This window comes from Ambystoma mexicanum, chromosome 9 (assembly GCF_040938575.1).
Source record: "Ambystoma mexicanum isolate Mex_15411 chromosome 9, UKY_AmexF1_1, whole genome shotgun sequence".
Lineage (NCBI taxonomy): Eukaryota > Metazoa > Chordata > Amphibia > Caudata > Ambystomatidae > Ambystoma > Ambystoma mexicanum.
The window spans coordinates 860,665,283-860,809,461 of record NC_090931.1 but is presented as its reverse complement, the minus strand read 5'-3'; the positions used below and the strand labels follow the sequence as shown (position 1 = coordinate 860,809,461).

Here is a 144,179-nt window from a genome sequence, read left to right as displayed (position 1 = left end):
CACTGATTGGCCACTGAAGTTCGGAAGCATGTCTGGTTTGTCTGTGCCAAATATCATTAAACACTATACTACCAATGCCATGCTTACAGTACATAGTACAAGCTGGCGACCCCTCCTGTGGTGCCGGACGGCTAAATTCCAAAGATTGCCTATCACTGCGGAATAACGCCCTGAAGCAGGTAGACAATTTCCCAGGCATATCAAAATATTGGTGTTATCTGGTCAATAATTGTATTTGCAGATACAATGCGCCAAAACAAATTATCAGGATACTTAAGAATCGGGTCACAACTCACCTGATCAATCCTAAGGAGGTCCGTTCGGATTTCAAAGATTCTTTTCTAACTAATTTTACCTCGTGTTCGGTGATTTCGGCAAATCTGCCCGCCTCGATAAGTGGACCCTCATCAAGATGCCGACTCGGACTACAAGCTCATTGTCCAGGGATCGGGTCATGCAGCGCTGCTGAGGCGTTGCGTCTCTTTCAGAAAGGGGCCCCTTTATTTTGTTACATTGTCCGATCCCAGTCTGATAGCCCGTGTCAACCTTGGACGAGCTGGCATCAATCTTGAGGGTCCCTATTCGGGCGCCATCTGTGGAAACAAAAAGAAGATATAGAGGCTGAGTACCCCAAAAGGAAATACACCAAACGCAGGTTACAAAGGAAAATACAAAGATCTTTACTTTATACTGAACAGTTTCAAAGGAAAATGTAACAAATAGCTATCGGCCCTCAGTACAAAACAGCGAACTCCAGCTTGGTTCGGTGTGCTCAGTGAGTGGGACTGTACATTAGAAAAGTCACACTTTTATACTCTTGAAATCATGATGTTCAACCCACCTACGAGTTAATATAAGTTAATACATCACGGATCTAGGGTTTGTGCCGAGTTCATGCATCTATACATTAAGGGGGTAATTCATAGAATTCAGCGCACAAGTGGCGAACGCTGCTGGCGCATAGTGTGCGCGTGCGACAGTCTGTGCCAGCCGCGTGCGCCAAAATCCATTTCCGCGCACAGCGTATTCATGGATTTTAACATCCATTACCAGCCGTGGCGCAGCGTGGCACAGCAACCCTGCAGCAGCGCCAGTTACGCCCCAACTCCTCACCGTGCGCCATGTACAGTGCACAAATCCCGTACATGGCGCACAGGCCCCCAACTACGAAAACGCCTGTAAAACTGCCCGCGCACCCCTCTGAATGCACGTACCCCGCTGCGCGGGAAGTTTCAGGCGCGATTGGGTCTGTGCGAGCAGGGTACATGCATTTCGGGGGTGCGCGGGAAGTTTCACACGTGATTGGCCCTGTGCGAGCGGGGTATGTGTATTACTGGGGTGCGCGGGATGTTTCACACGCGATTGGGCCTGTGCGAGCAGGGTACGTGCATTTCGGGGGTGCGTGGGAAGTGCACCATACATGTACATGACAGCAGCACCCATCCCTCACACCCCCTCCATGTCCAAGAACAGAGACTGGCCTGCTTTCATGTGTGCATTCTGCATACAGCTCCACATGCTGCATTGGAACACATGCACCATCCATGTGGTTCACACATTACTGGTCTGACATGCATGACCATGATGTTCCGTGCACACACACATCCATACAAGGCCTATGTCACACATACAGGCAAGTATCAGACTACCAGCACACTGCAACATGCCCTGTCTCACACAGCAATGCTTGGCCACTTTCCGCTCAACTCCAGACGGGTAAGCCTCTGATGGCAACCACTGCGTCTTCCCAGATCCTCGACCGTCCTTCCTTGTTGGCGCGTGATGTTCCGAAGAGGGCATCATAATGCCCCAGGACATGCTCCACCAGGACACCAACTTCCTTCTCACTGAAGCTGGTGGCCCTCTGCCTCTCTGACTGGGGGTCACCAGTGGTATCAGATGGTGTTTGCCCCGACATGGCGACCCCCGAGGCAGGCGTGGGTGGGCAACTGGGTCCTGGGGCTGTGCTGTGGAGCGATGGTATCCCAGTCGGGAGTCTTCTGTTCCAGCAGGGGTGGACACAGCAACTTGACCCCTGCAGATGGCTGACGTGCAGGCACCAAATAGAAGGGCACGTGGGCAGCAGGCAGGCAGCAGCAGATGGCTGGTGGGAGCATGCTCGGAGCTCTTGGGGACAGGAAAATTGTCTTTTGGGCAGGAGCGTGGTCTTCCGTGTGTATTCACGTGGCCAGCTTGATACAGAGTGATTTGGCACGTGAAAAAATTGCACGTCAGCGTCTAATTCGAGGAAAGGCCCTTTGCGCATAAGCGCGTCTGTGACACAATGCGCGCGGGTGTTTCCCTCGTAACATGGGCATAGTGGGTCAGCGCCTGCGTGAAAAAACTGCACGTCTGCGTGTGAATGCGTGTAATCCGAGGAAAGGGCCTACTCGCGTAAGTGACGCGACGCACGCAGGCATTTCCCTCAGCACGGGTTAAAGGTGAGCAGGGCCAGCAGTTTGCTGTACGTGCCTTTCGTGTAGACCGACGTGTGTTGCTACTTCGTGTTGTTTCACGCACCATCACAACTTCACAGCGGATCAAGGACGTATCTCTTCTTTTGGCGGGGGTATTGGCTACGCTTGTTTTTCATTATCACGCTAGTCAGACGGTGAGTCGCGCATGTTATTTTTCCTACTGTGGGTGCCCCTGTGTATCGCACCCGTTTTCGAGGTCATAGTAGCCTGCGTGTCCCATGCGTACGTGTTTTTCGTGTTACTGGGTGCCACCGCGTACTGCGGGAGGTTGATTCCACGCACGTAGGCTGCAGGGTTGCGTGCACGGTTTTAATGCAGTTTTGGGGTGCCTGAGCATTGCGTGACCCGTCACTATATCACCGGGGTCACATACAGCCTTGCAGGTGCAGGGGGGCTATTAACATCTTGCATCCCACCCCTTTACCCCAATTGCCCAGGACAATTGTAGTGCACACCTCCCATTGGCACTCCTCCATCTGTGCCAGCACTACTCCATCTGTGCCATGGTTGGGAGGCCACCAAAGGTGAGGGGCGCCTCATCTGGGTGTCCTCCTCGTGGCGGGCGTGGTCAGGGACATGGCCGGGGTTACCAGGGAGTAGGGGGACTCCAGGGTATCCAGGGTGGCCGCAGAGGGGGAAGAGGAAGGGGTGCGCCACTTGAGCACGATGTTGTGCCATGTGTCGGTGCAGTCATGTCACCACCCCCCGTGGTTCTGGGAGATGCAGCTTCTGCATCTGGCACTGGCGCCCGTGTGACCCGGCAGTCTGTTTCATTGACTGCCACGGGCTCAAGGGTAGTGGTAGCTACAGGTGCAGCTGTGGACACCACCACCCAGGCTCAGGGTCTGCCAGCGCAGGCTGCTTTGGCACTTGAAGAGCCCTTGGAAGATTTCCAACAGGCCAGGAGGGAAACCGTAGGTGCACGCAGGGCTGCCCTGACCAAGACACGTGTCCCTGGGGCAGTAATGTCATCTGCTGCCCCAAACAGCCGGTGTTGTCAAGTGCAGGGGCAGATGCAGCCAACAACACCCCGGTTCTGAGTCTGCCAACCAGGACATTTGCGGTCAATGACCCTGCCCCAGCGGATGTTGCTGCGCAGGGTCCATTAGAGGGCACCCAGCTGCCACTGACGCAAGTCAGGCCTTTGGTCGTCTCTCCACCTGCCACTCCCTTGGCTCAATCCACCGGTGCTACTGGCCATAGTGATCAGGGCGGCATTTGCCAGCCAGGGTCTGCGCCCCAATCCAAGAGGAGGAAGTTTGCACCTGCAGCACAGGCTGGGACCCCACACACAGCCACGACCTCCAGCACGTCGAGGAAGAAGCCTTTCTCCAACCAGGAACTGGACTACCTCGTGGACTATGTGCTGGGCCACAGCCATGACATGCTAGTGGGTCCTAATTGTCAGACTACGGCTGCCAACTGTGATACCCACTGGAAGCAAGTTGCGGAACATGTGAGTGCATTCGGCCATGAGGTGCGCACGGCGCAAGAGTGCAAAAAGCGTTGGAATGACCTCAAACGCAGCGCTAAGGCTAAGCATGCCTCAAATTACAACTTGACTCTGGTAACTGGCAGTGGGCCTGCACCTGAGGAGGAAGACCTCACTCTGCATGAGTCACTCGTTGCAGAGTTCATACCATCTGAATTGGTCAAAGGAGTGGGAGAGATGCCGGACTTTGATGCCCAGTCCAGTGAGTGTTGCTGCGTGGTTGTTATGGACATGTGTGTTTTACTTGTGTGATGTGTTGTGCATGACTGCCACTACATGTCACGTGTACATGGTTCTGATGTGCAAGTAATGCAATGCTTCCCTGATGCAGCTCTGCTCTGCTGGATAGTGGACATGTGGAGCGGACGGGGACTGTCCGCATCACCACTATTACACCCTACTCACATGCTGGTCACCAGGATGCCCCTCACGTCCATGTTCCAGCTCACTGGCCCTTCTGCATGTAGCGTGGGGTGACCTTTCTCTTAGTCCAGGGACTATGTCATTTGTCATTACATGACTGACGTGCATGTGTCCTCTGCCTGCATGCGGGTACTCCATGTAGGCATGCTCCCTTGCCCCTCCACCCCCCTCTGCACCCCAATTCCACCTTAGCACTTGTATGCTTCAATTTTGCGTTGAGTATTTCCCTATTCATGCGTCCTGTGTACATGCTAACTTCCAGCAGCCAATCTGCCAGACATATGCTGTGTGGTACATCCTTTGTACTTGATGAAGGGTGTCTCACTTGGACTGTGCAGAGGTCAGATGCCCTGCAGGGACATGAGTGCCCATTCATGCTCCATGTGTATTCCACTCATGCCCCTATGTGTCCTTGACTGGATGATCATTGTAGTAGGAGTCCAGGGGGACCTACATTGCTGGCATTTCATCAGCCTTCCCATGTCCACTGTGGCTCAGTCCTGTGTCGCACACATGTTTAGGGTGTGTCAGTCTGTGTGGGTCACAGGCCTCAGCCTGTTTAATGGCCAATGACTCTGTCCAACTGGTGTAGTGTCTTCTTCACACGTGGGTGTCCTCCGGAGGGTTCATCATGTGTCCTGCTTACTGTCCCATCATCATTTGCTTTGTTGTCACTTGACTCACATGATGCAGTTGATGCTAGTCTACATTGTCTGTCAATACACAGGTCTATGGTCAGCCTTTTGATACCATGCTAGGTATCCCTGCATTTGTACCTGGGGGAGGGGTGGTTTGCTTGTAGCCATGATAGCCATTGAATGCACATTGCACGTGATGGCTGAAGTTGACCTTGCACTGCCTTCACATTTTCAGATACACATCATGAAGTACTTGAACATGTAGACAGTGAGTAACGTATGAAATTGCTGCACTGCATCGACCCACTTCTGTGCAAAATGACACCATTCTACATGCTTAATCATATAAGCAGTGTCAAGTTGACCCAGCATGCATGGCAGGTTCTCTTTTGTGTGTGACATGTCTGCTTGATGTGTTTGGTGTCTGTTTGATGTCTGTGTGTGTGTGTGTTGTGTGCTTCTAACATGTGTAGTGACCTCTTTTCTCTCTACTTTTCAGATGATGACGCAATGGAGCCAGAGGATGGTGTTGTCATGCCAGGCACAGTGTTGTTATCACTACAGCAACCCGGCACAAGTGGGGGTCGTGGGGTGGTAGGCCACGAAAACCCACATGTGCTACAGTCCATCTTGTCGCTGGCTGGCAATGAGTCCAGCCCTGATGAGCACTCTGACGTCCATGTCGAGTTGGATGAGCATCAGGTCCATATGTCAGGGGTGAGTGATTCTGATGTGGGCACTCCTCTGTCCGCGGCACCTGCACTGAGGGGTCAGACAGTCTTGAAACCTCTGCCTGTGGTGGATCGGGACGCAGGGGCACCCTCCCCACCAGTCCCTGATGTGCCTGGGCCATCACGTCGACGGGGGCATGTAGTTGTGCAGCCGCAGGCGGTGCCAACACAACGAGGACACCCAGTCCTTGGGTCCCGCAGGGGTCAAGCCCAGCAACGCGGTCGCCGCGCGCAACCGCTGTATACTGAGTGGGAGCAAGACATGACTGCAAATTCTGAACGGCAGGGGGCAGCAATGCAGAACATCGCTGAGAGCATGGAGCGTGTGGCCCAATCCGTGCTCCCCCCTGCTAGGCAGGTGGTTCTCCAGCAGCAGGCAGCACGGTCCACGGCCCTCTCGCTCAGGCTGGGCATAGCGGCCTCAGACAGGGCATGCCAGGCTGAGATGGTGTCTTTGCATCGAGCAATTGCTGCTCACGCAGAGGCACACATGAAGGCCCTGAGGCAGGAGTATGCTTCCCTCAGATCCACTCTGGGTGTCCTTATGATGTCCCAAAGGGAGCGGGCAGAGGAGAGGTTTGCACAGCTTGAGCCCACCATCTCGGCTGAGCTACATGCTTGCTGGGAGGTGCAACAGCTGTCCAGCCAGGCCTTGCAGGAGGAACTCTGTGTTACACGTGTTACCTTGCAAGAGGAAGCACCCGTATCACGTGAGGTCCTACATGCAGACCTACGTGTGATCGCCTCACAGAACCAGACTCACCCGTCCGGCAGACTTGCTGCCAATTAGGGGCAAGCTGCGGCTAGGCATGGTCAGGCTCCTGTGCCACGTCCTCCTTTCCAGGAAGAGCCAGACTTGGAGGACAATCTATCTCCCACATAGGTCGGGCTGTGCAGGCATTGAGCCCATGGAGGTTGTTTTTTCCTCAACATCATTACATGTGGGTGTTGAGCAGCACCCTGTACCTCCCCCCTCCTGAGTGCCTCCCCCCCGGGTCGTATGTGGCCATTTTTGATTTTTCTTTTAGTTTTGTTAGTTCAGTTTCTATTTGATAGTTAGTTTAATTAGGTAATGTAGGTTTTTCATAGTTAGTGTAATAATTTAATATAGTTTAAAATTGCTTGTCTATTGTGCTTTCATGTGACAGTGTGGTAATTTGTGGCTTTTGAAAGCATCCACTGTCTGTTCCAGCTGGGCCCTTCAAGCTTGTCTTGTGTATGTGTTTGCAGCTTGGGGTCCTTGACTCACATATGCCACTCCTGCTTCCCTTATCCATGGGCTCGCAAGGATGGTTCGGTGTAACAACCTATTACACAAGAGCTTTGGACCGTCATATCTGTGGCATGTCTGCTGCTGTAGAACTTGTGTTAACAACCCTAGTGGGGATGATAGGGGTGTTATTGACCACTGTTCTTCTTTCGCTAGATGGGGGGTTTCATGATTCATCTGTACATTAATTGCTATGCATTTGGTAGTATGTTTCTTATCTTTACTGTACATGTGCTTTTTGCAATTCATGCCGTAGATAGTGTGTTCCACACTTTGCCTGTGAAAGACGGACTGATGGTTTGATTTCTGATGCACGCCTCTGACATGGTCCAGTCATGAAATGCCTGAAGAGACACACACAGATGAATTTAAAGCATTAATCATGTGTTTCATGCACTTTCTGCAGGGGGATGAGCCTCCAAACCACCTTTGCCAGCAGACATGGGCCATTGGACGTCTGCAAGCTTGACACGTTTGGTGGTGCCGACATGCGCATGTGTGCGCAAGCAGAGACACAGGGATTGCGCTCATACATCCGAAAACAGCTGACGTGTTTCAAGGGACTCCAGGCAAGGTGAGCAGCACAGGGGGGCCACAACACAGCAAACCTTCCAGGCCAGTTGCACATGCATGCATAGTAGCAGCACTGATGGTGAGCTTGGACAAATATGTGTGCTGAAGTACACAATACAGCTGGGATGTGTGGGTGGACTAATGGCTAGTTGATGGTAAGGTTGTCTGGGGCACCTACAGGGGCAGTGGCACATACCCTACGGTCCACCATGGTCCATTGAGGCACTTGTATTAGCCATGTAGTGTTGCGAGACATGGAAAGAAGCAGCTCACAGGGACAGACAGCAAGGGACAGACTTGTGTGCAGTCCATTTCATTTCCATGTAGAATTTGACACATGCACTACCTACTTTATTTCGGTCAGGGTGGAACACGACTTGTTCTGAAGTCATACCTTGCTATATGCGTCTGGCTGCTTACCCAGTGAACATTGCATGTTGTGTAAATCATGACACATTGGTCTTCCATTTGCCACACACACACCGGCGCCTGACTTACTGCATTGACTGTGTATGAACCATCACAGGGGTAATGTTACGTATGGGTATGAAGCATCCACACCAGAATGTTTGTTTGTAGAGTTGCTTGTTCGATTGGGGCATATATGGTGGTGTGTTTGTGTGTTATGGGCACGCACAGATTAGTAATTGTGGCTCTCTTTGCAGCATTGAACTGCTCCTGTTACCGGACCTGAGAGTGCGCAGGCAGGAGGCCAGCACTCATCCCAGAGATAAGTTTCTCTTTGTCTTCCATTTGAGTAATTTGTTACTATGTGCATGATGATCAGGTTTGGTGTACTTGTGTATGTGTTAATGTGAGTAGTACAGTTTTGTGCATTTCCTACTTTCCCGAGTTAATCCTACTCCCCTCTCCTGCCCCGCATTCCGGTTATCCAATATAGCAATGCCTGTCCTGACTGCATATCCCTTACCCTAGTTCCCCATCAGGGTCTGAGAGGCATGTGTGAATTTGACCTTGCAGGCACCCAGACCACGGTGGGGGTGGTTGGTTTGTGCCACTCCTGCGCCCGTACAAGGGAGCTGTGACAGTACACATCAGTTCGTGGTGCATCATTCTGTGTTATGTATCACACATGGTACACATCCTGTTGTGACATTGTTTTACGGTGCTACCTTGGATGTTACGTCATTGTGGTAGTACTTGGGCTTTGTGACATACTGCTACTTCAAGTCATCTACTGGGGCTCTTCTGGTTTGTTTTACTGCCTGCAGGCTTTTTGCTTGGCTTCTGTGTTGGCCTGCTTTGAGTTCTCTTTGATGTGGTGTTTTCGCAAGTCAAGTGGCCTATGAGGGTGCTGGACGCTTTTTGCACACAAGGTGTGAGATGGTGACAAAGGGGAAGGGTGATCCTGTGGGCAGGTGAAAATCAAGGATGAAGGCTACATAACCCAGGTGCAGTTGTTCAGTGGGTCATGGTGATTTGTGAGGGAGGGGGGTGTTTTGTTGTTGACAGTTGCCTTGCCCTACAGTGTGATGTGCACCATGACATTGTAATTGCGGTATCCTATGTACATGATGTATTCTGCTGATCAATGCCTCTTCATGTGTTGTGTTTACCTTTCAGGTGTGAGGGAATAGTTGTGGCTTGACATGCTGGGGTGTACACATGGTAAATGTTCACATGTGATGTGTAGAGGAAACTGATGGTCACTTGATTGAACATGCATATATTTAGTGAATGTCCCTACTGACCCACACACTCGCACTATGATCCACTACATGTACAACCACCCTTCTATGTCCACATGTACACTCTGTTTGCCTTCTGGTGCCCACTGTGTCCCTGCAGCACATGATCTATGACCAATTGTGGATCCTGTACATGCGTAATTTGCTTTTTGATGTAGTTTGTCGCTTAGATGTGATGCTCAGGGTGTGCGTCACACACAATGGCTGTTCACTATGCTGTGCGCTGAGCAGTGTGTTGCAGGAGGTGGGCACGGCACACAGAAGCTGCAGTGTTGATTTTGCAATGCACAATGTGCATGTAGACAGGCATTCATTGTTATGTTACAACTACAACTGTTGGAATGCAATTGGGTATGACTTCTTTTGGGTGGGAGGTTGTTGGTCAGTCATTTCATCTGATTCCATGTCAGGCATCATTGTCTGATGCCACTTTACATTTTTCACATGTCAATGTGTACCTTATTGGTACTGTGTTGGTGTATAGCTATTGCTTGCCATGCCATGTTGTGGTTCGGGAGGGTTTGGGTGACATACCAGTGATAGTCATGGCCTGTTTTGCAGGTCTGTGTGATTCACACCTTGCATGTGTGCCTTTTGGTCACACATGATTGCGTATGTTTAAGTGGCTAGGGATGCACACAATGTGGCACTTCATTGGCAACATTCTCAGGGTGGTAAGGTTGTGAAAATTGACTGTCTCTTTGTCATCATCGATTGTCACCTGGTATGTGCCAGGCCTGTGTGCATTCCGCAGGGGTGGGAGTTTAGGTGAAAAATGTGGCCACAAGCTGGGTCCGGGCTTCCTCGCCACGTTCCCTGTCCCCTCCCATGGGCAGCGCCTGTGCCTGTGGTTGGGGATGTGGGGGCACCACCATGTCGACCGGTACGCTATGCTGTGTTGCAACATTGTGCAGGACACATGCTGCCACAATGATCCTGCACACTACTGTGGGTGCATAGAGTAGCTGTCTGCCAGAGCGGTCAAGGGAGCGGAAGCGTGACTTGAGCACTTCGAATGTGCGCTCCACTATGGCCCTGGTTGCAATATGGGCAGCGTTATATCTTACCTGGGGTGGTGTGGTGGGGTTCCGGATTGGCGTCATCATGTGGTTGCTCAGAGGGTAGGCACTGTCCCCTGGAGAGGTGATGATGGTTGTGATTATTGGGGTTTGTGTATTTGTGTATGTGTGTGACATGCATGCTTGTGCACTGGCATTTGTACTCACCTAGAAGCCATGTGTCGCCATGCTGCCCAGCTTCCAGGGCCCGGCTCAGGGCAGACATTCTGTATATGAAACTGTCATGGGTGGAGCCAGGGTAGTTTGCATAGACAGAGGTGATGATTCCCTTTGCATCGAATACCACCTGCACGTTGATGGAATGCCAGTGCTTGCGGTTTTGGTAGATGTGCTCAGTGGCCCTAGGTGGACGTAGGGCCACATGTGTGCAATCTATGGCACCAAGCACTTTGGGGAAGTGTGCCACCCTGTAAAAGTCCTGGACAATGGCCTGCCTTTCTGCGGGTGTTCTGGGCATGTATATGTGCCTGCGGACTGAGGGGCACGCTGTCATGATTGCCAAGACCTGGTGTAGGCAGCGTGACTGCATGGCCTGTGAGGCCCCCTCCACTACGAGGTGGAAACCTATACTGGCCGTAGACCTGGTCATCAGGCATCCCAAAAAGGCTTGTCCGGGGTGAGAAAATGCATTTCCTGGCTATTCTCCTCCTCCTGCGGTGTCCCACGATCAGTGCTGCGACAAATGGGGCATTCATCGTAGCTGTATATATGTGTTTGTTGTTTGCGTGCACTTTTATACTGTGCGCTGGGACGCTTCCGCCTGCATTCCTGTGGCGGACGCGTTGATGCCTATGCTCGTCTTTTGCCGTGCGCAGGTTTCCCGTATTCGAATCCATGAATACGGGTTGTTCGCGTGCGTGTGGGTGTTCCGTGTACTTCCCTGCAGTACTTCCCCAGTTACGCATTCTTTTTCACGCGTTATTCCCCATTCCGTGTATTACGCCCACTGTTCCGTCCAATTTTGTTGTTTGCGCCGCGCTATGTGCGCTTTCGCTCTGCGCGTAGCGCATGCCGTTTGATGATGTGTGAGCCTGCGTGTGCCACGCATGGATTTGGCGCACAACCAGTGGTATAAACGCGCAGCACCTTCCTTGAATCGCACGCACGTGCGCTTGATTTCTCACGCTTCCGCCACCTTGCGCCTGCTTGCGCTGGGATTTTCGGTGCGCGTTTGTTCCATGAATCGGCCCCTTAGGGTTTACCTTTAGTACATTCACTAACAAGTCACAATGACAACAGTATGTCTTAGGATTTCTCGTAGAGCCTTCTCAAACAGTTTTATACAATGCAGTCAAACAAGCGTTTACATACGGTATTTAAATACATTGTGTTTAACATATACTCGCGGATTAGCTTTGTTGGCACAGGTAATCCTCTACACACAGGTCAGCGAAGGACAAGGTCTCAGTTCATGACCCTAACATGTGGCCTGCAGGCAAGTTACATATTAGTTGTACACAGAGGTCAAGACGGCCATGTTACATTCGGTATGACACTGTCCATCATCTTAGAACATAGGGTGACTTTAGAGAGAGAATCTAAAATGGTGGGTAGACCTAAAATGGCGGTTTACACTGATCTAAAGTCAAGACCTTGCAACGTGGTTTTCCTAGTAAGCGACTTATAAGCAGCTTGGCGTAGGCCAATATACATATATTCATACAGTATAGGAGGCACAATATGATTTTTCGTTCGACAAACCCTCCTTTTGGCCTGTGCCAAGCTCTAAACTACTTCTGGTCACTTTACAAACAACTCCACGTCTCAACGTTCCTACACCCTGAATCACTGTCAGAAGTATCTATTGCCATTAGATCAGTTATCAGAATTTCCTTCAAAACATATTCTTTAGAGTTCTTGTCTGGGGCGTATACCTTGTGTCCTAATGTACCCATCGCCTGTGCGCAACATCCCCCTAGCATTGAACATATACTAGGTAGACACTGTACACAGCAACAAAGAAACAACAGAATTCCTAAAATGATCAGTAAGACCGAAAGCACCTTCCAACCCCAAGATCGCAAGAAGTCCCAGAACCAAGCGCTAAGATCCCAGTTTCCCTCGGGAACATGCACTTCTGAACTAAGGACGTGAAGTTTCTGTATTGCCTTGAAAATAGTTGGGGAGGAATCAGGCACGAAAACACAGCAAGCGGACCCCACCAATTTACACACTCCACCACGTTCAGCCAGAATGACATCTAATGCCATCTGGTTCTGAAGTGCTACTAATCTTATCGCTTTCTGTTCTAATGTCATATTATAGAGTATGTCCGTTGTCCAGTTGATGGTTCTCTCCAGTACTCTCGCTAGTCTCCTGATGTCTTCAGAGTTCGCTATTTGTCCCCAAAATGGCACAAAGGATTTTGCTACGTCTCCCAGAACCTGTGCTGGAGTGCCACCATTCTCGTCCCATCGTGGACGAGCCTTTGAAACCTCTACAGTACTGGCTATGAATACCCCGGGTAACAGGATCCCTAATTAACAAGTTCCCTGCCAGTCCCTAGGTAACCATGGAAATGCTATATTGCTGCAAACAAAGTAGACAGGTTCGCCGACATACAAAGGTCTGTCTTCCCCAGTCAAATTTTCAACGTTGGCGCAACCTTTAAAATCTCCCATTGACTGAGTGCCATTCCTCTGTATGCAGAAAGAAACTGAATCGGGGCTATGGTTAACAGTGTAAGAAGGAGGCATGGCATCCTTATTGCCTATAGGAGCCATCTTGAAAGAGATCAAAGATTGAAAAGGACGAGACAGTCTATCAGAAGGCCTAATAGAAGCAACATTGAGCTTGCTCCTATTCGCGAAAAGCAAGCATCCCAAGGGCGTAAGAACACTGTTTCTCAAAACTATTCAAATTAGTACCATCAAAGTTCCCCGAGATGCTATCATTCCATCGGCCAAAGAACAGTGCTCTAAGAGAAGCATACCAAGCAGTTGTCAAAGGAAAAGGATGAAAATACCAACCTAGCCTCTTATCCCCGTGTTGCGGTAAATGCGAACAGACCCAACAGTTGGACTTATTAAAATGGCATGTGTAGCATTCATGATAAGTAACAATGTATTATTGTAGTATCTCTGTCTATGCTGAGAGTCTCTAGGAGAGTGTGCAGATGCACGAAAGGAGTAGAAACAGTAGGTACATTTTCAGTCAGTAACAAGGTTTCGAATGGATGCACTTCTTCCAGGTACCAAAGGCCTAAAACAGTTACTATTATAAAACCAATTGACATTATAAAAAGACAGCAGTACGTTTTCGGGGCCCAAACAGTTTGTCCATTCTCACTGCTGGTCACACAATCATTTATCAGTCCTGTACGAGCGGTAGCGGTTGCAGGCATTGTAGTCTTCAAATGAAAAACCCCAGTGTTTTTTTTGCTGGCGACCTACCGGCCGAGTGACTTCTTAGTCCTTCCACAACCCTAGCCAACAGAATCCCCTTTTTTTCAAACATTTACTTGGGCCAAAAGCAAGCCCTTGATGATTTTCCTTCCTTCTTCGAATGCACAGCCGAACCGTGCCGTAAGTATATTTCCTTGGACGCAAATCGTACCTCGTTGTCCCTGGTACTGATTGATCCGAGAACAACGTGTCGTCACTTCCCGTTGGAAGCAACATATCAAGAGCAAGGGAAGATGCAAGATCCGGAGCAACAGTTTCCGGAAGCAAAACTTTTGGAGAGTGTGGAGACAAAATGGCTGTTTCCCCAGGCCTCACGGGCTCAGAGAGAATCTTCGATGCACTCCCATCACTGTTTACTGCTTCGGGATCGTTGGTTGCAGTATTGGTGAGGGGTTCTGTTTCTTCTGTATCGTTTGGCACCGGGTGTGGAATCCTCTTGACATGCGTCGCGTGGATCCAGTTTTTCCTGCCTGTGACCCGCACTGCAGTCTGTGTGACCAGCAGGACCTGGAAAGGGCCCCGCCACCGAAGTGCAAGGCAAGAGGATTGCTCAAATGTCTTTGTCAACACCCAGCCACAAGGCCGAATGCTATGACCTGGGCCCTTTGAATCGTACAGGTAAAACCTCTCGTACCTGGTGATAAATCAAATACAGGTTTTTAGTCAACCGGCTACAGTAATCTGAAAGAAGTACATTTTCGACATTTTTCAAAGACCGACATTTCGGAAGGTTCCAGATGTTAGCAGATCTCCCCATTACCACCTCAAATGGAGAGAGCCCAGTCTTAGTTTGAGGGGTTGTACGCATGGCTAGTAACACGATCGGTAAGGCGTCCGGCCATTTTAGTTTGGTGCCAGCACACGTCTTAGCGAGCCTGTTCTTGATGATGCTGTTGTGTCTTTCTACTAATCCGGCACTCTGAGCGTGTCTGGCCGAATGGGACCATTTGTCGATTTGTAATGCCGCACATATCTGCAGTATTACAGCAGTGATAAAATGTGGACCATTGTCCGACTAGATGACTCTTGGTAGCCCAAACCTAGGGAAATACTCTTTTAACATAATTTTTGCAGTAGTCATGGCTGTAGCGTCTTTAACAGGAAAAGCCTCTACCCATTTGCTGAAAGCACAGATGACAACTAACACATATTTCAGGATATTACACCATTCAGTTTCGATAAAATCAAAGTGAATGACCTCAAAGGGGACAGAAGGTGGGCCAAAACTTCCCCTGGGAGTTGATGTTCCATTTCCCACATTGTGCTGTAAAGAGATCATACAGTCCTGAACATATCGCTCAACTATTTTAGAAACGTTGTCATTTGCCCAAACTTTCTCCAACATTTGTGTAAGCTTCCGGGCACATATGTGGGTAGGTCCATGAGCCATGATGACCATCATCATTATGTACGCGTCAGGAAGTAGCCATTTTACTTCAACTATGTCCACCCAACACCCATCATCATCGAGTTTCCCAAGGCCCTCAGCCCATTTCTTGGACTCTTCTAGTGTGCCATTGGCTTGGATGTCTCTAACAGAGTCAACACCCTCATCCATTGCATAGGCATTTACAGTCTCCCTTGAAACGTATACATCTGTAGAGAAATCGTTGGCAGTCTGTTTAGCTATCTGATCAGCGAAAGCATTCCCTTTTCCTATATCATCTACAATCTTTTGATGTGCTGCACATTTTACGACAGCTAACTGAGTGGGAAGTGCAAGCGCTGAGAGCAGTTGTATTATTAGGGAGCTATGCTGGATCTTTGTACCGTGTGAAGTTAAGAACCCTCTTTCTGACCAAAGTCTACCAAAGTTGTGAACCACCCCAAAGGCATACTGACTGTCAGTATATATGTTTACTGTAAGCCCTTCGGAAAGTTCACAAGCTCGAGTCAATGCTATAATCTCTGCGGCCTGCGCAGAGTTATGCGTGATTCTCTTGGTTTCCATGGCCGTGCTCAATGTGGTGGTTGCATAAACAGCTGTGGATGTACCATCCGGAAGTTTCAAGCAGGAGCCATCACAAAACAGCTCCCCTTGTGGATTATTCAAAGGAGTGTCTTTTAGATCAATTCTACCCTTTGTCTCTTGTTCGGTAGTGTACAGACAATCATGTGACTCTTTGTCACTGCAAGCAGTACCTTGCGGGAAAGGTAAGAGCTGAGCCGGATTAAGAACACAACACCTCTTAATTTGTATGTGAGGAGCAAACAAGATCAATTCATATCTCGTCAACCGTGTGGAAGTGAGGTGTTGCGTTTGAGTTCTGTTCAATAGAACATCTACAGAGTGAGGCACCATCAGGGTTAGAGGATGGCCTAGGACCATTCCCTCACTCTGCTTTACAGACGCAGCAGCGACAGCTCACAAACGTCTTGGCAAAGCGCATGCTACAGGATCAAGGGTGGAAGAAAAGTCACTGCATGGCCTATTCTTCCCTCCATGTTCCTGCGTTAATACAGCCAAAGCACATCCATCACATTCATGCACAAACAACACAAAGGCCTTTTCATAGTTTGGTGTGCCCAAAACTGGTGCCAAGCACAATGCAGTGTTGAGCAGATCAAATGCTTGCTGGTGCTCCATGTTCCACGGCAATGGCGAAGAAATGCCCTTCTTCCTCAAAGCCAACATCGGCTTAATCACTAGTGAGAAACCGGGAATCCACTGCCTACAGTAAGAAGCCATTCCTATCAAGGCTCTAACTTCCATCTATGTATTGGGACAGACATGCCAGAAATTAGTTTTATCCATTCAGGTGTCAATCTTCTTCCCTCCTTTGACAGGAGATAGCCTAGACAGGCGACCTCCTGACAACAATATTGAAAACTTTTAAGCGAAGCTTTGTGTCCATGTTTAGCCAGATGTATAAGTAATAACACAGTGCCCTCCTTACAAGCGCTCTCAGAGTCAGCAGCCAAAAGTAAATCATCAACATACTGAAGCAGTGTACAAGTAGAGGGCAATTCAAGCGTATCAAATTGTTCTTTCAACGCCATACTGTAGATGCTAGGACTTTCCGTGTAACCTTGAAGCGCAACGGTAAAGGTGAATGAGCGTCCCCCTAAGGTGAACGTGAACAAGTATCTACTGTCCTTGTGTATAGGAATACTAAAGAAAGCATTCTTCAGATCCACAACACTAAAGTAAGTAGCTGAAGCTGGGATCATAGTTAATATTGTCGTCTCATCATGCACAATTGGAAATTGTGGAGCGACAATCTAATTGATGGCACGTAGATCAATTATGAAACGAAATGGAATTGCATTATCGCCTTTCTTGCACACGGGCAAAATTGGGCTATTGCACAAACTACCTGCAATTTCCTCAATCACCCCTCGATGCAGAAAATCAGAAACAATGCATTTCAAAGTAGCTCACCCTCAACTGAAATCTTAAATTGTGGAATACTTGGCAGCTTTACTCCATGTTTCAAGACTATTTTAATAGGCTTGATCTGCAAAACACCAACATCATTGTCGTCAATTTCCCATAAACTCTCTGGTACATCATGGAATTCTGGCAGCAAAGGTCTGGTCAAGAATTGGGAAATGGAAAGTTGTTGTGGTAAAATCGTCAAATGCACTGCATCAGAAGAACAATGAATTACCGCATTTCATTCCTTCAACAGATTCAACCCCAGCAAATTCTCTCCACAATTCGAAGTCAAAAGAAATGGACAGTTGTCCGTGAAGGGACCCAAAGAAATAGGTACCGGCGAAGAAACCGAACAAACAACTGGTGTGCCAGAAAACCCTACAGAAACATTGGTTTGCCCTGACAGTGGAATGTTTGGAACCCGAGAATGATCAATGGAACTAATATGTGCTCCTGTATCTATCAAGAATAGATGTTTCCTATTTCCCACTATCATTTCAATGTAGGGTCCTTTCTGATTAACGGGAATAGGCGTTGGTTCCACACCCTGCTTCGGGCAATCCTAGCGAAACAGAATATCGTCAAAAGGAAGTTCTTCAGAGAGGTAAGCGGCAGAAGGATGGTCGAATATGTTTCTGGTATCCACACTTGGTGCCTGATTAACCTGTGAAAAAGGTTGTTGTGGATCCTGTGCAAACTGACTTCTTCCAGGGCCCCCAACATGCGGGTGACCTCTGGATCGTCTACCCATATTTCCAAATGTGTTATTTGACCTTTGTCGAAGGATCAGGCATTGTGCACGCCAATGACCCTCTTGTTGATAATATGCACACTGGTTAATGTTTACAGGACCCAAGGGCACATTTCCTTGTGGAACATACTGACCTCTAATCTGCGAACTACCCCCTTTCGGGCCTCTAACAATTTGCTGCAATAATACTTTTGTCTTCAAATCACCTTTTCTCTTTTCGACTCTTTCCTTTTCTTTATTGACACGATTCTCATAGTACTGAGCCATGTGCAGTACTTCTGATTGAGACCCCGCTTGCCAAGCACTCTCCGAAGACATAATTTGCGACTGGATGTCAGGCAACAATACATGCACAAATTTGTCTACGAATAATCTTTTCCCAGTCTCTGTGCCTAGTCTTGTCTACTGAAATCCGAGAATACCTGTTCGAACCGATTAAAGAATTCGGTAGCACCCTCAGACTTCCCTTGGACACAGGCTGTAAGCTTGTCGCAAATAATTCTCTTTTCGGGAATTATGGTTTTCAATTTCGCAACGATTCTGTCAGATAAAGTTAGTATAATCTGAGGCGGTCTCTCGCCAGCTGGTCTTTCTTCATTGAGTCTAATTATGTTAGCCCATGTATCTCCCAACCCTGCTACATCATCTATAGTCCTAACCTGTTTCCACAAATCTACAGGCAGGAGTACAGGAAATAACAGATCAATATCACCTAAGGTGAAAACTGAGGACTGCAAGACAGACTCTATTTCCTTATAGAATCTTGTCGGATTTTTCCTAATGTCGGGAATAGATTGTCTAATGGTGTTCACTTCCTTTCTTGAGAACGGGACGTGAACGAACTGCGACACATAATGTGCAGAAATATCTCGAGCAGGTGTACCTGCTACAGCATCAGCCGCAATCTCAAATTTCTGAAGAAATGTCGGAGGAACCTCTCTCATAGGCAACTGAGAAGTAGGCAACTCCGAACGCTTACTAAGCAACAGAGCCAAATCGAGCGCTAAAGCAGCCGAAGGAGTGTCAAGTGAAAAAGCTCTCTTATAAATACTTATAGCCTGATTCATGGAATTATTTGCGTGAAAAAAGCAGATTTGCACGCCTTTCTGCCTGAAAATCCCCATACTTCAAACAGGGATTTTCGGGCAGAAAGGCGTGCAAATCTGCATTTTTCACGCAAATAATTCCATGAATCAGGCAGTTAATAACTCTGTGGGACAACAAATCTGTCTTTTTACACTTTCATCCTGCAGGTACTCTATCATTACCTGTATCACTTTCCTCTGCATTTCTGGCGTATATTGACTATAGGTATCATATACTTCAACTGGAGTTATTGTAACGCTCACCTGGTATCCACGGGGACGTCACTCAGCCTGTTCTGACCTCTTACGACCTCAAACCCTTCCCTGGAGGCTATTCGACTGGAGACTGGGCCTGAAACACAGGATTGGTAGAGTTTAACTCCCTATTGTCTCTGTGTGCTTGAACCCCTTCTTCCCCGGGGTCCAACCCTTCCCTTTGATCCACAGCTCACCTTGTTTTCTTGGATAGTGTGCTCTCCGTCCTGCTTTCAGCGCAGGGGCGCATTGATTGATGCAGGCTCGTTGCTCACTAGTTACTTCACTGGCAAGAGTCTGACAGGGAAGTATAATGAGTCTTTTGAACAGTTCTCTAACTTCGTTCCTTTCCTTCCTTAGATGTTGGCCGGCGTCCGGGGATGGCGGCGTGCTGCTGGGATGAGTAGCGCTGAAGGTGAGTGAGAGCGCGATGCGCGATGCACCCCTTTCGTATTTGCATTGAACTGAGTTCTTTTTCTGTGTCTTTTAGGTGGCGCAACGTTTTCAGCGTGGATGCCGGTTATGAAGAACAAATGCGGTGAGTAAGCGCGGTATGCGGTGCCTCTAGATGTTTCCACGCTAACCTGGAGTGTCTTTTCCCTCTTGCAGATGGATTAGAAGTTCCGGAGACAGAGTTCCCCCAGAGCGGCTGGGATTCAAGTAAGCGTTTGAAGCTCATACAGTATTTAAAAATAAGCGAAGATTTGCAGAATGCTTACTAATGCCTTTTTTCTGTTCTTTTCCCTTTTCCTTAGGAAGCGGCGTGCCGGGATGGGAATGACACCGCCGAAGGTGCCCGCAGAACAGAAGGAGCGATGGAAGATGGGCAGAAGCGCCGCAAGGTAAGGCTGTTCCTAACGGTGTTCTTGTTCTTGTAGGAGCTGAGCGCAGAAGAAAGATGCAGGCCTACTGGAGACTGATCCGAACACAGTGAATGTCACGCTGCAGGTGCAAAAAACGCAAAGCATGTTTCTCAGCCTGGGTGTAGCTTAAATAGTCTCTGGGTATCCCAGGTGTCTCTGGGCTGAACCACACCCAAAAGACTAGACCGCACATGCAGTTCTGGGAACCGAAATATGTGGGGGCATCCATCTTGTCCCCATCAATGCACTACAAGTCCAATCCCCAATGTTATCCTATTGGAGTGAGTGAGTCTGGTGCTGCAAGCGCCAGGTCTGACTCCAAGTGGGTCTTTGGGGGGATGGAGAGTCCCTTGAGGGCCATGTAGGTGATCGTGGCCTGGCTCCAGCCTGACATCTTGGAGGGCTGGGGACATGAGTGGCAGGAATCATGACAGTTATCGACATGTCTGAGACCCATCTAATCGCGTCTTTCATGCAAATTCGTGTTTCCTCAGATGTCGATTTACGACAAGGAAGGAACCGTTTCTGTACATACATACTATCATCATCTTCATCCTCATTCTGTAACCTTTCCAACTCCTTCCTATACTCAAATATCCTCTCAACATGCTCTTGTACTTCATCCACAGTGTCTCTAGAAAGCGCTAAGGTGTTCAGATCCCTCAACCCTTTTGGGAGATCTTTATTGTTTAATCTGTTCCACATTACGCATAAGTGAATCCCTAATCCCTCAATAAAAACATTTTTCTCAGGAAAATCGTCCATATTAGAAAGTGTGGCAAAAACTTTAGCTCGATCATCCCTTTCTATACAATGCTTAGCCCATGCAATCAAGTCACGTTTCTTCTTTGGAGGTACAGTATTGCGAGTGACTACCCTTGATCCCGCTCCCTGATCAACTACAAGCGGTGCAGGACCACTTGGAAGAGGAAGAGCAGGCAAGTTCAATGGAGGTACTATTACTGGTGCAATAGGAAGAAGTGGAGGAGCAGCAACAAAAGGAGGAACAACGACTGGAGGAAGAGGAACAACAGGAGGACTAGGAACAACAGGCAGAGCTGGAAGAGCAGGAATAACAGCAGGAAGAGGCAAAGCAGCAGGAAGAGGAACATACAGAGGTAGCGCAGTGGCACCAGGCCTTCGTTTATTTAACAATTTATCAATAAATTCGTCGGAAACATGAAAGTCTTTAAAAGGATAGATTTTCTGAATGCCAAGTGAGAAAGCCCTATCCATATTCCTAGCCGACTCAGACTGTTTATCTTGGTCATATAACAACGCTTTTTGGCGTTCGTTTTATGACGGCGTGCATGTTTTTCTCTACTCTTAAGCTGTGACAAAGCTTCTTTCTTCCAATTCTGTAAAACATCAAATGCTGCAGGTCTAGCCTTTTGCTTTAATAAAATTTACTCTAAATACTCAATACGAGGAATTTCAAAACTACCATTGATTGGCCACTGAAGTTCGGAAGCATGCCGGTTTGTCTTTGCCAAATATCATTAAACACTATACTACCAATGCCATGCTTACAGTACATAATAAAAGCTGGCGACCCCTACCGTTGTGCCGGACGGCTACATTCCAAAGATTGCCTATCACTGCGGAATAAAGCCCTGAGGCAGGTAGACAATTTCCCAGGCATATCAAAATATTGGTGTTACCTTGTCAATAATTGTATTTGCAGATACAATGCGCCAAAACAAATTATCAGGATACTTAAGAATCGGGTCACGACTCACCTGATCAATCCTAAGGAGGTCCGATCGGATTTCAAAGATTCTTTTCTAACTAATTGTACCTCGTGTTTGGTGATTTTGGCAAATCTGCCCACCTCGATAAGTGGACCCTCGTCAAGATGCCGACTTGGACCGCGTGCTCATCGTCCAGGGATCGGGCCGTGCAGCGCTGTTGAGGTGTCACGTCTCTTTCGAAAAGGGCCCCCTTTATTTTGTTACACCGTCCGATCCCGGTCCAATAGCTTGCGTCAACCTTCGACGAGCTGGCATCAATCTTGAGGGTCCCTATTCGGGCGCCATCTGTGAAAACAAAAAAAAGATATCGAGGCTTAGTACCCAAAAAGGAAATACACCAAACGCGGGTTACAAAGGAACATACAAAAGATCTTTATTTTATCCTGAACAGTTTCAAAGGACAAAGCAACAGATAGCTACCGGCCCTCAGTACACAGTGAACTCCAGCTTGGTTTGGTGTGCTCAGTGAGTGGGACTGTACATTAGAATAGTCGCACTTTTTATACTCTCGAAATCATGATGTTCTACCCACTTTCAAGTTAATACAAGTTAATACATCACGGATCTAGGGTTCATGCCGAGTTCATGCATCTATACATTTAGGGTTTACCTTTAATACATTCACTAACAAGTCACAATAGCAACAGTAAGTCTTAGGATTCCTCGTAGAGCCTTCTCAAACAGTTTTATACAATGCAGTCAAACAAGTGTTCACATATCGGTATTTAAATACATTGGGCCTCATCACGACTTTGGTGGTAACCCTTAAAATCGGCGGTAACGCTATTAGTGCCGACTTTAAGGGTCCGTCGGATCATGAGTCCAAATACCGCTGGCGCCAATACAGCCGGCGCAAGTACAGTCGGCTGTACAAGCGCCGGCCATAATAGCGCCAGGAACCATTCGCGCTAAAACATCAGCAATCACGAGTCCAGCATAGGCGCAATTAGCGCCAGAATAGCGGCAGATAATCCGCCGAAAATACCTCCAGCAAAAATCTGGAGGTAACAGAACACAGGCCACAGCAATAAGGGCCCAGTTGAAACCAATGCAATTCAGATGCCTACAAAGGAGCCACCCATGCTTAACACACCCTCCCCAACACCATTACACCAGCAGGAGCAGGTAGGAGACAGAAATCAGGGCCCAGGTGTTACCAATGCAAATCAGAGGCCTACAAAGGAGCCACCCATTAACAACACACCCTCCCCAATGCCGTTACACCAGCAGGAGCAGGGAGGAGACAGCAATAATGGCCCAGGTGAAACCAATGCAATTCAGAGGCCTACAAAGGAGCCACCCATGCACAACACACCCTCCCCAACACCATTAGACCAGCAGGAGCAGGGAGGAGACAGCAATAAGGGCCCAAGTGAAACCAATGCAATTCAGAGGCCTACAAAGGAGCCACCCATGCACAACACACCCTCCCCAACACCATTACACCAGCAGGAGCAGGGTGGAGACAGCAATAAGGGCCCAGGTGAAAGCAATGCAATTCACAGGCCTACAAAGGAGACACCCATGCACAACACACCCTCCCCAACACCATGCTGCCATTTGGAGCCAGGAGCCTTGACGTTGACTTCTACCTGCTGCGCCTGGAGCTACAGAGGCCAGCCAACCAGGCCAGGGCCCTGGGAGTGCAGGGGGTAGTGCGGATGAGGAGAAGCAGGAGGAGAGCAGCACCAGCAAGGCGGCCAGCCATCCCCAGGGTCAGGCCAACACCCTGGGCCCTGACTGATGGCCAGTTGGTGACAGACTATCGCCTGGACAGGGTAACCATCACCCAGTTGCTGGACACAATCCAGGGTGACATTGGCAGCCGCATAGCCACCAGCACAGCAGTACCTCCCCTAGTGAAACTCGTGTCTGTGCTTCAATTCCTTGGGACTGGCAGCTACCAACATACCGTTGTCATGATGCATGGAATGGCCCAGTCCATATTCAGTGCCATGCTGGGACAGGTGCTTAATGCACTGTTGAATCATGTGTACGAGCACATTGCATTGCCAGCCACACAGGCACAGGTGCACCAGCTGAAGGGTCAATTCTATGCCATTGCCCAAGTCCCAAATGTAATAGCAGCCCTGCACTGCACACATGTGGCACTCGTACCACCCCAGGCACATGAGGCTGCCTCCAGAAACCGGAAACAGTACCATTCCCTCAACGTGCAGATGACATGTGGTCCTGACCTCACCTTCAGCCACTGCTGGGCCCGCTACCCAGGATCCACCCACGACTCCATGGGCCTGCGAAGCGGCACCCAGCCGGCGTACACATGCACCGAGGCCAAAACACATGGCTATTGGGTGAGTACAAATGTATATCATAAAGCATATCAATCCACAACTGATGGTGCCAGTCACAGAATCGATTATTCCCAATAGGTAGCACCATTACTGCAGCATTCACATTGAAGCACCTTGCACGATACACCTTGGACATGTCCAACACAGCAGAACACACCCATGCAGGATGCAAGAGACATGTGGCTGCACAGTGACACATGGAAGCCCCACCACAATAAAACCTCCTGTGTGAGTAGCACCATGGCTCCCAACACTGACACAGTATAGAACTCCCACCCTGGCCACCCGACAGAAATGAAATTCCAAATCATAATCTGGCACATCCACAAGTGCACTACACATAAGTAGGCCAAGTAATGGCAATGTAGATCCCACGAATACTGTCCCCAGAATGGCCTAGCAAATGCATGGGCAACAGTCGAATAGTGACAACCTGCAAATGCTACTGTAGCCAAATGGATTTGCAATGACACATGAGTCAGCCACTTCTGTCATGCAGAAGTAGATGGAAGGGCACCCTTACCCAGCGACAAGTGAATGAGTATTGTTACTTCCAGAAACATAGGCGTACCAAGTGGAGAGTACCCCATTGATTCAATCGTTCCCATAGGACAGCACACTCCACAATGTTATTGACCAAATGAGAAATATGGCACAATCACACTGATGACAGATCTCTGTACACCCACTGGATTTACCTTATCCCCATACCGGCTTTCTCTCCCCTGCAAGTGATTCTGGACATCCCCAGTACATGTGGCTCATGACCCCTGTGCGTCATCCACACACGGCGGCGGAGCGGGCATACAACCTTGCCCATGCCCGTACACGGATCTGCGTGGAGAGAGCATTTGGAATGCTGAAGTCACGCTTCCGGTGCCTCGACCGCACAGGAGGGGCCATGATGTATGCACCAGAAAAAGCTGGCAAAATTGTACTGACATGTGCCATGCTGCACAACATCTGCTGTCGCAGAAATGTGCCACTGCCCCCTGATGCACATGTGCAGCCACCTGAGGATGGCAGTGAGGGCGATAGTGCCAGAAGGTGTTGCACATGCACAAAGGTTTGGGCTGATGGAGGGGAGGTTGGCCAGACAGGGATTGATTGATGTTTTTTTTTAGAAATGGGTAACGGTATAATTGGAAATATGTCACTTCAACATTAAATTGTATATGTAATAATCACTACTGTCCATGCATTGTGATTTTTCTAACGTGATTTATTTACAGTCCAACAAACCCCCCTCCCCCAGTGAACACCCAGCACACAATCCCCCCTCCCCCCAGTGAACACCCAGCACACAATCCCCCCTCCCCCCAGTGAACAACCAGCACACAATGCCTCCTCCCCCCAGTGAACTACCCTCAACTGTGCAGATAGGCACATGTGTCTTATCGGGGCACCAACAACGATGCCATGCACCACCCGGATGGTCGTGGGCGCTTTCCTTTTCTGGGCCCCTCTGGTGTGCGTGCCCTCAGGTGGCTCATAGACCGGCGCCTGGGAGATGGCTCGAGGGAACCCTCCGTGGGTGTGGTCGATGTCGAAGGGACAGAAGCGGCGGCCAGCATGTGCTGTCGCATGAGGTTGTTTCCCTCCCTTGTTTGCTCAGCAAGTGCTGAGACTGCCTCGGTCAACTCCTTCACTCGTTGTCCATAGCCTGTCAGGGCAGCGGTACATTGTTCAACGACTCTGCATGTGCTCGCATTGTCATGCGCTATGTATTTACATCCATGCCGTATTGATGCACTGACGGCCTTGATTTGACGACTCTGCACCTTGGCCATTGATTCCACCCTGGCCTGTTTGGCCTCAATAATGTCAAGTCGGCCCATCACTGCAGCTCCTGTGATGAAAGGCACCCCTGGTGTGTCATGTGCTGGCCTGCGACTTGTGCGCTGTCGGGTGGGGGGACTGCATGGGGACATTGCGGTGGCTTGGATTGGGCTGCCAGGCTCTGAGTGCCGGTCGTCTGGGCTGCCATATGATGGCGTATCCTCGTCCGGCTGTGGTGTCCATACACGACACACAGGCAGATATGGGCTTTGTGGAAGCTGTGTACCTTGCCTAGGGCTCCCCTGGGGTGTGACCATCCCTTTGCCATCACTGCTTCTGGGAGAGTGCTGTCCTCCCGCCTGATGACCACGTGGAGATGTTCCTACCATGTCAGGCTCTGATCCACTGCTCTGTCCCTCAGCATGGGGGCTGTGACTGGTGGCTTCCCTGCAGCCATGTGGGTGCTGCTGCTGTCTGGTAAGGCTGCGTTGGGGTGTAGTGTGGGTTGGCCTGGTTCGTCTGCCTTCCGTGCGGCCTCTTTGTGGGGTGGTGGTGCTGGTGGAGGGGCGGTGCCGTGGCCGCTGTGATGGTGTGGCCTCCTCCCCATCATCTTCATCCTGTTGGGATCGACGTGTTCCTGTGGGGGTAGATAGGGTGTGGTTTGAGTTTAAAGCTACATATATTTGTGTGATGCAGTTCATGCCAACAAGTGGGATTGAAGACAGTACCATTCATGCATTCTCCTTGCATTCTGTTCTGTCGCCATGTGGTGCATGTTGTGAGTGGGTATGGAGGTGGACTGCATGGGAATGTCTGAGTGACAAGATTGCATGTGTGGTTGGGGTGCACTGCGCTCAGGGCTTTGGGGGTGTATTCATGTGCCCTTCAACTCTACGTAGGTATCCTATGGCTATGCATGTCTATCCCCTGCCCCTGTCATTCATGCACTGCACGTGCAGGGTCGTCTAGGCAGCACTACGGTTCAATGGATGTAGGCCTCACTTATGGGTGTATGCAGTTCCTCACACACATTTCATCCCATTCATTCACTTAGATTCTGCATGTGTTGTTCTTTCAGCTGCATGCATTCGGGGGTGGGACTCACCTGCAGTTGGATCGATGCCAGTGCCAGCCTCCGCTCCGCCAATGCCCTCGATGGTGCCAACATCTATCAGGGCACTCATTTTCTCCTCCCATGGTGTGAGTTCGGGTGGGGGTGGTGGTGGTCCTCCTCCAGTGCCCTGCATGCACTCCTGTGCTGTGACAGGATGCCACGGACTCGCACCGCAGGTCGTTCAGCCGCTTGCGGCAATCCTCCCCATCCCGGGGCACGCGCCCCACAGCACTGACCCTGTGGCTGATGTTGCGCCAGATTTGTGCTCTGCGCTGGCCACTTGTTTTGCGCTGCTGCAGCTCCTCATGGTGGGTCTCCGCCTCCTCCACCAGTACAGCTAGCTCCTGGTCACTGAATTTGGGCTTTCGCAGCCTGTCATGGGCAGTCTTGCCCCTAGTGCACTCCTGAGACATGTTTTGGGGTTGGATGGCGTGGATGGCTTCCAGGGGCGGTGATATCCGACGGATTGTGATTTCCAAGATGGCCACCGCTTTGTTTCCCATTCCGGCGTTGACGCGTTTCCCGCGCGCTATGAGCGCGATATGGCGGCATCGCACGGTGCGCTGAATTTAAAGGTTCGCGCTATTTGCGATACCGCCATGGACCGGGGCGCATGCACGATGAGTCGTGATTTGGCGGATTGTCCGCTGGGGACCTTCGCGTTAACGCTATTTACGTCCGGCGGACAATCCGCCGCATTACCGCCAAAGTCGTGATCAGGCCCATTGTGTTTAACATATGCTTGCGGATTAGCTTTGTTGGCGCATGTAATCCTCTACACACAGGTCAACGAAGGACAAGGTCTCAGTTCATGACCCCAAAATGTGGCCTGCAGGCAAGTTACATATTAGTTTGTACACAGAGGTCAAGACTGCCATGTTAGATTCGGTATGACACTGTCCACCATCTTAGAACACAGGGTGACTTTAGAGAGAGAATCTAAAATGGCGGGTAGACCTAAAATGACGTTTACACTGATCTAAGGTCAAGACCTTGCAACACGGTTTTCCTCTTAAGCGACTTATAAGCCGCGTGGCGTTGGCCAATATTCATATATTCATACAGTATAGGAGGCACGGTATGATTTTCAGTTCGACAATACGAAGCATAGTTGTTGATAGTGTCAGAGTCTGAGAATTCGAACTTGGTTGGAAGGTACCTCTCTGCAAAGTGAGATGGCCCTAAGCATCAGAAGGGTCCTGGGGTCCTCAGGAGACAAGATGGTCAGAGAAGCACTGTCAGCAGCCTCAGACCCATACAGACCTGCCTAATCTCTGGGTTTAGCCCAGAGACTCTGGGCTTTTACGCTTTTCTCCGGGTCACCGGGGAACAGCGAGGAGTCTCCAGGATTTTCGGCAGTCCCACCAAACTCTGCCCATGCCACCATGTGATTGGGTACAAACAGACCACTAGTAGCCAATCACATTGATGTGTGGGCGGAGAAACAGTACGCCCCACCCACACAAAGGGCAGTGTTTAGCTTTTTTATTTTTAAACATGCGGATGGGGCAGTTGGGCAGAGCCTTGCATGGATATGGTTGTGGTATGGGATGGCATCAATCTTCTTGTATTTGTTTTTCAAATGTAGGTAGGCCTGGACCCATGCAAGACCTTTTGGCACAATGGGAGGCATTACTGATATGCCCTTAAGAGGGTAGTAGCAAGGGTAGTAGCAGTAAGAGTAAACAAGCATTGGCAATACCAACAGTTTTGGCTTTATTTATTCATTTTCTATTTTTTATATATTAGCCCTATGGTTTGCATACAAACTTTATACAAATGCATTGAATTGCACATATAGTACATATAAAAACACAGCAAATTACAATGTTAAACCCATACTTTGTCCGGTCTAGCTGCACACATTATGTCTTACCTGACTCCCACATTTTGCACAACACCTCTGCCATTAGAATGTAGTTATCCCAAGGATAAAATTTGGTCTAGCTGCACACATATATCTCTCCCATACTCTCCAAAGTACCTCTCTGCACCCACCCACATGACACCCACATGCTTGCTCAACATGGGTGACTAGCAGGGACAGGCCACCCCTAGCTATCATTGTATTGGTGAAAATGCACACATGCTTTCTATAATTCTATGACGAATTTCCCATGCTTGGACTTCGGTCCCCAACAGTGTTCAACCTACAAATTGTTGAGGCAATACCGATGGTGAAAAGTGTTATACAAATGCCCATTACATTACATATTCATACATTATAAAAGTATTTAATTTCCAAAGTTTTCCACAATATATAGATCCCAATCATCATTGAGATTGTCTTCCCTAAAAGTAAACTCTGCCACAATTCATTTCTACTAAGAGAATGCTTATTAAAACGATATCTAAATATGTTCTGCCTAAGAGAGAATAATTCAGTGCATTCCATAAACAAGTGTCTAAAACTCTCAACAGATCCTGAGTCCTTATAAGCTCTACATGATCTTGTATATTTAGGTGTACCATTTCTTACCCCCAAAACCTCCCCTGTAGGAAGCAGGTTAAATTGGAAAGGTGTGAACATTCTAGCCACCCTCTTGCTGGGACATTTCCTGCAGTATACTTGTAATTCCTTATAATTGGGGCAAGTCATTATATAATCCCTGAATGGCGTTTTTTTGTTAAATGTAGATTATTATTTACCCTATCCCATAAATCTACCTTCTTGAATATATAAATACACCCATGTTTGTTAAAAAATGTTCATCCATGTCCAGCATGGCAATATTATTCTCAGACTCTTTTTGCAATGTCTTAATAGACTTGCAAGTTCCGGTTTCCAGTGGGTCATTCAGCTGTCCAAGAATATAATCAACCTGAAGTGCACATTGTATCTTTGCATACACCATTAGCGTTCTTTTAAAGCACATACAACTCATCCCAGTCCATTAGCCTGCACCGGGCTCTAAGGCACAGATCCCACGGTTATCTCAATACTTAGCCCTCAATTCTACCAGAAGGCTTCAATAATTGTCATCTGTATCTCCCTACCACACGTTAAGATAAGAACGATTTTAACTTGGTACAGATTGTTTAATGGCACGTACAGAAGTTATATTCCTTAACTTTGGCTTTTGTGTGGGCGTGGGGAATGCATTTGTCAGGAACTGCCTTAGTTCTATTAACTGGCTACCAATGGCAGCAGCTGCAAAATGATGCCAGTACCTGGGCATATAGTAACAGGGCCTGGCAAATTCTTTATATATATATATATATATATATATATATATATACGAGCCAAAACGGTTAGCTTTGCCATTGCTGTTGTTTAACAGGACTTCAGTGAAGGACAGGTATATTGCACATAAATCGAGTTGCTAAAGGCAGACCTGATTAAGGTGTTATTAGACCAGCGGTGTGTTTACAGCACTGATCATGCACTCTCAGAAGACTGCTTTGAAAAACACTGGCAGGCACTTCCAGCACAAAGTTTGATGTTAAAGAGATCCCAGGGGGAAGTGAGTGGGAACGCCATAGGAATTAGCATGGCCATGGGCAATGGGTGGATACATACCTAAACACCTCCAATGTTTGTGTCCCTTCTCATGTACCATTTCTCCATAGCTGTGCTCTAAAGCAACAGTTTCAGCTTACAGGCGGCGCTGTATGCTACCTAGGAGCCAAAACTAAAAAGGGGCAGCTAAAGACACCTCACACAAAAGCGCCAAAAGACAACAAAAGGCAGATGATAATCATGTTTTTTTCCTTTACGAACATTACTGTGTTTTCAAAAACTACCAGACACAAAAAAATCCATAAAGCAATTAATTGCCATAACATTTATTCGGTGTGCTGTCTTCGCGCTTTTACCCAACGCACTTGTGCATGAGCGTAAGATCCCAATGACTCAGCCGGTGTCTTGCGGTTATTTGAAAGTACCGCTACCTTTTCGAAGCCTCTTTCTCTCCTTTTTATTGGGGAGGCGACACATTCCCCACACCCCCTGCCATGACGTCACTCGAAGTTATGCTGGCACCTCCCAACCTGGACCTATCTGCAGGGCCCCGTGCACCGCAAAGCGCCGCGCTCCCTCGCTAAGCTCCGCCTCTTCCCGCAATATCTGCTGTTGCTCCGCCCTTCTCCCGCATTGTAGCGCTTTCCTGTCCAGTGCATCCAGCTGTTTTGCTTAGACGCCACGCCCGTTAGTTTACTTTTCCCCGGCCCCTTCCAAACTAGGGATCCCCGCTCCACGTCCGAGTACACCCATTCCCTCGTGAAACCCGGCCCTCTCTCCGCCCTTTCGACCCCCCTAACTCCATGCGGGCCGGGGTGGGCGCGCTCCGCGTATATAAAGCGCCTCGCGCTGGAGCTCTGCCGCTCGCTTCGCTCTGGTCTGAGTCGGCACGGTGTTAGCTCGCTTCTAGTTGCTCTTGCTGTCCCGAGGATGGCCGGAGCCGGGTTACGGCTGGTGCTGCTCGGCCTCTGCCTGGGGGCAGCCCTGGGAGGGGGGACCAATGGGAAGAACCGGAGGCAGGTGCAGCCTCAGCAAGCTGTGCATCTCGGCGACTCCCAGCAGAACAAACGTGAGTACAAACCAATTTACAAAGAGGACCATACCCCCCCCCCCACCCCGCCAAACCCCTTGCGAGGGCTCCTTGTAATCCCTCCTGCAGCCCAGCGACCGTGGCTGTGCATCACCCCCCCCAGCCGAAGAACCGAATTCCACAAATTAACGAGCGTAAATCCCGGCAATATACGTGCACCCCTTTCTAGCCCCCCTTTCCTTGTTTCTACCCGTGCCCATACCCAGTGCACACCGTGCTCATTGTAAATAGATCTCTACGTCTGCCAAACACAGCCCGGTCTTCACTGCCCACCACGGGAACCAGAACTTTGCCTCGAAAACCTACTGGAACGCCCGGTTTTCTTCCAGCCCGTTCGTGCACGCGGAGAGTATCTGCCCATCACAGAACACTCTGCTTTCAGTCTGCCCATAGTCGCCCGCCCCGCGCACCCAAAAAAGCAAGCGCCCCCCCCCCCCCCAAAATGAATTAATGATGTAAGCCTCTCGGTGGTTGTCGCAGACGGATTAGCGGGTGTGCGTACCAAATTCCCAAGTATTCGCTTTTGTGTGACAACCTGCACCGAGTTACTTTTTGGGTGGGTTGGTTTAGCGCCTGGATATTTTGTTGCCCCTTCACTCGCATAGTTTGGGATTGTATTTGCACTCGCGTGATTGCTGTGTGCAGGCTGTGATGCACTTCGTGTCAGGGGCCAGACTGTAAACATCAGTCTGCATCTTAATTGAGGTGTTCAGCGAGTCTGCCCTGCGTGATGTTTGATCGCTTTCCAAAGTCCCCCCCCCCCATAGGCTTAAACATGCGACGAGCAAGCTCATCTCATTTCATTGTAACTGCAGGTTTATTCCTGCTTTATGTACTCTCTATAAGGCAATCAAACTCGTGACGACGTATGCAGGCAGAACTCACGCACGGAAATCTTGTCTGAACTCCTTTCCGAAATAACCCTCTTCACAGTATTTGGGGTGGGGGTGTTGCTGATGGGAGCTGGGGTCACTTGCAAGAGTTTCTAATCTACAGTATTAGAAAGCGCCCGCCGCCGGCCCGCTTCTAACTGCTGAACACTGCCCCTGTCTTGTGAATTGCGCTCTTGTTATGGGCCGGGATGAGCGCTCTTTTCGGATCTAGAGGAATAAAGGTCGGATAATCGCGTGGCCACCCGTTTTTGTTACAAGTCTTTCCCATCCGCGGGGGAGGGGACGACACATCTGTTGGCTAACTTCGCTCCTCGGGGGTGAGGAGGTTTCGGGATGGACACATGCAAATCCGCCTGCCCTTAATTGGTTTTCACTATCAGTCGCACCTTGACCAAATGGCGTAGCAAGTACTCAGTGTTTTATTATATGTATAACGCGCTTACAAGTTGGGTGTGAAATGCAAGCAACCCGTAAAAGGGCTTCTATTAAATCGAGGCAAAGCCTCTGGGAGACTTTCATCTGCTTATTTCTAGCCTCCTCACCCCCCCCCCCCCCCTCCCCCGTGTGTATATTTCTCTCGCGCTTTACACGGATGCACTGCTATGTAATCATTGTAGGGGATTCCTTTCTCTCACCTTCTGCATTGGATGAGTTCTGCTATGTTGTGTGGAAAGTTTGTATCAAACTAGACCACTGTTAATAACGTACTAATAGTATATTTTATTATGCCCTCTGGCTGCATGGGGGGGGGTATTCACAGTGGTGGGCCATTACCGGCACTCGGCCCGCGACCCCCAGTAATAGCTCCATTAGCGATGGCAAGATGAAAGTGCTGTATGCTTTGTGAAATCGAGTTAAGAGTGTTTATTCTTATTTTTACTTCATCTGCGAAGCTACTTACTACTGTAATGGAAGTAGGCATTGGTCACAGTTGTAACCAAGGCTGCAGGAACTGAGCTGACGAGCCGTTTCGTAGAAGCTAAGTAGTTTATTTTTTTTGGAGGGTAAATCCTGTTGCAGCTTCGTTTTGATCGTTGTGGCTGATGTTTGTCCAGTGGCTACAGGCGGCACAGATGTTTCTTCATGGCAGTCATGTGTGCCCAGGTCCCAGGCTATGGGCTTGTATTGGTAGAGGGCTGTAGCAATTCCAGGGTGCTACGATTGCTGAAAACAGCAAAATGCTAGAGATTAATCGCGAGTTTCCGCAGAGAAATTGTAAATTAGCCAGGGTGCATAGTTTGCACTAGCCGTTGGGTAGTGATATGGTGTGCTCTGTATACGTATAGAATGGAGGTGGAGTGACTTTTATTTTATGCCTGGCTAGTAGTTTAAACTTGGAATTTGTTTCCACCCGTGTTAACCTAGAAGCCAAAGTTGTTAACGCACGAATCCCGAAAGAGGTTCTCGATGGAATTTTACACCTGTAATTTTGGATGACTGATTAGTTGTCTGATAAATGTCCATTGGGCCTCCTTGATGAGGAAGGCCTGTTACAATTTTTACAGTGCCAAAACACTGTGCATTTCTGATATTTTATTTATATCGCGCTCATAAGTGTTTCAGAGCGCGACCAAGCAAAGGGAGGGGGACAAGGGAGAAAGAAAAACAACGATCTTACTAGGCCCAGTGACATTAGAATTGTGCGTGGAAAAGGGGGGTAAGGTGCGTGGAAGGGGGAGAAAAGTGGATGGTGCAGAACAGAGGTGAGAAACAGAATAAATATTGTAAGTGCAATAAATAAATAAAGGCAGTGAAAAATGGCAGTGCATGATTAGTCAGAGTGTATATCTGATATGTGCAGAAGAAAAGTGTGGGGGGGCTGTATGGGTACAGATTCTAGTGCAAGGGGTGGCCAGGTGTATGGTGCCTCGAGACAAAAGCAGATCAGCAGGGGAGTGGAGGGGCAAAAGGCATAAGTGAAGAGGAAGGTCTTGAGGTGCTTCCTGAACTGGAGATGTTTCAGGGTGGCCGGGAGGCAGTTCTAAACTTTAGATTTAACCTCTATCAGTGGGCGATTTTTTTAAAGGCCATATATACTGTTGGCATCACAAGCTTAGTTGGCTATATCAACAACCAATATACCATAATCCCACCAATACACAGCCCCTTAGATTTATTTTTTTTCCTACATGGCCAGGGCATGCTTAATTGCCCTTTGGTTTGCAGTCCTCTTCTACCTCCTTTCTTTGCTCCTGTCACAAGTTTCTCATCTGAGCTAGTTGTGTGCTGCTTTTGTGTATTTTTGGCCCCAGGTTTCTGCTTACTGAATCAGACCGCGTTTTGTTCTCTGGGAGCGCGGTCATGTGAGTAAACTAGGAGTTGCTGTTCCATCAAATTCTACGTGATGTGGTGCATATTAAAGTTGCAATTGCCACAGGGAAGCTGCATCTGCAGACTGGTCTGTCTTAATTGTGAAGCATGTTCTAGTGCCTTATGCGAGTGTTACACTTGAAGTAAGCTTGGCTGATTTGGGGATTGCTAGTGGCAACTCATAAGAATACATCTTTTGCCGGTGCATTTTATGTCAGTGTCTTGTGCACCCTACATTTTTACTGTCCTTGATGTGGTAGCCCGGCTCAGACCGGATACTCTGGAGCTAGAATTCGAGTGGCGAGCCATAAGTCACTCGCCACTTCAATTCTATGCATACCCAGCGCCCCTTTTCTCACTCGCCAAGAGTCCAATATTACTAGCCAAGCAATTGCACATTTTGCACCGTGCAGTATACAATTCAATCTGCTAAACCTACTGCACCCTCGTAACTCCACACCTAATGGTTGGGAGGGTGGATAAAGCGGTTTCTCCCGATACTTGTTATCGGTGTGTACCTGGTCTATAGTACCCCTGGTGCTCATGGGCCCATATTCCACACTCCTGGGACACCCACAACAGCGGGTCCGCTGGGCACTCCTCCTCCCAGTTAACACCAACATGTTTTAATAACTGGCCCGTTCACCACCTCTACCCGCCATGATGGCTAACTGGAGAAACCCCTTCTCTGACCGCCATCATCTTTCCTGTATCCTTTCACTCTGTGGCACCTGGCTGCCCTATCTTTAGTCGCGTGTTGCATGCGCAACCACCTCATTATCTGTTCAGCAAGGTGGTCCTCTGCACTTACACGTACATATGTGCCATAGCTACCGTGAGGATCTGTTCCTATGTATACACACACACACTGTTCATTGTATCTGGTGTGCCCATATGCTGCACTCCTGTGCCACCCACGACAGTATGTCGACAAGACATTGCCCATAATTTTGCTTACCTGGCTGGCAAGTCACAAAAGAATGGGTAGAAGCGGTCAAGCAACCTATACATCTCTCATACCACTACGTGCCCTCCAAGGGCAACCTACACGCCCCATCACGCCTCAAACTGCCACTTGGGTGAACCACCTGGGCTCAGTTACTAACTAGGCCAGCAGCTGTCCAAAACATGCCTGCGTGCACTGTTTTGTTATTGTTGATTAAATCCTCATCAGTGTGATGTGACATTGTTCAGAATCAGAACGGTAACCCCATCTCCTGTAACCCGTATAAACCAGGGTGTACACTGGAGTCTTCTGGGCAACCACATGGAGTGAAGTCCTGCTGGATTGGTGGCCGGCTGCCATCGCCCATATGCCAGCCTCCCCAAACAGTACTATGCTGCAGCGAACATAGCCGCCTAAGTGTCTTTGTCTAGCAACTCCCAGCTCCGAAAATGCAACGAGTCCACCTTGCAAGGTGGGCCAATGCATTCCAACATCTGAGCACGTGCCCACCACCTTCACCTGGCCCTTACTGGGTCACAATATGCCTAGAAGAGTCTGTATGGTGAGTGTCCTCGCCATCCCTGGCCCACAGAAAACGGTCACACCACTGGGGCTCGCTACGGTTAGGCTGACTGTCGGTATTCCTAAATCCAAAGAAATTACTTGGAACTGGTTAACAACTTGATTTGGACACCATATAACAATAAAAAGTATAGCTTGTGGCAGAATCACACTTGCCTACTTTCCTCGGCATTGACCTTTTTTGTCCTAATTGACCTTCTGCACAATTGACCTTTTATGTATTGGGTTGGTTTTGGATTATAAATATAAGGGGATTGGGTGGCTTGGTTGTGGCTTTTTTTTTGGATTGGGTGGGGGGTTCAGAAGGCCTGCTGCTCAGGGAGACTTAAGTGCAGGGGAGGGGCATGAGGACCCTCTAGGCCTGCCCCCCCCACACCGCCTCATCTGTACCCCCTATGGACCATGAAAGGCTTGGGAAGTGAGCAACACTCTCTGCAGCTGAGCATGCAAGCCAGCCCAGGAGCGCTCTCGGCTGCTTGCTGCAGTTGAAGGAGCGCTGGCTTGAAGCACTGTCTTTCCACTAGGCTGGCTTTGACTCCTAGATCAGGGTTGGTGCCCCGATTGCCCATTAAGGACAAGCAGCTTTTGGGTACAACCAGCAGGAATGCACACTGACAAAGTACATTGGTCATTAACAGGTTTGTCATGTATCAAAGGTATGGCAGTTACATGTAACACACATGGCCTGATTATTTTATTTTTGGACATTAATGCGTTTTCTCTAATCCGGTACTGGTGGTCAGAATAGAGGTGTTGGATTTCACAATCATGAATTCCTTCCCTACGACTTTACGATCTTAATAATCCACTGCCAATTTGAAACCAAAATGCTTCCTATTTTGAGGCGCTTTGAAGGTTAGATGTAAAATCTGAAGTACTTGTGCCTTGTGAAATCCAGCCTTTTGGTGGCAATGGGGTTGATAGTGTGATCAATCCTGTGTGGAATCGTGTGCCAGCCCATGGGTGGCGAAATACCTTGTACGTGGGTAAACATGTAGTTGTACCTTAAACTAGCGGTCACAGGCCTCATGCTCTTTGTACTGTGTGCTTGAAATTAATGTTTAAACTAAATCGAAAGGGTTCGTCAGAAGTGCTCCTGGGTCAAGTGGTTGGTGGGAGCTCATGTTTAAAGGTGAAATGCCTACCAGACATGGGTCATCTACGTGATTACACGGTTGTCTTCCAGTCCTTATTTCATTTATACAGCGCACCAATAAACCTGTGGGCGTGAGGGCACAAACAACATGAAAGTCAACAAATGATAACAAAAAAATAGTACGCAAGTGGTATCAACCAGCCAGAGGAGCAATACAGGACAAGTCCCTATCAACAAGATAAATCAAATTACAGTTTCACGACCCTCTGGGGAGATATTTGCACAGTCTTAAAGTCAGGTAGAGTGCTGGACCCACATCCCACTAAAAGTCATTAGGTTGCGAGCACCAGTCTTAGTACCAGGCTGTGGCGAGGTCTGACCCCACCCGGCCCAGTTCTGTCTTAACCAAGCTAGGACCTTGTTACGCAAGGCTTCTCTGGGCTCCTGACCTTCGACCTTACACATATTCGTAATAATGAAGTTCCTTTGGTCCATAATGAAGTCATGTCTACTAGGATCATCTGTTTTAGGCATTTCAGACTTTCTAAGATGGAAGTTTTGCCAGGGTCCCAGTATAGCAATGGCAGAGGTATTGTTTAGTCACTTCTTGACCCAATTCTGGAGCATGTACCGGGAGGGAAGGCAGTGATTCCTGTACGGGGCCCGTGATGACAGTATTGGGTGTTTCATCCCTTTCCGTATTAGCCACTGTAGCAATAGTGAATATCGAGGTCTCCTTACTGCAGCAATCAGTTTGTGAGGCTCAATCAAATGGCTCCCTTTGTGTGTTGGTTTGAGAAGCATTATCCAACATGGATACCTGAGACCATACGTCTGGACAATGAGACTTGTCTGTTTGTGAGGCAGTATTAACTCTGGATGGTCGAAAATCTGACACCCAATTGCTCAGAGTCTGCCACTAGGCCCAAGTCAAATGGACTGGTGCATAAGAGTAGCTATTTAGCAATACTGGCCAGAAGGCCTGGCCATTGATCAAGAGCTGATGGCTCAGAATGAGATGGATTAGGCCTAGCTCCCCCTCGCGGAGCATCTACAGGACTTATGGGGTGGGCAATGCTACTGCCTGTATTTCTCAAGCCCTTCCAGGGAAGGGAGAACTGGAATAAGGGCTGGCTCCATAATGTCGTAAAAAATCTGTTCTTAGTGTGCTCTCCAAAGATGCAAGTAATATAGGATCCAACAATAACGGTGGAGAGGCAGAATCCTCTGCTTTGTGCGTTCTGGACCAGGGAGACTGCCTTGCAGTCAGTCTCCTTCAGGAACTGAGCGCCAGGACCTCTGAGACACGGTCTCTGGGCGCCAAGGGAGATGAGGCCACTAAGGCCACAGGGCCTAATTTAGCTAATATTAACCCTAGCCTTGTCGCATGGCCCAGGGGTAGAATATTTATGCTCCTGGTTCGTAGCTAGTAAGCTCTGGCACCATCCTTCTTGCTGGCGGCCATGGTGTCGACCGGGATCAGACTCTGGGGGCAAGGCAATCAGCAGCTGAGCAAGTGAACAGCACCCCTAACTCCCAAGAGGGCTGACAAAAGGAGAGCCCCCCCAGTGAGGCAGTCGCTTACCGCATCAGAGACTATGCCCCACTATGCTCAGAATAAGGAAGCAGTCACTGGGGGCATAACGAGCAGCAGCTAAACAAGTACACAGCACCTCTCCCGGTGAGGGCTGTCGCAGCATTATACACAGAAAGGTTACAAAACTTAGTGCATCAGATGAGCGCCTCGCTATATTGTCCTTTATCGGACTTAGCAGGCATCCATAACAGAATGCCTTGCCTCTCTGGCAGCCCCCAGCCCAAATCGGTTATGAGGCAGCTTGTAAGAGGCAAGGAGATTCTGGCGACTCTGCGTTACAACGCTGGAGGCTGTGGCGGTCCCTGGAACTGCTAGAGTCTGCAGCAGCACAAGTGGGTTAGAGGAAGGGACCTAGAGCAGCACCATACAGCAAAGCGTCAAGCCGCATGGCAACAGGGGGTCACCGCTGCTTCTGACACTATGACCCAGCCTGAAGAGTTGCCAAAATCCCATTCACAGCAGTTTGTCCATCCAGAAACATAGCGAAGAAGACCCAAATGGTCTGTCTCCACAATCGCCAACCATTGCCAAATCAAACCCTGCTTCCCACTCCAGGGCTTTCAGGCCATAGTGCATGCCCTTGTGGTCTTGCACATTGATTGAGGGAGCTTGGGGGGGGTGATGAGCTCCCCAGAATGGGCTCTCAGCTGTTCACTTGGCTTCCCTAAAAGCAACTCACCATGCTGCATATTATGGGTGCACAACAATTTGACCAATCCCATCCTACGTGTATTACATTGGTTTTCTCTCTAGGTAAGGGTGCTGTTAAAGAGCGCATTTATAATCTACGAAGCATTCACAAGCAGCACACCAGCATACCTGGTGATTAAGCACCACATATATGGTGCCACATGCTTCTTGTGCAGCTAATCAACCACTTGGCTTGCATCACAACTTGTCCGCAAAGAAAAGCAAGCACTCCCCTTTTCAACCCACCCTCTGAAACGCTATCCCTATATAGCCCTGCAAAATTCTTCAATTTCACAGCATCAACGTGGATTTTTCATGAACACCTGACTAAGAACTTAATCCCAATGGATGCCCAGACTGCAACTTACAGTACTGCCCTAATATTAAGAGGCTGGGCCAAATGCTTGCTACCCACACCCTATAGAGCACTCTGCTGCTCGGGATCCGAGTCCACACTTTAAACCATTATATAAAATTGCCTCCTATAGTCCTTTGTCAGTAAGCATGGGACAGTCTTGTGGGTGGGGTTTGGTGAAGTCACCTATGCACTTAACAATAAATTGTATTGTGTTAATTGGGCTGTCGTCTCATGAGATGTGCTGAGTGTCTCCACACTAACTAATGTGTATAAACGGAGGACCCTTATTTGTTTGTCTAGTTTACTGTGTTTGTTCAACATCCTTGTTGGTATTTTTAATAACCTATGGACAGCGATTTGCTTTTGAAGAATATAAGGTGACTGGGCACCCTCATTCCTCAAATGTGCTTTAGGATTTGGGCAGATGTCATTTGTGACCTTTATCTCCAAATGCCATTTGGGTCTCAAACCTGCTGCTGTTCTGCCACTTTTCCCTGACATTTCAGCCTGGCTTACTCTAGTCAGTTATGACCCTCTTTTTTGAATGGCTTTAAATGCTTCTGTCCACTCTAGTCTAAGACTGCAAGTCCTCTCCTTATCATCCAAGTTGTTAATCACGCCAGTCTTTACTAGTCAAGCTCACTGCTTAGACGCACACTCTATAGCCGCCGCCCCTTCTCCTCGATGGAATCACTCCAAGGTCAGTCGGGAACCCTTTCCCATATATACTAAAAAGCTTCTGCTTTAGACTTGCATTCTTGCAAATCCCACGGACCTCCATGTCGAGTTTGTTTTCTCCGCCTTTACCCTATGACTGGCGACAAATTTTCAGTGCTTTCTGTAAAATGGTACATGCCACCATTATCTCACTTTCCATGCTGCCATGCACGTGCCAGCAAGGTAGAGTACCATGCAAATGGTACTCTACCTCCTCTAACTATGCAAGTATGTTTTGTGAGCACTGAGATAACCAACCCTGCCACTTTTGTGCAGGTACCTACATTTGAATATCCTTTTTTTAACCCTCTTATTGGCGTCTCGAAGCTTGATTTATCCCTTGTTACTTGCGTCACATTTTCTTTTTTTTGCAACACCACTGTCCACCATCCCTACTTTCCAAAAAGCCCAAACTGAGACTGCCTGCCAAAATATAAACCTTGTCTGGGTGTGATTACCTAATTCTTTAAACAAATCAGGTTTGTAGTCTTGTACCTCGCTGAGCTGTCTGCAGTATTTATTAAATTTCATGGCATAATCCAGTTTTGAGCAACACAAACCCATCCTCAATATTACAACTTGACTGCTAAATGTGACGTGCTGGAATGCATATTCCGCTGTCTTCTATAGCTCTGCCGCCCCTCTGGTTTGGCTTGGATCCTCTGCCAATATGGATCTTAGCAGCTTTTCTTCCGACTAGTTATCGATTTACCATTGTAAAAGAAATTGTTAAAGTTGCACGCGTCTAGCCAGTCAGCCACACTAGTCTAAGGTGGGCACAATCGCTGCTGCATGAACATTCATGGAAATGATTGCATTGTGGGCAACATTTGACAAACGGGCATCCAATTTGTTTGCGAGTGAATTTCGGCCACCTCGCCCACTCTTACTAGCTCAAATTCTGACATGCACATAATGTATCATTTGGCAATGGCTAGTGGGTGAGGCTTAACTTTTTGCTGAAGTTCCCTCCCCTCCATGAAACTGGCACCAAAAAAATCAAAATGGTTTAACATTGCATGGCCCTCCTTGCGACTTTATTGGTAATGACCAATTTGTGTTGTGTAACCTCGCTTTTATGTGGCAATACTGACCCGTGCAAAAGAATTGAGGGAGTCCAAAGGATGTTTGCTCTTTGTTTTAGTGAAACGTTGATTATTTCCAAGAGAACTACTGGTTCACCTTATGCCCTAGGGAATTGGGGCTGCAGTGTTTGTACTTGTTCTTTCAGTGGTGGTTATAACCGGTGCCTCAGATGACATTTTGACATGAGTATGTATTGTGCTCCCTATCCCTATTTAATGTCTTGTTCCCCAATGGGGGTATTTGATGAGAGACTGTAAAAAATGTTTTTGCAATACACATTTCTTTGCGTTCTAGTTATCCATGCACATGAAGATGCGTTTTTACAATCTTTATATCGGGCCAGAAGAATAGCTGTTTCTTTCTGTGGCAAGGTGTAGTACTGGTCCAGAAATATCCATGGAGCTCTGTGGATGAAGGCAACGGGAACATGCTCTTGTCTTCACTATATATGTTTTGGGTGCTTTTGGCTTTTTTTAGGGAGTAAAAGTGGCCAAGCCACCCTTGGCCTGTAGGGCTGTTTGTAATTTTGGGTGCTGATGAATGTGACTGAACTAACCCTCTTCCTTACAACACATATATTGTCTTTGCAGTTTGGGGAAATGCAGATTGGTTTGTCTGTAGATGCGGGTGAACCTAGAATGCTAGCCAATTTTCGATTTTAGGGAACCCTCCTTTCTTTTTTGCTTTCTGAGCTTGTCTAACGTGCAGTGCGACTGTCGGAGGATGTGCACTGGTCCCTTTCTCAACTTGCTCAATGACACTTCACTCTAGATCGTTGCCCCCACCAATGCTAGCATCCATCTCTGACCCCAAAAAAAGACTTGGTTAATGTTCTTCTCTCCTGCGATTCCCCTGGACACTGTTTTACCATCGCCAAGCCAATATCCATTCTGCCCGTTGCTTTAATGGATCTTGGTTAGTCATTTATTTCTACCTGCTCTACCACATAGCAGTTGGTTGGTGCCTTTTGGACACTGACCATCCTGACTGCTCTTGATGTGAGTGTTGCATCTTTGTTTCTCCTATTCCTGTTCAAGTTGCCGCACCCCCCCCTCCATGCTCCAATTGGGAGTCCCAATGGGTCCCTTATCTTCAGACAAGCTGACTTTCCGGCCCTTCTACTGGACACCTACATCATAAGCCATGCCTTCTGTCTTGATAAATACGTATCAGTCTGTCCAAATCCTTCACGTCTTTAGTACCAGCTTCTCCACCGGTGCAGATTCCATTTTCATTTGCTCATGTTATGGCTTTGCCTCTTGGGCTAGACTGCAAGTCTTTTACCTTGGTGTGCTCCTACTGCTACAGAAAGCTGCATCGTTGCTTACTCTGGGTCCATTTAAACTCTTCCCACTGCTCCTTCACCTTTCCCAACTTAGTTTCCTGTTGGCAAGTAATGCTGCACAGCCTACCAGTGTCTACAGGATACACGGGAGGCGGGGTGAGGTTGGGAGCACCTCTTTTACTATTTTGATATTCTTTCCAATGCCCATAGTACTACACTGGATGTCGACCATAAAATGAACTATTGCATATAGATGGATTGGTTTACCAACTGGGAAGGACATTGTATCATCCCTACAGGAGATTACAATATGCACGCATACCTTGTACTTCGGGCATCCTGCTCATTGTACTTGAGCTGTTGAAGCCTCACCACCTTGCTTCCTCAACAGTCCCTGATTTCAGTGGAATTTGTTAGACTTTTTCTGGAGGGAATCTAGGCTACACAAATTGTATCACTGTCTCCGCCTTCCAAGAACCGGGCTAGTTCTGCTGCTGGCTGTCACTAGTGTACTTTGATGGGGATCCATGTCTACATACATGACAACTGGAGATGTAGGACTGGTTTTCCCTGGGCATGGTCCTCCCTCTTGCATTCGAGAAGATCAGGGTCCCAAGAACGGCAGTGTCTAGAAAACGTGGTCTTGGGGGAATTAAGCAACACACAACAGCATGCATCTTGCAACACTGCATCACAGACATGCTGGGTAGGGTTGATGTTTTATGTGGTGGTTTTAATTTAGGAAACATGTTGTGATTGTATGACGGTCGTGCCAATGTATAAGCCCTGCTCCAGAAACTCTTGCCAGCGTTTGTAATTCTAGAGTTGAGGGAAGTGCTTAAACTGTTTGAGCTACAATAACCACACAGCGCCAACTTCTCCATTTGACTTTCAAACCTGATAAAACAATTGCAGTGCTTTAAACCAATTGGAATCTGGCTTGACACCTATATTAACTTGTTTAATATATGTGCTTGATTGCTAATGCTATCTCTTTTCAAGCATAAAATGTAGGAAGTGATGTAATCTAGTGGTGCCGCCATGATGACTCCATTGCCTTGACCCACGTGAAGAGCCCAACCCTCTGGTCTGTGCTAATGGAGATTCCACCAAAGAAACTGAGCACCTTTTAGAAAGAATGTATCTGAAACACACTCCCTCAAACGCATAACGCTGCAACTGTGGTCCCCGCCTGGCTTCCACATTCTTGCCAACCACGCCCCACCCCCCCATTTCAACGAGTGTCATGGGGTGTTTTGTAGCACCAGCCCTGCCTAGTCTATTCCTTTCACCACCAAACCTGAAGTGTATAAAGCCATTGATTTATTATTATTTTTTTTTTGTAACTAGGACTGAATAAGGGACTGTATGCCCACTTGTCTTAGTATGTTGTATCAAAGAGGCCAGTTTTAGTGGCGGAGTGGTCTCCAAGTCCAATGTGGTGTGTCCTCAGTTCAGTTGTCTTGACCTTTTCTAAATGGTGAATCAATCTGGCACAAGCAAATGCACTTTTCTCATTGCTCTGCCTGGGACTCCTATGCTGGGCTCAGCACACTGCCCGGTTTAGCCTCTTGCCCTCTAGAGGCTTTTTATAATGTGGGGTAGATTAATGCAATCGAATTCCCCAGTGTCTGTGCCTCTTGCTTATTTGCTGCTTTTGATAAGGCCTTGCGTTGGTGGCTGCAACACACAAACTATCTTTCTTTTGGTAGATTAGCTTGTACATATAGTTCTTCAGTACTAAGCTGTTTTCCTTTGCTCATATCCACAGGAGGAGCAGTTTGGCCTTTGAAACAATCTGGTCTCGGTTATTAATGGAATCCATTGCAGAACGTTCAAAGTTCCTCTCACTCTTGCCCTTCAGGATTCTGAAACTTAGTGCTGACATCCCGGTCAGGGTAGCAAGGTGGGATCCAGTGTCCGCCATTTACGGTGGTGACTGTGGGCTGTAACCGCAAGGCTTGAAGTTGCACTGAGGTGTTTCTTTCCATGTCCACTGGGTGCCCTAGGCTCCACTTTCTCCCTTATCATGGGACATCTTGTGGTGTCTACTAGCACTGAGTCTTCCCCCAAAACTGACTATACAGCTAGATCTCTTCCACATCCACTACTTTTTTCGGTACACTTGGGTAGGGGAACTGCGGTATATGCAGGGAAGAGGGTAAACGGAAGCGTAGTGCAACATTTGACCAGGTGTTGCAGCCAGGGCATTGCAAAAGTGACTTGTAACTAAGGCTCCTATTACAACTTAAACGTTTGCACAGGACATAAATAGACCATTCCTCTGTATGGAATGGTGCATATGGTCGTGAAAAGTTGAGGAATGGTAAACGGAATGGTAAAAATTGAACACTGTGCCGGAGCGTTCCCACTCACTCCGTTGACTGCTCCTACCTCTGGATCTTAACTGAACACCTGTCTGGTGTCTCCCCCCGCCCCCTCTTTAGTTTGGTGCTGTTGCCTCTGATCAAGGAGGTAATTTTGTTAACCCCCCCCCTTCCACTCCACCGTTAGCATTAGTAGCTTCTGTCATTCATGAATGGGAGATAGAACTATTCTGCCAGGCTGCCTCTGGGCTCCAAGTTGAGGATTCAGGATCCCATGTCTTCCCTCCACCCAGCCTTGCAGACTATGGTGCCACTTCTAGAATATGCTGGTTGGGTAGGGGTGCCTTCAGAGCATCCCAAAGCCCTGGAACCTCGGCCTCAGTCTTCTTTGAAGTACTGGACACTGCCCTGTTTGCAAATGTTTGCACCGCAAAAATATGAATCCAGAAGTTAGATTATACATCACAATTGTTTTTTTTGAGAGGGTATAACTTTACCTCAAGTTCATGATTCATTGATGATTTGAGTGCTTGTGAGGGTGATATGTGCATTGGGGGTTCCAGTAAGTTGATACAGTAACATGTCTGTTAACAGTACAGTATTCCCAGAAATGGTCCCTGAATTTTAATTGTTTTGTTTCTTTCCATCAGAGACCTGCTTTGACAATGGGAAGTTCTATCAGATAAACCAGCAGTGGGAGCGGACGTACCTGGGAAATACGCTGATCTGTACTTGCTATGGAGGAGGCCGGGGATTTAACTGTGAAAGCAAACCTGAGGGTAAGTACCACCAGGCTGTGCATTTGGCGGATGCAAATGTTTTAATATCTTAAAAGATGCAGGCAATCAGTTGCCACGTTCACCTACTGCTTCTGCAGTCTTGCAACGGAAGCGGATGTGGTCACTTTATTATACAAATTGTCGTATTTTATCTTTCATGGTAACACTGTTGATTTTCCTGTCTGGTAGGGAGGAGGGTATGAAACCTGTGGGCAACCACTCCCATAATCCCTAATCATTGGATTTGCTGGCTTCAGCTAATGGAAGTTTTGGTTCATACTGATGCCCCCCTTGTAGTAGGGACTCTGAGCGCTGGTAAAAGCTAATGTGCTGACAGGGATTTTGCCATCAGCCTTACAAAAAATATTCCATATAGTATCTCCATGAATTTGGATGGCCAGTTTATTCATTTCTATGGAAGCGGTTGGGTTCCTTATGGGTTTGTCGTACAGAGTTGACTAATAATTTGGTTTTTCCATAACGTTGGCAAGATGACGATGATTGGGAGGGGCAGGGGCAGATTTTCCCTAGATGCCACCAGTGAGTCAAGTGCTCACCTGAGCCCCTGCACCCAGTGTTATTTTTACAGAATATGCTAATCGAGCACGTTACTTTGCTTAAGAATAAGGTAACCTAGACAAGTTGGGCAATGTCTTTGTGGTGATGGCTTTTGTTCACGTTGAATTTACCAGTCTAAACAACACGGAGTTTGAGCTATCGCGTGAGACCCTCTCTACCTCATTCTCCCCTGCCCACCCCCGACCGCGCTGGGAATGTTGATTGAGAACTTCTTTCCCTGGTGCTGTGAGAGTGCACATTAGCCTTGTCTTGAAGTTGAACTCGGCAGGAGGGTTGGGGAGTGAACCCTACCATTTTCCATCTATGCCACAACGCAGGCGGTGGTGGAGTCCATATCTGACAAACGTTTGGTGTAAGTGGCCAGGTTGAATGGTCTGGATGCATAATTAAATTGACAATTCTTGGCTGTCACCTAGCTTCTCATGCTGTCGAGTTGGTCGACCACCTTCGTTACTGGAGAGTATAAACTGAATCTTCTATTCCAGCTGAAGAGACTTGCTTTGACAAATACACTGGATCAAGTTACCGGGTAGGGGAGACCTATGAGCGCCCCAAGGACAACATGATCTGGGATTGTACCTGCATTGGGGCCGGTCGAGGTCGGATCAGCTGCACAATCGCAAGTATGTACAATTGGTTCTTCAGTATCTGGTATCATGCTTGTATGGAGGATGGGTTATTGGGGAGATGTTTTAAAACTGGAACCGTACATCAGACTAGACCTTTAGTTGCGGTCTAACCTACCATTGCATAAAGTGATTGGTCTGTTCAGCTGAAGTACCCTGTTCCGTAAATTGACCATATAACCAGCTGCACATATCACAGCAACACTGAGTAGCCATCTTTGCTTCCAAATTGCAGCTATTGAGGAGTGGAATGTGGGTTTGGAAATTGGCCTGCTTTTATCTTTTTTCCTCACGAAAATTGCTCTTGCCCTATAGGGCAACGCTATTTTTATACATTGCTTCATCAAACTAACGCCGCTCTCGGGGATGCAGACAACCGCATACACGTTCACCTTCATTAGGGATCATCATTTTGGCAGTAATCCTTGTGATTGTAGAATTGGGTCATGTTTAGGAGACACCACGAATGTATGGTGTGTTTATTAAAAAAAAAAAAAAATCGCGGGGGGGGGGGGGGTGGCAAATGAGAGTAGATTAATTAACTATTCGCATAAACTGATGCCTGATGGGCATGTTGTGCTGGTTGATAGTGCACGTGGAGCGTTAATCAAAGTCCATTTGTGAGATGCTTGTGCACCAGTACATCGGATTGATGCATTTGATCTTTGAGGCACACTAGTACAAACGGAACACACTAACTGGCACGTGTGTGTGTTCAATTGATTGTTCCCTTGCTTCTGAGAGCCATTTACATTTACTTACATGTGTTAGGAATAGTACAGGTCTCTCGGACCTGGCTTTCATGCCAATTCACTTTTGCCACGCAAGGTTTCCATATGGACACTTGTGCCCCCTCCACATAGACCATCTAGAAACAGATCCACACACAATACTGTAGTACATGTGAACTGCTCGCGTCAACACAACCGCAATGCTATTGTACTTTCTACTTCTTCCTCCATATCGACTAGTGCGGGTCTGTTCTTGCATCTGACTCTAGTCCCTTCTTGCAACACCGTAATCTATCCCCCAGCTGCAGCCTCCTTCAGCGAGTGGCAGGCTTTAGGTCCCTCTGGAATCCGACTGGAGGGCCCTTGGCACCTGTGGCTGTTAGCGTTGACACTAGATGTGCACGTTGTGCACATGGCCAGGTTTGCTTGTGTGCATTAGTCCCTTTATCTTGCACTTCCTCTTCTCGCCCACCCGCCTTTCTTATATCCATGAGAGGGTCTCCCACTGGAAGACTGGCATCAGTGCCCACTGCATCATAATCACAACCAAATGCCTCATTCTGAGAAAGCTGCCCACCCCTTAAACCTACACATAGACTTTGGTGAGGCATACCAATGTTGCAGCTGTCCTCCTGTTGGGCATGTACTTCTCCAGCTGGACTCCAGGCTGTTTGGACCGAGCTGTGTCCGGTTGAGCAGAGAGCCCCCGATATCGAGGTAGAAAACATCTTTTTTTTTTTTTAATTTTTCTTCTCCCATTTCATACTTGCCAGCACTTCCCAATTTCTTATCTCTGATGTTCTATTGCAATAAGCTTGTTCTTTAGGAGTGGAGGCTGTAATTTCTGTCCCCACCATGTCTTGCTGCTTGTAAATCATCTCTTATGCTTACCCCTTCTAGATCGGTGCCATGAAGGGGGTCAGTCTTATAAGATCGGCGATACCTGGCGCAGACCTCATGAAACTGGGGGCTACATGCTTGAGTGTGTTTGCCTAGGCAATGGCAAAGGGGAATGGACCTGCAAACCTGTAGGTGAGTGGAATGCACATGAAAGCAACACGCCCTTCTTGAGCAATTACTCTAATGCATGTGATGGCCCAGCTGCTGAACCAATCTCGCCCTTGGCACGTTAGCCCTTCCGTGATGATGAGCTGGTGGAGGAGGGTGTGGAGGAGGGGGGTGGCTTCCTAAAATCTCCAGGCCTCTGTGTGGCAGGGCCATGTAGGCACCTTACAGCGACTTCTGACAAATGAATAACCTAAGCTGCGGAGTTCTTGCCCGTGCCCTCCAGTCCGCCCTATGAAAGAAGTAACTCTATCGTTCTAAGTAATCTCCGTGTGGTGCTGGTATGATCATCCAAAGCTTCCAAAACTCGGATTTTAAAACTTTCACAATCCGGTTATTGCTTAGATTGACCTAATGCACAAAAATGTCAGTTGGCATGCTTGCAGGTCCTGTGCATAACCCGCTATTGGGCTGGTAATGTCCCAATGCTGTGCTGTTCGTGGGGCGGGGGGTAGGGGGGGTTGATTTGTTCTAAATTTCCATTTCAAGGAAAAATAATGTACGCGCTTTAAAAAAAAAACAACTTTTAAGGTGAAAATGTCCACTTCATTTACACATTCTTACCATATACAGGTTTTTTTTTTTTTTTTTTTTTTTTTTTTTTACACACAAAATGATTTGGTGGTCAAAAATGCCTGGGAAGAGAATTACAAACTGAACGAGCGCCATAGCCCTCCAATTGGGTAGGACTCTGTGCTGGGTGCTTGAATTCTAGCCTATGAAATGCTTTTAAACATCTCCTTTTCTGGGTCTTTCTTGTAGCGGAGAGATGTTACGACAACACAGCCGGCTCGTCCTATGTTGTGGGCGAGACATGGGAAAAGCCTTACCAGGGCTGGATGATGGTAGACTGCACTTGTCTTGGTGAAGGTAGCGGGCGCATCACATGCACATCCCGCAGTAAGTTTGCAGCCTCTTTGGCTTTTTTTTTATTTTTTACCATATTTATTTAATTTGCTTTTTGACTTTGAACTTACAACTGGGCAATGGTGTCCAGACACAGCGTGGCAATTTCTCTTTGAATTAGTCTCCCTTCCTTGCTACTCCACCCATGGTTGAAGAGGATTGGACCCGCAGAAGTGTGCATGAAGCGCTGCATACCCTAGCTTGAAGCGAATATTCCATGTACCACAGTTGTCATGGGTGTGGGAGCCGACCTCTCGTGTTGCAAATGTACCTTGCCGGCATAAAGCAACTCTTGCCCCCACGCACGCTCCCTTTTCTGTACTCTACATGCACACATCAGACTTCGGTGGACTGCACATGAAGCCTTTTGGCTGGGTTACAAATGTGATTGTGCTAAACTGGGCCTGCCGGCCAGGTGGCATTGCCATCCTTCACAAAACTTCCCTACCCACCTCGCACTCTGACAAATGGGCACACAACACAGAGTGCAAATACCTTCTGGTAACATTCATGCTCTTGCCCTCTTGGATTAGCAACAAGCGCTGAGTATATCAACACCCGGCTACATTAAAAGCTTTGTGGAAGCATTACACGACTCTGTGGCATCCATCATGCTCTCCTGACCCCACAGTATTGGGGGGAGTGGGGGAGAGGGAGCAGGGAGTTTCAACATCTGTTTCGACCTACCGCATAACCTAATGACCCGACCACTTCTAGACTACCTGAAAATGATGCATCCAAGACATCGGGTCTCTGGCCCAAGCCACTCTCCTAGACGCAATCTCCGGTTCACCAGACCTCACCGGGCTATCTCCAAGTCTGCATCTCACACCCAGCTTGCCATCCATGCACACCCTCTGTCGTGGGGAACTCTGGTGCACAAACACTTCTTACCACACCTATACGGTACGTGCTGCATGATGACCTCTGCTTGTCCTTTTTCACAGGAGACTCCTGCGCGGTGTCCCACAGAATACAGCCGAGACCCTCAAAAGGATGGTGTCCAGCTGCTCACAATACTGCATGCACACCTGCTATTTCTCTATACCTTGCCCTAAAGATTCATCACCCTCCTCTACCACTCTGTGTTACAACACATAGAATACAGCTCTCGGTCCAGCTGTTCACAACTTGACTTGCACGCTTAGGGTCTGCTGTCTAGAGACCTAGCCATTCTCCACCTATCTTCTATGCTTTTTACCACTGCTTCATTACTTCCAACACTCCTTCGTTACTTTGCATACAGACTGCCGTCTTCCATCTTCAGCCTTTTTTTAATTTATTTATTTTTTTTACTAGCCAATGGCTAGTCCAAATTGTGAGGCCTGTGGTGGTTGGGCCACTACAAAACCACCTAGCAGTAAAAATCCCTTCCCTCTGACATTCCAACGAGCTGCTCTGTAGCATGGAGGTTTACCAAGAACTTCAGCACTTCTTGAGATTGTGGGTTTGCTAAAGGACAATTTTACGTTACGGGGCGCAGGCCATTATTGGGTAGAATGTGTGTGGACGAACGTTTTATCTGAGCATCATGTGACTTGCTTTTGTCTTTAAGCTGCCCTCTGTACAAAGGTAAATGTCTTACAATCAGCAGTGGAAAGTCTGGCATGCCTGCTCACCTGCATATGGCACATTGTAACATCACATATTGACTGACTGGCCTGCTCAACTTCCTTGACAGACCGGTGTAATGACCAGGATACCAAGACCTCTTACAGAATCGGTGACACCTGGAGCAAGACTGATGCCCACGGGAACCTGCTACAGTGTGTGTGCACTGGCAATGGGAGAGGAGAGTGGAAGTGTGAGAGGCATAACTCCCAGCAGGCCGCTGGCACTGGTAAGGGCACACGTCAATCAAGGAGCCGTGAGTCTGTAGTCTATACACTTTCTATGTCTGTGAAGGCATTTGTGATGTGCTGTCTGTGCATGCTCTGGTGCACAGCCTTGTTAAGCAACTTCAGATTTTTTTTTCTTCCTAGAACTAGCAAGTTCAAACCTCCACTTTGTGCATCCATCTCAATCATGTGTCTGGCCATCGATGGTTGCATTGCTGTCCTTTTAGACTTCATTGTTTTCTCAGATTTCTTAGGATCCTGTCCTTTCTCTATCTTGCCCAGGTTTAGGTCCAAGTACCTACACTGAAGTACGGACTGCACTCTACCAGCCGGACACCCAGTTGGAGCCCCATGGCCACTGTGCCACAGACAGCGGCATGCTCTACTCTGTTGGGATGCAATGGATAAAGACCCAAGGCAGCACTCAGATGCTCTGCACGTGCCTGGGGAATGGAGTGAGCTGCCAAGAGACCAGTAAGTATTTTGTGTGGGTGTAATGTTACTGGGTCTTGTATATTTTTCATTTGGTGGGGGACCCGAGTTGTGCTTACATGCTGGTCGGAAGCTAATCTTACTGCCCTAGTAAGATTCTAGGTGTGTGTGTGTGTGTGTGTGTGTGTGTGTGTGTGTGTGGTTAATGTTGCAAGGGGCTCTTCTCTGTTGCTTCCGATTCCTCACTTGGAGCTAATATATATGATGTAGATTGGTGATGGGGGGGGGGGGGGGTTTCTTTCAGAAATGGACGGTTTGTGTCTGGTGGGTGTTCTGCTCGTAACATAGTCTCGGCAGATCCCCAAGCAGTTGGTGAAGTGCAAGGTTACTTTGCTGGTGTGCTTTTCGAAGTACCAGTTTACCTCCTCTCATGCAGACCGGTTTCTAAGGGTGCTCATGTGCTGATGTCATGGTAGTTGGACAACTTGGTAGAAAGTGTGTGTGTGTGGGGGGGGGGGGGGGTCTGGTCATGAATCTGTGTTAAAAGGCTGTGAGGGACATCAGTAGGCTGCAGCGTGTTCCCCGTCAATGGGAGTGGTATTGCTGTAGGCTTGGGGGCGGGGGGGTGTTATACAGGCACTTGGGGAACAATTAATACTATTGGGCATGGCAACATTACAATGGGTACATGTGGGACAGAATGTGCACTTGCATCTTGGAGCAGATGGGTACGTGTGGAGTACTGCATGGTGGTGTGTGTGTGTGTGTGTGTGCTTTCGCACTTTGTCACTCAGGGTTCAAAATTGTGGGCAGCTTGGAGCTATTTGGCTCCCGCTTCTAGGTTAGTAGAACCTGGCTGGCTTGAAACCAACCCCTCCCCCAGAGCTCCTTTTGGCTACTAGTGCCTTCCCATCATGTAAACGTGATATTAACTTTGTGTATTTGAGAATGGAACTAGAACACATCTAATATACATTTAAACACACTGGTTCATACAAAATGGAAGTTAAAGGAGCAACTCTGGTAGCACCTGGTGCCCCTCCAGTAGCTCCTGCCTACTGGGTGGATCCTGACACCCAGGAGCTGTTTTGAGCTCCTGCTCCATGAATCTCAATTTCGAACCCTGTTACTTCATGGGTCGGTGAGCAGTTCATGATGAGGGGTGTAATAGGGTACGGTGTGACTGATAACGCCAGATTGGTGTGAATCTTTACTAACGTGCACTGTTTAGTATTTTATTCTGCATACAACACTCGCCTTCAGAGTTGATCTTCTGTAAGGGTAGCTTCTCTGGCATCAGCAGCAGGGGCTACCCCTAGGGGGGGAAGACCTAGTACTGAAAATCGAACTGCCCAATTGGATGTAACTAACCCTTCATATACAGGCCTCTTTTGCTAACTTATTAGAGGTGCCCCTTTTTACTCCTTCCCAAAGGAGGTCATGGCAACCCCGTTCACTCCCACCCCTCCTCGGGTCAAGCTAGCCAAATGTATTGCTGACACTGTCCTCTTTCCCTTTCTGTGTCTCTTTGAAGTTGTCCCAGTGTGTGTTTTGCTTCCCTGGTTCCCCTGGTAACTTGGAATGATCTTTGCTTGACTCTTGTTTTTGTGATTGGTTTTAAAGTTGTATTTACGTTGTATTTATATTTTACACAGCGCAAACCGAAACCTATGGTGGCAATGCCAATGGAGAACCATGTGTCCTGCCATTCACATATGACGGCAAAACATTCTATTCATGCACTACTGAAGGCCGCCAGGATGGAAAACTGTGGTGTGGAACAACTTCGAACTTTCAACAGGACAAGAAATATTCCTTCTGCAAACAGCACAATGGTAATCTCATTAACAGTCCTGTGTCTTACAAGAATCAAATGCTGTATGCAGCTAATGGTACACGCCATGTCCGTGTCTTGCATTTGGTAGCGTCAGTCACAAAGCAGCAGTTCACCTTGCAATTGAATGTGGACCTTCTGAGCATGGTCGCTTGCTATGAGTTAAGGTGGGCTGAGGTTGTGGTTGAACTGCAGACATTGGGTACCTTCTTGCTCTCAGGACTTGGTTGACCGCTCCTGAAGTGCAGTGATAATTAATCTGGCTTTACCCTGCATGTCTGATTAGTCGTAAGATTCCTGGCTTAGGTTTTTCCAAGTGCATTCCTGCCCCCACCCCCTTCGTTCTAATATGTGGTGTTCTTTACAGTCCTGGTCCAGACTCGTGGTGGCAATTCCAACGGGGCTCTCTGCCACTTCCCGTTCCTGTATAACAACCGCAATTACACTGACTGCACGTCCGAGGGGAGGAGGGACAGTATGAAATGGTGCGGTACCACTCTCAACTACGATGCCGATCAGAAGTTTGGCTTCTGCCCTATGGCAGGTGAGAGCAGCGTCCGCTTCCTAAAAGGGGGAAGTCTGATTTTTTTTTAACTGTGCACTAGCTGTTTGGGCTGCCTGCTCCAGCGTGTAGATTAACCAGTGATCTCTCCCTTTACAGCCCACGAGGAGATCTGCACCACCAACGAAGGGGTCATGTACCGTGTTGGTGACCAATGGGACAAACCGCATGAGCAAGGACACATGATGAGATGCACATGTGTGGGGAATGGCCGAGGAGAATGGAACTGCATTGCGTACTCCCAACTTCGCGGTAATCTTGCTCTGTATCATAGTCACACTCATGGCCCTTACCCTTTATAATGTTTTTTGGTATGCCTGTCCTTGCAAATGTTTCTTCTCCCGTCTGTAAAAACTGTAGTCCATGCTGCAGTGCAGTCATGAGAACCTTACCACTCCAATTGCACATTGACTTCTTTTGTTGGGTGGGGTTGTGTGAGGATGCCTGTTTTGGTACTTTGACCAAACAAGTCATGGCTACTAGAGACTAGGTTCTCAAAAGTGAGTGTTATTTGCAGGTATTTTTTTACTTTGCCAGGTAATTCAGTGTGCAGATACTAGTTTCTTGTTGCAAATCCAATCTTAAATGCGTGTGCTTGTACATGGTTTGTTGTAACTACAGTGTTCAGTATTGACAATCTCTTCAGTTCAGAGTCAATGGCCTACCCAGCTATCCTTCCTGTTCTTAACTGAAAGGGCTTGCATTGAAACTAGTGAAAAGATGTTGCTTCTAGCAGAACTTCTTGTTTTCTACGGTTGTGCAATTTGCAGACCGTAGGTGGACAGCTGAGATGGTAGTAGCGTGCTCTGTGCCTCCACTGACTCTCTTCTCCTCCGTCCATAGACCAGTGTATTGTGGATGGCATCACCTATGATGTCAATCACACCTTCACCAAACGTCACGAGGAGGGACACATGATGAACTGCACTTGCTATGGACAAGGCCGGGGCAGGTGGAAGTGCGATGCCATTGGTGAGTGCAATAACCAGGCTGTGGGTTTCATGAAGCAATTAAAGCTCTGTTAAATGATTCTTTTCTGCTAGCCTAAACTAGATCTATACGTTTGTGGAGTGTGGAATGTGCATGTACTCATGGTGTAACTTTTATAAGTTTGTGCAGTAGTGCTATTGTAAATTCTCTAAAATTGATTCCTTTCGTGAGCTACTTCAAGTCGCTAACCAATGCAGCACTGTATCGCTCTCACCCATTTAGTCCCCAGCTGCAAATCCTAAGCTTTGTTGGCAGTGCCCACTGAAGGATGTTGCTCTTTAGAAGGACACTGGCATATAATGTCAAACTTTATTGTGCAAAAGGCAAATTTGGCAGAACACTTAATCTAGGTGAAAACGCAATATGGGATCACGTGTTTGCTGCACTGTTTGCACAAGGGCACTCAGAAATAATGGACAAACGTGACAGCTTCACAGTACCTAGCCAGCAAATAGGATTGTGGCGACTTGTCTCGCAGCTCGCTGTCCATCAGTTAACATGATGACCATTGGTCGTCTTTGAAGTTTACATTTTCAATTTCCCTTGTTATCCCCTCACCAATGGTTTTAAAGAATGCAAAACTTGCATTTGCACTGTGCTGGGTGGCCCTAGGCCTTCAGTCGCTCAGAAACCAGGTTGTTGTTATCCTCTTGCTTTGAGAATCTTCTTGCCCCAGCACTGCCCTTCTGATGCACACACTGTTGGTTTCCAACCCTCTACCTACTTTTACTCTGCCCATCCCATTGAGGGAAGTGTACTCCCACCCCCAAAATACCTGCCCTTTTCCTGTTGTCATTGTGTATCTGTATTACATGAGTTATACTGTGAATAGTTGATCGCAGTAGTGAGTATGTTACTTTTTAGGGAAATTCCGTAATTGGTAACCAAAAGCTTGGTGGGTAACGGAGGCAAGAGCAAAGTAGTAGTAGTAGTCTATGCATTTCTAGCTCACCTAATCTGTTGGAAAAAAAAAGATTACTCGTTCATGGGTTTCAGCGACTTCCTACCTGCAGTTACTTTTGGTGTTTAGCTGTCGCTGCATTTGCATAGCTGCAGTGTGTTTATACACGTTTAGTAATCACCATACGCTTCTTATGATTAAAGTTCCATTTGTTGGCATTGCTCTACAGTACAGTATATGCAAATCTGAATGGAGCTGCAATATGATTTGTGTAGGGGTTGGTTGAGTGTGAGGTGGGATATGCAGAGGACTACTTCTCGGACGGCCGGTGTCCCTTTTTAGCAGCTTTGAATTCTGCCGTCAAGGCGTGTCCGTGGGATATTTGTGGTCCAGCTATTTACACGGCTTCTTTGAATGTGTTTGTCAGAAGGCTGATCAGATCGGGCCTGTGTTTGATCTGCGCAGTAGAATTTAGCTATGTTTACCTTTTTGCTTCTGTGAAGGCCTGGTGTGTTTCTCCCCTCCCCGCCCCCTTGCTCTTAGAGCCAGGAATATGGTTGTTAGACTCGTGGAGTGGATGCATTCATTGCCATTGTTATCTCTCTGCAAGGTTCCATGTGTTAATAATATCCCCGCAAAAATATTGCCATATTTTTGTGGTGATATTGAGCCATGGACCCTGCCGGGGACACCTCTGCTCCCACAAATCAAACCCCCCCCCCGCCCCCCCAAAAAATATCACCTATGGAACGTAGCATATGTAAGGCGATAATTTTGGTGGGATAATATGTAGGGATACACTCTGGGGTCTGCAAGGGGTGGCCTTTGCTCTGTAGAATGCATTGGACCCCCGCCCTCATGTAGAGACTCCACCCACCTCTGTGCATAGTGGGTGTTTGGGGGTGCCCCTTCGTCAGGGTGCTAGTATGTTTATGTTAGATATCGGCAACGCCATTTCAGCCGCTACACCCCGGCAGCAAGGTAGACCCAACATATCCACCCCTTACTGACCAACGGAAGATGATCATCCCACTGGCTATAGAATGCAACCTGGTTTCGGTCACACACCGCGTGACTGCCCCTTACAGGCGTGTTCCTTGGCTGCATTGCTTGGTGCTTGAGTGCTGTGTGCAACTTGATCACAGGTTCCCACCTCCCACCTCATCGCTTGCTCTATCTACATGCTATACCATAGCTCTCAACTCACACGCTTTTGGCGGGTGTCACCCGCCTTGTAAACAGCTGCCTCACCCGCCAAGCCTCCTGCACGCCCATTCGTTTCAATAGGCCTCTCACCCGCCAAAAATAAAATCGGGTGTTTTCACCCGCCATTGCCACATAAATGGTTGAGAGCTATGGCTATACGGAGTACCAGGCTTTGGCATTCTGGACTGCTCCTTTGGTGTCATTGCAGCGCGCTCTGACCGCGTATGATCTAATGCAAACATGTCTTGTTTTTAGACCAGTGCCAAGATTCCGAAACTCGCCAGTTCTACCAAATTGGGGACTCGTGGGAGAAGCATGTGCACGGCGTACGCTACCAGTGCTACTGTTATGGCCGGGGGATCGGGGAGTGGCACTGCCAGCCTCTGCAGACCTATCCAGGTAGGACATCGCCGGGCTGGGGGGGCGGGGGAGGGGGGTGGGGATCTGGAAAATGCAATATGTCCGAAAATGAGTCGATGCTGTTTGGGCGGACTCCGCCTTTTATCCTGAGGCCAGTAACCATACCACCCAATTCTTCTGTTGAATGGCTAAAGTATAATTGCGATATTGAGTGATGACCAAATCCCAGCTAGGACTAAATATTGTCCCCTCCTAGTTTGAAAGGCGTTCTCATGATACCCCCACACATTGCCGCGTTTCCGTCTCCCGTTTATGGCATCGGGTTTCCACACACGGTTGAATTTGTCTCGGGTTATTTAGAAGCACTCCGATTTTTTGGATTTTTTTTTTTTTTTTTTTTTTTTACCACCGTGAAGGAAGCCCGTCCAGGGAACTCCTTGACTTGGCCAACATTTGACTCCATTTCTTCGTTTAATGTTGTGGATCCAAACCACATATGTGGGTTGTCGATTTCACAAGGCCGTTTCTGTCTGTCTGGAGGTGGCGAGACCTAACCCATCGCCCCCCTCCCCTCCTCGGGAATTCCCCTTTGGCGCTGAGGCGGCAAGCTGTTGAATTGGCCCCTTGTGTGGGGCTCGGCTGCCCTCCATTAGTGCCCGGGGAGAGGCGTTTGATCGCTCGACAGCCCCTCCGCCAGCCGCACACTGATCTCCCCAGGCGGTGAGGCATGAGCCCTGTTTTCTTTCCTGCGGCCATTTGATGTCGCCTGACGATAATGTTATTTGTCCAAGCCCCCATTAACACCCGCATTTCCTGGGTCGGAAGCAGCACCATTTGTTTGTCGAGCTGCGCTTTGTAAAGAAGCCCCATATAGGCCTCCAGCTGTTGGGACAGCTGTGGCCGGTCTTGGCTTGTCTGGGGTTTTGTTTTCCGCCTGCGCCCCACGAACATAGACTCTGCTACAGATGTAATGCTTGGCCTACACATCGCCGGTGCCTACTAAAACATGCATTCTTTTTCTGTCGGAAGTTCGTTTCGCTATGTATTGGGGCAGCGTGGCCCTGTCACTGTGGCCCCCGAACAACCTTGTTGGGTTTTGCATGGGCACTGTGTGTCCCTCCATGAGAAACTGCTAGGCCTATAGGACAATGGGCCCATGGCGAAAACACACAATGCTGGCGTGGGCCACTTTTTAGGCCAATTTAGGCTAGCTTGAGTTAATTTACTCTGCAGCTGGTATTTTTGACTATTGTTGCTGAATATTCTTTAAAATGCATAAAAAAACCTCCCTTAAATTAGTCTAAAAAAAGTAACTTGCAACTGTGTGTCGTGGCCCGCTTCCGGTTCCCCATAGCGGGCCTCTGCAGATGTCGGGTCCACACAGCATAAAGCAATTGATTGTGTCCACGCAGTACAGATGCCACAGGAGCGCCCTGCGCACACCGGATCGCCTCTCGGAGGGGGACACCGGGGCTGGGGGCACCCAGCCAACCACAGCCCTGGCTCTGGGGCACCCAGGCGGGGGCTGTTTCAGTTGCCGTGATCACATGGCGTAACTATTCTGTTGGGACAGTGTTGCCCAGTAGGGGGACCAGCCTGATGCCGGCCCCGTGGGCAGGCTCATGGCATGCTGCGTAGCACCAGCATGGTGCATGACAAACACGATGCAAGAGTCACTGACGAGCAGGAAACGGCTTGTCCCTTTTTTATTTTATTGGTTCGGTTACTGTCATACCATGTGACCTACCATGCTCCCAGGATGGGTGACATGCAACACCGTGGGCCACTTTTTCATTGGTGCCCGAGAAAAGGTTATGGCTCAGTCCGACCCTGGAAACTACCCCGTCTGCAGAGCCAATCCACTCGTTTTAAGGTAAAAGCTTACTTTAGTATAGCAATGCGACACAGGGCCGAGTATCAAACTCAATCGGTGAACCGGAGCCTGCGAAATTCCGTCCCCAACCAGATGAATGTTACTGGGTTTCCTGCAGCTGGTCTGGACCTCAGGCTGGCTGATCATTTCGGACCGTTTATTGGAGTGTGGGAAGAGCTCGACCTTCCATACAGCGTGGGGCGCGTAAAGGGGTACCGACACGCGAGCAGTACACCTGGTAAAACACAGATAATCATTTACATATGCTTACTTGGAGTTGGCATTGAAGAAGACACTCCATGGGGGCGGGGGGGGGGGGGAGCGGCACAACCGTGGTACTGAATTTCTGATAAATTGGAGTTAAAATATGTTTGGGGTTCGGCGCAAGGATGGTGCAGTGAAGCCTGGGAGCCACCCAGCTTGGAGGCCATGCCAGAGGGAGGCTGGAGTGTTCAGCTGGCAAAATTTCAGCATCTTGTCAAGCTGGGTGATGCGGAAGCCGGGTGAGGGTGCTGACACAGTAGTCCATTCTGAGGGGCACAGGTGGGGGGGGGGGGTAGGGGCCTGGCGGTTGTGCAGGTTACCTGTTGCGGTTCCAGAACAGGGCGAATGAGACCATACAAATACTCGTATAACTTGGGTGATCTATACCTCAAGTACATACTGGAAGCGTTCCTTATTTTAATTGACCTTCCCTGCCCTTATGCGGCAGTTATGCAGAGGTAGTGACATTAGCAGAAATACTCCTCGCACTCCCCCGGAAGCCAACAATCGGCAGAACAGTTCACTGGCTTGTCAACTATGACTGCTGTGTGCAACTTCCTAAAATAATGGCACCTGTATAGAATCGGAAGTTGGTGCCCTTCGTGGCCTTGCAAGGGGAGGAGCTGTCTATTTGCCTGGACATTGACTCTTGCTACTCTTTAAAAAAAGTGTGCCTGTGCAATGCAACAAAAGATGAGGTTTGCGTAACCTGCGTTTTATTAAAATGACCCTTTTTACTGCTTTGAAATGGGTGCTGATGCAATATTGTGCTGCACAGCTAACCGCAAAGTTTGATTCCTCGCAGTGAGTTTACCAGTGATTTTAATGTGATTTGTTTATATTAGTTTTTATTCTACTTTGCTTTTCGGTGTCTTAGCCAATGGGTTCAAACCTCCTGATCACACACTCTTTAAATGGCGGCGGGGGGGAGTGGGCGTCAAAGACCACCTACTCGGAAGTTCGAAGCCTGGATCAGCTAGCTCGGTGTGGGGGTGGTCTGTCTTTAGCATTCCCCCCACAACACCCCCCCCCTTGCTGGTGTTTAAGGGTGATCTCTGGTATTGATGGACTTTTGGGGATGGGCAGATACAGTCCTTTAGTGTCTAACATTGTGAGGTAGAGTACCCCTCTTGGCAGCAGAGCATTTCTTTGGCGAGTGTGCCAAACTCTTGCAGCACCCTTTTGTTGGATCGCCATCGAGTTAGTTTTGAGATCAGTCCAGCAGGTTTCCCCATCAAGAGGCTGATTGAATTCGTGGAACAATCCGCTGCTTTAACCAGAACATTGCAGGATAAACTCGGAACTTTGAGTTCATTGGCCATTGCGGCCAAGGCCAGTGCCCTCTCACCAAATCTAAAAGGTCACTCCTGGGCGCTGCTCCAAGTTGGGATATGAGCGAGACCTTGCGATTGCTTCATGCAAAGTTCACCCTACTGGTGCGCTTACCAGGCTGTGATTTAAATCCACCCCCACACCCTTGCCGTTTGAGGCTGAAGCTGGCCTGCACCACTATGGGGGGCTCTCCAGGAGGCATGTGCAGGTCTAGGCTTTCTAAACCGTAATGCTGCTGAGTTGTCTCTATCCCAGATGACTTGCTGCACGTTTGGGGCACCACTCCTGAGTTTGGCAATTTGCCTGGTGGGGTTCGTTCTGGGACCCGTCTCTTTGGCAGCTGAGTGAAGTGGAGCCATGAAGCTTCTGGGAATGCTACGATGGAACTGCGGGTTGGAAACGGCCTTGGTGATTTTATAACGTCAAGGCACAGGCTTCAATCCAGGTCAGATGACTTCGCTCACCCTTCAAGGGACTACATGTATTGGTAGAGTTTGGAGAGCCCAAGAAACTTTACCTTCCCGGGGGAGTTGATCTGCTGGTATTTGCAGTAGAGTTCACTGCGCTATGCATTATAGTGCTGTGGGATAACGCTGCAGGTGCACTACATAAAGTCAAAATGAAAAGCTTTGCAAGACTGCACATGCCTTGCAGACTGTGTTTTTCCTTTATTCTGAATGTCGAGGAATGAGCTTGGGTGGATGTTTCATTACTTGGTTTTCAGTCAACATTTACTTTTCGTACGGAGTGCCATTGTGTGGCAGAAGAGGAAAAAGCCCATCTACCAATGCAGTGAAGTGACTTTATTTTAAGGACCCAAATATAGACGCCCACCAATTGGCATCACAGCAAGGCACTGCCAGACCTTTCTAGCTATGCCCGGACTTAATTTCTTGTGACATTCCGTACTCTTCATGCCAATTACGCTTTGGTGTGGTATTCATGCCCTATGCCACTTATGGCAGGTCAGACTGCCTCAAGCTTGTCAAAAGGCGTTTGGAGGTGGGGTAGAGACTAGGGCCCGACTTTCTTGCACGTTTCAAAAGTGGCTTTGCACTGCAAAAATACACTTTGCACAGTTCCACGAATCAGGGTTTGTGTCGCCAGTGCGAATCATTGGAACCGTGCAGAAAAATTCCTTGAATCGGGTCCTAAGGAATGCTTTTGGGCAGGGTGTGGTTTAATTTATTTTTTTTTTCTAGTTAATTGTGCCACAGTTTAGATTTCATTTGATTAGTGGTCTGACTAAATGAAACCTCTAAGGCGTCAAATGTAGGCAATCTGCACCCAAAATCTGACTGCATTCGATGCCCAGCTCAGATGCAAGAGACCTAATGATGCTGTGCTTGGTAGCTGTGCCTGATGCAGAAGACCCATTGCCACTGACAATCGCACAGAACGGTTCAGCATAATCACCCCATATCTAACAATCCCCAAGAACTTCTACTCTTGCACGCTACCTTCGCTGTCATTCCCTCCAATTCCCCCCCCCCTTTCCCTCCAGCTACATTATCCAACATTCTGACCCACTACCCGGAATTCCGCAGACTTTCTGCATACATGCAACCACTTCACCAATTAACTAGTGGATGCCCACATTGCAGAAGTGAAACCGGCCACACTGGAGCTCTCGGCCAACAAACTCTCATCTGAGCCCTTAAAGTATTGATGCAAGGGCTGCCTCCCAGAGGATATCTCATGCCTCAAATCCTTGTGCACTTAATTTTTTATTTTGTTAATTTATAATGAGCTTAATACCAGCAAGTGGTTTTTAAAGTGCAGGATTGGGATTCAAACCTATGTTGCGCAACATTGTCTTGCTTCAAGACAAACTTGTTTCCCCAGCCCTATCCTTCCTCTACCTAAAACGTGTGCTTACTAAACCAGCACCATGGGGAATCCTTTAGCTGGAGCAAAGCCTTAGTAGTTCAGCACTGCACCAAGTCCACACCTGTCTCTGAGGTGCTGGCTTAACAAGACACAGGTTAAAAATGAGATCCTGGGGTCGTTCCACACTGCCTCCCTACCCCCCTCCCTCACCCTTCACCCTTCCCTGCACTGGCCTCCTAGACCAACTACATCCTTCTCTCCTAAGGATCTCTGACACTCTTCTCACAACACTTGCTTAACACAGCGCCGGCCTCCCTCATTAAATCACGCACTCTTCCCTCAACAAAGTTGCATTCCCAAATGCAGTAAAGACAGGACTCGTATGATTCCCTCCTCAAAAAACCCGTGCTTGACTTGGAGGACATAGGCCAAATCCACACACATCACAATCTAACCAAGAGGGTTTACAGTCGTAATTTCAAAAACGTATCGTCACAGGATTAGCAAGTATGTCATGATTCTATCATGGCCAATGCCTCTTCCTGTAGCCTGGTCTGAGACCTGGCGGCTGTATTTAATGGACCGTTTCAGACTATGCTGGATAAATCTGCCCCATTAATTCAAAACCCAGGTCACCAAAAATGGTTCACTCCACAACTCCCATTGCTGAAAAAGCAAAAACCTAATCTGGAATCGCGCTGACTGAAGTACCCTATGGAGGAAAACAAAATTGCCTGCAAGAAGGCTGATAAAACCTATAAACTTTTAATTGAAGATGCAAAAAGACAAACTCCCAGATTGGTCACTCCACCAACCATATGGGCAAACTCTTTGAGATCCTTAAGGCACTGGAAAAACCTACAGTAGCCCAAGCCTCATTTCAGCCTACAAACATCGATTGCCTGAGTTCAGGAGGCTTTTGAAGCTAAAGTTAATACTGCCAGATAAACATGCAAGCTCAGACAGTCAAATGCGACTCAAAGTTCAGGTTATTTCCCCATACCCCCCAATCTCTATCACAGAATTTATAAAAATCCTCTCATCCATGCACCCTACCTCTTGTGCCAAAAACCTTCTCCCTCCCAAGACTTTTTTTAGAACATAAAGACCTCTTTGCCCCCTTCTTAATGTGTAAAATTGTCTCTTAGAGAAAGTCAGGTTCCTGCCTCCATTAAAAACTGTCGGTTATCCCCTTCGGAAAAATCCAATCTTGACCCCCAAGGAACCAAATAACCTCAGGCCAATTACAAATTGTAATTTCCTCCTGAAAATCCTTGACAAGTTTGCCACCTTACAGTTCCAGACTTTTATTGAATACCATTAATCAGGTTTCTGATGTTCTTTAGCACCAAGACTGCTCTGGTGGATTTGCAGTGAATTATCGTTGAGGGAAGACCAGGTCTGCTGATGCTGCTCAACCTTGTCAGCAGCGCTCACCTTAGTGGACCACGACCTACTCCTGAGCACTTTGTGATTTGGGCCAATGCACAGATTAAGCCATAGGATGGTTCCACTCTTTCCTTACGGATAGAGAAGCAAGGGTAACCTGGTGCCAGGCTTGCTCCCCCCCCCCCAGCCCCTCTAATATGTGGAGTACCATAGGGGCACTGCCTCTCTTCCCCCTCACCCCCCACCCTCCACCCCGCCATAACCCCCTCATGTTTAACTTTTATATTGAAGATCTCTGCACGCTCCTGGTACGTCTGGGTTAGGTGTTTACTATGCTCTCAGCAGGTTATCTCCAAAATGATCTCCAGCTACAAAACTTCCGACCTAGGCAAAAACTCCATGGTACAGATTGAATCCTCCGTTGGTGCCGACACCCATGTCAGCCAGCTGTCTCACACTTGTAACTATCACCTGCGTCTACTTAGGACCCTGTGCCCTTTTATCTCTGAGAAGAATTGCGCTGCGATTGTCCGAGCTATGGTATTGTCCAGATTGAAATATTGTAATTCCTTGTTGATCGGAGCCTCTTCAAGCAATCGGAGAAAATATCAAAACATTACTGTACGATGCTGTTTGGATCACAAAAAAGATCTCAAGAAGATGCGGCATTACAGAACATAGGGCTCTGCTCTGGCTTCCAGTGAATGTGTATCCTCTTTAAGATCCTCACCATTGCACACTGATGTATCTTCAGAATTGTGTTTCTCATCCCACTCTCTGCTTGATTGTCCAACGTTCAAGCGTTCACGGGGTGGTGGTAGATTGTTCCCAGTTAGTGCAGCAAGATACTGTAACTCCTTGTCGCTTGCTCTTCGACTGGAAGCAAACCTAGGTCTGTTCAGGAAATCCCTGAAAACCTTCCTGTTCAAGTAGTTCCTACCCATGCCCTATCCTCTGACTAGTTTTGCTGGCCGGTCCCTTTGTAGTGTACGCCCAGATGCCTGCGGGCTACCAGCGCAGTATAAATAAACAAGCCAAGCCTCCTTTATTGGCAAGGTTATCGAAGTAGTTGCAACCCACCCAAATCTTGCCAGTCTACCAACTTGACCTCCTCTGGCTACTGCCCCCAAATGGAGCACCAACATGAAATACTGTGGTATGCAGCGCTTTAGGTGCGCTGGGGCTAGCTGGGCCGAGCCCCGGCAGTCTCCAGAAAAGGATCCTGAGCCAGGCAGCCCCAATACCCCCCCTGCCCCCGACTAGCCCCAGCCATGCTGACACTGGAGGCAGCCCATGTAGCGGCGGCACGGTTACACGAGCTGCCTGCAGGTGTCATCACTTTGGATTAGAAGAAAAGGAGTCATCGCCTTTTCTTTTTTTCTAAACTGAAGTGCGGATACATGCAAGCAGCAGGTGCAACCGTGCAGTGTGGGCTGCCTGATGGCTTTGTAGTCTGAAACCCAAGGAGGGCTGGACTGCCCAGCCCTCCTTTTGTTTCTGAGTAAATGGCCATTGTCCAGCAGGAAGCCCATGGGCTCCTCACACTGGCTGATGGCGATTTACTTGGAAACAAAAGGAGAGTGGGCAGCCAAGCCCTCCTCCTGTAGAGTACAGAGCCATCAGCAGCAGGCAGCACTTTCATTCAAGGAGCCTGTGGTAAAGCATTGCAAATCGGACACAGGGAATTTGTGCCTCCTAGTCCTCGAAGACCACTCTGTTGCTGTTGACCGTCTATCGTTTAACTTCATCAACAGAATGGACTTCTCCTGAACAGTCATGAAATGGTTCACACCCTACCGCTCCGGCAGCAGACACCATGCTGTACAGATGGGCTTGTTTCCAGTCACATGTGGTGTCTCCTAAACTGCTGTCAATCTATACGTGGAACCCTTGCAAATTCAACATGGCCATCCATTAATATGCCCACAACTTGTACCTGAAGGTCTGTGCCCTTGCCGTTACTTGCTCGACTAAGTGATTGCTTGGCTACCTTGAGTGCCAGTGCTTACCTCCAACACCACCAAGGCAGATTTCTTTCTCGCTGGATCTGTGGCATAAAAATAATTGTGCGAACATGGCTGGACGACATGCACCTGAAAGGATTCACCCCTGCAACTGTTAAACTTGGTCAAATTCCCTCTGCTTCATTGACAATAGCCTTGCCTTCCCAAAGCACATGGCCACAAAGGCGCAAACCATGTGGCTACATAGTTCCATGCTGCGCAAAATCAAACCCCTCATTTCCTTCCATGTGATTTCCACACAGTGCTCCAAGCCTCTGATCTTGTAAATCGACAGGAGGAAAACTCGTTACTAGACTTGCAGCCCCCAACCCTTCAAGGCACCCCACAATGCTGCAGATGACGTTAATTACAGGTGCCCCCAAACTTCAACTTTAAAAAAAAAATGGGTGTTTGTGTGTGTGTGTGTATATATACATATATATATTATATTGCGTGTGCTTTGGTGGCTTTCCTGCCCACCAATATTCTATTCAAAATTGCATGCATCGTCTAAGCAGTCTCAAATGAATCATCGGCATACTTGGCGGCTAAATTCTACACAGCCTGGAAGCTCTTGAGCCTCCCATAACAAAGTGATCAGTTCCATCTAGCCAGTAACGGAAGATTTGAAAGCAGGCCTTCTCCTGCCAAGACTAGACCATCCACCAGTTCTGCACTACACTGAAGATTGCTCTTTTAAAATGCCTACGCCCAGTACTAAAAGGAACCCAACCTCATAAGCCCACCTCTGGCACACCCTGGTTGTAAAGTGTTCTGATGCTCTTGAGCTAGGTTTGTGCTAATACATTGAGGTTCCTGGCTGGGGGTTGTTGTGTGGGTAACTAAAAACCTGTTCAAGTTATGTTTTGGGTGCAAAAGTCACTTCATACTCGGCGCGCTTGGTGTACAAATAGTGGCAGTGTATTATAGGGGTGCTAAAGGAAAACCCTCACCAGGATACACGAATTCTAGGATCTTCCATAGCTATGATGCATTCCTTGGCAGTAAGTTTCTGAATCCTCAAGACTATTCATGTAGACCCCAACGTACCACATATGGCCAGAGGAGAGGAAGTCAAAGAAGCCTTTGTCCTTTTGGCTTCCTACATTGTGTTTTTCTTCATATAAATAGGACTGGGTTTGGGCCCTCACAAATCTGATCGAGCAGTGCAACAAATGTAATGCTAGGCTTCTTCTCCTATGGCCGTGTGAATCTTTGATTTCACTGGTGTCCTGCTACACTTTTTATTTTGTTTTTGGTGTGTGGTAGTAGTGAGAGATCCTCCACTTTCGGGGCATGGGTGACCAGCCTTTCAGCGGGGTTGTAGTGACACTTATGCATGCATGTAGTTGTAAGCAGGGGTGTTGCTAGGGCTGGAAAACATCGGGGGCTAAGCTAAGGTCGGGACTGGTGGGATTCGTGGGCTAGCTATAGCCTTTTGGTTGTAGTTCCTGAGCAACAACTAAAAAACTCGGAGCTATAGCTCCACCCACCAGAAACGCCTCTGGTTACAGGAAGTACTCTACTTAAATGGAAGATCCCCGAAAGAGCCACGTGTGACATAACCAGAGACCTTGCATTAAACACTCTTTGGCGGTACACAGACACATTGGTAAACGCATTATTTTGCTTGTCTGGAAATGGAACAGTGGGCACACCTAGTCATCTTGCTCGTGCTATATATTACCTCGTGATAATGCCCGTCTAAGACGGGTGTGAATTGTTCACATGCCCGGTATCCAACATAGTGAGAAGGCACTGGGTGAGCAGGACAGAAGTTAAAATGGAGTCGAGATGGACTTTTATGGCTCTATCTGCAAGAAAGTCCTGACCAGTAAAGTGTGGGTATTTGCGAAGACTACACTGCCCCCCCCCCCCGCCCTCCTGCAGTACATAAGTCTGAGTATATGATGGGGAGTGAGTCCTAAAGGAGAAATCATCCACCCCAAAGTGTCAAACATGGCTTTTATCAGGAGCGTTTCATAATTTTGTTACCACCAGCCCACAAGGGGGGGGGGGGGGTCAGGGTGAGTTGTTCCTTCCGGGTATTGGCATCCGCTCTGCTTTTTGCAGCTTTCCCAAAACCCTTTTTAAAAAAGCGGACTGCCCCATTCCTGTTTATTTTATATGCAGATGTGCTTCTCCAGCTTACTGCTGCAGGCCACGGTGGCTCTCTGCTCTAGTTCGTGTCTGTGCACTGTGCAAGGCAAGCCCGCTTTACTCTGGCACAGACTGCACGTTTTAGCTTCTCTGAGTAACGGGAGATATGGTTGTTATGGATATTTAAGTTGTTTTGGCTTACGTTTGCTTCAATTTGCTTAGCTTGTGTTTTTCTTTTATTTTAAGGTGGAGCAGGTCCTGTTCAGGTCATTATCACAGAGAATGCCAATCACCCGAACTCTCACCCCATCCAGTGGAATGCCCCTCAGCCATCGCACATTACCCAATATGTGCTCCGGTGGAAACCAGTAAGTAGTCTTGTCCAGACCAGTATGTAGTGACACTTTGAATCTGAGAATATGGGATTCTGAAACCAATCCCCACCATGCATGCGTCTCTTGAGGAAGATTCTGCTGGGAAATGCAGCGACACTCCTTACATGACAGAAAACCAGAACAATTCTCTGTGCACAATACACTCCTTTCCGTATGCGTTTGGGATGTTTCTTAAATTCGTATGGGAGTAAAGACGTATGCAAGTGTCCTCAAAAGCACATCACTAACCTTTTTTAATGTAGCATACATCGGGCGATTGAGGTGGGCCAACTGGGTTCTGACTGGTGTCTCAGCTTGGAATTCAGTGTAAAACATTCTATGTTTTTGGCTATGATAAAGTGCACCCTTTTGGAGACTTGGTCCTTTTCTACATGTATGGAGGGGTGGGTCGGGGGAATCTCCATGGTGGACATTTTTTACTCAGTCCAGATCCGCTCCCCTCTTTTTTTAAAACTTGACCCAAGTTCAGTTCTATGAAGAGTAGATGGTGTATGTGCAACGTGAACAGTTTGCTTGTAGGTCCGCGTTCTATAATCATTGATTAACCTGTTCTAGGATTGATTCCTTGAGGGTCCAGTTGCCGGGGATGGGATGGTTTTTTTTTCATAGTGTGCATTTTTTGCTCTTGGTTTGCAGTCTGCTAGTTCTTCACTTCTTGCTTATGCCAGAAGTTACAGAATTTAAAGTGGACGCTACTGGTTCCAGTTCTTAGCTGTGTGGTCCACTGTCTGTCTATTGGACCTGTCTAAAGCTCCATTTGGTAGGTTTTTCTGTTTTGCCAGAAATTCTGTTGTGTGTATAATAGCCAGTCTGTTGTAAAACTCCATGCAATTCTTGGCAAACTGCTATGGAACACTCTTCTGGAACAGAGAACCAGAGTGACATTGCTGTGCCGTTTTTTCGGTTTGAAAAATTCATAATATACAGTTGCTTTTCCCTTGATTGCAATCTAGGCAAGTAATCCTCCATTTCTCCTCTACTTTCTGTGGTTCTGTAACCCAGAATCTTTGGGAACGCCCTATTTAATTACGGGGACTGCCGGCAGACTTGCAGCAAAAAAGTAGGTGCATGTCACTAATTCTAGAGTGCAGGCATTTTGTCCAGGTTTCGTGTAAATGGTAGACTCCATGATCATCCTCGCAGTTGCACGCCACATCTGAATGCCCAAACCAAAGGGTAGGGTAGCCCCCTAATATCTCATTCATTCGCTGATTAAACTCAATTCTAAAAGGTTGAATGAGTATAGTTTAAATACAGCAATGTAATTTATTGAAACATTTGTCGTTCTAAAGCCGCCATAGCTGGCTTGCAGTTTATTAGCGGCACATTGCCCACACAAATTACAATTTTAAAAACATCACAGTATACATACACAAAAAAAAACCTCAATGTGCAAGAAGGTGCTAAGATCCTCGAGATAAGGATGTGTAAAAAAGGAAAATATGCACACATCACTAGTATTCGTAGGTAGCCAATACTGTATCACCTACGCCAATGCAGGAATATCGCAGCATCAGGTTTTTTTTTGCTGCAGCACTTAAGACGTTGTACTGGTTCCTAGACATTGGAGGGGGGGGGGGTGCCTTCAGGGTAGGAGTGGTCCAGGGGTTGGGGAGGGGGGGGCGGGCTTTATGTAATGTTTGGGACAACACTGAAGTGTGTAGTCTGAACCAATGGAAAGATTGGCTTCACAATGCTCTGCTATACAGCTTGTTTTGAATAAGAAGTAAGTGTGTTTATTTAAATGTCTTCACTGAATAACACACACCTTTTTTTTAAAACCAGCCACCAACTCATGGCACAACACAATCGGAAATGTAAATTACTGGCATCAATTGACTGACAAGTATTTCTTAATATAGACTTTCACTTACTAGGACGAACACAGGATGAATTTGAATACTTAACACACAGGAGTTCTCTGCACATTAACAAATGGGGAAATTTAAACCCTCAGTGATGGCTTGGGTTATCACAATGCTCCCCTCATCAACCCTGGCCCCGGGTATCAGTGTTATGACCCCTTAGTTGGAAGGCAAGGCACAGGGAGTGGGAATACAGTAGAAATATCGGTTTGGCTTTTTATTAGAAAGGCAGGGATTGGGAAAGGATCTCAGTGGGGGGGGATCGTTTTGGGCCTTTTATTTGAATAAAATGCCTGGCTTTGGGATGCAAGTGAATAAATTGGGGGGGGGGGAATTTAGGGTTATTTTGGGATTATGGACCTCTCACCCCTCCTGTAAGGAGGTCGGGGGGGGTGGGGTATTTCAGAAAGGTAATTGCCCAAGTAATGTATTGGTTAGGATGGTTATAACACACTGGCTATGAGATTTGTTCGTTTTGAATTCTTAACAACTCATCCTGTGATCTCTTCTATATGGGAATTAATTGTATTAACTTTAAATGTGCTAGGGGTCTGCACGGTTTTGTTTTACCCCACCTTGCCGGTCTAACCCCTAATTAAATGGACTGGATTAAGGCAGTTATTTCCCAACACCATTTCAGTTTATGGTCTGGGTTGGCCCGGTGTTGCCCCCACCCACTAATGGAAAGGGATATAGGCTCGTAGCTCCCCACGCAATTGGTGACTTTGGGATGTACCTACTTACTTTATTTGGATTTGTATAGTGCACTGTAGCCCAAAGGCATCGAGGAGCTGTTACATAGAAATGTGACTAGGCTTAGTTCAGGGTTAGTTCAGGGTTACATTGAAGGCAGCCCAACAAAAAGTTGCAAGTTACAGGAGGTTCATTGGTTAGACAAAGCATACGTCTAGTTGGTTACATTTTTAGATACATGGAAGTTTCGTACTGGCTAATGCTAATATCAATCCATATAGGGGCGAGACAGAAGGGGAGATATCAGGTGTTGTGTCATACAAATAACATTGTTTTGATAGCTTTGTGGAAGGCTATATGAGAATCAATCTTCCTAATGTGACTGTTTAGAGTTCCAGTGCAGTGCGGCCATGGTGGGGAAACTAGTACCACCTGCACGGGCTCTCTGAGTTTGGGAATAGAGATCCTATTGTTGTAGGCCAATCTAGTAGGTCTGGCTGATGTAGATTAGGCTATTTGGACAAGGTAAGAGGGAGGGGGGGGGGCGCCACGATGCAAAGAGTTTTGAAAACCATTCGCTCTGACGGGAAGCCATTGAACTTGCCTCTTGGTCTCTCTCCAAGATATGATCCCTTGTTGAGATACCTGTGGCAGCCCTAAAGGCATTATTTTGTACCGTTTGGAGTTTAGAGAGATTTTCCCCCAGATGTCCCTACGAAGAGGGCATTGCAGTAATGCAATCTCTAACCTATTATTGCTCTGGCACTGGTAAGGCAATTCTGTAGAGTTAGAAAGGGTCTTGCTGCATTAAGTAATTTGGAGTGGTATGCTGAGGAAGAGGCAATGGCATTGACCTGTCTATCCATGTCATGGGAGATCTCTGTTCTTAGCTTAAGAGGCCAGCCTGATTTCAGACCCTTTTTGAGGAATCGGGAGGCAGTTCACACCGCCTGGTCTCTATTCAGACGGGTCTCTCCAGCCAGATTTTAGGCCTCTCTCAGATGGGGCTTCCAGGCACCTGTCCCAGGGTCTCCCGGTTGTTGACCTTCCTTCTCTTAGTCTGCACTCCTCTTATTTATTTTCCCCCTTCTGTCTTTTACACTGAAATCTGATATTATACAGCACTGATGACACTTTTCCCACGCTATGGATTGGACATCTTCCCCCCCTCCCACTAATCTGCTTACTGCCAGCTGATGTTGAGGGGGCGGGGCGGAGGGAGGGAAGGAAGGAGTTTATCTGCATTATGGATAATGGGGTAGGAGGAAGATGCATTATTTCAAACTGATATTCTGCTTGTTCCTTAAAATCTCACATGGCAACAACCTTCTCTTTTCAGATAACTGCATAAACATATATATATTTTTTAAATTCTACATTTTATTGAGTCAGGAAATACTAATTTCACTTTGGCACGCCCTTCCTGAGAGGAGCTATGGTTTTAATCCTGACCAGTAATGGTGAATAATATGCTGCTTTGCTATTCAACGGTTCACAAACTTTCAAATTACTCTGATTTATGAGATGTCAGGATCGCTGTTTTCGTCCTAACTCAAATTCTATGCATCACAGATAATTGACTTGCATAGAACTGACGGGCATTCTGTGATCTTTGAGTCCTGGATGAGCTCACTGCGACGCATAGTTCTCATTTGGATGTTGTGTTTTTTAAAAAAAAAATATATATATATATAATTTTTTTTTGAAGTTTTTAAATATATATTCCCAACAAATCGTGTGAGCATTTGCTTGGCTCATGTTCTCCTCTGCCATGAAGTGTCTTCAAAGGTCTCTGTTCGAAGCTAATGGGGAGGTCATGTTTGTTGGCTGTCTTCTATACCCTCCACAATTCTTTAAATGTCTGTATTTTAAACTCACAACCAGACCTGCTTTTCCTGGAGGGGTATCCCAAAGGTCTTGAGGTCAAAGTTTCAGAAGCACAGACCTTTTCAGTTCTGTGGGGGGGGAAAACAAGCGATGTGTATAATTCCAACAGAATAGCATTTTAATTGAAAAAATGTGTTCAACCTGCCATTTTTATTACATCTGGTCCTGCTGTTCATAACTGCAATACAATATTTAAACAAATACTTCACTGTTGGTATTATGCACCGTAGGCTACAGTTAACATAGGAAACGTTTGTTCACTTCTACAACCAGTAGGCCTTTCCAATTAAATGTCAGTTTATTTGTGGAAAGTGTCTGTCTCTGAAATAGCTCACTTGGTTTCACTTAATGTAAGGCACCATTCCTCCTTTGTATTTTTGAAATAAACAGCACTTCATGTTTTCAATGTATCTTTTCCCGTGTGTACTGCTGCAGTTTTGCATCTGTCAAAATGTGCCTTTTCCCAGTTTACACCGTCTGCATCTACTGCGCCACATGTCTGTTTCGAATCCATTGGACCCAGTTGGCAATATTAACATTCTGAGGCACACTCCTTCAGTGGAGTGCCTTCTCCATTTTGACAAACGGGAGGCCCATTTGTGGGTCCTCGCTAGGCCTCCTGTTGGAAAAGCAGTGTTGTGGACTGGCCTGCATATTCCAATAGGTATCCACATCATCTGAGTCATTCTTATAATGGGGCCTTGCATGGCCTCTGTCACTCTGGGGCTGTATTTGCACCCCCACATCACCGTCCTCACACTTAATGTAAACTGGTTTGGCTCTTTTCTGTTATTTAGAAAAATAAAGCGGGACCTTGGAAACAAGCCACCATCCCAGGACATTTGAACTCTTACACCATCTCTGGCCTGAAACCCGGCATTATTTACGAGGGGCAGCTCATCAGCGTGTTGCAGTTCGGACAGAAGGAGGTCACTCGCTTCGACTTCACCACCACTGCCACGACCCTAATCTCCAGTGAGTGCATGGAAGAGGGGCTTTGGTCTGTCAAATCCTGATGATGGGCTTGGAAATAATGCAGCAATAGTTAAGAGCAAATGGCAGAGTGAGGGTGGCGATTGTATGGTGTGTGAGGCAGAGGAGCTGCTGACGGTGGGAGAGAAGGCATCCAGCCGATAGATGGTCTGGCGAAAATGCTAGAGGAGGTTGTGCAAGGGGGTAAACCAGGGGGTTCATGTTTGGGCGAAAGCATGCATATATAGTAGTTGGAAGGAAGGCTGTAGGGGGCTCTACGCTGGTAATGTTACGTTTCATCAAATTGGTGTCTCCTTGCACTTTACACGACCTTGTGCACTGTAGAAGTGGCACTGTAAGTGTATGATAGAGGGTAGGATGCCATATTGAGGGGCTTTCTCCTGTACACGTAGAATTTGGTCCGCCACCAAGTTGTTAGGTCGCTGGTCCTTGCCTCCTGCTGTGATGCTCTACTTCTCCTATACAGATGGCTGAAGCTGTTGGTTGTCTGGTGGGTTATTGGTGGGGTTAGGCTAAGGTTTGTATGGAGTTCCTGAAGTGGCGGACCATTTTAAGCTATGCAATACTACCCGGTGGTTTGGAGTGTTTGCAGGCACTTTTGATCCATTGCTTTTTGATTTGCTCAGTTTGCACATCCTGCCTCAGATGAATGGGTAGGCTGAGGGATGTTTGTGGATTTGTTTGTTATATATTTATACCACCCAGGTGCTTTCTCCAGGAGCTTGTGTGGCTCTGGAAGAAAGGGAGAGGGGGAGGTCAGTGAGGCTAGGTTCAGAACCAAGAGGAACGGGCATCTGAGTGTTTTGTGGGAGTTGGTGCAGAAGGCGTAAGCGGAGGAATAGATTGCCAGAAACCACGTCTGGTTGTGGTCACACCTTTTGCATAACGAACCTCTTTGCAGTAGTGTTTTTTTTATTTTTTTTGGGTGACTGCTCCGTTTTGTATGTTATGGTTGTACTTATTCGTTTTCTGCAGGTCACACTGAAAGTGGGGAGACTACACCCCTGCCTCCGATGGTGTCCACCTCCGAATCTGTGACAGAAATCACCTCCAGCAGCTTCGTGGTGTCCTGGGTCTCTGCTTCTGACACAGTCTCGGGCTTCCGTGTAGAGTACGAGTTGAGTGAGGGTGGCGAGACAAAGCAGCACCTCGGTAAGAAACCTGAGGCCACGTGTTGCACAGGCATCACCTCCATAAATGGTCTCTTGGCTCACTGTGGTTTATTTTATTTATCTTTTCTCCAGATGTCCCCAACACAGCCACGTCTGTCAGCATCCCGGACCTGCTTCCTGGCCGAAAGTACAACATAAATGTCTATAAAATAACTGAAGAGGGCGAGCAAAGCCTTATCTTGTCTACTACTCAAACTACAGGTACATGCACACGGCCATGTCACACTGGGTCCATGCACTTGCGTATGGTCTGTAAAGCCACTGAAGAAATATCGTGGTAGTGGAATTTGTCCTGTGCGGCTTTTGAAGCTTTTTACTTGTTGGAATAATCCCCCACAGATAAAAATTGGCACATGTGGTAACAACTGAAACAAGTTCTACTTTTATGATGCATATGTTCTTTCCCGATGAAGTAAAGGTGCCCCACATGTCATGTAATCTGTGAATACTTACCATTGTCAGACTCCTCCCTCCCCCAAACTCCCCCCATCCCCCCAAACCCCCCCCCCTGCCAATGTGTGCATGGGTGATGGCTGTAGGGTAAGCGCTCCCACCATTTGACTATTCAAACAGTGGCTATTTTGTGTGTAGTCTATGACCAAGCGCTTCAATTCATAGTATTTGCTGAATGGCAGAAATTAAATTCGCAGTAACAAAATCGTGGCTGACTGACTTGAACCTAGACTCCCCACTGTGAATTCCCGTCAACTAACTAGGTTCCGTCTCTTCCCTTGAAGACCAGGGGACCTGTGTTACGTCTGGTCGCAAGCCAGATGGTTGTACGTGATGATTCAGGAGTCCCTTGTGGTTGCATCATAAAGGCAGGTGTCCTCCGCTCGCAAGTCCTTCTCTGCCAATAAGGCTGAAGGCACCATACTTAAGGGGTCTTTAAAACTCCCTTCACCCTCTGAGTGGAGCACACCATGTGTAATGCTGGCGATCACGAGTTGGGTCTTTCGAACATACAAAATCCACTGCGTTATGTAGTAGGTGTGTAGGTTCTTTGCTGAGGATAGCAAGCTGCGTCTTCCCAGGAGTGGTTAGGGGGGCGGGGGCATTGCCCTAAGTTCACTACCAGAAGAACGCTGTGTTTAAAATATTTAGCTAAACGGCAAATTTAACAATATCCATCAGCATTTTACGCATAACAATATTCGCGCTGGGCCAAGTTGAAAGTCTTTGAAAAAGACCACTCTGGGTCGAAACACGTGTTTGCTTCTCGCGAGCCCCTTCTGTTGAAATGGTTTTATATAATTCTGACAATAGAAGCTTGAACTTAATGACCCAGTTGAGTATTGGTACTCTTTGATTAGCAATCTATCTTTTTATACCCGTACATTAATGCTAAAGGTACCTTGTATTATCTAGCACAATGTAATGCCATCACAAAACTGTACTGTGTAGCCACTGCTCAGGCAGCTCGGAACCCGGACTTGTACCATACAGTACAAGCCGCATTCCAAGCCTTCTGATTGGCTGGCAGCCCCTTCAGGCTAATGGTTGATCCCTTGTAGATCTATCCAGCTGTCTTAAGCCACTCCCTGCTTCCAATTGCCTTTCCCCTCTCCGGTCCCCAGCTACCATACAGATATTGCAAGTTTTGGGTTTTATTTTTCGTTTTCCTTGGAGTGCATTTGCCAACTGATTTCTGTGATGCGCTTGGATTTTTAAATTATTTTCTTTTGCTATGTGGGTCAAAAGTCTGGATGAAATCGCAATTTGAGGAAATTCAGATTGATATTACTGTGTTTAAAGTAGAGGTTAACATTAGCGTGTTTTGTATTCCCACAGCTCCTGACGCACCATCTCGACATGCTGTGGACACTGTTGATGACACTTCAATTGTTGTAAGCTGGAACAGACCAGAAGCCCCGATCACAGGTGTGAAGCTGCCTGTAAATTGCATTAATTGTATGCTCTCATACATAAGGGTCAAACTCCTACGGGGTACTGCAGCTCTAACCCGTGATGCTGATCACAAGTTTAGGAGACTTTAAAAAAAAAAAAAAATTCTGTGAGCTGTTCTAGTTTGGCACATAGTCTGTAGCTGGCAATTAAGCCCTTTCTGGAATTGCGTTTAAAAAATGAAGGTAGGCCGGTGTTGCTGTGATTGATGCATCCTTAGGTGTTTAGCGTTCATGCTGTTGTGGCAGCACCAGCCGCACCTTGATTGGATGAATGCTAGTGTATCATCCTGCTGGCCCACCTATCGCTGTGCCTAGAGATCCAACTAAAGCTTTGGGCAAGAGCTGAAACCTCACCTGAGTTTCAGGCATTTAACTTTAGTAGAGTTAATGCTTCAAAACTGAGAGCACCGAGCTGGGCCATAAGGCGCAAGAGCATGGGCGTAATTTTAGCGGGTGGACAGGGGTGTTTGTCCCCCAACTTTCATGACACACCATTTTGTCGCCATTCATTTGGCTAGGGCAAGATGTCATGTCCCCCCCCCCCAACATTTTCAGCAAAGTTACTCCACTGCGCAAGAGTAGGTGTGATTGGGGACGTAAGTGCATGAGGCATAGACGGTGCTTGTGTGTTTGAAACTGACTAGACCAGGGCACATGGGTCCCAAAAGCCTTTATGGGTTGGAGAAGGTGTAAAGGTTGGGGGGGGGGGGGGTTTAAAGAGGCTCAGGTGGTGGGTGTCTTGTGTGCAGGATTGTACAAATTTGTTGGCAAAGAATGTAGGTGGAGGCTGGCCTTGGGGAATGTGCGCCATAGCGTTTTTTTGCTTTTCTTGGCTGGTCCTTCAGTGGTGTGCTTTATGTAAGCACTTTAAATCTTTGGAAGGACCTTTTCAAAGCATGACTTTAAAAGGTGAATTGTAATGTCTTGGCTATTGTATGGATGCACAGTGGCTGAATATTTTCAGAACAACCAGGATCGCCTGGGCTCCCCTGGCATTGTGTTAGTATCAATTGGTAGATGCATCTTCTCTGCACTCTTAAATCTGTTCCTACATGGTGGTCTTTTTAGAGTAAGCGGGACGCTTCTCCTCTGGTGAATTGGTTATCTTCAGTTCAGAGCCCCTCGTATATCCAAACATTGCTTTGTGTTTTCAGGTCACCAAATCTGCTTTGGAATTGCAATACAATTTCGAGCATGCCATTCTGTGTTCCACCAAACAGGACTTGTATGCCCACCCACCCTATTGCAAAACATTAATTCCCACTTTGGGGGGGGGGGGGGACACAAGACACTACTCCGCAGGCAAGCCCAGGTGCCTAGACTACAACGGTAGTGACTTAGCACAGTATTAAAAAAAGGCCTGTTAACCTAAACATTAAGAGTGCATGGTATGTGACCATAATGGCCTGAAGGCTTGATCCCCGGCTATTTGGAACCCTAGAATTCGAAGAACTGTGGCTACGAGTGTCTTCTGGTCTTTCCCCTGATAGAACCTGTTTTGCATCCACTTATGGCATTGAGTTGTTTTAAAGAGCAGCCCAAAAATGGCAAACTGACATTACAGCACTGCTTCCCCCCCCCCCAGCCAACATTCCAGAAAGTCTTACGTTGTCACAGGGCACGGTGATGACCTGCGAGCTACTGTAGCGCTAGTGTTCCGAAGTCCTCTGTTTACACGCAGATGGACCGAAACTAAATGAAGACCAGCTAAACTACCTTTTTATTTGCAAATGACTGGAGGATTTATTTCCTAGACCTCATGAGCTCTGGGACATTCAGATGAGGGCTTTTCTGATTGCATTTGTGACCAATATGGCACTGAAGCGGGTCACCACTAGATGTGTCTGTGGCATGACTCAGAGTTGCGTATGAGAAACGGGGTTCACTTGTGACGCTACCTCTTGTAGTTCTACACCACATCCTTAATTTTACATTGCTGCTTCCTAAACTCGCAGGTTACCGAATTGTCTACACACCCACAGTGGAAGGCAGTAGCACGGAGCTCAACTTGCCCGATACAGCCACCTCCGTCACCCTCAGTGAGCTGCTCCCAGGAGTTCAGTACAACATTACAATCTACGCTGTGGAGGAGAACCAGGAGAGCACGCCCATCTTCATTCAGCAAGAAACCACTGGTGTCCCACAGACTGGTAATTCAATTCCCTCTGCAGCCTTTGCTTTTTACCCGTTTTTTCTTCTCAATCCCACTAAAAAATTGTCACTGGATGCCCAGGTATGTGCAAGGATTGGTTTCAATGGGAATGATTCTCAGAGTGTGGAGTTACCAGTTGGGCCAAAGCATTCTCTTCATAATAGGCTTATTTAAGGTCTATTTTAAAGGCTGCCTATTTCCATGCTGCTTCACAACTGGCCATGCCTTCTATTCAGTTAAACTGGTTGTCCTAGCAGCACTTTACCTGCTTTGTGGTGGGTCGAGAAGGGACCGTGTCTGTCATGAGTAAACATCTGCCGGCACACGCCATCTATATCTAACCTTTGACATTAAGACTAACAGAGCTCGGCACTGAAGGATATAGATGTGTGTGTGTGTGTGTGTGTGTATATATATATGTATATATATAATTTTTTTTAGCTTGCATAGCAAGAGTTGCTTTCTTTTTTTGATGTATTGTGTAACTTGAAGGGAAAGTCGTTCTCACAACTTTATTTGTGCCCATCACATTGTACACGGGCCATGTGTGTTCTTGTGTTTAGAATGTATATTTTCGTGCCAATTGCCGTGCCTTTTTTTTTTTTTGCAATGGCCAAATGTGTGTTTTTGATCCGCCCACCCTTTCCGCCTAATGGCCAAGTTATGAAGACCATGCTTTCTCTGGTTCCAGCTCCAAAAATCTGGCACTCCATCACTGAAGGAGTAATGAGCTAGGCGCCAACATGTTTTACTAAATGGGTAATGGTTGGTAGGCAACATTTTTCTTTTGGGTATGTTTAATACTTTTGCATCGTGTGTTAAATATGTACATATATTGTATAGAAACACTGGCTCCTTGCTACTCTAGCACTGTACTGCATATCTTCTATAATTCTACACTAATCCCACTAACTTTCAGGAGGTGTCAACTTGCCAGTTTAAATATATATTCCCATAACACCATCTGTCCCTAGTGGAAGGTTTCTTTTTTTTGCTCAGTGTTTTAATTTGTGGGTTTCTAACTTTGTTTACTTGCAGTGGTTGTGCCTTCACCTACTGATCTGCAGTTTGTGGAAGTGACAGATGTCAAGATAACAATTATGTGGACACCGTCCCAGGGTGAAGTGACTGGTTATCGTGTGGTGGTGAGCCCAAATCTGCCAGGTCAGGAAGGACAGCAGGTGCCAGTCAGCAGGAACACATTTGCGGAGGTGACTGGTCTGCTACCTGGCACCACGTACACATTCAAGATCTACGCAGTGAACCGGGGTCAGGAGAGCCCACCGCTGATTGGAGAACGCACCACCAGTGAGTGCTGCTTGTGTAGTGACTTCACATGAAAACACTGTAGTGCCCAAGCACTTGCCCTCTGCTTGAGTGGAATCTTGCCTGGCACCATGCCATCTGTGTGCACGGATCCCCAACTCTAAAATCGTTGGTGCTGCTCTAATGGACAAACGGAAATTAAATTCCTCTCTTACTTAGTACTAATCCAGTAGTGGTAGTTTGTAATTCCTGTTTTTGGAGGGATGTAATGACTACTTGTGAGGGGCCAGGGGCCTGGCATAGTCAGTCTAAATGTCATACTCTTCAATTATAGCCTAAATCATGTATTTACTTCGATTAAATGTACCAGTCTTAGGCGTTGAACCCAAATAACCAATTTAATGTACCTATACCAAACCTTGATCACACCATTTTATGTTGCTTTCAATGCCATCCAGCATGGTTCCTGCACCAAAACAGTGCTGTGTGATCATATATGTGGTACGTTCATACCATGGCTGAGCTTGTCCAGTTACCAAGTGGATTGCAAAATGACTTCTATCACTCCACTGAAATTCTAATATGAACATAGTTGGAACATATCCTGAACACCTGACTGTGCTGTTGGTAAACCAAGTAGGAACATCCAATTTAGCCCAAGGAAGGGGTTACAATCCCAAAGATGTCTTATCTCTAAAGGTCTATGCAGCAGAGGATAAATGGAGGTATTTTGTCCACTGAACCCCAATGATTGTGTTGGGTTATGGACATGGGGTGTAACTGATGAAGTTATGTTGAATGATTCTGATCTGTGGCAACTTTGGCACGTCTGGCTTGAGTAACTTCTGGTAGGAGCCGGAACCTGCTGATCGGAAGAGTCTTATTGACCAGATCGGGGTGTGTTGGCTAATAGCACTTGGTGTATGAATTTGGCCCATCCATCTTCATCACCACTGGCTACTAAACCTTTTTGATTTGATGGATCAGACCGTGGGATTGGTTTGGTAGAGGCTTGATTGGTGCGTTCAGCCATGTGTCTGTGAGGAAGGAGTATTGTCTCTGCTCTGAAAGCCATGGGCACTCTGCCGACTACCTCATGAGAAGTTTTACTGGTGGCGCACAGTAAATTCTATATAGGAAAGTGATCTGCAGAACAGCCTGTAGTAGGTTGATTGGACACCACTTTGTTCAATCCTCTGAGCTTTCATTAAGAAACGTGACTCGCATTGAATAGTTTACTTTCATTTGAGCAAATTGGCCTTAAGCACCCAATAACAGTGATCTGAAAGTCCAAGGCCTGAAACATGGTCTTATGTGGTCCACTAACATTGACAAATGTCCCTTAAACTTGTGTTGCAGGTGGCTGAAGTTCACAGAATGTCTGGCGACATTTATTCCTCCAAGTGCTCTATTCACCCCCTCCCACCACCGCTCCAAGGTCACCACTCTGTTTAGCATAGTCCTGTAGCTTTTGGTAAAGGTTTTACTGTTGAGGGGTCATTGTGCAAGGCTTTGTGTGAATGAGTCCTAGTGCTTTGCGCAATGCTAGATTTCTCGCTTGGTGTTGCTGTTGGACGTCATGCTCTCCTGGGAATGGTGCAGTTTTCATTAATTTGTGATTCAACTTTCCAGAGCTCGATGAGCCCACCGGCCTTCGTTTCCTCAATGCAACTGAATCTACTGTCAAGGTGGCATGGATTCCTCCACGTGCACCGATCACTGGGTACCTACTCACCGTGACTCAGACGAGAGGCGGCCAGCCCCAGCAGTTCACTGTACCGCCATCTTCCCGTTACTACCTGTTGAAGAGCCTGCTCCCTGGCACCGAGTATACAGTCACTTTGTTGGCTCTACAGGGCACTCAGCAAAGCCCTAGAGTAAACGGAGTCTTCAGTACATGTGAGTACAGCACCTGTATTAATAAAATCTAGATGTGTGTAGTCAACACCACAAACTGAACTCTTTGTAATGAAAAAGAACATCCCTCAATGGACCCTACATCTACCTGCATTTGTGCCTGGTCATGTATGAGTCTATTATCTAGTTTTTCTATGTGACAGTGTGGCGGTTGGTATTCTGATTGTGTGGAGGGGGTGAGGGAAGGCCCTCTATCCAACCCTACTGTGCCTTGGGATGTGCCAGAAGGCACGATGCCAATGAATATAAACTGAACTGTTGTCTAGTGGGAAACCAAGCGAAGTGTAGAGATCGGGGTTACTACCATGCTCGGGCTTTTCAGTGCAGAAATGCATTTCTGAAACGAATGTTCTGGCACTACCACCGATTTGCCACAATAATAAGCATGGTGTGCAGGAAACGAGGCGCTGGATTCTGAAGACTGGAACTTGTGTTATGGCTTCTGTGTTAGGAATAGTATTTGGCTAGTGTGCCTTTCTGCTGTGCACTCTCCCTTGCATGAAGAATGTGACGCCCATATGAGGAAGTGGACTCTGCTCTCATGCACCTAAACAATTGGTAGTCAAGTAGGAACATTGGGTGTCTGTGCCTTTGCCCTATTGCTGTTTAGAGGAATACATTTCTAATGGGTATTGCTGATCTCTGTAGTATGGGGAAGGAACCAGTCTTCTATAATGTTGGTCTGATGGTACATTCCAGGTTCCTCTTAGCATTCGAATACCAACTTATATAGATTTTAAGGTTTCCTTTGCACTGTGTCCTTTCCCAGTCTCGCCACCACAATCTCCAAACGTAGTGGCGTGCCTGAACTACTTATGTGACGGTGTGCCTTGAAACTGTTGTTGGTAGTCTGCCTCCACAATTTGAAAGTGGCTTGAACAGCCTTCTTGCCTGGTAACCAGACACAGTAGTCCTTTTAAAACCAATGCAGAGAACTGCCAGCGGACGGGTATGGTGTCTGTGTTGGAGGGGAGGTGGGGTGGGGCATGGGGAAACCTGTCTGTAACACACCTTATTGGTCTAGTCCAAGCACAAGATAAATTAAAATAATTGAATGCTAAGCGGATTCTACTTTCTGGGATATACAGCTTTATTTCGCTGCTGGCTAGAAAGCCCTCCTGCACGGTGGTGTCCCAGGACTAGGTGCAGTAGTTGGCCTCAAACTAGATCCGACTGGCGCATGCAGATTAGTCCTGTCTGGCATAGTGGGGAGACCCTTCTGAGTGTTTGGAGGGGTGGGGTGCAATTAGCTGGCCACCTCTGAGTGATGAATTGTACTACGCTTCCATATTCCTGAGGGGCACATCATACCGCTCCCCCCCCCCCCCCCTTGAATATGCCTTGAGGGGCCACTAGCTATGTCCGTTTCAGAAAGCAACAATGCCATACTAAAAATGTAAACCGGATGCCAAAATTGGCCTGGTTATGTTCCTTTGGGTCCCTCGCATCTGAATTCCCCTTCTTTCAATGTGTTTCAGTGCAACCGGTGGGATCCATTCCTCAATACAACACAGAAGTAACTGAGACCACCATTGTTGTTACATGGACCCCAGTACCCCGGATTGGTTTTAAGGTAAGCACCACAATTCTAGACTAGAAGCTTGCAATTTCTGCACTTGCCTTTTGGAATTGGCTTACAACGCCTATTTACAACACCTATAATCATTTGACTCCCTTTCAGGCATTGGACTATGCTCACTGGTTGCATATTAAAAGCCCCTCCTTTGTTGCACCCATCATTTGTCCTCCCATGAAAGTTAAGCTAAACTATTTCTCGGTGTATTTTGCAGGCAGACCAAAAGCTACAAATAAGATTTTAATGCAAAATAATTGCTGATTACCAGTAGACGTTTTGTTGTCTCAATACTGTTATTGGTCCAACTAAAAGGCAATCTACTGTTGTGTAGCTTTGATTTGGGAGATGACTGTGGGTTGATGGTTTGCTTGTTACAAACCCTAACCATCTCCCAATAAAAACCTTTAAACAATCCATGGAAGCGGTTTCCTGGCTCCTTTACTCTTTGACTAATTTTGTGTCTCTGCTCTCTCACACCTAGTTGGCTAGGGCTCTATGCCCCTGTTGTATCTTCACTAATGTACTTGCATTACAGTTGGATGTCCGGCCCAGCCAAGGTGGTGAAGCTCCACGTGAGGTGATCTCTGAAAGTGGCAGCATCGTGATCTCTGGCCTGACCCCTGGCGTGGAGTACACCTACAGCGTCTCGGTTTTGATGGATGGCAGTGAAAGTGATGCTCCCATCACCAGGACAGTAGTCACACGTATGTTGCTGGTTTCAGAAATGTTCTAGTCATGACTCAATCCAGTTGTATGACCAATTCAAAAAATGTCTTTCTCAAATATTTGTATCAATGGATTTTCTTCCATTCAAATGAGCTGCAGGCTTCAAGGACACAGAAGTGCATTGAAAAAGGGGATTTGGTAAGATTTTAACTTTAGTGCTAAATCTACCTCACTGGTGAGAACCACTGACATTTTTGCTGGAGTGGTAGATTATTTTTCCCTATACCTCTGTGTGGAAACCTTTTTCCACACTCCAGATCCTTTTACTTTTTTATGAGTCATTTGTAAGACTCTCCATAGTGTCCTTTTAATTTTATCCTCTAACAACTTTTGATACCTTTTTAATTCTTACAGGGTTGCCCTTTGGGCTCCCATTTTACTTTCTCTGGCTAACCCTTGAGAACTACAGTTCCCAATGGTAGAAAGGATATTTCTATCCCTTCTACTTTTTTGTTGGGTGAAACAGCCCACCGCAACATATGTGGAGTGCTCGGGAGATGCAATGTATCCCCTTTCTCACTAGAACCGTACAATTATGTTCGAGAGACAAGCTTGCCTTGGATGGCTGGTGACAGTGAACCTTTTTACAAATTTGGTGCACTTGTACCATGGGCTGTTTTTCACAGCTACGGTAAAGGCACCCATTGGTTCTCATTTCACCAAAATGAACAGTCTTTTTTGGCCATTTCCGCTCTGCTTGTTCTTGCCAGGGCAGGAAACTATACCAGATGTGATTCTTATCTTCAGCGGGAGACCTCGGTCAAGCCTGCCCAGATTGCAGAGTCTGAAGGTAGGCAGCGAGGGAGGAGTCCAAAACTCAAACCATTTGTCTTCCAGCCTGCCTGCAAGAAAACTGAGGCTGGCTGTCCTGAAAGGACTGACAACCCCCTAAGTTTGAATGTTGCAGGTCTGACTGGCTGGGTTCCTGCATAAAAGTCTGATCCTGGACGCTGTTGACCACTGACCTGAATCCGAAGAGTAAGATGATGAAAACTCACTGAGATTTCCAGCGACCAGAGGGCCTGCTTTGGTAACCATAGCATGTGGTTACCGTTCCTTCCAAGAGACTTGGGGACTCTGAAAAATGACAACCCCAACCCTTGTGAGATCCACTAGACAAGACCTGCATTTTGACCCATGCCATGTCCTGCTCCGACCTTGCTGGGCTGCATTACCCTGGGACCTCCAGCCATCATGTGGTGATGGTCTTCTGAATCAAGCTGAAACTTTGGTGGCATCCTGCTGGACCTCCAGAGATGTGACTCCAGTCCTTGAAGTTCCCTTGCACCTAGACCGGATTAGCAGCGCAAGTCCAATCTGCAATGTCTGTCGCCTTCTGGCTCCTAAAAAGGGTGCCAAAACCAGAGCCACATCCAGCCACAAAGAAACCCTTGCCTGGGGCCTTCCTCGTTGATCCTTGCTGCAAAATCCATTCCAAGCCCGGTGTTCATGACCAAGGAATCAATCGGGTTTGAGGCTGCAGATTCCGAAGTCTCCCCGGCTGCAACTGCAACTCATCGTCTGTGCTTAGTTACTGTGTTGGCTGGGGTAACATTAAGCCTGTGTGATTTCCTTAAAGCTTTTGGGGTGTTTACTGTGATTGGGAGTCCTCTCCTCTCATCCAGTTCACCCAGGCACACTGCTGGAATCCTTCTAGGGTGTCTTCCTTGAAGTCCATGAACTCTAAAGAAAACTTCTCACTTGTTTGAACAGTCTTCCACAGCAACTCTGACTTTGCCTGCAACTGAAACCTATCTTAACTGGCCTACAGCTAGCATCTAGCCCATTAGGGTCCCTCTTCTCCATCTGTTAGGGAGAATTCTCAGAGATGTGCTAATTCCCTTCTACCTTAGAGACCCCCCAGCTCTTTTTGCTCGATTTTAGGACTTATAACCTGGAGAGAGTGAGACCTTTACCCAGAGGTGTTCTTGGGGGGGGTGGCTAAGGGGGGGGGGGCTATAGCCCCAGATCTTTTGGTTGTAGCCCTGGATAGAAGCTCAGGTTGTACAACCAGACCGGTATAGCTAGCCCCGAATCCCGCCAGTCCCGACATTAGCTTAGCCCCTGATCTTTTCCAGACCTAGCAACACCCCTGCCTTTTCCCACTCTCTCGTATTTTACTGTGAATTGGACTTGTGTTTCTTGGACTTTATAGTCTGACAAACTCCAAAGCCATCATCTTTTTACATTGTGGCACACTGCACCTTCAGTGCAGTGGCACAGGGAAGTCTTTCAGATTTCCCAAGGTTTAAATACCCTCTCCTGGATTAACTATTGTTTCCAAGAACAGTGAAGTGAAATTGACTTTACTTTGTAACTTTCTAGACCCAGCTTACACTAGGGTGTTGGAGGGGTTACTTAGTATCCCCTTTGTTTAGTTTCTCACGTGATTGTTTGTTACCCTTTCTATAATTAACGGGTGGCAGTGGTTTATGGGCAGTGGTGGCAATGCTTTACTGGGGCTGCAATTTTGTCAAAATGGCCCGGTCTTATTTCTTGTTGGAAAGGTCCTTGAGATTTACTCTGCGCGCCAAACCAGGTTTGGTCTCTTTGTTTGTTTTTTGTCTTTGGTGGGATTCACTGGTGAAGCCCAAGTATCGGGCAGGAAGGGAGGGAGGTGCCCGAAACTCCCTATGCTTAATCCCCTTGTTACAGGAATGCACCCAAAAGTGATTGGACTGGCTGCCCTTGGAGGGCGGCCACTATGCTGTATGAGTGACAGCTAGGCTGCAAATGTATAGTTGACCTACTGGACGAAGGAAACCGAAGAACTTGGAAGAGACGCCTGCTGCAACTCCTAGACCATTGGTTTGCCCGATGAAGCCCTGCTGCTGAGCTGAAGCTCAGATTTCACGTCAACTAGAGAAGCCCTGCAACAGACTCCTCCTCCCCTTGGGTTGGTGGGACCAATCAACCCCAAAACAAACTTGTCTGGACATCCTCTCAGCGCTGGCTGTACTTGCATTGCTGCTGCAAGAACCGATTTTTCCAGAGAGGAACACCAGATCGACTGCTGAACTCCAGGAAGATCCTCCAGACTCCCAGAAAGTAGGACTGACCAAGCCTGAGCCTCAACAGAGTGCTGGACCCCAGATGCGTGGAAAGTCCAAGAACGTATCCGAGAACCGTGGTGGTGCTAGTTGTGAAAGCTGCTAGGAGCTGAAACCGCAAAGTGCAGCTGATCTGAAGTTTTCCCATTGCTGCCGCTCTTCCATTCATAGTGCTGTAGTCACCAGACATCCTCCCTCTTGTCCCCATGACTGAGGCCCAGGAACACAGGATCTGCAGACCTACACAGGAACAGAAGCCAGCCAGATCCAGTTTTCTTCAAACCAAAGGTACTGTAAATCTAAGGGGACTTACCTCTTGTTGTGTAGCCTTGCTAGCTCTCCGTTGAGACTTGTCTTGGTTGCCATTTTGCAGAGTTGCTTGCAAATTTGCGCCCCACAAGCCTCCCAGCTTGTGGCCCTTCAGTGATTTCATTTCTACAAACCTTTCTTACTTACCTGCAAGAAGATCTTCAGCTCCCCTATACTTTGCTCAACCAACATTGGCTGTCCTGGCCACCTGAGACTCTTCTTGCCTCTGACTTTGTGCTTTTGCCTTTCCCACACGAAAGGGTTAATTTACTTTGCATTGGAAGGTTCAAAACGTACTTACCTGCTTAAGAATATTAGTTAACCATTGTTTTATTCCCTCATTTCTCCTTTTGCCACTAATCTCAGTATTTCTCTAAATGTGCCAGTGATGAATCAATGTCCATAGTCCTAGCTATTTGTCACCGAAGGGTGTAGGAAGTGCCTGTGTGCCATCCCCAGTGGGAATCATCTGATTAGAGAACCCAAGTGTGTTTTGAAGTGTATTTTAAAGTGTTATGTTTTGCTCCCTTCTAAAGAAGGCTTATTCAACTGACTGGTAATTTTTTAACCTGTCTTTGTAACTGTCACTGTGAAACTCTGTTACAACCTTACAGCTTGCATTGACTCCTCTTGAGGTACGCCTGGCTGTTCAGTCACTCTACCAACTTGTGTAGTACATGCTTACACCAAAAGTTGGGTGAACTATTGTCAAGAGGACCAGGCTGGTGCAGTCTCCCACAGGGTACTGCATGTAATCTTGCCCAACACCCTCTGAGTAAACTCGTGCAATAAAATGGCGAAGGATTGGATAAGGAAAGGATTCTGCCTTGAAGTATAAAAAGTGTTTAAAAATATACTTGGTTGTTACTCTGCAAATGAGCCGTTGAATGTGTATTGTGCCATTCTGAAAAGTATATGGAAGCTTATTTTACTCACTGTGAATTGGTTGTGCCTCTTCCCAAAGGTAATGCAAAGGAATGCTGTTGGATTCACTTAACTATTTTTATTTCTAGAATATTGGTGTGAAGTTCACCAAAGGGGTCCTGCTTCCTCTGACCGGCTCTATAGCCTGTCAAACTGTATGCCTTAACTGGAATAACATGGAGTCATTCTTAAAGTGTAACATTGGGTTGTGCTTTCCCCGGTCTGTTTTTATATAGATGCTAAAAGAGGCTTTGGTTTATACCTACCTCTGTTGCTGATGGCTCCTTTTAAAGTATATGGGTTTTACTTACCTTGGTCATGCTTGGACCATTCTACAGTGACCTAAAAAGCAACTGTAATGGTATATTACAACATTGTTTTCCCTAGAATAGCTGGGTTAGTGTTCTGTAGGTGTAGCTGACCTTGGTATTTCTGGTACAATCTGCAAATTGTTACTTACCTTAGCCTGTGTTCCACTGAGCTGAAAAGCAACTGTAATTATATACAACACCAAAAGGTATTGCCTATAATTGTTCTCCTGAATGTGATTATAGGTTTCTAGTGTTCCATGAATGTGTTGTACTATTCAGAAAAGTGTGGTTGGTTTCCTCAATGAGTGTCAATACACAACTGCTAGGGCCTACTACGCTTGTATTACTGAAAGTAATCTGAGTAACTTATGGTTTTTCTCCCCATGAACAGATGTCCTCTACTTTGTTTAATATGGTCTGACTTGCCTAGAAATAGTTTGTTTTCTGAACAAGGTTTATGCTTTGGTCTGTGTACTTTAAAGCATTGTTGTGGTTATGATTCTATGACCAAGTACTTACCCCCAACAGTTATCCATGTATGTTTTTTTTTTTTAAATAAAGTGTACCCAAGTTTTGTGTACCCTCCTATAGCTCTCTCCCTCCTAAGATTAGCCTGGCTGCTCGGTCTACACTACCATATACTAAGGTGGTACAGCCTTATACTAAAAGTGGAGTATTGTACTGTCTTGGTTGACTGGTTTTACGAAGCCGTTAGTTGGACTTCAGAAAAACTGTCATAACAAAGGGAGAACTGAAGGCATTTTCTTCGGTTAAGGGTGGGTGGGCAGAGCTGGGCTTGTGTGTATGTCGTTTATTCATAGCCCACATGGGAATTGAACCTGCATTTCAGAAAAATGTTTAAATTCATTGATATCTACTGCTGTAAAGTTTAAAGATCTGATTTTTGAGATTTCTAACCATACTAAATCTGTTTCACGTCTTCAATGAACCCATATTAAGACCCTCTGTTGGCAGAACTAGAAGTGGCCAACATTTGGAAAAACCTGCTCCAGCTTTACTGGGATTTCAGAATGTCTGCTGGATGCAACTGGTCTATATTCTAATTGCTGATGATCCTTGACCATGTAGCTTTAATTTTGTGTTTGCTGTTTATTCCAGCCCTGTCACCACCAACCAATCTGCACTTGGAACCTAGTGCAGACTTTGCAACCTTGACTGTTTCTTGGAATCGAAGCCCTTCACCAGGTAAAGATCTCTAAAGGTTGACCCTTGTTGTGCCTCCTCCAACCCTTTCCTGCTTTAAACTACCCAGGTCCCACCCTTTCATTGAAACCTTTGCCTTTCTTGACAGTGACTGTATTTCCCCTCCTGCCATTTTATTGGCGTGTAATGACTCCAGCTGATCCCTTTAGATCTGTGTAAAATCATTGTTTGTCCCTGTATCATGCAGCTGGTGTAATCGCATCCTTCTCAGTCATGCAAGCATGCGAATTTAGAGAATTTGGGGAGGCAGGCTGGTAAAACCAAGATTAGTATGTGGGTGGGTTAGTGGTTCTGGAAATACCAGATCAGTTGGTTTCCACTTGGGACCCACTGTCAACACAAGATTCATTGCCATGCTTGGCATAAATGGATGTGCGTTAAAGTGGCACTTGTGTTTTTTTTTTGCAAATGTTCAGATGTAGTCTTGGTGCTTAGCTTTACAAATGGGATTAATGGAATATGTTCAATCCAGGCTATTTTTAAAATGTAGATTACATCAGCAAATGTAGAGTGGAGTGATTGGCTGTACATGGCAATTAGGTGTGTGAATGTTCCACGTGCCTTGTATTTAAGGAATCACTGGCTACCGCATCACTACCACCCCCACTGCGGGGCAGCAGGGCTACACTCTGGAGGAAGAAGTGGATGAAGGCCAGAGTTCCTGTGTCTTCGAGAGCCTGAGCCCAGGTGTTGAGTACAACGTCACCGTCGTATCGGTCAAGGATGACCAGGAAAGTGAGCCCATCTGGAAGACTATCACACAAGGTAAATAATGGGCTCCACTGGCATCCACCCACTGATGGGTGCAGTTTTTGTATGGTTGGATGCTGCATTTGTGCAGAATGCTACTCTGCTTTTCCAAGGCAGTATTGGCCTGATTTGGGAGAGAATTTGCAGAGTTGCATATGCGCTGTGTGATTCCAGAAATGCACACCCACTAGAAATCTGCCATTGGTGAATGTCTTTCTGCAGTCACTATGGATACATTCTCACTGTGGAGCTTATTGACTATCTCTTACCATGCCGTCTGTCCTACCAACCTGTTAAACTTGATGGTACATTTATCTGCTTCATATAACGGCAATGGTAACGGCTGTGCATTTAATTTGCCCGATGGTAAAGGCAGCCGAATTGATTGAACTTTACACGTGGCTGGACGAAGTTCTTCCACTGACTAGACCTGGCCTGCTGTACCCGCCGCCATTGTGCACTGAATGGTGGCTGGTCAGTCAAAACCATGACCGTTTTGCCACTTGGTGTGATCTGTTGTCTTGAGAACTTTAACCAGTCAACTGTCTTTCATGGTTTTGATGGCTTTTTTTATAGCGCTATGAAGGCGGGTTCTTGGTGGCATTTGTGGTGCGTTTGACCATTTCAGACAGTCTTATGTTAATTTTGGCAAATTACATGTTTGTTCGAAATGTTGACTCATGCAAAAAGTCAGCTGGTTTAAAAGTACAGAAACTTTGTCTACCTCACTGGCACATGTACGACTGAATGAGGGGACCACCTGATTGATGGAGGTTGTATATTAAGTGGAAGTGATGGGCACCAGTTAATGCTCTGATATTTAAGCCATGCATATTAAGATTCTTACAAATGCTTTAAGTGCCAAAATCTCTTGGCGGTCACCTTTTCCTCTGCTGCTGGCAGTGCTCTAATCCAACAAGAGCACTGAGATGAAGATATGGTGGCGTTGATGGGTGCCTGAGAGATGTAAACAGATGCTTGATAAAATCTTGTCTCCACACACCTCAACCTGAACTATTATGCCTCTGCTCTCCAAGCCAATGTGAGGTGCTTGCAATAATTTGGGATATGATGTAATTTATGCTGCTCCTGAAAGATCACCAGCTATGTCCCCTTATAAGGTGGTATTTTTAAGAAAGCAGTTAAAGCTAATGCCCTTGTGGGGGCAGAAACAGTCTTCCTTGCAGGGTTTAGAACCCAGTAAGTGTAATGTTTTTTCATTTAAACACCCTTTTGAATTTGTATTTATCTAAAAATGGATAGCGGTTCATCATTAAGTCTGTTAGTCAAAGTGCAGTCCAGGGAGTGTGCCTCGCTTGGGTATATGCATGCCTCTGTCAGACTGCAATACTTGGCTGACTTAGAATTAACGTGAAGCCGATGTATTTCAGTGTCCATACTGCAACTACTTTTGTGCCTTTTTAACATCAAAAGAATCGACCGTATAATTTGGGGTTAGTGTTCATACCACCCCCCCCCCCCACCCTCCCTTATGGAGGGAATCCGGCATCTGATCTTTCAAATTATCTTTTAATTGAATACCTTTTTATAAATGCAACGATTGCTGCTCAAGCTCTGCCATTGTCAAAATGCATCCAAATTGCTTTTCACGGGCAGTCCCAGGGATAGGCGAGGTGGGTAAATGGTTGGCCTGAGGCGAGGCGGGTGGCAGTAATTTGTGGGTGGGTCGAGGGGAAAGATGCACGATCTTGTTCTGTGTTGGGGGTGTGGGGGGATAGTACGGGTGAACTGGACCATGCTGGTGTTGACTATTTTCAATTTGAGAGGGTGGTGAGTTTAATGGGAGTGTGTGTGTGGGTGGTGGTATAGAGGAGCAATGACCGGGCAAGATCTCATGTAGGGGATAGAATTGCCCACAATTGGAGTACTCTAAACCTTTGTTCTTGGGTGGCTGCTTGATCTGAACTGGAGGATTGTATTTGGGCCAGTTGTGAAGGGGTGTGCCCTGCTGGCAATCACAACATGGCCATTGTAGCCTGCAATGATCAGGTTTCCGACCCCCGCATCTTTAATGAGGAGTAAGCTAGACTGTCGGAATAAGTCTGGGGCTAGAACTAAACGGTTTGACTACAGCCCAGCGGCAGAGCTTGATCACATTCATTATGAATTATGCATTTTAATTGTTGCTTTATATTAACCGTCCCTCAATTTGCAACCCATGTAATATAAGAATTGCTGCTTCGCCCTCCCAGCTCCTTAACCATTCTCCCTCCTTTGCTTTTATTTGCTTCCTATAACCCAATAGAGGTGCCAGCACTCACTGATCTAAACTTTGTCAACATAACCGACACAAGCATTGATCTTCAGTGGACGCCATTGAAGGGCGCCACCATTATTGGTTATCGTGTCACAGTGATGACTGCTGGAGAGACGGTGCCCATCTATGAAGATTTTGTGGGGCCCACAGAAGGACACTACAAGGTCATGGGGTTGGAGCCAGGCATTGACTATGACATCAGTGTGATCACTCTGGTTAACGGCGGAGAGAGCGCTCCTACCACGCTGACGCAGCAAACTGGTGAATTTCAAAAGCCTCTGGGTTCGTGATATTGAACGTGTCGCATGCTTGTCACTAGCCAACTCTATTGGGTATTAGTTATGCACGGGCTGGGCTCACCGTGCCCACTCCAAGCGTACGATCTGAAATATCCATGGTATGCACCATCCTGGACACTGGTTAATTGATAAAAAATAATAAACTTGATGGTTGTCCTTTTTGCTTTGACCGAAAAGGACAGCTCCCTTTTCATACTTGGTGGAATTGGAGGCAATGGAACAATATTTGTGGACAAATTGTAGTCAAACACATTCCAGTATCTTCATGCCTGAAATAATCGTATTCTGTTTGCTGATGGCTGAAACAATTTTGGGCGATTGGCTTTATTTTTTTTTTTTAAAACCACCTGCTCCCCATAAATGTCTTGGAATGTTTGCATGTAACATGCTATGCAAACTTTCACAGAAATTGGCAGTTTAAGTGTCCTCAAGAGGCCCTCTCGGAGGTTCAGTGTTTCCTGTAATGCACAGTCTACAAACGGGTATAATTGGAAATGGCATTTATAGGTAATCTGAAAGCCCGACATCTTGCACACTATGGGGGGTTGGGGGAGAGGGGGTTCCCTTTTTATACTCCTGCCTGGAGTAAAGACTCTTATTTGGACTCAAATCTGCCTTCTTATAATCGGGTGGACATTTGGGCCTGTATGTTCTGGAGCAGTGGCTAGTGACGTGCATGCTTCACATGAAAGACTTTTGCACTGCACGAGCAGAAGCTTTCTGGCTGTCCATCGTGGGGTGTGGTTGGGAGTCTGGGTGGCCCCACAACCTTTGCATGGGTGCTTCTTCGCACAATTAAAGGGGAAATGCCAACTTCAACACAATGATTCCTTTTGGAAGCAGGTCTACTAGTGGAGCATCGGTCAGGAGTTGTCAGTTTGGGGGGTGTCTTATTTCTAGTAGGACATTCCATGTATTCGGGGAGATTTTTGGATCAAGGTCTGCATGAATTTTTGGTTGTGCATGTTTGTTTCCTCACCCCTGCTTCTTTTGCCTAGCCATTGACAACTCATTTGTGTCACTGTTTTGACTGTAGCCGTCCCACCAGCTACGGATCTTCGCTTCACCAACGTTGGGCCAGACACTATGCGCGTTACTTGGTCTGCTCCACCCAGCGTGGTGCTTTCCAGCTTCCTGGTACGCTATGCTCCATCCAAGCACGAGGAAGATGCCACAGAATTGACTATTTCCCAGTCTGACAATATGGCGATGTTAACAAGTAAGAGGTTCAAGAAAGCATGAGCTGGTCCATGTGCATGCATGAGGAATGGGAGTTTATAAATCCACAGGCAACCTGTTTGTGAATGGTGGTTCCAACTTGTCATTTGTCGCATTAAGGCACGTAGGTCACACTGTCACAGAACTCTACCCAACCCCCACCAGTCTTTTGCATCTGCTTTTTGGAAGAACACGCCCAAAGAAAGTCTCATGGGGGCCATAGGAAGAAGGGGGTCATCAATCAAAACTTTATTCGGAAAATTGGCATTTCCCTCAAAAAATGAAACCATAATTGCACATCAATGATGCATATTAAAATGGGCAAAACAAGAACACGCACTGTCAAATTTGCAACCACTGATTTCGCAATAGTTCACATTTGATCTAAAAATAAGCTCACAATGCAGTGAGACATCATCTCCATAAACCCTAAATCTTGTGATGAGAAATGTCTTCCTGAGATTAGCGTAAGCAGGACAAAAAACATTGAAATGCTGTACATCTTTATTGTGCCATGGGCAAATCCATTTACGACTAATCACTCTGTGGGTTAAGCAGAATATCTCTTAGGAATAGGTTTGCTCTAATCCTTAGACAAATGGCCCTTTTCCTTGGATTTGTGAACCATTGAACATAACCTGGCGTATTAACGGGTACATTCTTATGGTAAAATTGTCTTTTTTTTTTTTTAATTGTTTCTTTCCTGGAGTTTACTTTGAAGGGAAGAAGGCGATCCCCCAGTAGCCTTCTCTCCTTGTTGGTAGCAATGAACTCCTTACTGAAAAAAAAATGTGCAACGCCAAGGTTGCTCAGGGAATAGAGATGTACTGCAAATAGTTAAGGACATGACATCTACCAGACATCTAGTCCATTTCCCCATAATCGCAACCAAGAAAGTAAAGGTTGCAATTTATTTATGGTCATTGTGTCCCAATGACACTTTAAATTGGTCATATGTGGTCCTTAATATTAAGTCGCCTTCATGTAGGAGATATCCTGGGATGCCCTGTGGCACATGCATAATTTCCTTAATTGATTTTCATTGACTCGAGCTTCCTTTGTGAAATACCCACAAGTGGCTGCGCCATAAATCGGCAATGGTATCGATTTTTAGCCTGGTAGATCCAAACGATATGATCTAGTGGCCACACGCCTAATTTCTTGCCATAATCTCGGGATCAAACCATTAATCTGCAAAGCCTTGGCTATTTGTTTGCGAGTCCCACCTCATGTCACAGGAAATGGTGAAAACCAAGTAGCAAAAAGTACTGACCCAACCCATTGTTTGATACTGCCAACACGGGGGTGGGGAGGACATCATTGTGCCCTTAGCTTGGATACACTACAAAAGGGTAAACATTAAAGATGCAAGAGATTAGGAAGCCCTAAAGTCCCTTGTCCCGTCAATGCTCTAAATACACACAGCACACCATTTTGAACTATCCAAAGATTGAATATTGCTAGCTGGTGGCAAGTGCATATATTTTTGCACACTGCACTACAACGCCCATGGTGGTGGGAATAGGTGGCTCATGCCCTTCAACTTTGCACTTGATGCTCTTTAAAATTGTAACTGCCTTTGTAGAGCGGATCTGCTTTGCTAGTCATGAACTATAACATGCAATTCTAATGTGTTATTGGGGGACACCGTTTACCCCCGCCCCCCCGTTCCCCTAAATGCATTAGAGGGCACTGATGGAGAAGGGTCTACCGCAGGGCTTGGGAATAAACTACATACTTTCTAGGCAAGGCTCAAAGTCCTCTAGGTTGGCCATTGGCCTAATGTTCCTGTTTATCATACCAACTTTAGACCACCTTGGATTTCAGTTTCTTTGAAGGCTTGGATATTCTGTGCAGCATGATTATTCATTGGATAGTTTCTTCAGTTTCAATTATGCTTTTGTATTTCTGCTTTGCATTCTAGTCTCTTCCTGTGAAGAGTTATGCTCAGCATTCCTGCACCAGTGTAGGCTTTCAAACACTTTTGAAGGCTTGAGGTGGAAAACCTGCTACTTTGGCGTTATCCCGCATGTGGTCTGGGAGGGATTGACCCATGCTCATGAATAGCCCCAGTCGTCAGGTTGGGAATACTCTGTAAAAAAGAAAGCAGTTTTGCATTAGCCTGAAAACTGCACTACTCCTCTAACGAATCAGTCTTTTGGGTCATACTGCCCCCATCCAATGAGCTGTCTCACTAAGCTCCACCCCTGATGGCCATCTTCAGATTTTTACAGCACGTTTCAGAGTTGGGAGTCATCACACCTTGCTCTACAAGTATTTTCAATTTTCGGATACATGTTTTCTTCCCAACGTCTTTCGACTACCTGTAACTGGGACCCATTGTTGCCAAATATCTACGGTCATCGCTGGGTTTTCTTTAAGTTTCGGAAGGCCCAGGCTTGGGCCTACTTCACACCTCACCCCACCCATGTCAGAGGAGGGCAAGAGTCTCTTCAAGCCCTGCGAGAAATGTGGACTATGGAACATCTACATCACAAATCTGCACCAAGTGCCTGTGCTGCCTGCATCCGGACCACGATGAGGACATATGCGAGATCTGCCGCCAATTCCTGGCTAAAATCGTGACCATCAAAAATTGGTGTCGTGGCTCAAAGAGGGGAAGGACTCTGACTGCCTGCAGGCGCCATCCTGCCTCTTACAGAACGTGCTTCATCTGAAAAGAAGTCTAGGTCCTTTGAGGATGCCCCTTCATGGGGGATCCAAAGGAAGGCTGAACACCACAGTTAATCCCACAAGGCTGCCTCGGCTGCAGGGCATAGTTCGGGAAAGCCTGTTCCCTCATCTCTGTCCACGCTGAGCCTGCCAGTTGGAGTACCTTCTGCGAGGAAGTCCTTGACCCCTTCGAAGCACATATCTTCATGCAAGGGCAAGGCTATGAGGGAGAGGTCTTCGGGTGGGCCATCAACATCTGCCCAACATAGTCAACCACGTCTTCATTGACTACTTCATCTTCCAAGACATCCACCTCAGCGACTTGATGGCTTCGACTACCATCACACTTTTGTCGAAGGGAGACCCTACAACCACTGGGGTTTCTACGGTCAAGAGAACGGCAACCCCATGAGTGGCTCTGCCTCTCCAGCCGCTGTAGCGACTCCATCAACAACCACGGTTGACATGTCTGCTAGTGTGCCCGTGCCCATCATCAAAGGAGGCTGGTAAGACAAAGAGCTTATACCTGCCACAGAGTTCCTCCCCAGGTCAGTCAGGATGTCTCCAACAGTGCTGGGGGGTGGGGGCGGTGGGGCTACTACTCGGATCGGGAAGGTTGCCTTGGTCCCAGATCCTGCAAAGGGTCTCCACGGAGAGCGCCTGATTGTTTGGCCCACCACAGCGTTGCAGTCGGAGCTGCTGCCAGCTGCTACTTCACACCTCAACCAGTGCCCAGGGACATCTCTAGACTTTGACTACCCTCTGGACCTTAGTGTGGGAGGTACAGCGGAGGTTGCTGGCTGCCCCTTGCCCTGTCCGCAGCCCTCCCACCGGCTAGAAGTGCTCCAAGGCATCTACCTAGCCCTACTGGGCCGAAGCCACCCCAGAGGCCATCACAGTAGAGTTGGACATTACAGACTGACTTCTGCCAGATGGACAATAGGGTGGCCCTCAGGTGCCAAGGTTAGTTGAAGGGCAGGAATTTTGGGGCAGACTGGCACCGTTTGATGGGGAATTTGGCAATTCGGTGGAGGAGACTCTCCAAGCCAGTAAAACAGACATACGGCACGCTCATTGGGGACACTGCATTAAAGGAGATGGTTGTCCTTTCGGTCCTCTAGAGGGAAGTCTAGCAGATCCTCCCAAGACGTTTCACTACTGGCTGGAGAGGCCTACTGGGGCTGCTCGCAAACCTGCAGCAGTGGAGAACAGCTTAGTCTGCACAGGCCCGGATGCAGACGCCCAAGCATGCAAGAACCGTACGTGGATGCAGGCCTCCACTTTTGTACCCCAGGGTGTGGCCGGCTAGTGAACTTTGTCGACAAGTGGAAGACCATCATCGGGGACAAGTGGGTGCTGTAACTACTTCATTAGGGGCACACCTTGGCATTCCAACACTGGTGTCCTTTCATTCCTTCTGTAGCGCGTCAAGAACTACACATGGCCCAACTGCTGCTGGAGGTTCTGGCTATGTTAAAGGGGGCGATGGAGCTTATCTCCCAGGTCCTCCGGGGCTCCAAGTGTACTCCAGATACTTTCTGTTAAGGAAAAAGTCAGGAGGGTGAATGACAATCCTAGACTTAAGGTGTCTCAAGAATTTGAAATCCCCCAAGTCCAGGATGGTCACTTTGCAGCACTTGCTCTGCCAGCTGAAAGAAGGGGATTTTCTGGTGACCTTGGACCTGGAGGATGCCTACTTTCACGTCCCCATTCACCCAAAACAAGCTAAACTTCCTGTGGTCATGGGATGGCATGGCCAGTTCAAGGCCCTGCCCTTTGGCTTAAAAGCAGCAGCAAGGGTGTTCACAAAGTGTTTCGCTCTGGTGGCAGTGCATCTACGTTTCAAGGGCATCCACGTCTGCTCTTATCTGGACTGGCTCATCTGCTCCCGCGCTGACAATCTGCACACAGCGGGGACCATTTCTCTTCAGACTGAGCTTGGGTTCTCATCAACTATCTGTAGTCCTGCGTGGAGCCATCGCAGAACACTGTTTCTGGGTGCCCGTCTCAACCACTATTGCATGCCGGGCTACCCCCTCCGAGGCACGGGTGACTGTCATCCTGGGGAAGGTACAGCACCTGTCTGTGCTATCCAGAACAGTATGAGCCATCAAGTTGCTGTTGGGCATGATGTTGTCCTGCATCCACCTCGTGCCATTTTGCAGGCTCCAGATGAGACCTAGTTCTTGGATGCAAGTCATAGGTTCTTGGATGGACAAGATCAACCCTCAGCCAGAGTTCTCTGCGATGGTGGGTAGTGTGCCCACATTGCACACAAGGGGCTCCTTTTCAGTTCTTACCAGGCCGCAGTCACCACAGATGCCTCCTTGGAATGGTGGGCGTCCCACACCGAACAGTTGCATGCAAGAGGACTCTGGCTCCTGGAAGAGAAGGACCTTCACATAGATGCCCTGGTACTCCAGGCAGTCTTCTGGGCCCTCAAATTATTCCTTCAACTGCAGGGTAAGGTGGTTCACGGACAATACCACATTCATGTTCTTCGTCCAGAAACTGAGCAGGACATGCTCCTTTGAGGTCCAGGCCCTTTGACACTGGGCCATTCTTCTGGACAAGTTCCTGGTCCCCTTTCACCTAGTGGGAATCGAGAACACCATTACCAGCTTGCTCAGCAGGGAACTGCATTCCTGCCATGAATGGGAACTTCAACAGGAGCAAATATCCTTTCTCTTCAGCAAGTAGGGTCAACCCCAAATCTGCCTTTTCGGCAACCAACTCCAAGTGGCAGAGGTTTGCCAGCAGGTTCCCTCAACTGAGGGGTCTCTGGGATGCCTTATCGTTCTTGTGGAAAGGGCTCTACATTATCCTCTCCCGATCCTGCTACCATGTGAACAGGACCATCTCACTGCAGGATGATGCTCATTGCTTCGACATGTCCTCAGGTACCCAGACCTGCTCCGTCAGTGGCTCCATACGACTACCTCCACTTCGGACCCTCGTTCCAGAGAAGACTGAAGGATACTGAACCTCCTAGCCTGGTTTCTGCAGCCCTAGAGGTGACATGTTTTCCCTGTTGCTGGAGTGCAAGAAGATCCTGGCCATGGCTTCTACCTTGTCGTGCTACGCCCACAAATGGAAACGCTTTGTGGTGCAGGGCTCAGAAGATCTAAGCATCACAGCACTGTAGCTCCTTCCATACTCTTGCTGGACGGGCTCATGACTCAAGGTGCACCTGGCGGCCATATCCAGGTACACTGACGAGCCTCCCTGTGGTCTTGCAAGCTTGTCAGTTCCTCGAGGACCTTTTCAGGAGATTTCTGCCAGTGAAGGCTCCTGCGCCAGCCTGGTAGCTCAACATGGTGTTGACTAAGCTCATGGGACCTCTGTTCAAACTATTCAACCAGGCCCCTCTGAAGTTGCTTCTCATGGAAGACTGTGTTCCTAGTGGCCATTAACTCGGCCAGGCGGGTTGGGGAGATTCAGGCCCCTCCTGCAAGCACCATATTTGTCATGCCACACAACGATAGTGGTACTATGCACCCACTCACCTTTATGTATCTCAACAAGCCTTTGGTTCTGCCAGCCTTTTTCCCAAACCCTTCCTCGTCTGCTGCATTTGCTTGTTCCTTATGGTTTTGTAGCTTGCGACACGCACTAAGTGCTTTCAGAAGACCTCTCGGCCCTTTCTGAACTATGGACCTGTGAATCACAGGAGGGCCCGGTCTAAGGCTTCGTATCAATGTGGCTCTCTGGCTGCATCATGCGCTGTCATAGTCTAGCCAACAGACCACTACCAGGCCGGCAGAGAGCCAACTCCACCAGAGCCATCGCAGCAACAACATTATTCCTCTTTGGTGTTTCCCTGCTCGATAGCTGCAGGGAGATCCACCCACATCTTCACATGATTCTACTGCGTCAAAGGATTCCAGGGAGGAGTCCCGGGTTGGCCAAGCTGTTTTGGGCAAATGGTTTGCCAGAGTGGAGTCTGTTCTGGGTGGTGTGAGGGTGAAAGGTATTGCTTCTGTTGAGCCTTGCCACCGCCCATGGTTGTGTATATTTACTGCTGTTTATTCATAATCGTGAGCATGTGAATCCATGCTGTAGAAGGAACATGTACCTGTAATGCCTGTTCTCCAGCATGGATTCACCTTGCTCTACCAGTTCTGCAGATGGCCACCAGGGGTGGAGTTTAGGGAGACTGCTGTCATGGATTGGGGCAGTATTACCCAAAGGACAGTGATTGGTTTGAGAGAAATGCTAAAGCAAATTTTTAAACCAAGAATTCTCAGCCTGAATGGGAATATTTGTGTGTATGTGAATCTATGCCAAATGCAGGCTGCAGAACAGTTAGTTAAGGAACTTGTTTCTACTTTAGGTGCAGCATTCCCAGTGGCTGGCAACTGTTGTAAATAAGTCTGTCATTGACTAGTATTTTCTTAGTGGGCCAGTGCCTTGTTATGAATAGTTGGGTGCGCTGTGTCCAACTTGAGTGGTGGAGTGTGTAGACATTGCAGCAAGTGCCATGTAGACTGTTCCTAGTGTGGTTGGTAGAGTGAAGTTTAGGGTAAAACCTGTTGACCCAAAAAGACTAAATATAAAGTCTGAATGGGACAGTGGTTGAATTCGACCGAACGAAAATACGGCTGAAAAATGTTGATCAAATGCCACATTCAGTGGCATTATAGTGAGCTGGGGTGTCCCCTGCACCCTTGTTCACTATGTCTGCAGGGGAGTCTTTCTCTCGGCTCCCGCCCCCTTCGCCCCTTCGTAAAAAAATTAGAATCCGACGTTGCAGGGTCTTTTTTTTTTTTTATAAATCACTTCTGTGCAGTGTACCGCCAACGGTTAAGGAGGTGGGTGGGATTGGGGTATCTGAAATGGCTGCAGGAAGAAAAACTAAATGTTATTTTCTAACCAATAAGACTCATTTCAGATGGAAAGTTCACCCAAATTTCATGTGGAATGAGCTGATAATGTAGCAGATGGGTTTTTGTGCCCCTTGCTGTTTCACGAGCCAATGGAATGTTTTGCTTCTCTCCTCAGACCTTCTGCCTGGCACAGAATATCACGTTAGTGTGTTTGCTGTTTATGAGGAGCGGGAAAGCACCCCTGTTACAGGAGTGCAGAGAACAGGTCAGTAATCAAGAGGAGGAGAGGTAAAATAGAATTGTACCAGAAATGGGGGGGGGCGGGGGGGGGGGGGGGGGGGGGTGGCGGGTGGCGCGGCCGGGGAGGGCGGATTGTGGTGCATGAGGTACTATGGGGTTTTATTGCGTTGAACAAGTTAATACTAACCAAGTAAAACTGTTCCTGATGCATATATTATTTGCTGTAGATAAAGGTCCTGGCTTGGTGTGTGGCGAAAGGGAGCCTATGTTCATAAACTGTGTTGCTCTGAAGTGGGTAGGTGGTTGGGTTTGGGAAGAGACCCCCCTCCCCCCCAGCGGGGGTAGGGCGGACAAACATGGTCTTAAAGTAATGGCTGCTGCTTAATGGCACTGTAGTAAATGGAATGGTTGGCCTGTAAGAGCTGCAACCTAATGGTCCTGCTGTAATCTAAAGATGTGGGGGTTAATTTCCTGGATCTCTCCTGACTCCCTCGTGGTGGAGTTGGATTAGCTTCTTTTGACTTGCTTCTCTGAAGCTACACTTTGTACTTTAATGGTAGCATTATCCTCAAATAGAGTACATGTTCACTAGAACTGGACCATATCCTTTGCTTTTGGAGTTGGTTAATAGAAGTGCAACTTTGATGCTTGAATTGGACTGTTTCTATTTTAATTCTCTGTATTAAACTGTTCTCTTTAAAACAGGTCTGGACTCCCCTACTGGACTTGACTTCTCGGACATCACCTCCAGCTCTTTCACAGTCTACTGGATGGCTCCACGGGCCACTGTCGATGGCTACAAAATTCAATACTACCCCGAAACGGGCAGTGGTCGTCCCAGGGAGGAGCGAGTACCCCCATCCCGCAAGTCTCTCACACTCACCAACCTAGCCCCAGGCACAGAATATGTTGTCAGCGTGTTTGCCGTGAATGGCAGGCTTGAGAGCCTGCCTGTTGTGGGGCAGCAGGCAACCGGTATGTTCAGGGCTGGTTGGCAGTTAATCCACTTGGTGTATGGGAGGGACTGTTGTCATTGGCAACTTTAGCATGAATCTGATTGACTTATGTTGTGTCCAAGTAAAGAGTAAAAGGGGCTGAGATAAGGTTGTCATTATTGCAGGTATCTTGCATGTGGTGATTTCAGGGAGTAAAACCTACCAATTAAGTCTGAATGTAACTTGATTTGCACAATAATTCTCAGTGTCCACTTTATTTTAGTTTGTGTTTTGGTTGCAGTCAGTCTTCTGTGTGTTGAACAATGCCTCCTGTTCTTTTAATCACGAAGAGTTTCAGTTTAGATGTATGTAGATTTTTTTTTTCTCTTTTGCTCCCCTGCTCACTTTAGGCTTTTTTTTTTTTCATGCAGACCTTTTTATCCACAGGGCGAGGTCTGAGAAAATTGATTTCAGATTATTGAACAAAGTTGGAAGAACTGCATTTCTGTAAATGTTTAATTATTTTTCTGTTTTTATACTAGTTTCCGATACACCAACTAACCTGGAAGTTACTTCATCTACCCCCACCAACTTGCGCCTCACCTGGGATGCGCCTCCAGTCAGCGTCCGATATTACCGAATAACCTATTCAGAAACCGGTGAGCCCAGCTCCGTCCTTAACCATTTAATCGAGGCCCACCAATATACAATGACTGAAGACTCTTGGGAATTTGCTTCCTCAATGAGGACGCTTAACTGATGTGGGTGTTCTTAATATTGAAAGCAATTGCGTCCTTATTAAATACTTGCACATTCTTGCAGTAAAGTCCTCGGGATACTTCAGTTGGTCACTCTCCAGTTGAAAAGGACTAAAGGCAAAGTTGGATCTTTTGGTACCACCTGTTGGGATTGATAGTTCTGCGTAGTTCCTTTTTGTGATTACAAGACTCAGCAAACCAGTCTGGATTTGGTGGCAAAAGTAGGGACCCAGTTTATATTGATTAGTCCCTATCCAAGTCAAGCAAGATGTCTGCTAAATGGTGCGGCTTTGCTTAGCATATTTGAGGGTGTTTCAAGACACCCAGCTTGAACAGACCTTCACGTACACTTTGCCTGGCATTAGGAGTCTTGAACTAGTGTCAATCTGTCTTGTTGGCACTGCAGTAGTCTTTCAGCATGAGCTCTCCCATTGCTAAGGCTGGGAAAGACGTTGAAATAAGGTGGATGTTGGAACCTTATAGCTTTGAGTCGCAACACGTGTGGTGCAGTGTGGCAAGCCCCACTTCTAAAACGCGTTTGGCCCCATTCTAACCCTAAACCACGTCTTCAGTCTGAGTACTTAATTATTCGAAGATGCCTTGTGTGCAGAGGGGGGGCTTATGCAAGGAATTTGCATCTGTTCTCCTTGTACGCAGTGTTGGGCATTTTTAAGTTGCAATAATGTGACTTGCATGATGGCTACCATGTGACTAATCGCATTATTGGTTTTGAATTGCTACATGTTGGTCTGCCACTTGAGGAAACGATTATTGGGATGTGCAGTGACTGTAGCTAGCAGAAACAAGTGTGTCCTAATCTAGCTGTGGGACCAAAGCCCTGTAATTTCTCCAAATGAATGTTGCAATGCTGTGAATGTTTTTTTTTTTTACTGATCCTGTGGTCTTTCAGGAGGCGAGAATCCAGTTCAAGAATTTACCGTACCTGGAGGCATGTCTACTGCCAACATCCGTGACCTGAAGCCCGGAGCAGAATACTTCATTACAGTGTATGCTGTGACTGGGCGAGGAGACAGCCCCGCTTCTAGCAAGCCAGTCACGGTCACTCACAAAACAGGTGAAAACAATGCACTAATTGGAGGGTGCCTGGGGGAAAAACGGGCACATATCATCTTGTATGCTTTCAAACTAATCCTCCTCCTCTTCTTCCTATTGCAGTGGTGGATAAACCAACTCAGATGCAAGTAACTGATGTTCAGGACCACAGCATCAAGGTCCGCTGGATGCCTTCCTCTACCCCAGTCACGGGTTACAGAGTCACCAGCGCCCCCAGAAGTGGTGTGGGTCCCACTGTGTCGCACGTTGTGCCCCCCGGTAAGCGCTCCTGGACCATGTTTTCCAGCCCAGCTTCTTTTTGCTGTCTGAAGCTGCATGCAATTTCCCAGGTCAATGAGGCCACCAAAATCTAGAGTACCTGTGCGTGTAGATTTTTAATCCTGCTACATCCCTTGATCTTCAGTAGAATAAATGGGGATATGTCCTATGCATACGTTTTAAATTGTGAAATGTAATTACTAAAGACTAGACAATATTTGGTAGCACAAAAGTGACCATTGCTTCAGCACACTTAACCCACTTTACAATTTGTATTCTGTAGAATTGTAATTGTGGTTGCATCATAGAGCTTTACAAAAGATTGGTAACCAAAATAAATTGGCGGATTGGGGGCAAATAATGTATTGCATTCAGAAGAATTGGAAATAACCACGAGGAGGGAAGCTAGAGAATAAGTGGAACAAGTAGGAGAAAGCTGGCACAAAGTTCAGGAGCAAATGCACAGGGTGCTAATGGGAAAAAGATAGAAATTAGGGGGCAGGGTGGCAAGTAAACATAGCTGAAAAAAGGTGACGAGCAGGAGCTAAACCATGAATACATTGTAAACCATACAGAGGTAACTAATGAAGAATGGCGGGCAAAATAAGCAATCCAAAGGAAGCTACGGAAGGAGAAGGGCCAACATGGTGGAATCAAATCGAATAGCTGCTGAAGTCGTGAATTTAATGTGGAGATGGCTTAGAACAGAGGGTAAAAGTAGTGGGGCCACAGTAGTAAGTCATGAAAATATTACAATGACAACAATTTTAGGGGCAGGCAACCTAAAGGGGTGAAACGTGTGGCCGTTGTAAAGCAGAAGCAAGGAGCTTTGTGGGGTAAAAGGGATTGAAGGACACCAATATTTGAGCATGGGGGAGGAGGAGCAAGTCAGGCAGGAAGACATTAGAATGGTGGAACAGCAGTGAAAAGGACCAGGAAAGGAAAGCCTTTCGTGTTTGGATGAGTGGCTGTGACCAAGCTTTCACCCTTTAATAGCATGGGGATGGTGAAATGGGGAAGTTGATCGGTAAATGAGACTGGATTTGAGCCTTGCTATAAACCGCACTTCAAGCCAAAAGGATTATTTGTAAAGAGAGAGTATTTGAGGGCAGGAGATGGGAAGGTAGAGGTGCAGAACCATGAACACAAAAACGTGAGTCGAGCGAACAGTCGCTTGGGGGGCGTGTTGAGGCCATTGGCCACCAGCAGAGCAGATTCAATCGAGTGGGAAGGGCAGAGCCAGATTAAAGTGAGGGTAGAGAGTCCACGAAGAGTGATAGTTGAGACTGAGTGTCTTGCTCAATGAGCTTAGAAAGCAGGGGAAGAAGAGCAATGGGATAGAAGCTCAAAGGGAGAGCCAGATCAATTGGGGGGGGGGGGGGTTTAAGAATTGGAAAAATACTTGGTGAGCTTAGATGAGTCGGAAGCTGAGGAAGGAGCACAAAGTAGCAACCAATTAAGAGAAAATTAAGAGGGTGGGAAGGAACTGAAAGATTTATTAATGTTTAGTGTGAAGGGAGTGAAGTTCAGAAAAGTCAGCCCAAGAAGGTGGTTCCTGCCAATATCCTTAATGTTTTTTTTTTTCTCTCAAACTTAGCTTTTCCTGGTAGCCTGTGTGAGAGTGCTTGGATGCCTACGGGTCATGGCTCCAAACTATCAACAAATTGCAAAGCAAATTTAAGTTGCCCGTGAGAAAGGGTTAACCAAAGTGTGTAGGCTTGCATGAGGAAACAAAAGGCAGAAGGTGATGGCATGAGTATTAAGGCAGAATTCCTATTTTAGAGAGTAGCCCCTTTTTTGGGGCTGATACTGCTTTCACTCCTAATCCACTAGTTTCTTGTTTCCTTGATCTTTTATTGGCCAGAGGGACTTCATCAGAAGTCCCTCTGCCATTATGCCCCTTTATATCTTGCACCCCAGATACTGAGCACTTTAGAGGCAACCCAATAACACACTGCATCTCTGGATCCTTTTTGGTAGCCATTTGGGTTTTTTAATTCTGCTCTGTATTGTGGCTTTCCTTTGTCAAGGTGGCCTCAATGTTCGTTCCAACCACATGAGCTCATTGAGGCCACAATGGCAGCATCTAATAAGTTACTTACTGGTTTTGGCACATTATAGGTCGCTGGAATATCTTTCACTTCCTGTGGGTGTGGCTAAGTGGCAGTCCTACTTAAGCAATATGACCCGAGCGGCGGGGGCATTACTGACTCAGGTAATGCCCCGGGGCATGTTGCTACTTTTCCCCAGATCATTCTAGAACCACTGGTAGCCAGTGCAGTGCTCCCTTCCATCAGTGTGGCGCACTGCCAGGTCCCTCATCCGAAATACCACTTGTAGCCATTGAAATGGCTAGTGTTTTTTTGTTCTTGGGTTGCCTTCAGCGCCGCCCCCGCACCTCCCAACCATCATGCTCTCCTACCCCCGAGGCTAGTGCGCCTACATTGGAAGCTCCAGCAACAGTTTCCCGGGTCCTTGCAGTTTTCGGCTACTGGTTAAATGTGTCCCCTGCACCTCTACGGCTTGACTGCTCCTGTTCTGTGTAGCTTTCGGTTTGCATCTAGTTTTGTCCCATGAGAATTGCACCCATAGTAAAGTTATCATCTGCAGGACTATGATTTGTGTCGATGCTTACAGCAGGAATTTACAACATTTGGCTCTCTGCATGTTTTGGACTTCAACTCCAGTCAGCCCTAGCCGGTATAGTCCATTGTGAGGGATCATGGGAGCCGTAGTACAAAACATTCTTTTTGCAATTCTATATAAAGAATAGTTTTCAAAACATAAGTGTGGTGTTTGTAGCCCTGCACTTTTTCCTCTGCCCTGAAGAGTAAAGCCTTGATTGCTGAGCTCCTTTTCTCCCTTGGAGAGCAGCGTGTGTGAGGCTGCTTGAAACTAGAGTAAATCCTAACTGGGTGGGACAAAAATACATTTAACAATGCTAAATTTAGCAATGCTGCATAATACTAATTGGGCACCCCACGATGCTGGTTGGTTGCCACCCCTGCCCCCCCCCCCCCCAGACACGTGGCAAATCTGTCGAACCAAACCAGGGCCTGTATGCCATAGTCGGATATCTTTGTTTGCACCCTCAAACAAGGAGTAAAACCATGGTCCCGTGACTAATATAGGTCCTGAAAAGGGGTTCTGTCTGGTGGCTCTGAAATCACGCAGCCATGAGGTAGTGTCTGGGGCAATGCTCTGTGCAGCAGTAGGGGACACTCTGTCAGGAAAGTGCACAATGACTTGACTTGTGCACTGCTGAGATGTCCTACTAGCGCATCGCACCGGTTTCTACGCTTTAATGCTGGTTTCAGCACAGCGGTCCTCTCTTGCAGCACAGCAAGCTATTGCTGACCAGGTCAGGTTTACATATGTCTTGCCTAGAAAAGCTGCTTGGTACGTACGAATCTCGGGTAGTTTCCTGTTGTGATCTCAGCTGTTTTCTGTGCAGATGGTGGCAGTTCTAGGGATAACACTCTGGTATCGAAAGTATGCGTGAGGAGCGGTTTCTGAAGGATGCGGTTGATGTCATTTTCGGTTTGAATGTGGTTGATTTCAGTATGTAGACCCTTGCAATGACTGGGTGGCTGGAGGGCGAAGGAGTGCATTTATGTTCTGCTCCTTTTAATCACATTAGTATGGCTGGCTTCAGTTCTGGAATGTAACTTCAGTTATGCCATGGCAGTAAATCTCATCTATTCATGTGAACTGAAAGTTCTATGCCGATAACATTTTGGTTAAACGTTTTCCAGATCAAACGGAAATGACCATTGAGGGCCTGCAGCCAACGGTGGAGTATGTGGTTAGCGTTTATGCCCAAGGCAAGAACGGGGAGAGCCAGCCATTGGTTGAAACTGCAGTTACCAGTATGTATATTCATCTGACTTTTCTTTCCTACTTCCCCAATTGCATGGGTGTTCGGCGAGGTATAGCGTAGGAGAGGCATTGGCCTAGTGCTGTATAATGCATTAGTTAGTTATTGGTGGTCAACTGCTGAGCCTCAAAGGTTGAAAGCCAGAATGCGCTACATCCGATGAGTTAGGTTGCCAGTTTTCCGATGCGACAACAGCCCATTGCTCTTCGTGGTAGTCAACCTGGAATCGAGACCTAAACTAACATTCTGTAATGCCATGGAGGTGATCTTAGAAATTGCAGGGTGCAAGTGCTTTTGTTAATTTTGCTTTTAATTGACCTTCTGTAATACATGAGATGGTGTCAGTATACTCTTTTCCTCCTGATTGGTGTGTGCTGCGAGTAGTCTTAATAGTTAGCAGAGCTCTAAGCCTACCTAAGCTAATATGAAATAAAGTGCTTGTAAAGATGACCCAATCATGCAAATGACCTCTGGTAGAAACCATGCATTATTTTTTTGCCGACACTTAAAAACCAGTTGCAATGTAAATTTGATGTGGAGCTCAAATTATCCCCTTGCTCTTTCGCAAGCCTGAATTGTGCGTGGTTGTGACTCTTTGATAAATGATGGTGTATATTGTGATGTGATGCCACAAACATTATTTTTCTCGCCCATGGATTTTTTTTTTCTGGACCCGATTTGCTCCTATAATTCAAAAGCTTTTCCATGTGAACGAAATGGAAAAAATGCCTAACAATTCGGCTGGTTGTCACAAGGTCATTTGCAGTATTGGATTTATAATATGCTTGAAATCAAAATGAATATGAAAATAAAAATAGCCATGCTTTTGATCTTTTTGCTATTGCAAACCTTTCTCCTTACCCAAAACCTTTCCACTGCTTCTTGCTTTCGCTTCTAATTTCTCATCGTTAATTTGCCTAACAGACATTGATCGCCCCAAAGGCCTGGCATTCACCGAGGTGGATGTCGATTCCATCAAATTTGCTTGGGAAAGCCCCGAGGGGCAGGTTACCAAGTATAGGGTGACCTACTCGAGCCCAGAGGATGGGATCCATGAGCTAGCCCCGGCGCCAAAAGGGGATGATGACAGTGCGCAACTGCACGGCCTCCGACCTGGTGCAGAGTACACAGTTAGTGTTGTGGCGTTGCACGACGACATGGAAAGTCAGCCGCTGATAGGAACGCAGGTTACAGGTATACTTTTAATTGTCATGCTGGTCCTGAGGCGGGACCTAAATGTTTACGTCTGTCCTTCTCCATCCAGTTTTCAGCCAGACCCTCCAGCATATAGTAAAGTATTTTCATTGGACAGTATTTTTAACATTTCAAGTAAATGATCCATTTGGACAGATGAAGGTCCTCATTAGATGACCGGATTTAAATTTGGCAGCCTACATGTTTTGCTTTCCACATGGCATTGAGTTGAGCACAATGTGAGATACAGGGCGTCCTAATTTAGGAGTGGTCTATAGGAAAATGCCACTCGCAACCCCTGCGTGCCGCCCCCCCCCCCCCCCTGGGAACCGAATCAGTTTTGTTACTGTACTATGCTCTGGAGGGCTGTCTGTTCACTAGATATCGTGCATGTTTTCATTTTAAGGCTTCATGGGTATGGTAGTTTTTGTGGTCATTATTGAATTAACAGAAGAGCTGATTAAAATAATCGCTACTCTGTAACCTCCAAATTGGACCCAGTCACCCAGCCTTATGTGACATTTACTAATTGCAATGGTCTAGATGTGTTTGGTCAGATGTCTGTCATGTTGGCTGGTATTACTCAATAAATATCCTGCTCTGTTGAAAGTGCAGGTTTTATGCTATCTTGAGGCATGTAAATGATAGTAAACTTACCAGACTACCTGCCTTTCTGACCATGGAAGTTGTCATTTGCACTGTGGAATAAAATGGCTCCAACTTAGTGAGCTTTTCAATTCGTGTTCAATAACCACTTCCACAAAAGCAGAAAAACTGAGCGCGAGCATGCTAGTTTTAATAGCAACTGATAAGTGTATTCACTGGGCAAAAGTGCCACATCACCTTGCTCACAACAGACATGACTGCTTTTCCTCTCTGGTGCGTGTGTATATAAATCTAAAACCACTGAATATTTTAGTAAGCCTTTTGGTATGCGAATCCCTCAATTGTACATGTAACATGCCCTCTATGCCGGCTATTGCTGACTCTGCTTTTCTGGAGTGGTGGAAGCACTCCAGATGCATCTTTCATGACTTCAGGTTCTCCAGAAATAACACCAAAGAAGTTGGTTTGATTGTCGGAAACCTTGTACTGTCGTATCTTCCCTCGACCTTTCACGATTTGTTTTGTCTGTCATCTCTCTGGTCCTCTTGCTCAACCTTGGTAAATCCTTCCCGTTTATAGCTATTCCTCCTCCAACAAACCTGCGGTTTCCACAAATTACCCCAACTGGTGTGACGGTGACTTGGCATGCTCCCAATGTGCAGTTAACGGGCTACCGTGTGAGAGTTAATCCCAAGGAGAAAACTGGGCCCATGAAGGAGATCAACCTGTCACCAGACAGCACCTCGGCCATAGTGACTGGGTTGATGGTAAGCCATGTGTATATACTCACTGAAATAATGTGTCCGCTTTGCTTCCTGGTCTGAGTAAGTATTTGCCATACCTTCATAAGGTTAAATGTCATTTAAGTACACTAATTGCAGTGTTAATTTTGGTTGCAATTATATACTGTAGGGATTTATTTTAAAAAAAAATTATTTTAACTAATAAAGGTTACCTTTTAAGCATAGTCCTGAAAGATAATTTGTAGGTCTACCTGGTGCAAAGCCTATTGCCTCAAATTGAATTGCCACAACGTAATACTACGATAGGCATGTCCCTGATTTTAATGGACCGCAGCAGACTCTGGTTTACAGTATTTCAGCCGTGCTAAATGGGTGCACAGCGTATGATGGTCGTGCTCCGGTTCTGAGATTTGCTGTGGCTGCTGCTATTGCAGCTCCAACCGATTGAGGTTTCTGGAAGGATACATGCTGGCATAAATGAGCGCCATGCTCTTGCTGCGCGCGCACACACACTTTGTTTTAATACTGATCAAAATGAAGTATGGAATTCAGCCAGCCGTTTGGGAGCAGGGCTGTGCTGCTGGATCAACATGGGTTAAGGCGACGTTCTGGATGCATTGGTGCAAGTCTATAAGTTTTGTTTTGCATCAAGATATATTTAGTGTGCATATGTTGGTTTAGACCTTGGGCCATACTGTTTTTTGACCACCAGCCCTAACCTAAGTGTTCCACTTGGGCCTGGTTTTCAGTCTGTTTTGTGCACTGCTGCAGTGTTTTGATCTTGTGGCGGCCCGTTTCCACAACCTGTCCTTGTCTTTGGATCTTGCACACAGATGCCTCCTAATACCCTTGCAGCATCTATTGCTTCATTAGCTTTTGCTTTTCGTTTGGGACATTAGCCAGACAATTGCTTTTCTTTACTTCGTTAATTAACCTTTTTTACTTTAATCTCTGGAAGAAATTAAACTAAACTTTGCCTATTTGTAGGTGGCAACCAAATATGAAGTCCATGTATATGCTCTGAAGGACTCCCTGACCAGCCGGCCTGCTCAGGGCATCGTGGCTACACAAGAAAGTGAGTGGTCGAACAGCTTTGACTTGCATTTTTTCAGTCTATGGTGTTCAAAGCAGCACCAGTGATGGTCTTCATCGTTAATGGGGTGTTTAAAAGACCAATTGGCTTTTTTTGGGGTGCCTAATTCAAACCCCATTTTATGGTCCCTGGGGTTGCCAAGGAGTACTGTTTGTAAGCACTTCCTCGGTCTCCAATGTAACCCTTGCCAATTAGCCTGGTTCCCATCCAAGTTTGTCTCCTAGTCTTCTGTGTTGAACAGCTTAATCTAATAAGCCCACACCTGCCTAGGAGCAACATTCTTTTAACCTCATATTAGTCAAACTATAAACTGCTTTCCTATTCATGAACTTACAGCCTGCGTAGTGGCAAGATCTGCTGGACAGGTAGTGTAATTAAAGTGAATCTACTCTTGTGGCTTCAACTCCCTTCACCGAATATGCTGGTTAGGGCTGATGCCATATGGGAGTTGTACAGCCAAGCATCTGGAGGGCTACACAATCTAAGTGGCCATAAGCACACCGTCCTTAACTTATGGGGGAGGGAGCAGTTAACCAAATGTGACCTATGGAAAGTACAATCTCTTTTTGCAAGGAACATCTCAATGAAAACTAGGTTTTAGTGCTGGCTTTTCAAAGTTAGCCATTGTCCATATCAAGGCGACTAATTTCAGAACCGTATTTTCATGATGCTCTGTTAAACATGTAACATACCAAAGCAGTTAAAAATGTAAGCCCTGAACCATCCCCTTCCCCCCCGCCCCCCACTACTACGTAATGATGTCCTTTGCACAATGGCACTCTGCTCTCACTCATTTGTTCAGCACGAATTATACAATCTGTGGTGGCGGGGTGGGCGGTGGGCGGTGGGTGGGTTGGTTGGGGGGTGGCTTGGGGGATGGGGTGGGGATAATGGGAGCGGGGTCTGTATAGAAGGAAGCTCCATTTCAAATGTTTTTTGTGTGCTTGTAGTTTAACTGTAGATGTTTTATTAACCACTTACTGCAGATGTCAGTCCGCCCCGTAGACCCCGCGTCACTGATGTCACAGAAACCACAGTCACAATCACGTGGCGCACAAAGACCGAGACGATCACTGGGTTCCAAATTGATGCTATTCCATCAGGTGGCCAGAACCCTGTCCAGAGGACCATCAGCCCAGACATCCGCACCTACACAATCACAGGCAAGTGTTTTCTCAATAGTTGCTAGCATTCAGAAATCGCACATTGCCTTCTATCCCCAGCTCACGGATCTATACTGCCTGCGTGACCAGTGGGGTTGGGTCCATTTTCTGGTAATGGGAGCAGACTTAAGAGCCGCTGCAGAGGTACCTTTGCATGTGATCTTTCTGCACCCCACGGTACGTCCCAGGAGCCTTCAAGCCTCAATACTCTAGTTGGTGTGAGGTGGATCAGATCTGCTTTGTAGTTGAGGGAATAAAGCCTTGCCTTTGTAGAGATGGGTGTGGTGGTTTCTTTTGTGGGTGGGGAAGATGTGTAGTAAATCCCACTACTTCTTTCCCTACAGGCTTGCAGCCAGGTACAGACTACAAAATCAACATTTACACCTTAAACGAGAATGCTCGCAGCTCTCCAGTAACTATTGATGTAACCACAGGTAATGACTAATTTTCTCCTAACCTTCTTATCAAAGCCTCCTTTACTCCAGATGCTTGTCGCAGCTATATTCATGTCAGCAAATGATAGGGTGTAAAACGCACCTTCCACCCACCCCGCCATAGCTGCCAATTTGCCATCTGCACCGAGAAGGAAAGTAAATGATATTTTGGTCTTTCATAGCATGACTTCTGCATTTTTGGTCCGCCTCTTTCTCTGAAAGGGGAGAGTTGGAGTCAGCTGTGCTACGAGTCACTGCAGTCGATCTGATGTAAACCGAAAAATGTGTGGGGGCAGACTAGTGGCAGAGGTGGTTGTTCTGCCTGGCACCAGTTGCAACCAGGATTGACACTCCAGCCCAATGGTTTGAGCAGTCTGGTTGGAGGAATGTAATCCTAGATCACTGGTGATGTTTCTGTCACTGCTATAACTCGCCCTATCCTTCACGCCTCCAACAGGCATCATGGCTTCAACTTCTTGCAGACCACTGAACCGCCATGTATTTGGAATTTTCTAGAAGGTTAGGTGATCAAGTTCCATAGTATGTACATTTGTGTTTCACTTGAAGTGTTCCTGTTTTGGCCTTTCTCCTTACCAAACCATAAAACCAATGAAGTATTAGGACGCGGTGACCTCAGAATGTTAACTTCGTCTCTCCTTTGTTTTTGTCTGCAGCTGTTGACTCTCCTTCAAACCTGAGATTCTTGACTACCACCAGCAACTCCCTATTGTTTACATGGCAAGCCCCTCGCTCACGGTTAAGTGGATACATCATAAAGTATGAGAAACCTGGAGGACCAGTTAGGGAAGTGGTCCCACGCCCTCATGCAGGTGCCACAGAAGCCACAATCACAAGTAAGCACTCGTGGGTGGCAAAGCGTGCATTATGTGACCAAATGTGAGGGGGAGCAGATTTGGTTTTATGGTATTCTAGTGTTTTTATGGTTGCAGGACAAATTATGTGCATGCCTTGATCAAAGTGAACATTAAGATTGGCACATAATTGGCATTTAAGTAGTAGGGTACAGAAGTAGTGGGGGGAAATATTGTTATATAAAACCTGGCCACCCGCCTTGATTTTCAAACCAATTCCTGGCAGAATGTTATGGTTTTGAAGAGAATCATTTAGCCAATTAAACGCCTTTTCACATCAAGCCTTGCCTGGTTTAGAAAGAGCATCTGAGTGTTTGCTTCTTTGCTGTGGGAGTGGACCTGGTCCGGCGTGCTCACTTTGGCATGTCCCTTAAGATCCTGTCAACTCTTCTATTACGGCTAATGCCTAAATGTCCAGTTGAATTCCGTCCCATGTCTAATGTGGCACCAATACTATATTTTCTGAAAACATGACTTGAACTGGCAGATTTTCTTAGGATCCCACTGGTAAATTTTGGGACTAATAATTCCTAGTTTACGTCATGGCTGGTGGTTGAGAATTTTGTATTGACACTTGCTGCCCATCCTTATGATCAGCACATATGTTTCTATTAGTGTCAGATGGTGGCTGCACAGGAGTTGGGCACATGCTTTAAGCTGGATCTAGGGAAAGAAGAGGCAGGCTGTAGGTGAAATTAAATGAACGGTGAAGCGACCGCTCTGCCTTTATTGTGGTTAAATGCATCCATTATGAACTTCAAAATGAATGGCTCTTAATTTGATGTTTCATGCACGTGTTTGTCATGTGGTTGTTCAGGAGCTGTCCCACAGGCTCACTTTATTGGGTTTATTTCTTTCAACCAGATTTGGAACCAGGAACAGAGTACACCATTTATATATTTGCTGTTAGGAGCAACCAGAAGAGTGAACCGCTGATCGGGCGCAAAAGGACAGGTAAAACTTGTCTGGCAATTGGTGCATCACGACTTAGTTGAATGCCGATGTGAAGGGGGTCTGTGTGGGTACTAAAAGCAATGTTTTAGACTGTGCACCGCTACCACTACCCAGGGCAGTCTGAAACGAGCCCCCCTTGCCCTTTATAGCAGGCAAGGACTAGACACTATTGCCAGCTTTAAACCTCTTCCAAGCACCAATGCCTCCAGGGTGGCACACTGTTTATCCCCTGGGGTTCGTATTTGGGAATGAGGATGGGCTTATCGCACTTGGCAGGCAAGGAGTATGTTATTTCTGTTAACCAGTGAAAAATGGTCACGAGGGCAGTCTCCGTTTGCCGGTCTTGGATGCGGTTATTTGCTTTCATAAAGGCAAAGTACTTTGTAAACCACACTTTCCATACAATGCAACCCCTAGCTCAAGTGTGGAGTTGACAATACTTTAAAATTGGCCCCCCTGTCCAAATACATGGTATAATACAATGAGGAGCAAATCAACCCATTCTTCCAAGACCTGCAGAATAGCACCCTACACATTTTTTATTTAATTGTTTACTATGCAAGGCCTTCAGAAATGCGTTAACCATGGAGGTTTAAAGCGCATTCCAGTTATTCGAAGGCAGTTTAACATTGGGGAGGCCAGCATAACTGTTGCTTTATTTCTGCGAATATGCCAGCCTGTTAGCAGACTGGGAATATGCTAGTCTGTTAGCAGACTGGTGTACTACAGAAGTAGGGTAGTTACCCCAGTTGTGTTGTAAAGTAAGCCTGTGGTCGTCACCACCGTTTCACCAAATAAGTTTAAATAATGTCAGCACCAGGCTACTTGTACACTTTGGATAGTGCAGCCGAAAAGGCATTTCCTACAGGCCCGCCCCCACATGCCTGAATGAAACTTGGTCAGATGTGCCTATATTTTTCCAGTGCATTGTGAACTTTTCCCAAAGGGTTGCCTGTATATTCTGTAAATCTATAGTACTTTGATGGTTGGGGGATCTAGTTTACAGCTTAAACCTTAAGTAGGGGGTGCTTCGAGTCTATGCTTCTAGACTCCATTTCACCATAATTCATATGTGCCGATTTGCAGAAAGCTCTTGCACAGGGGTGTAATTGGAATGATGGTGGCTTCTTGCTAAGGCTCTGTTCCATAAGCTTGGCCTACTGATGGCCCACCAATGTCCATGTTTGTCTGACTAATGCAGCTTTTTGCCGCAGCCAATCAGCTTTGCTTTTTTTTTTGCTTCTAACCCCTTCTTTGGCTAGATGAGCTTCCCCGGCTGGTTACATTGCCACACCCTGGCCAACAAGGCCAAGACATCCTAGATGTGCCCACTTTAGTGGAGAACACGCCTTTCATCTCCCAGACAAGCTTTGACAATGGGAACGGTATCCAACTTCCAGGCACCAGCGGTCAGCAGAGTATCAGCCACCAGGGGCAGCAGAATTTCGAAGAACATGGCTTTAGGCGGCCCGTTCAACCGACAACAGCCACCCCAGTGAAGCCGGGGTACCAGACACCAGAACAGCACACACCCGGCAGGTACACCCCCGGGCAGTACACACCAACCATTCGAGAAGATATTGAACTAGCCAGCTTCCCTCGGCGTGAAATTGACATGGACCGGCCCACCTCCCATAACTTTGGTCCACAACGTGTCGACCGAGGTCAGGAAGCTCAGACCACCATCTCCTGGAAGCCCCTGCTGGAGACCACGGAGTACCTCATAACTTGTAATCCTGTTGACCACGAGGAAACCACTCAGCAGGTAAGTCTAAATTCAGTGAATGACTGTCTTTGTATTTGGTTTATGGTGGGCTTGCCCAGTGTCATATGGCCACTTTACAACAGGTGCACCTGGTTTTATACTGATGCAAAATTAATTTCTTCTCGTAGAATTTGCATTTTTGTACATGTATTGAATACAAGCAGTCTAGCTGCTTCTGAAGTTGTCTTTTTAATCTTTTACACAGACGTTGAGCACCCTACCAGCAGTTCATGCTGGCTTTGTGTTTTCTCTGCCTCTTTACTAAGGGAATCTACACTATACAGACACTGAGCACAGTTGGTTATCACTGGAAGCAACAGACCAATATGGGTGGCAGGTGGGGCCAATGTCTATGCAAGACCTTCGAGTCCATTAACTGTATTTACTCGTCAATTCAATCTTGGATGGCCACCAATATTCTAGCTCTGAACAATAACAAAACCGAACTGCTGATTGTGGGCTCAGGTCAACGGCAAAAAAGCTGCACGTGTTGATTGCAGGCTGTACTGTTGCAGTAGCTCACTGCATCAAAACATTGGGAGTCTACAGTGCTTCTCAGCTCCCCATGAAGAACCATATCTCCAGTTTCATATGTCACGAGGCGCTGAGGCAGATGAGTCTATTCCTTTCTGAAGCAAATGGATCTCTTGGCTTCAGCTCTCATGAACTCCAGACTGGATTATTGCTACATGTTAGTTTAAATGATTCAGAACAGGGCAGCGAGAGGAGTTTGTGATCCTGCTTTTCAAGGCCACAAACCGCTAGTTAGACGCTCCTTGTTTTGGCTGGCTGTGAAACACAGCGTTTCGCATACAATCCTTACCTTGACTCTCAAATGTCAGTCTGGCAAGGCCCCCTTGATACCTGATGGATCGACTGAAGGCTGCTCATCTTCGGTCTAACAATGTGAGGGAGATCGGAAAAAAACTGCATCTCTCCTGCACAAGTCTTCATTGGCTCCCGGTTGCTGCACGGATTAAATTCAAATCCCTATGCATCATCCACAAGGCGTTCTGGCCTCTCTGGGACCACACTATCTTCAACGTTATCTTAGTAAATGCCTCTTCCCCCCCACCACCCCCCCTCCCCCGACCACTACACTCCTCTGGCTCTGTGCGTAAAGCATTTAGCTAAACAGAGAGCAGGTGGTTTGCTTTCCTCAGCTGGCTCCCTCCTATGGAAAAGCCTCGTCCTCTGCGCCTTGAACAGGATCTTCTAAAATTCTGGAAGCTCCTGAAGACTCCTTTACCTCCATTTCTCCCTTGCTAATCCCACAGTTGCTGCAATTGGCGTCCTAGGCATCCTCTGGGACCTGACCTCCCGCATCCAGATAGCACAGCTCCTGCCTATCTGCACTTACACCCTCTGCCCTGGTGGCTCGCACGTGGCTCCTGGCCGTGTAGCACTCAACATTCCTAACACTTCATCTGTGGTTCACCCATGAGCTCAGACTCATCGCCACTTAACCCTTCTTCCTTGCTGCACTTGCTCCTTTTGAATACTCGGAAGGCATAGTAGTTTCAACCTGTCTTCCTCTCTTCCCCCACTGCTCTTGTATATTGTGTTTTTTAATTATGTATTTCCCACACCTCCTCCCCCCTCCCTTTCCCTGTGGGTGTATTGAAACAGTATTTTCTTTTTGTATAAGCGCCTCACGGGCAAAAAAATAAGTAGTGTGGGCCCCGAAGCCTGGAACGCACTTCTGTCCTTGACGTCCATTACCGCTTTGGCCTTAGCCAATTCCTGTCTTAAATAACTACTTAATCTGCCACTGATTGACCATTCCAAGCATGGCTTGCCTTGTTTTATGTGCTCCCTGAGGCCTATGGGTGTGCAGCGCCATACACAAAATTAGTAATAATAGTTCATTGGCTCCTGATGTAGCAAAAACTATAACCCAGTGCTAAATGCACTTTAGGACCACACTTATAGTGATGTCGTTTTTTTTTATTGTCCTGCAACAGTATACTCATGTGCCTTAAATCGTAAGCAATATGAATTTAATTTTAGCACACATGCATGTAGTTGGTATGTTAGACTTTTGTTTAAGCTACATTGTGTCTGCAGGATGAGGCCCTCATATGAACAACATTGCATTCTTTGATCCTGACTCCTTGATTTGCCATTGGCGTGGGTTAGTCTTAGAGTAACTCTTTTGATGCCCCACGCAAAAAGCCTAGAGTAAAAATAGGGTGTCCACCAAGTTGGACCAATTGGTGGGGGTGGATGGTCTGGTACCAAGCATGAGTCCCAGGAAAAACAAAACTACATATACTGCAAAAAAATAAATATATAGACCTTACTTTAGCATCTCATTATAAAAGCCGTTCTCTCTCTGGTTTAAACATGGTAACTGGAGATTCCGTCACTCAGACAGAGCTAACCTAACAAGTATGTACTAGGCTTTGGAGCTTTAGATGGGAGAGAAGGAAGGGGTTAAAACCTAAAATGGGCCAACCTAACTGACTGTAGTGTTGGTCTAGCAGTCCTGTATTCGTCCCAGGTCACAAATCGCAATAATGTAACCCCATTACTTCCTATAGTATGAGTGTGCTGCCGGCCTTCATTCTATTAATATCTAGAAGAGAACAGTGATGCCTTCCAAAATTACAGGGTTTGTTCTCAAAACCTCAGGCACCGGACTATAGGGAAATGTCTCCATTTGGGCAAGTTCAACGTTCCTAATGAAGTTAAATCAATATTTTAAAAGTCATAAGAGCATGGGGTTAGATCCCAATAGGTATGCTAAACTTAGCCCGCAGGTGGGGCTCACAGCCGGAGGCACCCAACCACTGCCGCAGGAAAAGTCAGTCCAGAAATCAAGAATTGGGCCAGGAAGAGCTGCTTGCAGAGTGGAGAACAAGACCCACTCGTAACCATGAATGCCACCATAAAAAGTTGTGCCTGGGTCGCATTCAAAGCGCCACTGCTCATGGACCATGGGGACCCCCTGTGAATGGAGCCAAATGCACATTGTGGACCCAGGGAACGGCCACAGTGCTGGTTCGCCTGATGTGAGCACTGATCAAGCATATGCTGGTGAGTTTAGGTCAGTCATTCCAACCAGCAAGGACAATACGAAGCGAGGGGAATATCCCTGCATGGGATTCCTCCAGCGAGAACTAGGATTCCAGGACAAAGGAGCCAGGGTCCAGTCTGTATGGTCCCACCAGGAACTTCAGCAAGAATATGGAATGGATCTGAGGAATACAGAGTCTCCCACTGAGATGATTTTCACTTCACACAGGGCAGTGGTATTCAGACTTCATTTTTTTATATTGAACCCCAGTCGAGTCAAAATATTGTCTGGGTCCACCCCACTGCTTATGTTTTTTATTAAAAGCTGCCACCCCTTTAAAAAAAAAAAAAAATCCCTGCATGCGCCCCACCCTCCCACTGGACATCCTTTGCGCCCCCCCCCCCCAGACCACAGACCTTTCCGGCTGGCCTAAACCAGCCCTCAATACCTCCAACTAGGCACGCAGCCCTTAGTTGCCAGCCTATCATGCTATTCCAAAAAACTAGACTGTCATTTCAACACTGGCTTTGTATTGTGAAGTCTGGGGGAGGGTGGGGATCCAGGTAAACTCTAACCAAGCTGTCTTTGTGTGCTTGGGATCAGTCCATATTAGAAAAACCTGCATCTCCAATATGCCTTGTGATATTTAGCACCTGGTCCTTGTCTTTGAGAGCCTGGTGAACAATCTACCAGAAGCTACCCAGGCCAACTGATGTACAGATTCTGTTAATTGGGGCAATCTATAAATAAACATTGCCCCCCATCTTCACCATTTAAATCAAAAAGGTTCATGAATGGGCAAATTGATATGTTGGCTTCATAAATCTCAACTGCGACCAATTTACTCCACAAACCTTCATGGTGATCACCCTGGGGCCAATATGGGGTGCTTAAGATCATGGTACAGGTGTGTTCTTTTCTCTTAGCACCTTACCTTAGTTTTTGAGTTCTGTCCCTTTGACGCATCTCCAGGTTGGACCGGGGCCTTGTACATTCACTCGAGATACAGCCCTGTACATAGGATAACGGCATTAAGGGGCTAGTGTGCTTCAAACAAATGTCATGCCTTCTTTGGGAGTGCCTCGTGGAGGAACCCCCAATTGCCATTCTGAGAGGTGATGCTTCTTTCGGCCGCTTTCCTGTGATGCATTGTTTCAAATTAGTTTACAGTGCCTGGCTCCTCCTCCAGCGCCACATTGACTGGTCTGACCCGAGGAGCAACATACACCATCATCGTGGAGGCTGTGAAGGGCAAGAACAAGCACAAGGTTCTGCAGGAGCTGGTCACGGTTACAAATGCTGGTAAGAACACCTTGCTCAATGTGGTAGCAAGACTATGCAGCACACACTCCTTGGTGCACCTGAGCTGGCCAGAAGTATGCAGCCTTCAGAAGGGAGGCAGACTTGTTGGTTGTTAGGTAGTCCTATACAAACCTGATGCTGAAGGAGATGTGATAGACTAGTCTGCTTTCAAAAATTTTCCATTGGCAATGTTCACCTTTCAATAGTTTGCATCTTTCTTTTTCTTCTCTTCCTTTTAGTTCACCACATTTGTAGCTGTACATTTCGTTTTATGTCCTAATACTCTAAAAAGTGCAGGTCATTTACTTTGGTGTTTTAATACAACAGACACATAGTTTATATGCCAATGTCGTGGCCAATAGACATTAGGGTGTATAGTGATGTGGGTCTTTATCCAAATGGGGAAAGGTGATGTGGTGTGTTCCAGTGATGTGTCCCTTTGTGTTGGCCTGGTCATGACTATTTTCCTGTTTTTTTATTTTTTAAGTGCCTGAAGGCGGTTTACTGCAGCCAGCGGAGGACACTTGCTACGACATCACCACCAGCTCCTCCTATGCTATAGGGCAGGAGTGGGAGCGCATGTCTGAATCTGGCTTTAAGCTGTGGTGTAGGTGCTTGGGCTTGGGCAGCGGACACTTCCGGTGTGATTCATCCAGTGAGTTTACTTGCCCTCTGCTTGCATATTTTGACTCTCCTGCATGCACTGTATAGCAATTCAGAAGACGCTGCCTGTCAAAGTGCTTTGGTTCCTTGCTTAACAGGGGACCTGGCCACTGTAGCAAGTGATGGGGGGGGGGGGGGTGGTGGGGCAGTTTGATGTTACTATTTGGTACTCCAGTGGGTACAGGGTGAATGATTAGTCCACTGTCCCCTCTGGAACTTCTCCCTCCCCTGGCCCCCAGAATTTCTGCTTCCCCCTACACTCCACCTGTAGTTTCATGGGTGTGTATTGTAGGTGCAGTGCTCTGTTGGTTCCCTGCAAATCCCATACATTAGTGCCTATGCACAGAATTAAGTGATTTCTCTTGTGTTATTGCCTGATCTGGGCAGTCTGGGTAATCGCAGCATATACGACTCCTGGGCAGGGGTTGGTGTTCATAAAATGCATGTTTTGGATCAGTGGCGTGATAAATGTTACTTACGTTTTACTGTTAATGTAACTGCTAACATTTGTTATTGCTTTGAACTTTGAGGGTTGTTGGTTTGCCTCATGTTATGCTTTTGTTGCATTTTGGTTGCCCAAGGTCACTTTTATTTCTCCTAACCTAGAATGGTGCCACGACAGTGGCTCGAACTACCGAATCGGTGAGAAATGGGATCGCCGGGCAGACGGTGGACAGATGATGAGCTGCACCTGCCTTGGGAATGGGAAGGGCGAGTTCAAGTGTGAACCACGTATGTATGACCTTGATTCATCCACTGATGGTTTCGTTCTCCCCCTCCTATGAAATGCCCACAACCATGGATACCACCATAAACAATGTGAACGAGTAGTTGTCTGCCTCTATATATTCTTCTTGAAACTGCATTCAATTTGGTGGTGCTGCTTGGTTTTGCATGGATATTTCCATGTCCCTCGACAGGGCACTTTACTACATGATTTGATTGCTTTGCAGATGTTTTTGACCATCAATTGATGGCCATATTGGATAGTAATCTGTGTGAAACTCCACCGAAGTTGATTTTAGTATAATGTGATCATGCGATCATGCTCTGCTTGGCTGCTGCTTGTTTCGTGTTGATCATGCAGTTTTCAAGACTGGATCTTGGGAGATGATGACTGTCCCGTCTGTAGTTCAGTTGATGGTCTTGTGACTCCAAAGCATACGACTCCTGGCGATGGAGTGGACTTGTAACCAAATGGGCATGAAGACGGTACTCTTGGCAAGAGGTGCTTTTGCTCCACCCCCCCCTCCCATATTGTTTACTTTCCTGTGAGACCCGATTGAAACACTTGTGTATAGGCGCGTTTATAAATGCCATAATCATATATCTTGATTCTATGATCTGTACCGAAACCTCTCAAGGCAAGTTTGACCATGTTCCCTGTAAAAGCAGTCTCGCATATTGGATGTATGGCCCCCACTGGTTGATGGCAGTCTACACTGAAGGAGTGCGGTATCGGCTTGATTTACCCTGCTGGGATCCCCTGTGCAACAGTTGTGCTTTATTACAGCAAGTGTGGGATATGGATGTAAGTCTAAATGGTCATGGAAGGAATCCAGCCTATATGGGAAGACTGTACTGACCAGCACTGGGTTTGACTGGTTGAGTCAGTGGATAGTTTGAACTGCATGTGAAAGACCACTGGAAAATGTGCCCAAGTTTGGAAGCCGAATTCACTTTCAAACTTTTTGCAGCCCACAATTCCTTCTTTAACTGGAGAATCTGTAGTCTTATGTTGTGGAACAGATGACCTTGGTAAAGAGGACCCAAACTTTTAGGCTCTACCAGTCTTCATATTGCCACAAAGCCCATTTGATTTCATGACGAGCCTCTCCCAGTATATGGAGTCTGGTCGCCTGTTCTTAGACTCTTGCTATGCATCCCTACATGAACTATCATAAAGCGACTAGAGAAGTGCACAACTAGAAGACTGGTACGAGGCTGAGCCGGAGGCACCACAGACGTAACAAGCAAACCAACTAACGTAAATGTTGGGCTTTTAAAAGAAATCTCTGGCCCTAACAACTGAATCTGATGGCTTGTAAATGGACCAATGTGACTGCAATGTCTGCCTCCATATAGGTAAACCTCTTCCCAGTGGTCCACAATAGCCAGTGGCTACTCTGCAGCAAAGCTAGTGTGGATTTTATCAAAACTTGCAATGGTGCTGCATCACCATGGACCGCTTACAACCAGTTTGTCCTCACCATTGTGAGGAGCCAAAGAGTTGGCTACTAGTTGCCGAATACATTGATCAGAGTCTGTCGTCCTCCTGCATTCTGAACTTGCTAGAGGCACCTTCGTTTCGAGCTGTCGCCCCTTTAATATTGGGCCCATCGTTCATGTTCTGGATGTCACCGCAGCAGTACCACTCTTGCTCAACCACTTGTAAACTGGCCCTTCTCCCAATGCTGCCGATAAGCTACTTGCTCCTGGTTAATTGGCTGGTAGCTCGTGGTGTCCTGTATCCAAAGTTGATAACGAAATTACCTCCTTTTTGACTTTGGAGATTATACTCCGGACTCTAGGGCAGAAAAAACAGATTATGCCTCCCTTTGGTAAGCAAAACCCAGAGGGTTTCTCATCTTTCGTCGATGCATTCACTTGGAGACTAGTCCCTATAGATTGATGGCTAATTACAGAAAGCTCTGATCAATCCCACAGTCCAATTCAGGGTCCAAGGCACATGTTTGATAATGGTGTCTTGTTGTATATGGTTCAACGGAGACGAGTAGTGCAGGGGGTAGGGGGATGGGGGTTCTATTTCAGACTTGTATATCTCCACCCCTTCAACTGTAAATTAAATGTACATATGATAGGGTAGTGATCCTGGGGTACAGGGACCGTTAATATATAGCATTTGGTGAGCGGGCACGGTTTCCCATAGCAGTAGTCCCTTAATGGCCCTTGTGTAGTCACTGGTTAATGATGGCTGCGGCAGCAATTTTCTGATTGGAGAAAGATTGTTTATTCCTTGCAGGTCCCCTTTTATAAAATCTTTTGGGATTTGCAAGTCGCCACCACAAAGTGGTGTGTACCAGGTAAACCTGGAAACCAGTGCCATACATTGGTACAGGTTTTCTGAGGTTTGGGAGCTCATGACAACCGGAACCAAATGGATGTCTGGGATTCACTCCAGACACCATGTCTTTTTACAGGAATGTTTGAATGTGATGATTGTTGGCTGATAGATGTTTGAATGATGCAGAGCCTGGATGCAGGCTAGGGGTGTCTAGCTCCCAAGATCTATAGGAGTATTTGCACCATACATTAGCCCCTTTTACCAAGGAGTGACAAAGGATCTTCTCCAGCATTAGAAGGTGAAGTGCTGCTGGAACCTGTACACTCCAGCCCCCACGCCATCAGAGGGGAGCCACATTTTGTGCTTCCTTCAATTTATTTGGCGAGAGGTCCTACTCTTCTCGGGGGACTCTGGGTCCATTGCTTCCCCGAGAGACTATGCCAAGGATCAGCCAGCTAGTTTTGGACAAACTCTGATCAGGCTAAGTCTGCATAGTCCATAGTGAGGGGATCATGGGATTTGTAGTTCAGGACATCTGGTGAGCCACGCGTTGCAGGTGAGCAGATTTTAGAATCATCACTTGCTAAAGCTATATCACGTTTATATTGTGGCATATGCTAAAGCTTTGACTGCTCTTCCCTGCTTACCCCCATAGATAAGGGTAACCTACTAAAAGCCCCTCCCTCCCATCCGCTATGTATTTGACTGGTATTTAAAACTATTTAAAATGTGCACTTTAATTGGAAGTCACTATGACCTGCAGTAAATTTCTTGTCCATTTTTTTATTCTTTCTTTAGATGATGAAACCTGCTTTGACGATGGGAAAATGTATCGTGTGGGCGAGCAGTGGCAGAAGGAATATCTTGGCGCCATCTGTTCGTGTACCTGTTATGGTGGGCAGAAGGTATGCTGGATTACTCTAGAGGGTTGCAGATGTCCATCTGTGCACCACCATTGCACCTATGCAAATGTTCAAGGCACTCGTGGTCTCCTGGTATGCTAGAAGGCACCCACACTCACGTGCTGCTTTTTGTTTGAAGCTTTTGTTCTTTCATTGTAGTACCATTAGGTGGCATCAGTACTGCAAATGGTCTGCTAGTTAACTTTCCAGACTACTTTTGAAGATGGCACATTTTTCAGTTACGTCTTACGGGAAGTGCAGTGTTGGGATTGTTTTGGATGGTTTTAATGTAAATGTGGTGATCACAGTTGAAATGTCCTAGCTTGAGTCTACTGGTAAAATTTACTAATTTGGGGGTTAATCTGGATCTTCTAAAGATGGCAGTAGGACTGATCTGAGATTATGTTTCAGAAGGTTTTCTTTGCTAATCGTATGTCACTTGCATTTTTCTTTCTGCTGAGTCTACCATTCCTACATTCCCCTACATTTAATAGTTTCTGTATTCGATTCCAGGGCTGGCGCTGTGACAACTGTCGCAGACCTGGTGCTGATGTAACGCCCAATGTTGATGGTGTGGTCGGACAAACAATCTCTCACTTTGCACAGAGATATCAGCAGAACACAAACTTTGTAAGTAAATCATGGTGCCTGAATGTTCAATCTTGACTTGGGAGGGTTAAAGAGAGGAGGATCTGGCTGTTTAATGAAATGTGTTCCTAATGCACTTCAGGCAGAAGGTGGCATTTCCCAAATTACATTTTAAATGTGGATATCGGTCTTCAATTTGAGGGGGATGAATGTAGGTCTTGATGCCCGTTTTGGTAGGTGGGCCGAGCATAAACTGAGATTTAGATGCAACCTTGTGGGTGCAGTGTAAATTGCTGATTGGCAGAAGTCATTTTTAACCTGGCTTCCAATTGCCTAAACTGACATTGGTTTGAGTGTCCATAAAATCTGGTGAGGCTGGAATGTCTGTGGTACCATCTTTTACAACTTTCCCCATTCATGGCAATCCTAAACGGCGACTGTTTCATTAAAAGGGCAATTGGCTATTGTTGAACCCTGCCAGCTTGAGCAGTGTAGTCTCAAGTAAACGACTTGTTCATGTTTCTGATTCTGCTCACTTGTCTTTGTCTAAAATGTTGGGTTTCAGTGTAAACCTTTGTTGGAGTCGGCTAATTAACAGGGTGATTGTGTGCTCTTTTAAGCTTTGTCATATACAAAGCTCAAACTTCAAGACCCACCCACCAGGGCCTCCAATCTCCACCTACTCAACTTTCCATGCATCAGGCAAAAGAGATCAGGTGGTTCTAGTTAAAAGCTGGAAGGATTTACTGCTCAATCAGATCTGAACCTTCCTACTGGGCTGTTAAGTAAGTATTTGTAGAGTCCAACTGGTGTGGGACTTTACAATCCTTATTAGTATCCAGATCCTTATGATCTATTGGTACTAGATGTCACACCTTTTTAAAATAGGCCTGTACTACTCAAGTTGGTAGTGTGACTGAGCAGCCAGGTTATTTTAAGAGGGGTAATGTGAGATGTAGAGCTGTACAATGATGTACAATGAAATCAGTAAATCCAGGTATGCAAGTGAACACTTACAAAGTTGTAGTATAAATATGTATTTATTTCTGATGTTTGTTAATCTGCTTAGAATCACATGCTGTGCATAGGTCCGACATCCAGTGGTCACTGCGGAGTATTGCATTTTGTTTTTCGTAGTCGAAAAGGGGACGTCGACAAGGCGTGTCTGAAACACTATCCCTATAGTGACGTGCGTTGTACCCACAATCCCTCACGCGTCGAGGTCCCTCAGATTGTTTTTTTCCGCCCAGCTTCTGGTCGCCTTCACGCGGAGCTCCTCGAGAGACATTGCAACTCCTCGACCTTTGGTCGTTTTTTCTCTAATATTAATAATCCTTCCCTCGACGCAGTTGTAAGCTGTTCTCCGCCGAAAAGAATCTTCGACGGAGGGTCGAGCGGAAGGAATCCTTCGGCGCTGCCGAACACGTGGCCTGGCCTCGCAGGCCATATACAGTAGGGAGAGTGGGGTCGTGGGACATCTCTGGGTCTTTTCTGAGAATGCCTTTCCCTTTCCCCTTCCTTTCCCTTGGGGTGTTTATCGCGATTTATTGCCTCGGCTATGGAGAGGACACCGTTTAGGTTTTGCCCACTTTGTAAAGGCAAATTCACTTGGAAGGACAAGCACTCACGGTGTAACCGCTGCTTGCCCCTCGATCACAAGGAGGAAAGGTGCGCGGCTTGTCGGCTTCTTAAGCCTAAAACTCTAAAAGACCGAAGGGTTAAAAGGTGGGCGGCCTACGCGATGTCGAAGGCCGAAGGTTCACCCGCCGCTGCTACCACCAACAGTGACGAGGAACGCGATAACACGACCTCCGCTACGGAAGTCGAAACCCCCTCTAAGGAGCGCTTACACGCTTCGTCGTCTGTCCCCGGCCCCGACGGGCTCGGCTCACGCCCTGCTTATGGGGATGAACACCCCGGCGACACAGACGCACACAAAGATCCACATAAACACACAACCCACGGCTCTTCTTCGACGAAGTCGAAAAGACCTTCGGCGCCCAAGGAGACGCAGGTTCCACCGGCGGCCTCCTCGGACCGTTCGGGTTCGAAGCCCCTCTCGCAACCGCAGCCGCGACCTGCGACTGGGCTTTCGGCAAACAAGGGCGCTGCCACCAAACCATCGGCCGGTGCGCACCAACAGAAAGCGCAGACCGCCGTAGAGCGTTCGATACCCATAGCGTCAAACTCAAGCTTCCGCCGACAAACGAGTCGCCGACAAGCGAGTCGCGGATAGCTTAGCAAGGATCGCTGTAGCCGACGCCCAAAAGCGTACGCCGAAGATTACGTCGAGCGTTACGCATCAGTTAAAGGATACGCCGAAAAAGCCCGAAGGGAAGCAGGGACTACCCCCTTCAGTCAGGGAGTCTCCCGACTCACCTGAAGGTTTTTCGGAGGGCGACGGGACACTTTCCTCGACGCTTTGGGAGAGGTCGAGCCATTTCGAGTTAGATAACCCTATGTTTCCCCCGCCAGACCGCTCTGGGGTACCCCATGAAACAATGGAAAGACTCCACCTCTGTATGGAGAGGATGGAAAGGTTCATGACCACCCAGGCCTCTCAAACTCACAAGAGGACCAGAGAAGGGCCTCAGGAGGACCCCAGGGCCAAAAATCCAAGGCTAGTCGATCCCCAGCAGGACACAGCCTCAGACTTCCAAGATGTATATGACCTCACTGGGGAGGAGCAAGACTTCGAGGAGGAAGATGATTTCATGGACAATGAAGAACAGAACCAGGAGGAATGTCTGGAAGACAGAACAGACATTATAGAAGAAGGCTTCGGGGTTAACCCAGAAGAGGGACCTTCACACCCCTGGCAATCACCATCAGTGTATTCCGACACTGATGTCCTAAACCTAACTCCTCCGGACAATTCTCCAGTTAGGAACACGTCTCCAATTGACGATCAGCCCGCGTTCAATGCACTGTTGCGCAGAGCAGCAGCGCATTTCGAACTCGACACCGGGGAACTCTCTCCAGAATTGGACTTTGTAGAAAGAGTGATTAAAGAAAAACCCCCGGTCAGCCAGACCATTCCACTCCTCGCTTCAGTGAAGAGAAGGATCATACCTTCGCTGTCCACTCCCGCAATGATCAGAGGGGTCAATCCACGGATTGAAAAACTTTTCACTCCTTCACCCTCAGACCCCCTCTACATTAGGGGACATTCCATTCCGGATTCCCTAGTGGTATCTAATACTAGAAAGAGGGCAGGGGTACCACTTTCCACCAGTGAGGCACCCCCTGACAAGGAGGGCAAGAGGCTATATGCCCTTGCAAAAAGAGTTACTTCCTCGGCTGCCTTCTCAGCAAGAATTGCCAACAACAATTCATTGCTTGCAAGCTACGCAGACGCGCAGTGGGCCAAACTGCGAAAAGACGCCGAGGAAGCACCGGAGCCTTTACGTACGCGCCTACTGTCAACTATTGGCGAAGGAACCCAAGTGAACCAGAGCATTGTTAAAAACTCTCTGGACGCGGCAGAAACAGCAGGACGTTCCTTGGTACAAGGAATACTCCTAAAGCGCCATGTATGGCTGCGCAACTCAGGCTTTAAACCAGAGACACAGGCGTCTTTGATAAATAAACCTGTCGAGGACGCTAACCTCTTCGGAAAAGCGGTAGATGAAGCCCTAGAGATGGCTAAAAAAGAGTTTGACACTATCAAGACTCTTGACCAAATCTCTAAGCCCACTACCAGGCGCGGCTATGGCAACAAACGCTTTTTTCGTGGCCAACGCCAACACCAACAAAATCAACATCAGCAATACCCTGCCACCCAGGGCTTTAAGTGGGCCGGGGCCTGCCGGGGCTGGGCCCCGGCAGGCTCCGAAATTTCGTTTTGAGGCGGGGCCCTGCCGGGGCCCACTAATCTCCCCGGGCAGCCCCGGCCACTACACGAAAAGGCATTTTTTTCCTACAGCCTGAAGCTCTCGCTCGTGTGCGAGAGCTTCAGGCTTCAGAAAAAAATGCCTTTCAGCCATAATGGTGGCGCCGCACCTGCGAGGCATCCCTTTAATCAAGGGATGCACGTGGGCCGGCGCCACCATTATGGAGAAACGTGAGGCCGCTGGAAGCAGAGGCCTTGCTTTCTAAATACTGAAGCTCCTGCGGATTCTCGGGAGTTTCAGTCTTTAGGAAAAAGGCCTCTGCTTCCAGTGGCCTCACCCTGTCAGCCTTAATGGTGACACTGCCCCTCCACAGCTGGCGAGGGGCAGCAACACCATTAAGGCTGAATAGGCGAGGCGCTGTCCCCTGCCAGGCAAGCCTATACAAAATAAATGCCGAGATCAGCACCCTCTCCCCCATAGGGGAGAGGGTGCTAATCTCTACAAAAGGCTGCCTGGCAGGGGTGCCAGTAGCCCATTGAGCCGGGACTCGTCAAGGGGGCGTGGCCTAACGGCCCATCAAGACCCCGATGTTAGGCCACGCCCCCTCGATGGGCCCCGGCTCGATTTGTAGTGCCACTTAAGGCACTGCTGCCACCAATTACCAAACCAATAGTGGGCAGTACAGCCAAAGAGGCCAACGCCGGGGCAAAGGGAGGGGTCGGGGATCCACCCCAGAGGCTCCCAAGCCCCCAACAACTCCAAGTGACGCGAAGATTCGCGTCCCCTCCCATGCAACACCGGTCGGGGGCCGGATAACATCCTTTCTTCCTGCATGGGAGGAGATAACGTCAGACCGTTGGGTACTGTCCACCGTAGCCCACGGATACTGTATCGAATTCAACAGTTCCCCATCCTACAGACCCCCGAGGGGACGTCGCATGACACCGGAACATCTTGCCATCCTTCTCCAAGAAGTACAACTACTGCTGGAAAAAGGAGCCATAGAGGTCGTGCCTCTATCTCAGGTAACGGAAGGTATTTATTCAGTGTACTTCCTTGACCCAAAAAGGATCTAACCATGCGCCCTGTATTAGATCTGCGCCCAGCGAACAAGTTTATCAAACCCCAAAAGTTTCGTATGGTAACCTTACAGGAAGTAATCCCACTGCTTTCTCAGGGAGATTACATGACAACATTGGACATGAAAGATGCATACTTTCATATTTTAATGTTGCCAGCGCACAGAAAATACCTCAGGTTCATGATAGAGGGCAAACACTACCAGTTCAAAGTGCTACCCTTCGGCATAGCATCAGCACCAAGGGTATTCACGAAGGTGCTGGCAGTGGCAGCGGCCCACCTGCGCAGGTTGTCCATCCCAGTCTACCCTTACCTCGACGACTGGCTCATAACAGGGGATTCTTACGAAACATGCTTCTCCAATACCCAAAAGACAGTAGACCTTTTGTTCCAGTTGGGCTTCTCCATCAACGAAAAGAAGTCCAATTTAGACCCCAGTCAAATCAAGCAATTCCTAGGGGCTCTAATTCAAACAAAGGACGGCCTCGTCTTCCCCTCCAAAGAGAGGGTCCAAAACATGCTGTTTCAAATCCCTCAATATGTAACCGGTCGAGAGGTGACGGTACGCAAGGCAATGCGCTTGCTAGGAATGATGGCGTCGTGTATTTATTTGGTACCTCACGCGCGCCTGCGCATGCGCCCAATGCAAGAGTGGCTCAACAGCCAGTGGTGTCAGGCCAGCGGACTATGGGAGGATCTAGTTGTGGTCTCGCAGGCCTTAGTTCTCTCGCTACGGTGGTGGACAAAGGAAAACATGGAAAAAGGGAAACCCTTTGCCACACCCGCGGCGGAAGCCACTCTAACCACAGACGCATCCCTCACAGGATGGGGGGCGCACCTATCCCATCAGACTGCTCACGGAGTGTGGACTCCGAACGTAGCATCCAAACACATAAATCTACTGGAGCTACTAGCTGTGTTCAAGGCGCTAAGAGCCTTCCAGGAACACCTACAAGGCAAAACAGTAATGGTCCTTACAGACAGCACCACAGCCATGTACTACATCAACAAGCAAGGAGGCACCCACTCTCCAGGCCTGTCCAAGCTGGCCTAGAATATATGGAAGTGGGCTCTCAAACAGGACATGTTCCTACTATCACTACATGTACCCGGGGAACTCAATCTGCTAGCAGACAGTCTCAGCAGAGATTTCCCCCTGCCCAAAGAGTACGAATGGCGCCTGCACGAAGACATCGTCCTCGACGTCTTCACACAATGGGGATTCCCAGATATAGACCTGTTCGCAACCCTGGAAAACTCACAATGCCTAAGTTACGCCTCCAGGTACCCCCAGAACCAATCCAAGGGGAACGGTCTGTCGATGCAATGGTCAGGGAAATTTGTTTACGCTTTTCCCCCGACTCCCCTTCTCAACAAAGTGGTGCACAAGATGCACCAGGAACAAGTGACCATGATACTAGTGCCCCAATGTGGGCACGACAACCATGGTTCGCTCACTTGATGGAGATGTCTCTATCCCCCCCAGTAAAACTCCCCTGCCCGTACAACATGCTGTCTCAGGACAAAGGCAGGACTCTGCATCCATGCCCCCAGAACATGAACTTAGCAGCTTGGCTCCTGAGATCATAGAGTTCGGACATCTACAACTCCCGCAAAGATGCATGGACATCCTCAGGGAAGCCCGAAAGCCGAACACTCGCCACTGCTATTCTAGCAAGTGGAAAAGATTTGTCATCTGGTGCAGGAGTAAAAGCATCAACCCTATTGACTGCTCTCCCACACATGTGGTCCTATACCTGACCCACCTATTGGATTCAGGTCTAGTGTTTAACTCCATTAAAGTCCACCTAGCTGCACTTTCTGCATACACCACTTCCCAACTCAAAGTGTCGTGGTGGAGGATCCCTGTTATAAAGGCCTTCATGGAGGGAGTAAAGAGAATACACCCCCCGATAGCTGACCCAGCTCCCGGATGGGACCTTAATGTGGTACTTACCAGACTCATGGGCTCTCCATTCGAACCCATGCACAAAGCATCTCTTAAACACCTCACGCTTAAGACTGCTTTTTTAATAGCTATCACCTCCATCAGGAGAGTAAGTGAACTTCAGGCTCTTTCTATTCTAGACCCCTTCGTTACAGTTCACAAAGATAAAGTGGTTCTACGCACTCACCCTAGGTTTGCTCCGAAATTTATTTCTAAATTCCACGTAAACCAATCTATAGAACTACCAACGTTCTTTCAAAATCCTTCCAATTTGGGAGAAAGGACTCTGCACACACTAGATGTACGCAGAGCGGTCATGTTCTACATGGAAAGAACCAGACCACTGAGGAAGACTAATCAGTTCTTCGTCTCGGTGGCAGCAGGAAGAGAAGGAGATGCAGTTTCAAAATCCACTATTTCTAGATGGATTGTTCAATGCATCACTCTCTGCTATACTCTTGCTAAGAGAGAACTGCCCTTTAGGCCAAGAGCACACTCTACTCGAGGCACGGGGGCATCCATAGCATTCATTGCAAATGTTCCCCTTGAGTCCATCTGCAAAGCGGCTACCTGGAGTTCTGTGCACACCTTTACAAAACACTACTGTCTAGATACACACTCTAGATCTGACTCCCAGGTGGGACAGGCAGTATTACGACACCTTTTCTCTACTGTTCCTTCTCATAACCCACCGCCAACTCCGGGTACTGCTCGCTAGTCTATGCACAGCATGTGATTCTAAGCAGATTAACAAACATCAGAAGAGAATGCATTACTTACCGTAAAAGCATTTCTGATGATTGTATCTGCTTAGATTCACATGCGCCCGCCCTTCCTCCCCGCTCGGATGGAAGGAACATAGACTTCCTTTATATATATCTCTCTCTTTTCTGTACTCACTCACGTCTAGAAGGCTCCCTCAGGGCAGAAAAATACAAACAGAGGGACCTCGACGCGTGAGGGATTGTGGGTACAACGCACGTCACTATAGGGATAGTGTTTCAGACACGCCTTGTCGACATCCCCTTTTCGACTACGAAAAACAAAATGCAATACTCCGCAGTGACCACTGGATGTCGGACCTATGCACAGCATGTGAATCTAAGCAGATACAATCATCAGAAATGTTTTTACGGTAAGTAATGCATTCTCATATACAATAACCATCCCAAAGTCAGGATTCAATTCAACACAGGCAATAAAGCTGGTGAGTAAACTTTTAATATCTTACACATATGCCAGCACATTGAGTGATGGCATTTGAGGTCAGTAATAACAATTTTGTGATTACCATTGCAATATTCAGTTATAAGGAGGCGATGTTATAGTTGGATCAGAACATACTTCGAAAAAGTTATGTAGGCAGTCTTTTATGCCAGCTATAATGGTGTTCAACAATTAAATGTGTAAGGGAACACGCACTGCCAAAGCCAATAGGTTCAGAAGGGGGCCTTTAGGGAGCCAGGACAGGCAAAGTCAATGAGCTAGTTCAATGTTCTGATGCCCTTTTCTTAGAATATGTTTCAGAAAAGTCAATTGTTCAAATAGAAAAATCACAGAAGCTGAAGAGGGGCCACCTTCGAAGAAGCACAATCTGAAAGGCCAGTGCAAGTGAGTTGAGGTCCACCCAAAAGAGGTAAAATGGTACTCCACAAGCTAGGAAGCACCACCATAGGAAAAAGGTAGATGTACCCCAAGCCCCACAGTACCTGTGAACTCAACAGTTCGTTCCAGCTGGAAGTCTGCTGTTGCAGTGTAGCAGAGCCTTGTGCCTGGTTGTGGTGACGACCGGGAGGACGTCTGGCGGGCTTCTGTGGCAGCACTTGGGAGATAGCCTCTGCAGCAATGGATTCTCCCATTATTCAGCGGCCTTCTGTGGTTTTGGCGCCTTTTTCTCAGCGCCAAAGAAAATGGTTAGAAGTTAGTTTATCCCTTAGTACTGGACTCTGGTGAGGAAACTCTGGAGGAAGATTTCCTGCTTCAGCAGGGTATTCTGGATACCCACGAAGTGTTGGCCAGATTCGCACTCTTGAAGACCATGCACTGGATGATGGTGAGGGGTCCCAGGCATTTGGGATTCTGCAGCCTTGGAAAGTCAGTTGGTCCCATCAGCCCATGGGAGGAAGTCATCCAGTGCAGGTCATCCCAGTCGATATGAAAACGGGGTCAGCACAGCTTCACTGGGCACTTCGCAGTCCAAGAGGGTGCTGTTCATGTCTTCTACGGATATTGGCCTCCAGTGTTCAACTCTGCCTCCAGTCCCAAGAGCCTTGCCTTTTTAAGCAGTTTCCATTCACTCACCCAGCAGGGTGGCTGTCCTCCTGGACAGCCAGCCGGCCAATAAAAACTGATTTCACTCACTGATTTGTCACACCCAGAGACAAAGGACAGAATTTTTGGGACCCTCTCTCACTTCGTGCCTTTCCAGACACACCGGAGCCTGGGCGGGCTTCAGGGCTGAAGACTGCCAAAGTCCAAATGTACAAAGGATTCCCATCTGATTAAAACCGAGTAAAAGCCCAGAAGGAACTAACTGAGAAGTAATGGTGAAATTACAGGGGGGTGGGGGGTTTTGGCGGCATTTTGAGAAAATGGTCACCCTTGGGTGCTGTACTGCAGCTGAGAAATCAGCCTGCTGATACATGGCACAAGGTAGTAAAAAAGAAACCACTGCCACCAGCCAGTTCAGGTTAGTGTAACAGAATGTTACATGAGAAGTGGGATAAAGGAGTTACTATGTAACCTCCCAGCACTGCACATAGGGTGGTGTGTGCTGGACCCACAAAAGAAAAGGGAACTAAGATGGGCATCCTCTTATTATTCTTGGGAACTGTAGTTCAACCAGGAAAATGTAGTTGAGAAGTACAAGGGACTGCTCAGTGGCAGTGCACAAAAGGTGCTGTGTGTCAGTGCAAAAAGCAGGTGCCTACGGAGTTTACCGCACTCCATTAAACAGTAAGAAACCCACAAATCCTAGTCAAAAAAACACATGGAGTGAGAAAGTCCCACTCAGAGTCCAGCAAAAGAGCTGGGGGTTTCTAAGGTAAAAGGGAATTGGCAGAGAAATGGAAATTCTCCCTAACATGGGCCTACTGAAGACCACTCGAGACGCTACTTTCCTCTGAAAACAATCTGAGCTTAACTTTGCCTCCCGCCACACTGTTACCTTGGGCTTGGTGTGCTTAACCTAATGCAAAAATAAATTGCTCAATTATAAGGGAACAGAAAAACTGCCCTTATCTGGAGCATTATATAATAAGAAACCCAATAAAAATGTAAGCGTATTGCATCAAGTACAGTTTGAATATCTGATCTAACCTAGATTCCTGAAACTTTAAAGGTCCTCATCATGCTTCGGTTAATCAGGTTTAAATCGACGGAGTAAATCAAAGCGCAGCAATTTAACAATGTGCTTGATGTATGATTGAGTAGGCAATTGAACAGAGGTCCAGACTCTGAGTAAAATGGGTGCACTAAAGGGTAAGGTGACTTGCGGCAGTAGTGTGAGGAGCCCTATTCAAGCAGCATGTTTGTAAGTGAATGAATGCTGCAACACCACGGTTCTTGTATATGTTCTGGGTGCATCAGCCCTCCTTGCTCAACTAACGCAATTTTGCTTATATTTGGTCTTCCCTGACAGAATCTAAAATGCCCCATTGAATGCTACGTGCCTTTGGAACTGCAGGCAGATACAGAGCCAACAAAAAGAAACTAACCCCACGAAGCTGCAAGAAAATGTCTTTTGGCCACCAACATATCCGGAGAGGTCCTCGTACAAAACCTTCAGCCGTCCAGGCAACTTTGCTCTCCCCTTCAGCTCAGCTCGCAGCTTCTCCATAAATTCCACTACATTTTAATGACTTCTCCGATTTTTCCCGAAGTGTTGGATACCGTTCAGTATTTTAAGGTGATTTTTAAATGACTGTTTCTACAGTCAATGATTGAGGGACTCGAACATTTTTTCCTGGAAGCACAGGGAAGAACATTACCCCACCCTTACTATCCCCCTCCCCCCCCACCCAATTACTCTCGAAAAATAAACTACCATTTGCTGGCTTGAACTCTAAAGATTTTGATACCAGTTCTGTGTCCCAGTCTTAATTTTAGTCCAGCAATGATCAATGCTGCACATTCAGTCTTAATTTTTCTGTGATTCCCACTAATTTCCCATGCAAAATCCCCCCCTTAAGTGTTATTTATCAATTGTTTCTCCCTTTCGCCCTCCCATGCGTTTTTTTGTTTCAATGGAAAAATTGTACTGAAAACTTTGTTTGCAAATTTACACAAGGAATTTGGTGTAATTGTGGTTTTTATACTGTACATGGCAAAGCTTTACTACTGTGGAAAGATTACTTTTAATAAAAAAACATGATTTTAGGTGTTTGAGTGGCAAGTTCTTAACCCTGCTGTTTATTTGAACTGGATTTTGTTGGATTATTGGTCTATCTTTCTTCTCTACTTGTTCTTCCCCCCCTCTTTGATCCTCTTCCATTCATACTCCTGCCTTTTTTAAAAAAAACATTTACTCACTTGATGTGCCTGGTTCATAGAACTGTCTTTTTGTTCATTTGTTTTTTTTTTTTTTTTTTTTTGGTCGCCCTTCTGTTGGTAGTGTTTTTTCCTATCTGAATTTTCTTAATTTTGATGCTGAAGTATGTAGTCTCAGGAGTACTACTTTACACGTCACTCCTTAACGGTCTTCTTCCTAAAGGGAGCATGCACAGGACGCTAATGCTACTACTAGAACAACTCCTGCCTCAGAGTATACAGTCTTTTGTGCATTACTATGTTTCAGTCTGGCTTTATTTCAGATATGGTATTTGGAGCCAGACACTATAATCTCGAGTACTTGCCACTAATGGTAATTTTACCAGCCCGGTCTTTTCATAGAACCTTTAGCTGCCAAACCAACCTTGCCATTAATTTTCTTTTAGTTTGGCTGTATCGAGCTTTGGTTTTCACACCTTCTGCAAATGCTAGATTTTCCACAAGTGCATAGTCAAAACTTGAACTGAACTATGATCTAACATGCAGAATGTGTTCAGGGCTGCAGAAACTTCCTGGAGCTTAAACGCTGTCGGTTTGAGGGAGAATTCAAGATGTCCTTTGCTAATTGGATGTGCTTCCCCACATTTCTCATGCCCTTGCATGACACGAACTTCAGAGAAATTTGCGGGTGGGTATGGCAGTAAAATGTCTAAATTGTAGACCACTACAAATGGATGAGTCTGTAGTGTTCCAGATTCGGATTCCAAATGCAGAAACTAAGATTCGAGGTAAGTTTTCAGAGGGTTGAGTTGTACCTCCATAACGAGAATAGGCTGGTTGGCCACCACTCCATTATGGGAAGCTGGTTTTGCATAGTTTATAGAGCACCAAGTTTGTCTGATGCAACTCTGCCTAGATGGCTTTGCTTCTGGCATAGGATCCTGAATTCAGTGCATGTAAACGTCAGACCATTTAATGGCTGTGAAGAGACTTGGCAGTGTGTACGGTTTGTCAGGTACTCTAGCGTACATAGTTACTTTATGAGAAACTATTGCAAGGATTAGCCTGAGATTTTCAGGAATCTGTAGAAATGGGAGGAGACCTTGCAGTGGCATTGGGTGATCGATAGCATTTTGAAACCCGCACTGACTTGTTGGATGAAGAAGTGTTACCAGGATGTGGTCAGATTGGGTTGTGAGGATTTGTAGGGGGAAGTAGCCTCACAGTGGGCACCTCATGATTTTTATTTAAGAGACCCTATTTAAGCATTTATTGTATTTTCAGAAACTGGCTGCACCTCTTAATTTCAGATCTTTTATAGAATGTATAGTTCTAGAATCATTTGATTTATCACAATCTAGTCGGCAAATTTGGTGTCACCTAGTGTGTTGCATTTACAGGGTAAATCCTGTAGTAAATTAAACAATACAGTAGTACATGATGGGTTTGTTCCATTTGCTAGCTTCCCCCTCCTACTTTTTCATCTCAAAATGTGAAGAGTAACCTGCATCAGGTGGAAAATGATGCCAGAGAAAGTACTATTTTATTAGGGCTTTGCAGTATGCCTAGGCCGAAGGCATTGGAGAGCAGCAAATTCCCACAGGCAAGCTATTCCAAAAGGAGGGTGCAATATCCCCCAAACCTTTGTTTCTAGCAGAAGAACATGCTGTTCCTCAGCATCTTTTGGGTGGACATAGTTGGGCAAGGGCCTTTTACTGTGATGCAGCAATTCTAAAAGTGCAGTTAAACAAAAAGATTGCCGTGTGGGGCAAATACCATTACTTGGGAAGTCTGAACAAACCCAGAGCCTGTACCATTGTTCTAAAATTGGACGCAATATACTAAAATGTTACTTATGGTTAATTTCTTGCTAGGTAGTTACTATTTGATCTAGCAGTGCTGGGCAACAGAGGCGTCCTTACCAGACTCCAGTAGAGCTTGTTTGTCCGTGCTTCATGACCTTTAAAGGAGCCTGTCCTCTTGTCCATTAAAGTAGATCGCCCACAAACGTACATATGTAAGAGCTACCTACCAGACAGACTTCCAAACCAGTCAAGAACACACATCCTCTCCACGTTAGATTTTAGTGCAAAATCATTCATATGCACTGCTCAGTGGCACTAGGAGTTTCTTGAACAGCTTGCAATTCACTAACTAATTGAAAAAATGCACCCTTAAACCTATTAAGGAGCAAGGAGAATGTCACCCCCTGTTTGGTTCCTGTGCTGCTACACTAAACTTGTGTCTACACCAATCGAGCGCAACACTCTTCCCAGCATGGAGGCAATTGGTGGAACTGGCATCTAACATCGCACCAAAAGGCCAGGGAGAGTGGGGTGTGCCCAACAATTCTAAACCTATTGCCCAAGTTGATATTCCCTCCAATCCCTGGAGAATACTCCATGTAAGTTCTTCTGTTGTGTAACAGTTTCCCTTGGAAGAACACGTACCATGTATGTAACAGTTGCCTTACAAAAAAGTGATGAGTAGCTGTAGAGCATGTAAGCGCTTCAAGCCGAAGACACTAAAAGAAGGCAAGACTAAACCTTGGGCAGCCTACAATAGGCAGGCAGAGACCTCACTGGGCGGTGAATTTACCACTACCACAGAAGATCTTGCTGCTGAGTAACCAATGTGGAGGAGTACCCAAGCGAGGAAACGTTAGGAGTGTCCTTGCAGCCAGCCCCTAGCTTCATAGGGCTGATAGACCTGTTGTGCAAGCATCCCCTGACCGCCTTAAGGCTGTACAAGATAAACACTGGCCCAAAGTTAAAGACCACTCCCACCCCCAACATGCTAAGCTTCCAGGCGATGGCAGCTTGCAAAATCAAGAGGGTGTGCCTTGGTGGTAAATGCAGTGAAACGACCCTAGGATGGAGGGCCTGGCCTCAGCAGTACCTAAAAATACAGCAACAGTGGGAAACTGCTCAATATCCACAAGCGGGTAAGTTAGACCTGCCTATCCTCCAAATCCAGCAGCTCTGAACTCGAACAGGGTTTCCCCTATATATTCCTTTACTCCCAGGGGCTGGCTTCTGCCAGCCCACCAATCCCATTAGGGGATTTAAAACCGAGGTTTTGGCGGCCAACCATTTAGGTTGGCCTCCAACCGCCAAACATTCAGGCCCACAGGAAGTGTGGTGGTCTGCGTGGGACCAGGAACCAGACTAAACCAGATCCCAGGCCAACAACTGACCTCAAACACATATAATAATATAAAACTGACAACCACAAACTACCTTCACTGCAAAAACAATAACCCTGCAAACTGCAAGCACTCTACTGACTCTCCACAACCACCAAGACCCACATCGCCCATATACAACTATGATCCAAATGCCATACATCGATAAAGTAAAGTGTTTTTCCGAACTGAAGCTACCAACAGCACATAAAAGCTTTCTGGAAACTTTTCCCTCTCAATCCCACCAACTAACCCAACCCCCTTCTTTTGATATCTGCCTGGAGACCATGAAAATGGCAGCAGTGTATGGTACAAATCGCAATAACATCAACACCATGGAGGCTGTGAACTTGATCATTGTGCCACATGGGGTCTTTGAGGCCATTTTAAGGCCTGTCTGTTAGTTTCCCTGAACAAAGGAATCCCCCCTAAACAAAATGGTGAAAGTAGCACTTAATAGGACCCATTAGTAGCTACTAGGCACATTGGGCTACTAATGCAGTAATACAGCATGCGCACCTAGTGAAGCCAAGCCAAAACAAAATATTACCCGCCACCAGCCTACCTCTGAAAACCAATGTAGGGTGATATAATCACCCAAGGGTAGAAATGGGGTGCCTGGGAACTTTATGTGGGACCCGATAC

At 47.1% G+C, this 144,179-nt stretch overlaps 1 protein-coding gene across 7 annotated transcripts; it reads left to right on the top strand.

The window, feature by feature from the left end:
- The first annotated feature begins 31,401 nt into the window (after positions 1 to 31,401).
- On the top strand, positions 31,402 to 140,239 carry FN1 (fibronectin 1). 7 transcript variants are annotated; one of them, XM_069615937.1, is made up of 46 exons: positions 31,402 to 31,617; positions 46,176 to 46,304; positions 47,369 to 47,506; positions 49,141 to 49,272; positions 50,068 to 50,205; positions 51,893 to 52,051; positions 52,332 to 52,523; positions 54,137 to 54,316; positions 54,683 to 54,859; positions 54,977 to 55,129; positions 55,721 to 55,849; positions 58,230 to 58,373; positions 69,372 to 69,493; positions 74,763 to 74,940; positions 75,934 to 76,110; positions 76,203 to 76,331; positions 77,922 to 78,011; positions 79,993 to 80,187; positions 81,228 to 81,497; positions 83,088 to 83,354; positions 84,851 to 84,945; positions 85,484 to 85,652; positions 91,388 to 91,474; positions 92,066 to 92,257; positions 94,509 to 94,781; positions 95,856 to 96,038; positions 103,712 to 103,801; positions 104,482 to 104,751; positions 105,254 to 105,370; positions 106,380 to 106,544; positions 106,646 to 106,801; positions 110,557 to 110,670; positions 111,603 to 111,872; positions 113,058 to 113,245; positions 114,209 to 114,296; positions 115,301 to 115,477; positions 115,822 to 115,911; positions 116,586 to 116,765; positions 117,648 to 117,737; positions 119,000 to 119,502; positions 123,685 to 123,823; positions 124,311 to 124,478; positions 125,093 to 125,218; positions 128,310 to 128,416; positions 128,927 to 129,043; positions 139,503 to 140,239. In XM_069615937.1, exons 1-46 carry the CDS (start codon positions 31,479 to 31,481, stop codon positions 139,575 to 139,577), a joined length of 7,467 nt encoding a protein of 2,488 aa, XP_069472038.1. In that variant the 5' UTR covers positions 31,402 to 31,478; the 3' UTR covers positions 139,578 to 140,239. The 7 variants fall into 7 exon arrangements, with proteins under 7 accessions (XP_069472038.1, XP_069472039.1, XP_069472037.1 ...); XM_069615938.1 differs by having other exon boundaries at positions 94,509 to 94,802; positions 119,138 to 119,502; XM_069615936.1 differs by having other exon boundaries at positions 94,509 to 94,802.
- The last annotated feature ends 3,940 nt before the right edge of the window (positions 140,240 to 144,179 follow it).

Coding starts and splice junctions, on each gene's coding strand:
- FN1 (XM_069615936.1), top strand. CDS start 31,479: ATGGCCGGAGCCGGGTTACGGCTGGTGCTGCTCGGCCTCTGCCTGGGG. Junction 58,374..69,371: donor GCCTCTGCAGACCTATCCAG/GTAGGACATCGC, acceptor TTTTATTTTAAG/GTGGAGCAGGTCCTGTTCAG. Junction 115,478..115,821: donor CCGCACCTACACAATCACAG/GCAAGTGTTTTC, acceptor CTTTCCCTACAG/GCTTGCAGCCAGGTACAGAC.